Source organism: Ziziphus jujuba, chromosome 9, assembly GCF_031755915.1.
Source record: "Ziziphus jujuba cultivar Dongzao chromosome 9, ASM3175591v1".
Taxonomy (NCBI): Eukaryota; Viridiplantae; Streptophyta; class Magnoliopsida; order Rosales; family Rhamnaceae; genus Ziziphus; species Ziziphus jujuba.
The window spans coordinates 13,430,222-13,573,857 of NC_083387.1; the positions used below are offsets into that span (position 1 = coordinate 13,430,222).

A 143,636-nucleotide genomic window follows, 5' to 3' on the forward strand; every position below is an offset into this window, starting at 1 on the left:
AAAACCAATAAACCTAACATATTTGTCTTCTTAATTTTGGAAGATATTTTATATTTGAGAAACTAGGATATTTATTTATTATTAGTATGTTTAGAATCAATTGGTGAAGAAGATTATTAATCCTGACTGAAAGTCTAATTAATATTTATAGTTCATTGTCATAAATAATCTAAAAAAAAAAACTTGGGGAACTAGTTTTGGAGTAAAAATTTCATATGTTTCCTGAAGGGATTAATGTTGGTAGGAAAGAACATATTTCTAATTTTTAAATATATATATATATATATATTTTGGGTAAAAGTCCTAATGTTTTACTTAGGTTTGATACAACTCCTTTTTAATTTCAACAAAAGCATCATTTCTTCCATCTAAAATATATTCAATCAATCAACTATTAAAAAAAAAATCAATTAAATCCAAATTGACCCATTATCTTTTTAAGTCAATTCGATTCAACAAATGGGTTTAGTCCAATTTTACCAGGTCTCACAACGATGATCATATTTAATTGTTCCTATAACAATTATTCCACATTGAAACCAATACAATCTTTATTTAATTACCAGAGAAAAAAGTCCCAAGGCATTTTTGTCATTTTGTTTTTCAATTTTGGGTGAATGTCTTTCTGTTTGGTAATAAGAGAAGAGAAAAGTCCAAAGCATAGTTGAATTAATAGGATAAATCCACAGCAGAAAACATGAATCATCCATAATATTCTAGAAGAATGCAACATTTTTTTATTTTTTTTCTAATGTTTCACATGGGACACTAAAATTTTTGGGATTCTAATGCTTCACACTTTTTAAACACCGTACACAATTAGGAAGAAAGAAAAAGAAAACACTGTACAAAAACATGGAGTTCTCAGTGACTTGTTCCAATCAATGTATAGCAAAACCAAAGCCTCTCTACATCTGCACACAGCATCTGAGTCCAAAAGCTGGATATGGGTCCCGATGCCATTCCCAGTCTAACACGGCTGGACATGGTTGGTTCTCAAAACTGACAAACTTGCACTGTACTAAAATTTGTTATCAATTATATAACTTTTAATTACAAACTATATATATATATATATATATAACCAATTTCTTATCAGACCCGTTTGATAATAATATTAGTAAGGTCTCTGATCTTCTACCATTAAATTTGATGGAGTTTGTTAATAATTGGGCTAAGGCTCTTTTCTAAAATTAATTAAACGAGCACCAAGAATAAATAAAAAACAAAAAAAAATGTAAAATGTTAGATTTTATATATTTTTAATATAATATTATCAAATTTATCTTATAGAAGACTAACACTGACTATATATATACTATATTTATATGTATCAATATAGTATATTCTCATTTATTACTCGTTAGATTGCATGAAAAATAAAAAAAGTACTAATGATTTTCTTGCTTATGTAGGATTTGCAAGTAAAATTCTATATTTTTACTTTACTCATTGAAACCAGAAGATTAAGAGATTCTGCCATTGTCCATGAGACGACGAGCTTAGTGAATGAACAGCATCTGAATCCAAAGCCTGAAGAAGGGTCCCATTTTGCAGAGTGGCATGGCAGGGCATGATTGGTTCACAAGCTGACAGAGTTGCAAACTACTTCGACACTGTGCCAAAGTCTCCCACTGAAGCCCACCGGCAATGACCAAGTCCCTAGATTCCAAACCTTCAAACACGCCCCAAAAAAAAAGAGTGGGGACCACAACACAACTCCCACAATGAGTCTTCCACGCGGCTAGACTAAGCTGGGCTCAGTCGCACCGATTCATGCCCAATGCGTGAGTTTCCCACTCCTTTCCAATTGGTCTATATGTCTGTATCAGTGTCTCAATATTATTATAATACTATTCCCATTCCTCTCTAATATCATATTTGACTTGACTTCTGACTTTTTGCTCATCCTTCATCTCCACCTTTCTCTTACTTTTCTTTTCATTTCTTTTTTTTCCTTTTTTTTCATTTGCATTTCTATTGCTTTTTCTGATTTCTTTGTTTTTGCTTCTTTTTAAGCTTTTTGGTGCACAATTTCTTTTCTTTGTTCTTCTCTCTAAAAGTCTAATGGCTCCTCTACTTGCCCTTTCCTTCTTTTTCTCTTTCCTGTTTCTCCTTTCTCCTGCCATCTCAACCAACTCAGAAGGTACTTTTCTGTTTATACACATCTCTCTGCTTTCTTTTCTTTCTTTTTTTTTTTTCTTTTTTTTGTTTTTTGTTTTGTTTTGTTTTGTTTTTTTTTTTGAATTTCTTTAAGGCTTTCAAAGTTTCTATCTTTTTTTTTTTTTTTTTTTTTTTTTGGGGGGGGGGGGGATACGTTGGTTGGTTGGAAACTTAAGTGGGATGAAAGAAATGGAAAATCTTTTTGGTTTTATGCTTTTATGTTTTTGTGGGGTGTTTCTGTAACGCATGTGTGTGATGTTTTTGGCTTTGGTTTTCTTTTCTTTTCTTTTCTTTTTTTTTTTTTTTTTTTGGTTGGGCTAAGAAAATGAAAGTTTTTGGTTTTGATTATGTATGCTTTGTTCTTGGTTTTTTTTGGATTTCATGCTTTTAATTTTGGGGTTTTGTGTTTTCTAAAATTTGTTTATTGTCTTCTGGGTTTTTTTTCATTCAGGAAATGCTTTGCATGCTTTGAGAAGCAGGTTCTCTGACCCCACTAATGTTCTGCAGAGCTGGGACCCAACTCTGGTCAATCCCTGCACCTGGTTCCACGTTACCTGCGACTCCAATAGCCATGTGATCCGTTTGTAAGATTTTTTTTTTATCTTTTTTTTTTTTTTTTTTTTTTTGGTGTTGAATTTATCTTCCTACCGTTTACGCTTTTTCTGGGATTCTTCATGTTCATAATTCATTTTCTTTTCTTGAATTTTCAGGGATTTGGGAAATTCTAATATTTCTGGTACTTTGGGGCCTGAACTTGGCGAGCTCAAGAACCTTCAGTACTTGTATTTCTCTGATCCATCTTAAAAAGCATCTAGTTTCTTTCTACCCATATTTTATGTTATTTTTCAAATTTTAGAAATTTAGGCTCATTTAAGTAATTCCGATTGTCAAGTGCAAACCCATTTATGTGCTGGTTCTTCTTTAGAAAAAAATAATAATTATAAAATTTAATTCAATAATGTTTTATAAACAGCAAATTGATCTAATTTTTGTGAGTAACTGAGTGTGAGAATGTTCGAATTTAATTGCAGGGAGCTTTATAGAAATGAAATAAGTGGAAAAATCCCCAAGGAGTTGGGAAAGTTGAAAAATCTTATCAGCATGGATTTGTATGACAACAAATTTGAAGGAGAGATCCCAAAATCTCTTAACAAATTGAAGTCACTCAGATTTCTGTAAGCAACTTCTGTTTGATTTTTGCAACAAATAGAATTATATTTGCCAATTATGCATATTTGCTAAAAATTTAATTTTGGATATTGTTGAATTTATTATAGACGTCTGAACAACAACAAGCTAACAGGATCAATTCCTAGGGGACTCACCAAGCTCTCTAACCTGAAAGTCTTGTAAGTTCTGATTTGGAAAAAATTAAAAATACAAATTTTTTTTTTTTTTTTCTGAAACCATTTTCTTTTTTATTGTATTACTTAGCAAAAACTCTGTGAAATTTGATTGTTGCAGTGATGTTTCAAATAATGATCTATGTGGAACAATCCCTGTTGAAGGCCCTTTTGCAACATTCCCAATGGAAAGGTACCATTTCTACACTTGCCTTTCATAAACCATCTGAATTTGTGGCATGGTATAATTCAGATAAATAAATGAAGTTAATGGTTTCCTAGTTAGTTGTTATTTGTGTTTCTTAAACAACCTGCTAACCATTCGTTATGGAACATTTAAGTTTATGGATCTCATCCGAGAAACCAAGATTGCTTACCATGGCTGTTCTGAAACATAACCAGCATAAAACCGGAAGGTGGTTTGCTGCCTTCAGACCTGGCATGTCTGTTTTCTGTATTTGATAGTTTCCCATTTCAACTTCTTCAAAGCTGCATATGTAGTCTAAAGGATATCTGCAATTTCTTTGTCACCAAACTTTAGGTGTCATTACTCATCATCTAATGCATTGTAGTTAGAGAAAGCAGTGCTTTAACTTTTGAATTTTACTGTTGAGCTGACATCACTCAAGCACCGTCTTATGGCAATGCCAAACTGGTCTGTATGGAAGTTCACTTTTTAAGTGTCGAGTTCCTAGTAGAGGTACCACTTAAAATGTGTTACAAGGATATTACAATTTGAAATCCAAGGGTAAAATTGCACTCTTACTTGGACATATACTCCTAAAAGTAAAAGAACTCATTCAAAAGAACCATTGAGAAAGAATTTTGAAATGAGCCTTTTGAGTCTAAATCTCTTATCGTCATAGTTTATTGCGTTTGATCGTTTAAGCTCATATTGTCCTTTTTCTGTTGCAGCTTTGAAAACAACAGATTCAGTGGACCGGAGCTGCAAGGATTGGTACCATACGACTTTGGATGCTGAAGAAATATAGAGTTTGTCCGATATACTTAAGTGCTGTTTAGTAGTTACATTATCTGATCAAATAGAGATGTGTACGCCATGGTTATGTTATGTATCCAAATGATGACACACTCAGTTTAGTGTGTGGATAGACACATTATATATATATAGATATATATATATATATATATATATATATATGAGAGTAAGAAAAGAAGTAAACGAAAATAAGATGATTCCTTGTTTGGAACCTTTCAACTCTATTAGATTTTGATTTGCAGAGGAACTTCTTGTTGGTAAATGAACCCTCGACAAGCATGGAAAGGTCTAATGGCAAAACTACGTCGTCAAATAATTACATGCTTAATCCTAGGTTGATTAATGGTTATTGGGCGTTAAAACAAATCTTTGTTTCAAGTTTGAACTAGGAAACCATTTGCCACGGATTCTGAAACGAGGGTTTGAGTCATTATGTTGCTGCAATCAATAAATTTTCTATAACAGAATGTGCGGTTGGCTTTCCAATTTCCAGAAATTGCTAATGCATCCTTAGCAGTGAGAGAGAAGGCAATTGCCACTATATTGAGCCATCATAGCCCTTATAACAAAAAAAGAACTTGATGAGCATTAAACACCTATATATATATATATATATATATATTTGTGTATGACTATTTTTGGCTTTCGAATCCTACATTAATTTCTCAGCATCAATGCAGCAAGTTTTAGATGTATTTTCATTTTTGTCAATACATGCTGTAAATAGGAGGTCCCTGTAAAAGGCATACCTGCTACAGGGCAATCTACGACACTGCGTGATATTTTAATGGAATTCACAAAATTATATAAATATTTAAATTAGTTTTGTCGTTTCTTAAATTAAGAAGAACAAGAACCATTGGATTATGTTTATATCTTTCATCTTATATTGAAATTATAGACCAAAAACAAAAAATCGGTATCATGACCTAATAGGAATGCAGATGGTAGAAGGTTATTCGATTTTTTTGGAAGGCCAATATGATTAATTTTAACAAATACACATGAAAGAATTATTTCATTAAAAAGAGTTTATTAAAAAAAAAAAATCATCAAAATGAAATAGGGAGAGTTCTAGTTTTGGTTTTAGGTAGTGGTAGATAAAACTCAAACAAACTCATTCAAACCAACCAATCCAATTCATTTTGAAATGATTTAGGTTGGTTTTTATTCATATAAATTAGGTTATATTGGATTACAAATATTAAAAAATATTAGAAAACTGTTAGTTTGGATTTGATGGGATTTTGGATTGGGATATAAAAACTAACATATCCCAACCCAAACTGAATGCAATATAATCAAATAATTATATATGTATATTTATATAAAATTTTAATTCTTTTATGTATAATTTTATTAATTTAATATTATTAGTAGTTTGCATCCCTCTTTTAGATTATATTTGATTTTTTATTTTTTAATATACAAAAGTTTAACTGGAAAATTGTTTTGTTTTTAAAATATGTTGCTTAAAGATATAACTATAGATAAGAAAAGTTTATTTAAAATTAAAAAATTAAAAAATTAAAAAATTAAAAAAAAATTAAAAAAAAAAAAAAAAACTCAATTGTAGTGAATGGAATCTCTGATTTTTAGATCAACAAAACTAATGATTGATTATCTATTTTCTTGTCATGAGCTTTTATTAACAAACTAATGAACGTTGATGTGATAATTTATTTATTTTTTTATATGGAATTTTCTTAAAAAGTCAATGATTATTTGTGTTGACGTGTATATTTTTCATAAATCGACTATTCGATCATATTTCATTTGAATTGTTTCAGTTTTAGAGCTAACTATAATTTGGGTTAGATTGGGTTAGATTGTTACATTAAAGAAACCAAACAATTTTGCTTGAATTAGATTTTAATCAAGAACTCAAACAATTCAACCCATACCCACCTCTTACATGTCTTTTCAAAAAAAAAAAAAAAAAGTTTTCATTGTTTCATTCGTTTCAAAATAATAAAAATAAAAATAAAAGCAATAGTTTTATCTAATTGAATCAAGCTAACACTAATGGTCATAACTCATTGCCATTTGGGATGATGTTTTTTTTTATCCAAACAAATTAGTCAAACCACTTAAAAATATATATCTTATAATCTTATATTGCTTGAAATGATTATTTTTAATCACAAATAAACATTTAGTAATATTTAAATGGTTAATTGTATTTTAGTATCTTTAATTTGTAAGATGTTATGATTTCGGTTTTCAACTTTCAAAAACAGCAATTTAAACTTTTAAAATTTAAATTTATTGCAAATTTCTTCAATCCCCAATTTTGACCAAATAAATTAACAATAATTTTTATTTTAATTCTCATTGATCAACATCATAATTTCTTTTCTCACAAACATTGCAACAAGTTTTTGAACTAAATTGTTTCCAATTTGATTGACTAAAATTGAATATTGGATCAATTTGTAATAAATTTACAAAATTAAAGGCCTAATTCACTACTTTAAAGTTTAGAGCTTAAATTGCAAAACCTACAAGTCAATTATACTAAAGTATAATTATCTTTAGTGTAAATAAGTTTTTTCCCAAAACATATATATTGTAAGTAAGTTATTATTGTAAATACGAGTTAATTTTATCTATTTCCTATCAAGATTCAAAAAATCGATATCGACGGAGATATCGCGAGTTCAAAATACAAAAATATTCATGAAAATATCGAAAAATATCGAATTTTGTTAAAAAAATAATAAAAAATTATGCAAATTTATTTTAAAAAATAAAAATTTTTATTGAAATTTTAGAATTAGCTTATTTAATCTATCGATTATCAAATTGATTATAAAATTTACTAAAATATTGAACGAATGTTATATTTTTCTTAGTCAATTGACTTATAATAAGCATTAGTGATTATAGATAAATTATTATTAATAAAATATATCAAAATACATATTTGATAAAATATATTTATTAACTAAAATATATAAAAAGATTATTACAATTACATTGTATTTTATAATGTCATTTCAATATCATATAGAATTTTTTGAAAATCATCAGTCTCTTCTTTATTTTGATTTTGAAACTTGAAATGTGAGAAATAGTTATGAAAAGATGTATCTCCCTGATAATTTTGTATACAATTATCAATATGCCAAGCATATGAATCTTGTAGTATTGGTTAACTCTATGCATAACTACTATCTCTGATGGTTGAACTTGAAATGGTATTTATGAGTTGCTACTTGATGATATTGCATAAATATCCATTGAATAAGGGTTATGAAAATGACTTCCAACCCTTATTGATTCAAAATTCATAAAAATTGAATTCTTTTCTTGTTGTGACATTTCTATAATTCTATTATAGATTTTTCTTTACATATATAGTCTCTTTTAACAGCATTGATCATTTGACCTGTATCTCTACTTACATGATTTTCATCTTGTATTGCATACATGACCCACGATTGTTACAAAGTAATTATTATATAGTTACATATTTGTATTATTACATCAGTTGATATTCACATATTACAATATTTAAATTTAACAGGAGACATCTCTTTTCTAGAAGCAATTATTGTTGGTCTTGCCAAAAAAATAAAAACTTATGAATTGTTAAGAATATTTTTTATTTTTCAAACAAACATTATATTTCACATGTATATGTTTCATCATCTATTTATGTATATTCGTGAAAAAGATATTCTTGGTAATAAGATTTGTGAAGTTAAAAAATATACTTCACAATTTTTGTATTTTTGCTTTATCAATATTCAGTAAATAGAATTTATTAATGTTATTTAATTCAATTCATTCTATTTTGTTTATATTATTAAATGTTTAAAAGACAATTAAAGGGTAAAAACAATATCAATGAAGTTAATTTGATAAAAAAAATTATTAAATATCAATGAATTTTTTTAAAATTTAAAAAATTCCATGGATATTTTTAACATTTCGGTAGAAATTTCATAGAAATTTTAAAAATTTCCATGGAAATTATAGATATTTTAACCAAACTGTTAAAGATTTGATATAGATATTTTAACGAAAATTTCCATGAAAATTATAAAAAATTTTAGACATTTTAATGGATATTATGAAAATTTATCTGTTCTTATTTTAAACTTAAATTTTCTTTTCATTCCACTAAAAAAAGGATATATCAAAAAAATATTGAAGATATTTTCAATTTTTCACACCTTGCTTCCTTCTTCCTATAAGATTTAATTGAAATTCAATCTGATCACCTTAATTTAAAAAATATTATCAATCTCTTATCAAGTTACGAAAAGTTGTTATCTTTCTCTTCTAATTGTTTTATTCAATCTACACATCTTACAACGTGCCAGAACCGGTTTTATGATTTTTTAGGCTTTAGGCCAATTCTATAGGTTAGCTTTTAATTTTTTTTTTCTCTTTTTTCTTTTTTAATGTCCAAATTTATACTTTTCTTTCTTATTGACATAATAAAATCAATCAAAAACCAATAAAGGTTTAAATATTAAGCAGTTGATGAACAACAAAACCTGATAAGTTTTATAAAGAACTTTTTGTTCAAATAGATAAGTGTTCTACTTTGAATTGCAAAAATATTAAAAATCTATAAAAATAATTAGTGTTCAATAAAATAATTAAGATTGTAATTTTTATTTTTTTTGGAAAGATCCCAATAGTATTTAAAGATATTAATTGTCATTTAAACAAAAATCTAAAATAATAAAAAGGGTATCTTATTTTTATTTTTACTAGATTATCTTATATTTCAAAATTTAAAATTTTATTAAATATTTTAAAAATTAAACAATATTAATATTAACTTAAAATATTGAGCTTGACCAAAAAGGTGTCTTCTATCTTTGCACACTCGACTCATGATCAATGCAGAACTTATGAAATGTGCTAATTATAATTTTTAAAATTTAAAAGATTAAATTATAATTAATATACATTTTAAATTTATAATTTATTTAAATAAAATATCTACTATTAGTTGTTGAACAAAAAAAACAAGAACACGTGTTGGAAACTACCAAACGTGTTGGAAGCTTCACGTCGACGTGTAGGCCTTTCAAACACGTGTCATCCATACATACGTGTAAAAGAACAGGTGTTGAGAAATTGATGGTGTTGGTATTACCAGATTTCGTGGAGAGTTTCATTCAAATTTGATTTTGGTTGTTACGTCGGGGAGCAGAGACTTTCAAACTCAATGGCATGTGCTTTGCATTTTTTTATTTTTTTAATTTTTTAATTTTTTAATTTTTATGTTTTAGCCTACGCGCAGCGTTGCTACGAAATTCAATGTACTCGCTCCCTGCTTCCTCCTTTTGCCTTGTATGTTTAATCTACTAATGTTTATATTTGATCAAATTTTATGAAAATGAAAAAAATATTTAAAATAAATAGTAAAAAGTTTATATTACTGAAAAAAAAAATTATATATATAACATAAATAGTTAAAAGTTTATAATATTTTAACAAAAATATTAGATGTGAAATGATAGATGCACTGCAAATAAATAAATAATTAAATAAATACACAATTTCATTATTTTTAAATTTTCATAATATCCTTATTCAATGCAATATATTCCCCTAAAATGAAATAAAAAAACATTTTTTTAAAATATTTTTGTAGGGTTTCTTTCACAATCGATTGGAGACATCATCTCCATCAAAGGTTTCAGACAATCTTGGTTACGAAGCTAAAGTTCGATTGAAATATGACAACTTGGAGCAATCGATGCTGAACAAGCTGAGAGAGAGAGAGAGAAGAAGCCGATGATGGTGGAGTACAAGGAGAGAGAGGAGGTTATGGTTGAAGATGTGAGATGTTCCCAAAATATTCAAAGAAAAAAGGGGAAAACTAAAAAATATCAACACAATCAAAGTATAAAATGCAAAATATTTTCCAATTTTTTTTTTTTCTCATAGAGAATCACTTGTCCCAAATTTGCATTAAACAAAGCCAAGAAAGAAAATTGTTAGGTCTAAAAAAAAAAAAGGAGAAATTATGAAACCTAGAAGAACAAGAAGAAAAAAATGTCTTTTTAATGCAAAAAAAAATAAAGTTTTTCAATCCCAAATCCTTAAAATAAACCAAAAATTAATTACCCAAATGATGCCATTGATTTCGATTTTCCACTCTCTCTCTCTATATATATATATATAAAACTAAAATTATCTCTCTAAAGGTAAAAGGTAAATGTGGATTACTATCTATGTGGCATAAATATTAACATAGTCTAAATATTTCTGCATAAATATACAATTAATTTAAAAATTAATTAGAGGATCATTTTGACAATATATATATATATATATATATATATTTTTTTTTCTTATGATATTAGCTTAGTATTTAGATAAATTCATTAAATCATTGGAAATGCTCTAAGAATCTCTCATATATTTTTTTTTAATGATAACTAGAGATGAAGAAGACGATTAATGGGAGAGGAAGTTGATGAATCTGGTACTGATCTCTTCGTGGGAAACACGGTTTTTCCCCAATCAATGATCTAACTAAGATGTACAAATTTAATATTTATGAAATAATTTGTTGAAACAGTTGGGTGGAATAATTTTATTTATGGAAATACTTTTAAGGCTTTGTCTGATGGAGTTTATGGAAGTTTATTTGGAGAAATTTGCTTGCAATGATTTTCTTCATGATTTGATCAATTCCATCACTTTTGTATCGTAATAGTTTTATTCTTTCCTTATATATTTATCATATTATCGAAAAGTAATAAAAAATTGATATTAAGGTCATATTTTGAAAATCTGAAATTGCTCTTATTTCTCACTTAAGTATGCTATTAGATTGGCAAAACCTTCATTAACCTTGTTTGGATTTGAAAAACCGACATCAATTGAGAACTGACTGACCAATATCTGGTCGATTTTTAAAAGCCTAAAAATGGTGATCGACAATAAAACCGACTGACAGACTAAATTTTGTTCATTAGTCAAAACCAACTGATAAACACCCCTAATTGCAATGTCAATAATAATTTCACAATCATCAAACTCATATGATTAATGATTCATTAGGAATATTTCCCATTATTAGGCAGCAACATTTTGACGTATTAAATATTGATATATCTGATGATTATAATTAAATCAAATCATTTTTAGTTTAAATGCATTTTTTTTTTCCGGTGAAGTTCATTTTTTTTTTTTTAATGATCATCATAATCATCATCATCTTTCCATTTGATTCCAAAAAGTGACATATTTATTATTGATGTTGATAACAAAACCATTGAATACAACAAATACCAATGATTTATCCATTTTTAACGATAAATTCTATTTATGTATATTTTTCCAACTAAATGTTGAGTTTTCACCCAAAAACAAAAAAAACAAAAAACAAAAACCTTGTTCCAAATTATATTTGGAACAGGTTAATAATATTAATATGAATTGATTCTTATGTTGTATACAAATTGACATTATCTACACTTACATAGTATAAATATAAAGTCAATTTTAAAATAGTTTTTCAATAATAGTGTGCATAAAAATTATTTATGGTTATTAATTAATTAAATATTTTTTTAGTTTATTTTTTTTAAATTTATTTTTGAACTAAAATTTTGTTTTTATGAAAATTTGAGAATGTTTAATAGAGTTTCCAAAAGTAGAAATTCACTTTGATAATATTTATTTTTGTCTTAGCATACATTAGCTTGACGAGTTATTTAGACAAATTTATTAGAGATTTTTTTTTAAGTGACAATTTATTTTTTAATGTGATAAAAAAAAAAATCTAGCAATAGATGATATCATTAATGATATTTTGAGAGTCTCTCTTGCAATTTTTTTTTTTTTTTTTAAACCAAAGACGAAGAAGAAAATCAATGAAAGACGAAGTCAATGAATATGGTGCTTATCTTTTCGTGGTAAAGATGGTGCTTTTCCCCGATCAAATTAAGATGGACAAATTTAATATTTATAGAATAATTTGTGGGATTTGTTTGGTAGAATATTTTTATTTATGGAATAATTTTTGGAATTCTTCTTATGGAGTTTATGGAAGTTCATCTGGCGAAATTTGATTGCAGTGATTCTCTCTGGTTTGTTCAATTCCATCAGTTTTTTTTAGTAATATTTTTATTCTTTCCTTATTTATGTATTGTACCAGCAAAAGTAATAAAGATTTGATATTAAGGTTCAGATTTAGGAAATCTATAGTTGTTATTGTTTCTTGTTTAAGTGCTTGTTTGGCAGGTTTTTTTTAGGTAAAAAGCTTTACTTGGAGGTTAAAAATTATTTTGTTAAAAAATAAACGTATTTGGCAAAAGTCGTTAACCAAAAAATAGTTTTTTTAAGCTGTTTTAGAGAAGTACAAATTTTATACTTTTTTAAAAAAACTCGTCTTTTAACTTATATGGAAATTTAATGAGCATTTAATATAACTATTTTAACTTATATGGAAACTCATTGAGTATTTAATACAGTTTTTTTATTTACAACAAAACACTTATTGACTTTTTAATAATAGCTTTTTTTTTTTTTTTCAAAAAAATCTATTATACAAAGCTATACAGACTAAAACTCTGTTTTTATCAGCTATACTAAACGAATTGTAAGTGTGCTATTAGATTAGCAAAAGTCTCATTGATCTTGTTCAAATTCTAAAAAAACCTGACATCAATTGAAAACCGATCGACCAATATCTGATTGATTCTTAAAAACTTGAAAATGATGATCGATGATAAAATCGATCGATTGGTTGAAATTTTATTCATTGGTCGAAACTAACTGAAACTGACCGGTGAACACCTCTAATTGCAATGTCAAGAATAATCCCACCGATGACCATCATCTAACTCATATGATTAATGATTTGTAAGGAATATTTCTAATTATAAGGTGGGAACGTATTGGCGTGTTAAATGATATATTTAATTATTATAATTAAATCAAAGCATTTTAGGATTAAATGCTACTGTTCTTTTATTGGGGCAAATTTCATTTTTTAAAAAATTATCATCATCATCATCTCTGCATTTGATTCCAAAAAGAGACATATTTATTAGTGATGTAACTAACAAAACCATTGAATACAACAAATCCCAATGGTTTCTCCATTTTTCATTTTTTAAAAAATTATCATCATCATCAGCTCTGCGTTTGATTCCAAAAAGAGACATATTTATTAGTGATGTAGCTAACAAAACCATTGAATACCACAAATCCCAATGGTTTATCCATTTTTAACATAAAATTCTATTTAGGTATATTTTTCCAACTAAATGTTAAGCTTTTATAAAAATAAAACATTCCAAATTATTTGGAATAGGATAATAATTAATCAAATAAAAAAAATGGGTTAAAGGTTGAAAATGGATGAAGTAGTATAATTAATCACCTTAAGAGCATCTCTATTGGTGAATATATAGTATAAAAATTGATATTATTTAAATCTAAATGATATAAATATACAATTAATTTTAAAATCATATTTCAAAAATAATATATATAAAAATTATTTATAGTTATTAATTAATTAACTGTTTTATTAGGTTACTTTTTTAAGAAAATTAACTTTTTAAAAAAGCTTTTAAATTTTTTAAAAATATCTAATAGATTATCCAAAAGTAGATAGTTACATTGATTATTTATTTATTTATTTATTTTTCCTTACTACATCAAACTTGGTAAGATATTTAAACAAATTTATTAAAAAAAATTAATAATTAAAAAAATTTAACAATAAACTGAATAATAAAAAACGAGTGTAATAGCTCAGTTGGTACGAGCACCACCATCTATGTTTATTAAGTTGAGTTCAAATCTAGCTGTATTAAAATGATTTTTTATTTTTTCTTTGAATTGTCCCAAACACCTCTTGTCCCCCTATAAACTCGAACCCAACATATAAAGCATAGATGATGATACCTGTACCAACTGAACTACTACATTCGTCTACATTAAAATGAATTTTGTTCATACTAAAGGTGTTAAATTTGTATTTAATCTAAATATTTACAAATAGTTTTCATTTTTGGAAACCAGGGGATGAGAAAGCGAGTAGAGAGTTGGCTATAAATTCGAGGGTAGATATGATCATTATGACCAAACGAAAAAGAGTAGACACGTCATATTGAAAAAGCAATAGAAACCATTACTTTGTTTTCTCACCACAACCCCGACACACTCATACATATTTTGTCTTCCCTTCGTCCGTGTAATACAAATTGTTATTTTCGTTTTCTCTGCCTAAAACTAAAACCCCTCTTCTTCAACCAAAAAACCTCCACAACCCCACAACCATTCTTGGGATCACAGCGCTTCTCAAACGCGCAAACCCTTCAAAACCCATCTCCAACAGCTTCAAATATGACTGCCCTTTTCGCCAGGAACGCTAATATCCAGCGCCTTTTGAGAAAACATTCCATCTCTGACATTCTCGTTGACAACCCCATTGGAACTACCTCCAATTTTCTCAGGAACCAAACGACCTCCTCCAGGTCCAACGGTCGTTTCCCTGATTTTTTTAGGAAAGCCAGAGAATATGATCTCTCCCCGTCTTCTCTTTTCACCTCCACTTTCTCTTCCTCGTCCGCCGCCGCTGCTGCTACCAAAGAGGCTGGGATTGTGGGTTGGTATTTGGGAATGATCAGGTGTCGGCCTATTCTCACCAAGAGTGTCACCTCTGCGCTTATTTATACTGCGGCTGATTTGTCTTCTCAGGTACATCACGATGGATTTTGATTCTTGTTTCATTTGCAAAATAATGATTTTTTATTATTATTATTATTATTATTATTTCCTACAGAATGTACTTGTATTAGGTTGTGTGAACATTTGGTGATCTAGAAGGTGAGAAAGTAAGTTGTTTGTTTCATGGTTTCCCTGATTTTTGGCTTTTTATGTTATAGGTAAATTGTATGGAGGATGGAGGTAATGTATATATTTAAAATGGACTTTAGTCAGTTGGGTTTTGTTAGAGGTCTGTTAAGAGTTGGGTGGTAGTATTGCATATTTTCTCATTGGTGTTTGAAGGCTTTAAGCTATATGCATCTCCTCGTCAGTGTTTGAAACTCTTGCTCTTTCTATTTTCAATATTGAAAAGTTCTTGTAGCTAGAAAGCCTCTTGGAAATAAGCTATAGTGTGAAACTCATTTGTAGGTCCTCTTTCAATTTGGTTTTCTTTGATTAGGGATCAAGACTTTTTTTTTTTTTTTTTGTTCCTAAAAAAAAAAATGTATATATATATATGTGTGTGTGTGTGTGTGTTCTCATCTTTTTTGTTCGATTACACCATGTTATATTTTGCTGTAGATTAAAATGAATTTTACTTTTTATAATTATTTTGTAGTTGACTTCAAATCCACTAGATATATGTAATTTTGATATAATTTCTTTACCTGAAATGTATTAATTGTTGGTATTTCTAGCGGAACTTGTGTATAATATGTTGTCTGGTCAGGCATGTTTATGTATGTGTTTCACTATGTTAAGGATCTGACTGTTCCTCTTATACTCTTATCAGCACTTTTCTGATAAATATGTTGGCACAACTTGTCACATTTTCACCAACATGGCTCTTAGAGTTGTCTTTGTTTGTGTGTTGTGTGTGGATAAGTAGTTCACAGTTTTAGATTCTTCATGGAGTTAATTTTCGTTTATTATTCTTATACACTTTTTGTTTTTTAATATCAAAATTTGCATCAGACGATATCACAAAAGTCGTCGGAATCTTATGATCTTCTAAGGACATTACGTATGGCTGGATATGGGTTGCTAATTCTGGGACCAACACTACATTTTTGGTTCAACTTCATGTCGAAACTCTATCCAAAGCGTGATTTATTACCCACATTGAAGAAAATGGCCATGGGGCAGATGCTATATGGGCCTGTAATGACAGTTGTTTTCTTTTCCACAAATGCACATTTACAAGGTTTGCAATGTTTATTTACACCATATTTGTATGTACTCTATCAAATTAGGTATTCTGTCAGACTTAGGGTAAATGTTTTTAGAGATTTAAAATTTCAAAATTTAATATGAACTAGCCAAAACAGCCGTGCTCTTTTTCACGTTGCTATTAAACTTTAATTACGATATCATTAGTCTTTAAAGTCCAATTCTATAGGCTAAAGCTATGAAGATTGAATTACATAAACTAAATGATTAATGAAGTAAGTATAAATAAAACTATTTAACAATTGAGAATGGCACCAGTTAATATGGTTCCTGTAATTTCTCTAAGAATTAAAAAAACAATTTTATGATTCTATGTTTTCTATTTTTTATTTTTTCAACTTTTAATAACTTGATCTTAATAATATTAATGATGTCCTATTTGGCGACTCTTTAGCCTTAAACGGTGACAGGCCTAGCTCTGAAGTAACTGAGACTTGATTAGAGGATCTTGAAAATATAAATCGCTATAATTTGAATGAAACTTGATCTAAAGTCTTATAATTCTTTTGTTAAGTATCGATAAATTCCCCCCTGTTGTGACAAGCCCATGTCCCGCATATTTATTCTTCCTTTTTAAAGTAATTCTCCAAGCAAAACCTTCTATAGTAAATTGAGCAGTATATATACTTAATTTTTGTAAAGAGTGATATGCTGTTTAAATGTCAAGTTCATATTTTAGCAAAGAGAGATATGCTGTCTAAATGTTAAGTTCATAATGTCCCAGGTGAAAACGGTGCAGAGATTGTTGCGCGACTAAAGCGAGATTTGCTTCCTACAATGATAAGTGGTGCAATGTACTGGCCCCTATGTGATTTTATCACGTTCAGATTCATCCCTGTCCATTTACAGGTAAGCATAAAGGATTTTGTAAATTTCTATAACAGCTCATAATATTGGAGGGTGAATTCATCCTTGTTTGGCTCCATCTAAGATAAGGTTCCTCTGTTAGAGCATTATCATGGAAAAAAAATACCTGCCCCTCGTACTTGGGAGTATCTGCTAACCTTATGGTGTTTTCACTTGACAGCCATTGGTGAGCAATTCATTTTCATATCTATGGACTGTTTATATCACATACATGGCCAGTCTGGAGAAAGCAGGCGTGACATCCAGCTGATTATCCTACTGTTCCAGTTCACCATAGATCGTGTTGTAGGTGGAACTTTTGTCTGCACAGCCCTGGTGGAAGTTGCCGATTGTAGAAATACAAAGGATATATCCTCAGGGTGACGGCACAAATTTTGCTAATTCGACATCCACAGCCATAGAATAGTTGGAGCAAATTTATGTTCCACTCAACTTGGGAGTGGCAATTATTTTTGGTTGGTGTTTTAGTGTTAATTGTACAGCACACTGGGGATCATATATAGGTGAACTGCAATTAAGGGTTCTGTAAAGCTTGGATCTGCATTTGTTGCAGAAACTCAGTAAAGAAGCATTTAGATGTACTTTAATGATCATATCTTTTCTAAACTTTACCTGCGCGTTACTTTCAGATTGCCGTTTTAATTTACTGTTTTTTTTTTTCATGTGAAAAGTGATGTTTCATGGAGTTATTTCACTGATCATGCAGGTAGGTAAAGTGCTGCTATTTCTCTACTTCTAAAGTGAAAACTGCAAAAAATTCGTATTACAAAAGAAATTGTAGGTCACTTCGGTGCCCAACTTCTAATTATAGAAGATTTTGTTCCTTTGGAAACAGGCCAGTGGCAAAACTACTCCCATCTGCAGATTGAAAAAATATATAAAGTAGGTTCAGCATACATTTTTGTGTTGGAACAAAGAATTTGGCTCATGAAGAAAAAACCCGGGAAACCTGTAATTTTTTAAATATTAACTGCATTGCTATCCCATATAAGTAGGGAAAAAATTAGCATTTGAAACTCTTTACTCATAGTTGACAATGATCAAAAGCTGCTTTATAAGTCTGCCTTTATGAAGAAGATAAAGATCACTTGCCACTAAGAGAGAGAGGCCCTTTTCACATCGTAGATTTTCTTATCGATCTTGGATTGGAATGGCTCGTAAACTACTGAGACACTAAAATTGTTTAATAGTAACAGCAAGCAGAATTTTAACCTCGAGAACATCAACATCACAGCAAACTAGTCGATATACTGACTGTATGTTTCATTTGATAAAAGTAGAATTTTCATCAACTGCTACTCCACTGCAAATTTGTTGTGGCTTAACACAATGTAGAATTCACATTTCATAAACAGAAATGAAGCTTAGATGAAAAGGAAAGTTTATGGAAGAAAATAAAACCAATAACAACAAAGAGTGCCTGTTTTACATGCTAATTTGACCAAAAATGGTTAAAGGATCCTCTAATAACTTGAAACAAAATACTTTTAAACTGAACTATAAGAATGTTGGTGTCAATCATCCATCTGGCAGCACATGTTTAGCATGCCAGGTCAAAGGTTTTACAGTACATTATGCGAAAACTTCATAAAAAGATACAGTAGATGCATAAAATCATTTAAGTTGGAAGGGAGCCTCGAAATCAGAAAATATGCGGACATAAACAGAGCAGTGACAAATGGTATTTCTAGGTGCCAACCCAAAATGAAGCAAGCTCATCTTTAGTTAGAATTCTGTCTCCTTCTCACAACCCTGAGAGATGTTGGATGCCTGTTCCTTCCGGGTTTGTACAACTGAAACCTAGTAATTCAACCAAAATAAACTTAGCGAAAGAAAGAAAGAAAGAGAGAAAAAGAAAACAGGATAAGTACTTCATAAAGAGTTTCTTTTAGTAAATCTTTATCCAAACAAATTAAAAGCAACTAGGATTGTATCAGATTCTTTTAATTCAGCACACACTTGTTATGAGGAAGTTAATCAACACTGATACATACTGCAAAGGCAAGCTTGAATATAATATAAATCATACCACGACATTTAAGGTACTGTACAAGGATGTAAAAGTAGAACTTTCCAAAGCAATAGCAAGTTATGTCACAAACAGAAGGAACTTACAAGCATAATCTCATGAAATTTTTTGCACAATGGCATTGCTGAGAAGAATCAACCAATGCACCTTCACTTTCATCCGATGCTCCAAATATCATTATTCTTGGTGTAAATTTATTGAAACATTTTAGTGCCTTTACACCAAAAATGCTATGTGTTTTGTCTTCTGGCATACTTTGCATAGATGCCACTCAATCAGCAGCTTCTTCTAGAGTGATTTTGTGGGATGCTCTTCATAATAGACAAATGAACAAATAAGTGAACAAAAGGAGGAATGGATCAGTGTGAACTACAAGCATATGGTAAATAGACATAACCGTTCCAAAGGAAACACACACACAAATACTATAGCCAAGATGTATAAATATATCCATATGTCATGCTCTTTTTAAACAGTATGGCATGCTTCAACCAATGCCTACGTGAAACTCCTCTCTACCAATTTTAGTCAGGTAAACAAACTATTCTAAACCGCTAATAACACTACAACAGAAAGCATAAAATCCAGGCGACATGCTTGAATTATTTTATCTAACTACATAAGTGCATTTGTGTCAGATGAAATAATAGAATTAGTAAAATAACATTGAAGGCAAGCAAAATGCACAAACTTGTAATATCACCTGTAAAAGATCATAGCTTTCCTGCAATCACCATGAGATGCATCACCATCATGAAGAAATGAAGCAGGCCCTCGACCAAAGAGACTTATTTGAGACAAAAATATTTATTGTGACATGTCAAGCAATTAAATCAATTTAGGACTGCACGTACAGTTATGCCAGCTGAGGTAAAAAATATAGTGCTTCAGAGTTCAGGTACTTAAGCGAAGACACTTGTTAACTTGGCAGAAAAAACAACAAAAAGAAGTGGGGATTGTTTTGATGCAGTTTAGGGGTGAAAGGGGTGAAGAAGTTCGATCATAATAAGGGGGAACCCAAAAAAAAAAAAAAAAAGAGAAGATCATGAAAGTTTGCAATTTCAGAAGAAAGAACATAAGACATTGTATGCAGCATTATATACATTTAACAAGAAATACCAATCCAACAGGGATTATAAATTATCTGAATAACTATACATTTCTTCAAAAAATTTCTGGTGAGCATATGTGTCCTAATGGAGGATCATTTAAAGACCATGGGACAAGTTCCAAGGACCTCATATTATGCAGCACAAGATACTGGCAGAGTTTTTCTTGAGCTTTCACAGTCAAGCTAGAATATTTGGATCCTCAGAGATATAATGGTAAGTTTACATCAAACCCAAAAGCTTAAGCTATATCAGGATGTTAACCCTGCTATGCATATCAAGCCAACAAACACTTGACAAGTGAAATAAAATTTCCAGTTAATTTATGTCAACTAGAAAAGTCGATTCACAATAAAGTTCGAAACTTTCATTTATGTCAACAAGAAAAGTGGATACACAATAAAGTTCGAAACTTTTTGTAGCAACTGATCACTAAGACTTATAAGAATGCTTCAGTGCATGCATAAATTGGTTCACTGGGAAAAAGAACAGAGGGGAAAAAAATTAATTCAAGAATGATGTTAAACTCTTCAAACAGTGAGCTTCTTAATTGTATCAAGAAGTTACAAATAGTTGTATACACATGAACCCTCCACAACAAATATAAAGCCTATATCTAGATGCCACCTAATCAATTTGAACCAAAACTCACAAGGAATTCACTACTTATTTCCTATGGTAACAATTGTAACACTGTAACAGGCAGAGACCAAAATTCATGTAAGGTTAAGAAACTGATTCAAAATACTGAATTCATTGACTAATTGTAAATGTATACTCATGTAGCATGATTAAATGCTGAGTTCCTGATCCATGTTCTATAAAGATTTTGTTCACTCTTCAGACGAACGCAACATAATCTTCTCAAGCTGTATGGCCCAATCTTCTCCAAGTATGCAGGGATTCAACTCCATTGCAGCATGAAAATCTAACAAGGATGCGTAAGTAGAGCTTTTGGCTCTTTCCATATATCTTCCAGGTAGCATCCCATTTAAACCAGGATTGAACTGAGCATTTAATTGATTTAAATGCTCACTACCACATCTTGACACAGCTAATCGCATACAGGGTTCAAGCAGTCTCTTTAAATATGCATCCAACCCATTATTTAACAGATTAACACAGTCAATAGAAATATTAAAGCCTTCCATCTCCAACTTCTGCTGTAAACGACTTCTTAATGATCTTGTATCCGGTAGCTCACCACAGTTTTGACAGGTCTCTGGGTGGTAATTACCAGATATAGATACATTAGACAGAGCTTTACGAGCTCCACCCAAATTCATAGATACACCCAGAGGAGCTGTAACTGGGCTTCTACTTTGAACACCAGGGCTACCTGCAACTTGTTCAACCTCTTCCCCATCTTCTACAGAAGCAACTTCAACTGGAGGTCTGCTACCAAGAGAAAGCAATTCAGTTGCACTTTGCTGCTCTTGTGCCATGGAAACCAGTTCCCCACTTGGAAAATCCCCACATGTAAGACTCTGTGGTTTTCCAAGTGGGCCCAAAGGACTTGGTCGATCTCGAAATTTACGATCCCGATTAACTGGAGACCTACCCTTGCGAGGAGAAGGAGGAAACACATCCCCATAGAGAGATTGAAGACGATTCCTCTGATACCCATTTGTGACTTTAACATTAAGGGTATTCCCAAATTTTTTACTAGCTTTCACTGGTGGAACTTTAGCAACGCACGCATTCTTGACAATTGATCTAATAAGCTGGTTATGAAGAGGGATATTTTCCCTCCCAAGAGTCCGAAAGCAAAACTTATTAAATTCACACTTACTGATCTTCAAACTAAACAATCTTTGGAGCTGATCAAAGTATTTCTCAGCTCTTTGATGCCCAATCTTTTGGATAATCAGAGCTTTCAGCTCTAAAGTGTCGATGCGAGAATAACTTTGATTGGGCAACATTTTTTAGGCCACAAACTCACCAAAACAAAATCCCCATCAAATCCTTTGATTCTTCAGCAAAACCCAAATGACAAATTACAATCTTCAATCCAAAACCTAAAACCCTAATTTCCAAAAGTGCTTTCCCATCTGTATATTCACCAAAAATTGCATCAGAAAACAATTCCCCCGAGTTTATTAGACCCAATTAACAAAACGCATCTACAAATTTAGCTTAAAACCTTAATTTACATCATCCTACGGATTCAAAAAGGGGAAAAAAAAAAATTCAAATCATACTAAATTTTTTGAAAGAATTTCACATGCAAAGATACTATTTTCGAATAATTCAACAATTTAAGAGTCAAACTAGTAAAAGAAAAGCTTTAAAACAAAATTGACAGATTTCAGCAGCGATTCGGGATTTAACAAATACCCATTTCAGATTTTGATTAAAAAAAGGAAAACCCAGAAGCGAATTGGGCGCCAAAAACAGGTAAGAGTTAGATTACGCACCTAAAGGGGGACGAATTCGAGGCTGTGAATTAGCCCCCAACTTTGAGCGTGCTCATCTTCCTTTTCTTTTTTCTTTTTTTTTTCCCGGTTTGTTTTGTTTTTGTTTTTGTTCCTTTGCTTTAGGTGTATTTTTTTTTTTTTTTTTTTTTTTTTTTTTTTTTTGTTTTTTGCCCCCAAATAATAATTTCGGTGGGTGAAGGGGTTTGACTCTATTTTATGCAGTAAAATGAGACAACCAAACGGAGATTAAGATGTAATGGCTTCGTTTGCCTTTGGAACATTCGCATGTCGAAACACACGTGCACTTTTTTGGGTTTGTGACGTGAGATTCTTAAGGGCCCGTTTGTTTGCTCTTCTTACAAGTGTCTTTCATTTTTTCCTCTTTTTTTTTTGGTTGTGTTCACTCTGTGTCCGAAGACACAAAATTATTTTCAATCTGCAAAAACACGAAAAACATTCCAAATTAGTTAATAGACCAACTTAAAAATCAAGATGGTATTTCTTTGAGTTTGTGTACTATTTTCTCATTTTATGTCTTTTCATGGTATAACACAACACATTTGTTAGAAAACTTGAGGATTAATCTTATAAAAACCAGGACTTTTTAACCAAAGTTTTGGAGAATCAAATATTGTGACAAGTAATGACTATTGGAAAATATAGAAATAAAAAATAGAATATGAACAAATGATAAAATTTCTTTTTATTATAAAAAGTCCAAGAAAATAAATTATAAAATATACATGCATAAGAACTTGAGAACATTAAAGAAAAACACGATGAGAAGAAAGTTGTCAATGAGAATGTGATCCAAGGCCTGCTATTGTAGTGCCCTTAAAATAGATTTTCGTCCCATAAGGTGCTCGTGATTTGGAAGCGCCTATTGTAGGCCATTATACATTCTGTTTTGTGTCTTGGCAATTGCAAATCAACTATTATAATGAATATTTATTGCAGGTATAGGCTTTGGCCATCTTGGAGGGTTCTCTAAGAATTTATATTCCACAATAGATTGAGTAATAAATTTTTGTTTTGAGAACTTTCATGACTTGCCAGTGTAAACATATATCCACTTGTAAACTTTGAGTTTTTAATATCAAATATCCAGTTTGCAGTACTGTATTCTTCCAAAATAGCTGGATATATAGTATAGTGCAACCCATAATCACAAATATACCATAAATGTCAAGTATCTCAATACTCTTATAATTAATTTTCAGTGATCATCACTTGGATTATTCATGTATCTATTTAGTTTACTAACTATATAAGCTATGTTTGATCTTGTATAATTCATCAAATACATTAGACTACCAACTACCTTAAAATACTCCACTTAAGATATACTTTCACCTTTATTTTTAAACATGTGGAAATTTATACCTAAGGGTCTTCTAGGAACTTCAGAATCCTCTTTAGTAAATTTCTCTAATATTTATCCATGTAATGGGATTGACTAAGAAGAAGTCCATCCAGGGTTCTTAAGATTTTAATCCTTAAATCGAATTAGCAAGTTCCATGTCTTTCATGTCAAACCTTGAGCTCTACATAGTTTTGGTAGATTTGACAATATTGCCATCACTATCAATAATAAGCATGTCATCAACATACAAATACAAATTGATATAATCATTTTCTATATCTTTTACATATATATATTTGTTGCACTCATTAATTTTAAACTCATTGGCTAACGTAATACTATCAAACTTTTATGCCACTATTTTAATGCTTGTTTTAAAAAGTATAAGAATTTTACTAATCTACAGACTTTCTTTTCTTACCTTAGAACGGTAAAACTCTCAAGTTGCTCTACGTAGATATTTTCATCTATATCACTATGAAGAAAGGCAGTCTTTAAAATCATTTAATGGATCTTATGATTCCACAAAGTAGCAATTGCTAATATCATCCTTACAATATTTATTCTTGTTACAGGAGAGCATGTATCAATTAATCAAGGCCTTTTTGTTGTTTATATTTTTTAATTACAAGTTTGACCTTATACTTATTAATTGTTCTATCTGCTTTCATTTTCCTTTGAAAAATCTATTTTTGTATTAGTGGCTTACACTTTGAGGAAAATTCACTAGTTTTCAAATATCATTTTACAAGATGGAATCAATTTCACTATTAATGGCCTCTTTCTACACAGGTCCTTCAGAAGAGTTCACAGCTTCTTTGAAGCTTTGAGTTTCATGTTCGAGCAAATAGGTCAAAAAATATGGACCAAAAATTTCAAAAAATATGGACCAAAAATTTTTTCTGTCCTTATCCTTTGGATGTGTCTAGGTTCATCCTCTACGTCTTGTTCTTGTTCGGTCTTGACTATTTTAATTCATAGTTTCATACCTTCGTTTAGACAAACTCAATCCCTTTTCAAATTTACATGGAAAAACATGTTCAAAGAACAATGCATTCTTTAATTCTGTAATAGTATTTTTGTGTATATTAGGGATTTTAAACCTATAAATAAGAAATGGATAAGCACTATGCAATCAAATGTTTTTGAACTTATTTTTACCTTCTTTGATGTAGGTATCGCCACTTTAGCAAGACATCCCACAAATAAGGTATTTGTAGGAAAATTATATTCCTTTCTATAGCTCATATTTTGTCTTTATCTTTCTCTTACGGGGTACCTTATTTAAAATGTAATTTTCCAACAAAATGGATTCCCCGACATACTATGTGGCAATCCAAAATTTATCAAAATTGTATTCAACATTTCTTTCATGGTATAATATTTTCTTTCAGCTATATCATTTAATTATGGTGAATAAGGTGGCATCACCTCATATCTAATTCCATGTTTTGCACAAAATCACAATTGATGTTACACACCTCACCACTTTAATCACTTCTGATCAATTTAATTTTCTTGTTGAGTTGATTCTCAACTTCACTTTTATTGAGAATAAAGTTCTTTACAATTTTGTCCTTGCTCTTTAGCAAATACAAATAGTATTTTTTTTCATGCTATCATTGATAAAAGTAATAAAATATTTATTGGAACCCCTAGTTGGTGCAAACTATATATCACTATGAATCATATCTAAAAGTTTAGTATACCTTTTAATCATTTGGAATAATAACCTCATCATTTTAGTCTCAACACAATTTTCACACTTATATTTAAAACCAATTTGGAATGTAGGAATATGGTTCAAGCTAATTATCAATTTGAAATGTAGGAATATGATTTAAGCTAATTAATCTCCTCAGAGAATCATATTATGTCCTAGTCTACAATACCATAAATTAGAAGACTCAATCAAATAAGCAAAGGAAAAATTTGCTTTATTCATAACTTTAGGCTTTATAGTCATTTCATTTAACTAAAATAGCTATTGGATACATATACTTTTCCCAAAAACATCCTTGATTTAGACAATACAACTTTATCATATTCAAACACCATACGAAATCCATGTTTACTCAATGGTGAACCAGACATAAGATTCTTTTGGATCTCAGGCACATACAAAATATTGTTCAGAGTTAGGGTCTTCCCAGAGATCATATGCAAGATTACCTTTCCTTTACCTTGTATATCAAATGTTGCAAACTTTCCTATAAGCAGCTTCTCTCCTTTCTCAATTAATTCAAAGGAAGTGAACAAACTTCTGTCTGAGCACATATGGCAGATCACACTAGTATCATTCCACCATTCTTTTGAGTTTGACCCAATTAGATTTACTTCATAGATGAAAGTTGAAAGGCTCAAATCATCAGCCACTTGTATGATTTCTTCCATCATGTTTGGCTCCCTATTCTTCTTCTTCTTCTTCTTCAGCAAACTACAATTCACCGTTTTATGACCCATCTTGTCCTAAAAGAAGCAGTTCCCTTGGAATTTATGCTTCTATGCTTCTTGGATATCCTTCTTTTTATTCCTAAGTTGAACCCCTTTCTAGTCTTCTTCTTTGACTTGCAGCTTTGACATGCTCCACAACATCAACCTTCACACTAGCTTGAAATGAAGCTCTCTTATCTAATCTTCTTTTGTCTTCTTCAACTCAAAGCCTATAAATCTTTAACATTTATCTCCCTTTGCTCATGCTGAAGGTAGATCATGAAGTTCTTCCATCTATGGGGTAGCTTCTCAATTATAGTAATTAATTGGAAGACTTCACTCAACACCACTCCTTCGGTATGAATCTCATGTAAGATCATTTGGAATTGCGATACTTGACTAATGATGACCTACACATCCACCATTTCATAATCCAGGAAATGGCCCATAATGATTTCTTGACACTAGCATCCTCGGTCTTATATTTTTTATCCAAGGACTCCCACTGTTCTTTAGTTGTCCTCTTCGTACTGTATACATTATACAATGAATCAGTTCAATTATTCAATACATGATTCGCCACACATAGTCAAACATTTTCCATTCATCAAATGCTTTAAAAGATTCTCTATCATCTCCATTCACTATCGAAGTGTTGTTAGACAAGAACCTCATAAGGTTCAACTCAATTGTTAGGTAGAACATCATCTTCTGCTGCCATATTTTGAAATTCAACCCAATGAATTACTTTAGTTTCCCTCAGCATGATTAACAAGAATTGTTACCCCAGAAGTAGGTACTGGGAGTTGACATTTATGCCTCAGGGATGAATGTCGTCTTTTTAAAAGAAACATTTACATCAATTGTCATTTCTATAAAGAATTAGAGATTAAAAATATTAAAAGTGGCCCTCATATTAAATACTACAACAAAATAATACTTAGGAAGAAAGAGGGGAAATCCAACCAAAAAAAAAAAAAAAAACGACATCATTATGCTGACGTTAGCAGTCAACCAATTGACATCTACATTCCTGCATCAACTGACCCAAGCCTAAAAAGCTTAGGCTTATATGCCAGCAGCTTGGCCGTGTCTCTTCCTTTAGCCTAGCTTAACTAAGCGCAGCATCAGACCTAGGCCCAACCCGCATGACCTAGCCCAATTCTAGTCTTCTTCAACCTCTAACTAGGTCCCTAGTTGATTCGTTTCTTGGTTGGCGGGTCATATACTAGTTGAAAAATTCAGTCTTTTCTCACTATTTGAGCCTCTATTTTCAGGCTAACCAATCCAGTTTTATTCGTTTTGATGTGGAGAATCCAAATTGGTGATCAATTTGGCCAACAACGCTTGAAAATAATATTTTTAACAAGTTTTAGAAACATTGTTTTCTCGATGAAGTTCTAGGAAATGTGTAATTTTTAGGCCAAATTGATCCCTAAAGAATATATTAATCTTCTTGGATAAAAATATTCAACCAAACCCTGTTTTTAATATTTCCAAAAAATATTAGAGGTTTATCAAGATAATAGACTTGCTTATATATATTTATAAGATTAAGGTAAAAAGTAAGTCCACAAGATCAGGTTTTAACAAACTTTTATATCTGCATTTCACCTGCAACAACAAATTACATGAACAAACAATAAAAAAATTTCCAAAACAACACATCTAATTAGCAGCCAAAATTGGAAGAAATTAACAAAATTAAAAAAAATATATATATATATATACATACGAGAATATGGGAAAACACATATTAAAGAAACAATCATTGTAAGAATATTTACAAACAATAGAATAACTAGTGTTAAAACTAATACGATGCACAAGAAGTGTAATCTTAATAGATGATTTTGATAATTATCAATAAAAGTTAATTAATTATAATCAAATTAAATATTAAATATTGTATAAATAGCATTCTACAAATAAAGTTTTTAATTGGAATCTATGTAAATTTTAAAAATTATAAATTAATATAACTTTTGAATCTTTTGGCATAATATATTTGGAGTATGATAATAATTCCTGGATAACCATTAATCTCACCTACAAATCCACTCACAAAATATATATAAGTTTGTTTTATCTAAAAAAACATACATAAAAACTTGTCTAATAATATACGCAAATTAAATTATCATTTAATATTTAAAACAATTATGGATGAAGTAAATCCCGGCCTTATGTATAATATCAATGAATTTGTTTGTCTTTCCACAAGATTCTTAATATTTAAAATTATCTTTAACAACAACCTTTTTAATTTCATCTTGAACAAAATTGATAAATATATATATATATATATATAACTTATAGAGGCATAAATTATTGCATAATCAATTTTATACTTACCAAAAAATTCATATTTATGATGTTCAATTGTACTTAAAATATCAGTAAACAATTTGAATATAAAATTTTATGTTAGAAAATTTTCTTCTATAACATTAGATTTTCGCATAATACTTATACCTATGTCAATTTTAGACTTTCATCTATAACATTTACAACATTAACACTTAGTATTATTTTTAACCACAATCTCTTTAATTTTATCTTAAACAAAATTGACAAATATATATATATATATAAATTATAGAGGCATAAATCATTGCATAATCAACTTTATACTTACCAAAGAATTCATATTTGTGATGTTCAATCGCACTTAGAATATGATCAGCAAACAATTTGAAAATAAAATTTTATGTTAGAAAATTTTCATCTATAGCATGTATAACATTAGAGCTTCACATAATACTTATATCTATGTCAACATTTTTTTTCTATATACTTTTTCCTTTCTTCTTCTTTTTTTTCACTTTTTTTCTTCTTTGTATTTTTTTTACCTTTTTCTACAATTTTTTCAACATCTTTTTCTTTTTTCATTTCTCCCACTATTTATAGAGTTGTGAAATTCTTAATAAAACATGATTTTGAATTTCAATTTGTTTTTTTTTTCTAAATTCAAATTTTGACTTTTAAATTTTAATTGTTAAAAATTATATTTTGAAATATAAATTTCAAATATATCTTTATCTCTCTATCAAAATTTAAATCTTAAATATAAGGTATATATACCATATTTCTCCATATAAAATATTTAATTTGATTAGATAAATAATTCAATTTAAATGGAATAATTGTATTATCCTAAATCTCTTCCGTTACTTAACATATTTTTTTCTTTTACTTTTAGGAATCTTTCCTTTTATATATATATATATATATATTAAAATGTTCTTATTAAGAACAATTATTGTCATTAAATTTTATAGCTCATTGTTACTTTTACAATTATTTGTACCATATACAGAATATCTTATCTTGTAGATATTAGTCAGATCCTATATATATATATATATATATATACACGAACACTTTTTGAAAAATATTGATGTGTGTGTATATATATATATATATTATAAATACATTTTAAGCACTTTTTGAAAAATATTGAAAAAAATACATTATCCACTTTAAATTTTTGATAAGAAGATCAATTTCATTATTAATTATAGTATATTAATCTTATTATTTACAATGAAATTCCATTATTGCATATCTATATGTAAATATGTATTAGTATAAGGAGTTTTTGTGAGGAATATCTTTAATAATAAAATATTTTTTATTATATATAAGTTTTTTATCTTATCTTTAAAAAATTCAAAAAGAAATAGAAAAAAAAAATTCCTTTTGCCCAGTTTCGTTTCATCACCAAAAATAAAATCTTCATACCCACGTGTTATGGAAATTTCCAACAATCAAGACCAAGTTATTCCTTTTAAGTTTTATTAAGATTCTTAAAATTTTCAAACAATTTTATTTCTGAATTTTAATTTTTTTGTAATGCCTTTGGAAGAAAATAAAATGAATCTAAGGATGATATATGAAAATAATTTTAAGATTGTGGAATTTTTAAGATAATTTTATTTTTGGATTTTAGTTTTTTTTATAATGCTTTTGGAGGAACAATATTGAATATGAAAGTAACACGTGGCAATAATTTTTGTTAGCTATCTTACTTTTATATATTATATAGTTTGTACACATATAAAAACTAGACTGACACACGTATATATATATATATATATATATGTATACATTTCCATTTGTTCAATTATTCTTTTCTAGTATGTTTTAAGTTTATTGGAAAATATAGAATATGAATAGATGATAAAATTCTTTTTGTTATTAATTTCAAGAAAATAAATTAGAAAATATACATATATAAGACCCTGCGAATATTAAAAGAAAAAAAAAACCCTAATGAGAAGAACACTGCTATTGGAACGTGATCCAAGGCTTGCTATTGCATTGTCCTTAAAATAGATTTGCTCCATACGGGGGTGCTAGTGATTTAGAAGTATTTGTCTCCGAGGATAGAACAGAACGTTTAAAGTTTTGAACTTTTGTACCTTCACAACCTCCTGCTTCAAACTTAAACTATGCCTTTTCTCTATCATTCTGGCAAATCCTAAAACAAATTTCTAAAAGAATATTTCTAAGAATATAGCGAAAACTCAATTGCTCGTAGTCTGTAACTTCTTTGTGTCTTTTCCAGAAAGCAAAGAGTGAGCAATTTATAAGTCTTCACCAAAAAGGGTCTTAAGCCAATAAAAACAAAATTAAAAAGGCAATTACAAATTAATTCAAACCTACAACACGCAACTTAAAACATTTAACCCCCAGCCAAAATATGTAACCCTCAAATAAAACCAACAGTTACACATTTTCCTACACTGGCTTATTCAAATTTTTATTTTTGGTTTGAGAGGTTGACGGTTATTCAGATTTGATATATGTGTGACACCCATTTATAAAATACATGGGGAGAAAAATTTTATATGATTAATTGCAAAAAGTTTACAATATATATCAAAATACATTTTACATTAAACTAAGATTTATAATATTTTAATAAAAGAATGAAAATCTATTTGCATTACTAGGCTTATTCAAATGAGTAGTGTCACAAGCACCAAATTATTTAGCAAGTAAATTGAAAAGATAAAATGTTATTATTTTGTTATTTAAAATAAATATAAATTATTATAGATAAATAAAATTCTCAAAGGCTATGCAGGTGAAATTCACTGCAAGTGAATGAAATAATAACAACTTAAGTAACAAATCAAAACCGTAGATATCATTTTACAGCTGTTTGGTAGGTGGAAATATAGTAATATGTAAGAAAAACAGTATAGGTGGGAAAATTATCGAAACCCAAACTGAGTTTTTCTTTGGTCTAGATGCATGAAGGAGTAAGGGCCTTATACAGATCTAGGCATGGAGAAGTTTATAACGATCGGTTAGAGTTTCGCTTGTAGAGTTTATCTACGGAGTGTCGATTTCCTATGCTGGTTGTGTGATCCAGTTGAACTATGGAAGATTTAGAGATCCAAAGAGAACCATGGAAAGAGGAGAAACTGGTATCGTGAGATCTAATTCTAGAACTCCGCAACTTAAACTAACGGCAAATCTTTCGGAAGTTGCACAGAGATCCAGTGTAACACTGGTGGGGAAGATAATTTCGGAGAACGAACTTCAGAAGAATACGGTTCAACTCATCATACGAAAGATATGGTTCACTCAAGACCCAGTAGGAGTGGAACAGTTAAGTACAAACTTGTTTCTCTTCTCATTTAAGAGAATGTCGGACAGGAATAGAATATGGTTCAGCGGCCGACGGTCAATGGAGCCCAAGTTGTTCTTAAAGAATGGAGCGCAGATGAATCTTAAGGACTTCAATTTTTCATGTGCCACTTTCCAGGTCCAAATCCATGGACTGCCATTACAATTTATTAACAAGGAAAATGCCCTAAAAATAGGAAGTTTATTTAAGGGTGTAGTCAGTTGTCAAGATTCCTCCAAGAGTAGTGTCCTAGGTATGAAGTTTATGAGGATACAGGTGGAAGTTGACATAATTAAGCCCATCCCCACGGCTTGCTTCCAACAATGTGAAAAAGGAAAATTCTGGATTCAATTATGCTACGAGAGATTGGGGGATTTATGTTATGCGGTATTTTAGGTCATTTAAGAAAATCTTGTAAAGTACCGGACACCCCTCAACAGGGAGAAGAAGGGGAGGAGTTTGGATTGTGGTTAAGAGCAGAGGAAGGTGATTTTTCATTGATCAATGAAGGTAATTTTTTACATAGAGTTGAAAACCTTAGAAAAGATTACTTTGATTCTTACTCTAGAGAAGAGCTGGGCCTAGATGAGGAGGGTACGACAAAACCATAACCAGTTGAATCGTCGTCGACAGATATTGTATCCGGTGAAACAGTTTAGGCAAACCAGATCTCGAGATCTGAGTCTACCTCGGGGCTAGAAATTGATGAGTTGACAAGGAGTGGTGGAAAGTTTGTGCCTTTGCTTATAGATAGCACTCACCCGGGGCCTGCTACATCCATACCTGACAAGGAAAAAGAAGATCCTAGGGTTAATCCTTTCTTAACACAAAGGAAGCAAGCTACCGAGGCCTCAAGAAGTAAAGTAGCAGAACGTGACAGAGGAACGAGCGTGATTGACCCTGTTTGTTCTTAGCTCTTCTCTCAATCCACCTGCTCTGACAGTTTGAATTTAAAATTCACGGCAGGCCAATGGAGGGGAAATGAGGGGAAAAAAGTAGTGGGTAAAAGGAAGATTTCTGATATTGGACCAAAAGGATCGAAGAAATGGCCTCGCTTGGGCTTGGCCAAAGTTGCTCCTTTTGAGGCCCAAAGGACAAGTGCTGTAGAAGTTCTTCCCTTTGATGAATCTAAAGGGAACCAACAGAAAGGTTTTTAGAAAGATGTGGACGCTCACTTGGGCCCGATTAAAGAGACCAAGTCCACCCTAAAACTTTTGCAAAACCCATTGTTAATATGGGCCCATAATCAAGTAATATGACTGATTCTAAAACCTTAGCGTCCCTAGCAAGTGTGAAGAATGAGGTGTCCCACTCTCCACCTATCGAGTCCTTCAAAATTAGACTTAAAGCTTTGGCCAGACGTGTGAACACGGAAGGTACACTAAAACAGCTGAGTTTCAAAGAACAATTAGCAGATGAAAGTACGGGAGATCTGTTGGCTAAGGAGGCGGGCCTTATCATGCCCCCTCAGCCATGAACGTCATTGCTTAGAACTACTGGAGTTTAAGGAGGACCTCGATAGTTAGAGGCCTACAGAGCCTTGTGAGGAACCACTCCCCAACCGGTCTCTTCCTTTGTGAAACAAAATCTCATAGGGAAAGACTGGCAAGTATTATTAGGCAGTTACAGTTTAATAATTTATTTGTAGTAGATGCTGATAGTAGTAAAGGTATATTAGCCTTTTTTTTGGAATAATAGTTGGAAATAATCAATAATCTCGGCTCCAAAATGGATTATTGGTGTCTTAATGGAGTCTGAGGAGAACAAAAACTTTATGTATTGGTTCTGTCATTGTCTTTTTGATAAAGGGAGTCAAAAAGTGTCTTGGGAATACCTCTCCAGGAAAGTGAAAGCTGGATTGAAGGAGTGGGTTTGTATGGGGGATTTTAATGATGTGGTGAGTCAGGAGGAGAAACAGGGGGGAAGAAAAGTCTCGGCAAAATCCAATTTCTTTCTTTAAAACTTTATCTTTGATGAAGGAGCTTTAGACTTGGGTTTCCATGGTCATGCCTTTACTTGGTGTAATAAAAAAAGGTGGGACAGCTAATATAAAAGAAAGGTTAGATAGGGTCCTTATTAGTCTGGAATGGATGCTAAATTTTCCATAAGCTGGGGTGTTACACCTTTCTAGTGATTCATCGGACCACGCTCCAATTCAATTGCATCTGGTTCTTGACCACCGCCCCAGACCTAAGCCTTTTAGATTCATAGAAGCTTGGACTTGCGATCTTAGATGTAAGACTATTGTGAGTGAAGCTTGGTTTGGAGTAGACTCTAAAGTTCGAGTGGCCTCAGTCAGGTACAAGATTCACAGCACAATTTTGGCTTTAAAGAAGTGGAACCAAGAGGTTTTTGGTTTTTGTCATAATGAAGTGAAAGAACTAGAAAGAACAATACGATGACCGTGTTGGCCGAAGAGAGGAAAGTTCAGCTAGAATTGAATGAGTGGAGGAAACGAGCGGAAATTTTATGCTAGCAAAAATCTAGAGAACTGTGGCTCTCGATGGGGGACAAAAATTCAAATTATTTCCACACCGCAATAGTTGCAAATAGAAGGAAGATTTCATCCGAGCTTTAAAAGATTGCAATGGTCTCTGGAAGGTATCTAGAGAAGACATCAGATCTTTATTGGTTGATGAGTTCACTAAATTATTTAATGCAGCGGATCTAAGGAGAAGTAAAAGACTCGCTGATTTCATCCCCTATTACATCACAAGAGAAGAAAACGAGAGGTTGGAAGTGCTCCTTTCGGAGCATGAAATTTGGAAGGTTTTGAGTAGTATGCATCCAACTAAAGCTCTAAGCCCGGATGGAATGCCAGTAATTTTTTTCCAGAGATATTGGGACATCGTTGAGTGATGCAGTAAGGTTGATTCAAAACGTTTTTAGGTCTGGTTTGATACCATGAGACTTTAATAGGTCCTTTATCATTCTAATCCCTAAGGTTCTCGGAGTCTCTGAGTTTAAGCACCTCAGACTGATCAGTCTTTGCAACACCGTGTACAAATTTGTCTCCAAAATCCTATCTGATCGGATTAAGCCCCTCCTAGAGAAGCTAATGTCTCCGAACCAATCTGCTTTCGTGCCCGGACGTTGGATTGATGAGAATACCATTTTGGCTAGTGAAATTGTTCACTCCATGAGCTGAAAGAGAGGTATAAAAGGTATCGTAGGTATCAAAGTGGATATGCATAAGGTTTATGACAGGGTAGATTGTGCGGTGCTTACCTGAATCTTCATGCTTTTCGAATTTTCCAATAGAAGTGTCAAATTAATTCTCAATTGCATATCCTCTGTCTCTTTAAATCTTTTATTGAATGGAAGTGTGTTTGGACAAATTCCTACGGAGCGAGGTCTTCGACAAAGAGACCCGCTGTCTCCCACTTTATTCATCCTCATTACAGAACCGTTATCCAAAATGTTTCACAAGGGAGAGAGGGAGAATTTTTTTAATGGTGTTAAGCTTAGAAGAACCTCCCCTGCAATCTTTCATCTATTCTTTGCGGATGAAGTACTGATTTTTTGCAGGGTAAACGCTAGGGAGGTTAACAACATCCTTAGATGCCTCAAATCCTACTGCAAGTGGACAGGACAAGCTTTTAATTTAGAAAAGTCAGGTTGTTGGTTTTCTTGAAATGTGCAGGGTAGAACTAAAGCTTTGATTAAAAGTCTTTTGGGAATGAAAGAGCTAGACAAAAAGGTGAGATACCTTGGAACCCCTCTGTTTATTGAATGAAATAAGTTGGCAGGGTTTGAAGAGCTGCAAAGGAAGATAGAAGCCAAAATCTAAGGTTGGAAAGCTAAGTTGTTATCTCAATAAGGACGAGCCACCCTCGTTAAACATGTTGTTTCCTCAATGCCCGATTTACTCTATGTCTACATTTCTTCTTCTGAAAACTTGGTGTGAAAATCTCGAGAAAGTAGCTAGAGCTTTCCTCTAAAGAAATGATTCGAAAGGGGCAAGGGGATTTACACCAATGGCTTGGAGTAAAGTTTGTCAGCCAAAATCTGCATGAGGGCTTGGTCTTAAAAGGATGTGGTCGTTTAACAAAGCTTTAATTGCTAAACTTGGGTGGAATCTAAGCTTGGAAGAGAATAAGATCTAAGTAAGAGCTATTAAAGCAAAGTATTTCCCTTGTACCACCTTCATGAAGTGCAAGAAGAAAAGAGGCTGTTCATGGCTTTGGACTGGTGTGTTAAAAATCAGACCTCTCTTAGCAAAAGGAATGTGTTTTAAGGTGGGAAAATGGGATTCTGTTAACTTGTGGGAAGACCCCTAGATCCCAAATAAGCAGGTTTTCCTTCCCAAGCCATGACACCCCCACACTCTCAACACTATGGGCATGGTCAGTTTGTTAAAGCTTAGTAATGGCCAATGGAACGATATTTATCTTGCAGAACTTTTTGATCAAACTTCGATGCTGAATATTAAAAGAATTTTTTGGGCAAAAAACAATCAAGAAGTTAAGATCATTTGGTTGGGTACAAAGACAGGATCGTTCAGTGACAAGTCTGCCAATAAAGTGGAAGAAGGAATTTCAAATGGAAATGATAGATGGTGGAAGTTTGTGTGGAAAAGCCAAATCCATGAGACGTCTAAATTCTTCCTTTGGAAACTTTCAAACCGTGGACTGCCAGTGTTGTACAACCTAATGGCTAGGAGAGTGAAAGTTGATTGTCCTTCATGTTTGCATGGTTGCGAAGCTTTTGAGAATGAAGAACATGTTTTTTTTTTCTTTATGAGGTTGCTAAAAGGCTATAGTTTGCTAGTCCCTGGAACATAAGATGGGAAACTACAAGGTGTAGCGAACTCTCCTCTTTTCTCAAATGTCTCATGGAATCGGAAGGAGAACTCCCTGTTCACAAAGAAGACCAGGAAACTTTCATTATGTTTAGTGTGATTATTTTGGAACACCTTTGGTGGTTCCAAAATAGGTTGGCGCATAGGGAAGAAGCCGGAAATCTTGAATCCTCAATGCAGACAATTTGGAAAAGGTTCAATGAATTTAAATCTTCCAGACATCATGACTGCGATCACAGGCCCATGCTTCTCAATAGGGAGTATCAACAGTCGTGGAGTAGACCTCCCCCAAGTTTTATTAAAATAAACACTGATGCTGCTATGCATAAAAGCGGAAGCTGTTTAGCATTAGTGGCTTGTAACGACAGAGGAAACTTGCTGACTATTCAGTCTTTCAAGTTGGAAAACAATATCACAAAAGGGACGAAGGTAGAGGCTATCCTGATGGCCATGCAGGCAACAGTTAAGGTTGGATGGAATAATATTTTGATTGAGTCTGATGCTCTGTCTGCTATTGAATGTCTAACAAGCCGTCACACAAAGTCTCTCCATTGGATAGCAGAGCAGTAAATGACATTCTTTTTTTTTTTTTTACCCTCTTTTGATAATGTATCTTTTAACTGGATCTTTAGAGTAGCAAATAGAGCTACCCACTTTGTAGGTCAGTGGGCTAAATAGTGCAGTTTTTTTTTGTGAGGTGGATATTAGTTTTCTACCTCCTTTTGTAATGAATTTGATTTAGGAAAGCAAAGATTGAAGTAGCTTCCTGGATCTGAGGGTTTTCCTCCCATTTTCTTTTGGTTTCAAATAGAATCCATGTTTCAGCCAAAAAAAAAAAAGAAAGAAAAGAAATAATAACAACTTTATTTTATCATTTGGTGAACAAAATTGGTATTCATGACATTAAAATAAGTTGGTCTCCATAACAGTATTGTATGTTGCAGGTTTTGTTAATTTTCTACATTTGAAACTTGTTTGATTGATTGTTTGACCTTGTTCTTCAATTCACCACTAACTTTTATTCTAGAAAAACCTCTTCAATTTTGAACTTTGAGCTTGAGGCATATGCTTTGTGATGTTTCTCTATCTTCATTCTCTTCTCTTTTCTTTTGAAATTAAAAGAATATATATATATATATATATATAATGAATTCCATTAAATTAACCAATAAGATTTGAGTTCTACAAAAATGGAAATTAGTTAATAAACCTTTTTACTCGTTGTTATGGCCACAAAACTAGTGCATAAAAGGTAGATTCAAATATCATTAAAATGAGAAAATCTTTAGTGGTATGGGCATACCATCTCCCTTATTCACATGTGGATGGTTTCCACATGCATCTACTCACATTTATTGATGAAAGTTATCTATTGGAATCTATACGTGAATAAGATATACGTACCGTCCGTCCCATCAAAGATTATTTCCATAAAACAAAGCTAGTTTTTTTTTTTTATTTTTTTTATTTTTTATTTTTTTTTAAATTAGTTTTAGACTAGAAGGTTACAAGTTTTGATAGTTGTAGTTTCTTTTTCTTTTTTAAATTTTAATTTTAATTTTTAAAATCATAAAGAATTTTTGTTTTTCAAACAATAATTTATGGACTTTATCCATTAAAATGTCTCTTCATGAACCAAAACATCATGTTCCTAACTCTTTTAATATGAAGATTGGATTTTATGTATAAATTAGACGTGTAAAACAAATCCAACAGTGGGGGCGCTTCTTATTTATTATTTATTTATTTTCAATCTTTAGTGGGTTTATAGTTTTCACATATGTAAATTTTAGTGGCTTAAAATGATACAAACCCTAAACTTTAAAATTAATCCTCATTTGGTCATGCATAACAAAAAATATCTTTTCAGTTTAAAAAGGGTAAATTGTTAAGTAATGTTGTTTAAAAAACCAATATGATTAATTTATGATCAAAACGTACTCAATTTATCTTTTAAGCTTGAAATTTACAGAAAGAAAAAGAAAAAAATATGGTAGGCTTTTAGTTTGATTGTTTGGTAAAGAAAATGGGAGAGAAAATTAATATAAAATAAATATATAGATTTTATTTATTTTTTTGCATTGAAAATTTATAAATGTTAATTTGTCATGTAAATATGTGAAGCTTTTTTTCTGTATATTCCATTTCAATTTTCCTTCTTTAAAGAATTTTTTATTTTTTGGTTTTCTATTGTAAACATAACTAAAATTTACGAATCCCCAACTTTGTGAAAAGAGGAATTGTGCTCACAAGGAAACAAGCAGACATATAATAGAACTAAGCAGATTGGGCAGTTTATTAGAAGGTTTGAAGGCACAGCACGTCAAAAGGCTAGCTTGTTTTAGGGATACAGGTATATTTGAAGATCAATGGATTGTGTTTAATATTATCAGTTTCAGAAAATAACTAAACTTGTTTCTTCTTAATTTTTGACTTCTTCTTGCTTTAATGAATCACTAAAATTATCAAGGTAATTAGAGACCCAGAAAACCAAAATAATAAGTAATTTAGTGGAAAGCTCTTTGTGCTCTTGGAACAAAAATTTCTTTCTTTCTGCTCCTTGAGGCAGACAGGCCTCACATGTTGCATATAGTGTTTGACACAAAAAGCATGCTCTAATCTCTATTAGTGCCTGCACTGCAATTTTGCAGACCCTCTCTTTCACATGGAAAATGAAGAGGAGCCAAGTAACTGCAACATGCAAAAGGCACAGCTGCACTATCTCTTTGGTATGACAAAAAGGTTTTTGTTTCAATGTGGCCCATGTAGATTATTAGAGGAAAAAAGCTTCAACTACATATGAATTATAATGTATAAATTACAGTGTACAAGCCAACTTTCCCACATGATTGTGCACAAGCCAGCTTAGGAAAAAAAGTTTCAAATATATATGAATATTTTAAACAGTATGGCATGCTTCAACCAATGCCTACATGAAACTCCTCTCTACCAATTTTAGGCCGGTAAACTATAAACCCAAACCTGTTCTAAACCGCTAATAACACTGCATCAGAAAGGATAAATTCCAGGTGACATGCTTGAATTATTTTATCTAACTATATAAGTGCATTTGTACCAGATGAAGTAATAGAATTAGTAAAATAACATTGAAGGCAAGCAACACGCACAAACTTGTAATATCACCTGTAAAAGATTATAGCTTTCCGGCAATCACCATGAGATGCATCATCATCATCATGAAGAAATGAAGCAGGCCCTCGACCAAAGATGCATTTTTGAATTATTTGAGCCAAAAATATTTACTGTGACATGTCAAGCTATTAAATCAGTTTAGGACTGCACATACAGTTATGGCAGCTGAAGTGAAAATTATAGTGTTTCAGATACTTAAGTGAAGAGATTTGTTAACTTGGCGGAAAAACAAAGAAAGGAAGTGGGGATTGTTTCAATGCAGTTTAGGGGTGAATCAGTTCGATCATTAAAAAAATAATAATAATTAAAAAAAAAAAAGGAGAAATAATTATAGTTTGCAATTTCAGAAGAAAGGACCATTAGAGATTGTATGCAGCATTATGGACATTCAGCAAGAACCATCAAGCCAACAGGGATTATAAATTACCGAATAACTACACGTTTCTTCAGAAATTTTCCAGTGAGCATAAGTGTCCCAATGGAGGATCATTTAGACCATTGGACAAGTTCCAAGGACCTCACATCATGCAGCACAAGATATTGACAGAGCTTTTCTTGAGCTTTCACAGTTAAGCTGGAATATTTGGATCCTCAGAGTTATAATGGTAAGTTTACGTCAAACCCAAAAGCTTAAGCTATATCAGGATGTTAACCCTGCTATGCATATCAAGCCAACAAACACTTGACAAGTGAAATAAAATTTCCAGTTAATTTATTTCTACGAGAAAAGTTGATTCACAATAAAGTTCTAAACCTTCATATATGTCAACAAGAAAAGTCGATACACAATAAAGTTCTAAAAATTTTGTAGTAACTGACCACTAAGAATTATAAGAATGCTTCATTGCATGCATAAATCGGTACACTGTGAAAAAAGAACAAAGGGGGAACAAATTAATTCAAGAATGATGTTAAACTCTTTAAACAGTGAGCTTCTTGATTGCATCATGAAGTTACAAATAGTTGTATACACATGAACCCTCCACAACAAATATGAAGCCTATATCTAGATGCCACCTAATCAATTTGATCTAAAACTTACATGGAATCCACTACTTATTTCCTATGGTAACAATTGTAACACTGTAACAGGCAGAGACCAAAATTCATGTAAGGTTAAGAAACTGGTTCAAAATACTGAATCCATTGACTAATTGTAAATGTATACTCATGTCTCATGATCAACTGCTGAGTTCCTGATCCATGTTCTATAAGAATTCGTTCACTCTTCAGACGAACGCAACATAATCTTCTCAAGCTGTATGGCCCAATCTTCTCCAAGTATGCAGGGATTCAACTCCATTGCAGCATGAAAATCTAACAAGGATGCATAAGTAGATTTTTTGGCTCTTTCCATATATCTTCCAGGTAGCATCCCATTTAAACCAGGATTGCATTGAGCATTTAATTCAATTAAATGCTCATTTCCACATCTTGATGCAGCTAATCGCATACATGGTTCAAGTAATCTCTTCAAATATACATCCAACCCATTATTTAACAGGTTGACACAGTCAACAGATATATTAAAGCCTTCAATCTCCAACTTCCGCTGTAAACGACTTCTTAATGATCTTGTATCAGGTAGTTCACCACAGTTTTGACAGGTCTCTGGGTGGTAATTACCAGATATAGATACATTAGACAAAGCTTTACGAGCTCCGCCTAAATTCATAGATATACCCAGAGGAGCTGTAACTGGGCTTCTACTTTGAACACCAGGACTCCCTGCAATTTGTTCAACCTCTTCCCCATCTTCTACAGATGCAACTTCAACTGGAGGTCTGCTACCAAGAGAAAGTAATTCAGTTGCACTTTGCTGCTCTTGTGCCTTGGAAACCAGTTCCTCGCATGTAACACTCTGGGGTTTTCCGAGTGGACCCAGAGGGCTGGGTCGATCTCGAAATTTACGATCCCGGTTAACAGGAGACCTACCCTTGCGAGGGGATGGAGGAAACACATCCCCATAGAGAGATTGAAGACAATTCCTCTGGTACCCATTTGTGACTTTAACATTAGGGGTATTCCCAAGTTTTTTACTAGCTTTCACTGGTGGAACTTTAGCAACGCACGCATTCTTGACAATTGATCTAATAAGCTGGTTATGAAGAGGGATATTTTCCCTCCCAAGAGTCCGACAGCAAAACTTATTGAATTCACACTTACTGATCTTAAAACTAAACAATCTTTGGAGCTGATCAAAGTATTTCTCAGCTCTTTGATGCCCAATCTTTTGGATAATCAGAGCTTTCAGCTCTAGAGTGTCGATGCGAGAATAACTTTGATTGGGCAACATCATTCAACCCACGAACTCACCAAAACAGAATCCTCATCGAAGCCTTTGATTCTTCAGCAAAACCCAGATGACAAATTACACGATCTTCAATCCAAAACCTAAAAACCTATTTCCAAAAGTGCTTTCCCATCTGTATATTCACCAAAAATTGCATCAGAAAAAAATTCCCCCGACTTTATGAGACCAAATTAACAAAAACCCACATGCAAATGTAGCATAAAACCATAATCCTACGGATTAAAAAAGAAAAATTAAATTAAATTAAACTATTTTTTTTTATTAAGAATTTCACATACAAAGATACTATTTTCGAATAATTCAACAATTTTAAGAGTCAAATTAGTAGAAGAAAAACTTCAAAACAAAATTAACAGATTTCAGCAGCGATTCTTGATTTGACAAAAACCCATTTCAGATTTTGATTAAAAAAAACAAACCCAGAAGTGAATTGAGCGCGAAAAAGAGTTAAGAGTTAGATTACGCACCTATAAGGAGGACGAATTCAAGGCTGAGAATTGGCCCCGAACTTTGAGCGTGTTCTTCTTCTTCTTCTTCCCTTTTTTTTTTTGTTTTTTTTTTTTTTTGTTTTGTTTTTTCCCCCAAATAATTATTTCGGTGATTGAAGGTGTTTGACCATATTTTATGCCATTTTATGTAGTAAAAAACAGAGACTTAACCAAACAGAGATTAAGATGTAAGGGCTTCGTTTACCTTTGGAACCTTCTCATGTCGAAACACACGTGCACTTTTTATGGTTTGTGGCGTGAGATTCTTACGGTCGCGTTTGTTTGCTCTTTTTATAACCGTCCTTCATTTTTTTTTCTTTTTTTTTCACTCTGTTTCTGAAGACACAGAATTATTTCAATCTGCAAAAACTCGAAAAACATTCCAAATTAGTTGATAGACCAACTCAAAAATCAAAATGGTATATATATTTTTTTAATTTCTTTTTGAGTTTGTTGAATATTTTCACATTTTGTGTCTTTTTCTTAGTATAACACATTTATTAAAAAATCTGAGGATTTTTTTTTTTTTTAATAAAAACCATGACTTTTTAACAAAAGTTTGGATAATCAAATATTGGACAAGTACTGGTGTATTCAGATTTTTGTTTCTGGTTTGGGAGGTTGAAGGTTATTCAGATTTGATATTTGTGTAACCCACATTTATAAATACATGGATAAAAAAAATTATATATAATTAATTATAGAGCATGTTTATTTGTGTATATGAGAGTATGAATTTGAATCATAAAAATAAAAAATTTTGAATAATTTATAAATTATATGAATTATTCAAAAAAAATTAATTGTAAAATTTTACCGTCCATATTAATATATCTTTTACATTAAATTGAGATCCACAATGTTTTAATAAAAAAAAAATGAAAATCTGGAATAAGATATTATTAAATAACATATTAATATAAACACCAAAATAAAGTGTTAATGTATTATTAAATAAAATATTAATATAACTGATTATCGATAAATAAAATCCTTAAAAGGTGTATAGGTGAAATTCATTACAAGTGGATAAAATTATAACACCTTTATTATTTCATTTGGAAAACAAATTGCTGTTCATAATATTAAAACAAGTTGGTTTCCATAATATTATTGTATGTGAATCTATGTTGAAGGTTTTGTTAACTTTCTACATTAGGAATGTGTTTGGCTGATAGTTTTACCTTGTTCTTCAATGAAAAACCTGTTCAATTTGAACTTTGAGGCATATGTTTTGTGATGTTTCTCTATCTTTATCCAGTTATATATATATATCAGTAACAAGCTTCATTAAATTGACCAATAAAATTGAAAACCTTGAACTTATTTGGAAACGTTAAGTTCTAGAGACATAGATTGGTTAATAACCCATTTTACTCATTGTTTTTTGCTAAAAGAAAAAAAAATAAAAAAGTCTCCTGTTAGTATTATAGACATTAATCTGTAGTCTTGCACCGTACGACATAAGATTATCTTCTAAGGAACTCTCAAATGCGACATAAAATCATCAAAGGTAATAACAGAATTTATCAAAATTCGAACTTTAACATCATGCAATATAGAATTATCTTTTAAAAAATTTTCAAATACAACATAAAACCATCCAAAATAATAACGGAATTTATCAAGATTCGAATTTTAACTTTCAAATCCACAGATATAAAAATTAAATAATTTTTTTCCACTAAACTACCGGTTATTTTACTCATTGTTGTGGCCATAAAAACTAATGCATTGAATATAAATTTTAAATATCAGTAAAAAGAGGAAATTTTTAGTAGGACGAATGTACTGTGCACCTCATTTTCATGTGAATGGATTTTGAATCTCATCAATAGATGTGAGCAGGATGTATGTAGGTTCCGCTTACATCCATATGGGATGTACGGTATGCCCATCACATTGAAGATTTGAGAGTTGTGATTTTATTTATTTATTTTGTTCATAAGAATTGGTGGTTTTTCTTTTTTTTTTTTTTTGGGTTAAATGATCATAAGAGTACGTTGTTGGTTGCCAAACACCAATTTAGACTTTGCGGCCGACGTTGCAGTCAAGATGGCAATAGCCAATCTTGCGAAATCCTCTGCCCAGGTTTGATCTGGATGTGGGTGGAAACAAAAAAATAATAATAATTTATGGACTTTATCCTTTAAACTGTCTCTTCATGAACCAAAATATCACAATCCTAATTATTTTAGTATGAAAATTCGAATCTAGGTACAGATAAGACGTGTGGAACAAATTGAATAATAGGGGCACTTCTTTTTTCTTTCTTTCTTTCTTTTTTTTTATTAATATTTTTTCCATCTTTAGTGGGTTTTTTACATCGATATGCAATCTTTACAAAAATTGTTTTTCAGATTAAAAATGGTAAATTATTAAGTAATGTTGTTTAAAAAAAACCAAATGATTAACTTAGGATGAAACGTACTCAATTTATCTTTTAAGCTTGAAATTCACAGAACAAATAGAAAAAAAATAATAATAATATGGTAGACTTTCAGCTTTATTGTTTAGTAAAGAAAATAGGAGAGAAAATTAATATAAAATAAAATAATAAGAAAAATATGTAGATTTTTTTTTTTTTTTTTTTTGCATTGAAAATTTCATAAATGTTAGTTTTTTCATGAAAAAATGTGAAATTTTTTTTTTCTGTATATTCAATTTATATTTTCCTTCTTTAATGAATTTTTTATATTTTGGGTTTTTTTTTTTAATTGTTTTTTTTTAATTCTAAACAAAAACTTCATTTTACGAGTCCCCAACTTTGTAAAAAGAGGAATTGTACTCGCAAGGAAACAAGCAGACATAATAGAATTAAGCAGATTGCCCATTATGAGACGCTTTGAAGGCACAGCACACCAATGGATTGTGGTTAATGTTATCAGTTTCAGAACTTAACTAGACTTGTATCTTCTTCATTTTTGTCCTCTTCTTGCTTTTATGAATCACTGAAATTGTTCAACGTAATTAGAGACCCACAAAACCAAAATAATATGTAATTAGTGGGAAAAGCTCTTTGTGCTTTAGGAACAAAAATTTATTTCTTTTTGCTACTTGAAGCAGACAGGCATTACAAGTTGCATACAAGGTTGACACAAAAATAGCATGGTCTAATGTCCATTAGCGCCTGCATTTTGGACCTCTTCTTTCACATGGAAAATGAAGAGCAGCCAGGTAACTGCAACAAGCAAAAGACTCAGCTGCACTATCTCATTGGTATGGCAAAAAAGATTTTATTTCAGGGTGACCCAGGAAATTGAAAACAACTAATAATTAGAGAGAAAAGCTTCAAATATATATGAATTTTTTATGATGTATAAAAATTACAGTCTACAAGCCAAGTTTCCTACATGACTGTGAACCTGTGTGAAAGTGGAATTTTATCTATTGTTATGACGTGAAGGCGGTATGCGAGATCCTTCTAATCTACTTTCAATACTCCTTCCATGATTTGTGATGGTTCTTGTTCTGTCTTAAGAGATGACAACTCCGAGAGAAGGCTAACCGACGCCTCATCCGTGACCCGCGGTTGCAAAGCGACTGAATGGTCTTCCAAGCTGATATTGGGAGGCATAGCAGGTTTTGATGCATCAAATAGTGCCCATTTCCTCTCCTTTGCATGAACTAACAAAGGGTATAAGAGAAACCCCAATATGATAACAGCACCACTTACAAAGAATGTCCTCATGGTAGCCAAAGACATAACAAGAACAAGCAACAATGCAGGAGGAAGGCAAAGCATTGTTGCCCCAAATGTTTGGAATGGAACTTTGTAAGGTCTATCAAGGTCAGGCTTCTTAATTCTCAGTACTACAAAAGCTGCAAACTCAAGCAGCATTCCAATAGCGTATAAGAAATTAAGAAATTCCAAGATTTCTTGAAAACTCATCCATGACAAGAAGATCACTCCAGTTGCAGAACACAAAATGCTGATGGTGGGTGTCCCATGCTTAGACCTGCAACGTTCGTTTATAGATAACAAATATATAAGTGCTTTCAACACCAAAACATTTCGGAATAAACTAAAGGCAAAAGAAGACCAATTTTGAGTACCAACATAGAAATTCTGTTGAATTTACATATCCAAAGCATCAAATTCTAATTGTTTTAATATGTATATGCTATTAAAGGTTATTCTTCCTGGAAGTTTCATTAGAAATTGTAATAGAATTGAACTCTAAGGTAGCTTTAGCCAGACAGAAAAGTTAACCTTGAAGCAAATATAGAAGGAAGCATTCCCATCTCACTCATCCCAAGAAGTTGAAAAGCATCACTGCTCATTTCTGCTTCAAACAATCCCATATTAGACATTGCAGCAGCAGCTTGAATCCACCATTTGAGCCAAAACCCACCAATCAACATCCCAACTTCGGCAAAATACCCATCAGTCCACTCACCAGAACCAGATCTTAAAGCACCTGTTCCAGCAAGAATTGGAATCAAATACGAAGAAACAACCACAACCACAGCACCAAAAAGGGCCTTTGGGAATGTCTTACTGGGATTTTCAACCTCTCCTGCAAGCGTACTCGCTTTATCCCAATAGTTCAGATTCCAAAACATACTATTGAAATATCCTCTCCAATCCACCTTCTTGAAATCCACCACAAGCCACCGCATAGGCCTTATTCTGGGAATTGAAAGAATAACCATTACGACAAACGGGCAGAGTGAGAAAATTGCAAGGGAAACAGCAGAAAACCCAACAATATGTAGGCCTCGATAATTCAAGTAAGTCAAAGAGAAAGTAATTCCTAACAGAGTTGGAATTCTCACAAGCAATCTATTGAAAATGGGTAAGGAATGCTTTAGATAATCAAGGAACAAAACTGGGTATAAAGCATTGTCCATAACCCCACTGAACCATTTCCAAAACCCTTCTTGAAAACCCCAGAAAGGTCCAAATGCAGATGATATCCAAAGCACATACCCACCATTTTCAGGGAAGCAGGTGGCTAGCTCAGCTGTGACCAGAGCTTCAGGGATGCTCCAAATGAAGGGAAAAACCAAGAAACCAAGCAAAGACAGAAGAGGACCACCACCAGCCCTGACGGAATCTTCTACTCCAAATGGACCTCCTGAAACTTCGTAGAATATCAAAGCGATTAAAGGTAAAAGTGTTAGCTTTGGATTTGTTTTTTCGGAAGCAGAGCTTTTCACATCGCTTACCATTCCCTCTTCCTCACCCATCAACGGGCCAGAGGGAAGGGATAGCTCAGAAAGAAACGAGAAATCACTCACAAAACAGTTTGTAACAGATTCAGTACTGAACTGAGTCAAAGTTGAAAAAAGCTCTGAAAGACCAAAAGTGATAACCTTAAGAAGAAGACCCTATTTGCGAACAAAAATAGAAGAAATTTTCAGATCTTGGGCGGCAGAAGTTTATGCATGGAGAAGAAGCTTTGATTATCTTCCATGGGAATTGGGATGGGAAAGAGGAGTCAAAATTTGACTTTGTGCCTATGTTGTTGTATTGCACACGCGCGGTGAACGCACGTGGGAATAGTGTTTTGTAACCGGCTACGAACTACGCTTCTCTATCTAAGATTGCGTTGAGTGCGAAATGCAAGGTACGCAGCAAATGGTAAAAGAATATATTACCGGAGTGCTCTTTTACTTTTCGCATCCAGTAAAAGCCTTTTCCCGCCTTTCTCTCTCTCTGTGTCTCTGTTTCTGATCCAACCCTTTTCAATTCCTCAAAAATGTCGGAGAATCCATTGCAGGCAATCTTCCGTGCTTTCGAGCAAGTATCAGGTTCAATTCAAACCCACCTATCCAACTTCATGGGTCAACCTCTCCATCCTGATCGCATACCCGGAAAACCTCTCTTCTCTGTCTCTTCCTCTTCCAGAGCGAACCCTTCGAATATTGACTCTACGTCTGCCCAGCCCAAAGATATTCTCATCAAGGTACCACTGCTCGTTGCATCTTTTTCCGTACTCAACTCCCACTGTTTTTGAATCTGAATTCCGATTTTTGGACATGGGGTTCCATTACTTCAAATGTTCATTTATTCTCCGTGTTTGTCTCTTAACGCTGCGGAGTCCGTGTAGTTCATCAACTGTTTGGTATAAGTCCTGAACGAGAGTCAAAAAGGAGTTTGGCATGCGTTACCGCACGCTGGTGTTTATTTAATTTTCATGAAGCCAATTCCTTTTGTTTTTATCCATTATTTGATTGATACTCTATGTCTAGATATCGTGTGCTATAATATTCTTCTGTTTCTCCGCTAAAATGGGCTCTTATCCATAACATTGACAAACCTTTACTTTAGAACTTTTCAATTAGAGGTATTTATTGTTATTATCTTTTTCCTGTAGTGCGGAACATGGTGGGGATTTTCTCAAAGAGCGCTATAAAAAGTTAGATTTCTTAACCTTCTCAATCCAATTTAGTACCTAATGGTTGATTTGTCCATCACAGCCGGTGTCTGTTTAGGCTTTTCTTTCTGACTTACTGAATAAATACTGGAATCTGTATTAGGAAGGGTTGCACGTATTTTCGTATACATGGTTGTTGTTCTCCCAGTGCAAAAATAGTGTGATGCACCCTATTATGGCTTTTGTCATCGAGGGAAGATTCATCTACGTTATTTGGAATATATCCTCCATGTTAGTATATTTGGCAAGTTAAACTGGGGTGTTGTTTGTCAGGACTGTACAGTGGAAATAAATTACTTTGAGTCTCCTTCTCTTTCTCTGTTCTATGCTTCCTGCAATTTATGAAAAGAAAAAGATGGCCTTTTTTGGAAGTTAATTATCTGAAAGTTAAAAGTGTCTTGTAATTCAGTGAGAAAAATCCTCCATCCACCACTAGCATACAACACGTGTGGTAATCTTAAGTCCTATTTTGACTGTAATTGTGAATTCGGTTTTTTCTTAGCTGGCCATGAAATTACATGACTGATAAAATCTTAATCACTTTCTTTTCTTCAGGGAAAATCTGCACCTGTTACCAAAGAAGATCTAGGAAGAGCTACATGGACATTTCTTCACACTCTTGCTGCTCAGGTTTTTAATTCGCTCTGCTTTTCTGATTTTTATTTCATTTTGTTTGTTAATGAATTCTTGGAAGCCTGGTTGCAAACTCTATTTCACTTTTGCTTGGTCTTTCTTCCATATTTCTTTTGGGGTTCATAATACATATCTGAAGGAGTTACCTTTTTCATGAATTACAGAACCTGAAATGTATATGTTATCTATCACGTTTTTTTTGTTCTTTTCGCATGCAAATATTTCAATAATCTTAATGAAATAGAATAGATGGTATAAGGGAATTAATGAAAATGTGGAAGCTAAAAATGTAGCTCCACCTCCTTAGAACACCAAACTAGATTTTATTATTGAATATGGAATATATCTTGCGTTTCTACTACCTTCATTCTTTTTTTGTATTATTATTATTTTTTTCCTATGAATTCAGTATCCAGATAACCCAACAAGGCAGCAGAAGAGGGATGTAAAGGAATTGGTAAGATATACTTTCTCTGTGTTTATACCAATATCCAGGCTTTAGATGGGCAACACATTTGAACAAAGGGCTATCTGTGGTATTATTCATGTTACATATGCAGTTGGTATTGGAAAGACATTGTCAGTGATAATGATAATCGATCTATGCTGAATAAAAAACAAGTATGTTTAATGTTACTACTTCAGGAATCCGAGCTTTGTTGTTTCCAATATATATGCACAGTTCACTGGTTACAATTGAGTTGAAGAAAATCAGTATTACACTCATTTCACCATTCTGGCATTACTTGCCGGTGCTGTTAGCTTCATCTTTTATGCATGAGTGTTAAATTGCAAGGAAAGTTGATATGCAAGTGCCTTTATCCCTATCAGTAAAAGCAAGTATGGATGAATAATTTCTTTTCCTCTGTTTTAAAAAGAAACTTTTACACCTTTGGGTATAATTGAAGTATCATGGTAAAGCGGAAGTGTCTGATTACATATCTTTGTCACTTGAGAGTTTCATCCTTGTTTCTTTAGTTAGAGTTTCTGAATCTATAATTCTCACTTAAGTTGAGGCAACATATTGTCCTTGTTAGCTGAAGATCAATCATCAGAATTGCATTTTACATGCAGATGTCAATATTATCACGGATGTATCCCTGTAAGGAATGTGCAGATCACTTTCAAGAAATTTTGAGGTATCCTATTTCTTCTTCAACCAATTCTTTCAGTTGGTGACTGTATTGATTAAGAAATGTTTGTCTAGTCTCAATACTTTATTTAAGCGTATATCCTGCTTTCTAGGTTGAGTTATATATGATCAGTTATCCATCTCTTATGTGTGGTACACCATGATACTTCCGGTGGCGGTACTCTACTTTGTGACACTAGTATTGATTGTCACCTTTTTAATTGTCACTTGTATTTAAATGTATATCCTGCTTTAATTTTCCTGAAGCTCAAGATGATCACAGTTTTGTTTTATTGTTATTAACATAATTAGAAAAAACAATTTCAGATCATTCTTTTAGTACCAGGATTTGATGAAGAAAAGTCATCTTAAGTTTCCTTATTGTATCATTTTTTTTTTTTTTTCACAATCAAAATTGTTCGAGTTGAATAATTGAAATTTGGGGATTTCGTACAGAGCAAACCCTGTTCAGGCTGGAAGTCATACGGACTTCTCTCAATGGCTATGTCATGTTCATAATGTGGTTAACAGAAGGTAATATATGTATATATATATATTTCTCAAAACTTAAATTGCTCATCTATTTGATTTACATTAAGTGCTTAATAATATAAATGTTAAACAATACAGCCTTGGCAAACCTATATTCCCCTGTGAGAGAGTTGATGCAAGATGGGGTAAGCTGGATTGTGAACAACGTGAATGCGATGTACTTGGAACTACTACTACCACTAGTCTTAATTTTCTGGGCCAAAGACGTTAATTTGTCTTTGGTAACCATGTAATTTCCTATATATATCCTACACTCTAAAATCAAACTGTTTGAATTCTTAATGTTTCTTGTCTTCTATATTCTGAATTGTAATCAATTTCATATAGCAATTCAAATTAAAATCTTTCACTAAAATTGTTCTTAAAAAGAACATACGCATAGAAAATGAAAGAAAATTGAAACATGTAAAAGCATTACAGGAAAGACTGATGAAGTTGAAGACCACCCTCTTGATGGATGGATGTTAAGCTGATCGGAACGGTGGGGATTCGCCGAATTTCAGTAAGTAAGCGGTTTCGTAGACCGGCCGGAGTTGCGGTATCAGTTGGGCGTCTAAGTAGGCATCGCAACAGAAACACCAAACAGACAGATCACTGCTTTCCAGTTTCCACAATGGATTAAACAATCAGAATTATGCCAAATTTATTTTTAAAAAAATTAAAAAAAAAAATCTAAAATAAAAAAACAGAAGCAGCATACCTGTAGCTGAGGGCTAGAGAATGATTTGCTTGGTGAAAATGGTGAAGCATGTGTTTATTCACGAAACGGCTGCATAGAACTTCCTTGCAGCATAAACAAAGCCAGTTCTCATCTGGATGCTCGCACCTTTTATTTTTTATCAAAGAAAATTTCAGAAATTTTCTCGGAAAATTGCAAAACATGAGAGAAAAGTCTTTTTTTTGGGTTAAAAGTGAAAGAGGAACAACCTGTTGCAGTGAGCATTTGGGGCGGGAATGTGAACGAGATCGGAAGATAGAGAAGCCAAGTGATCGCAGTGAGTCCGGGCTTCTACCCAACCCGATTCGGCTCCGTATAACTCTAACCATTCGTCTTCTTGTTGTTCTCGTTCTGTTTCGTCGTGTTGATCGGTCTGAAAACACAAGGATTCACAAAAAAAAACTTTTATTAGAAAAAATTTTGCTGAGCAAAAATCGATACGAAGAGAAACAGAAATATGCTTTTTTTCTATTCCACCGGAGGAGCTGAGGAAGAAGAAGATGAAGCCGCTTTGTTCGCCATTGAATTTCACCCGATTTTCGTTGGTGATAGATTTCTGATTTAGTAAAACACTTTTTGCTTTTTTTTTTTTTTTTTTTTTTCATTACACCTCTGTGGAAAATATGATCATAAAAAAATGTTTTTTTTAATCTCCTTTTATTTATAAAAAGAAAACTCCAATAAATTGAATTAATAAAGAATATCTCAAGCGTAGTTGATATGCACCCATTAATTTTTATTTTATTTTTTTATTTTTTTATTTTTTTTGTGTTACGCGCATAATGTTATATTTTTGTAATATTTGTACATGATTCTTTTAAACAAATTTTACTACTTTCTTCGTCAATGTTCTATAGCCAATTTTCTTAATTTTCTTAGGTTTTGTAATTCTATGATATTTTACATTAAATATTGTTATAAAATCCAGAATTCAAAACTATAAATAATCTCTGATTTAAACAGAACAAAACAAAACAAAACAAAAAAATTACTTTCAGCTGATTTACATATTCTATCTAACCTAAATATTAACTGAGCCAAAAAAAAAAAGGTGGTATTAAGTAATAAAGTTTGCGATTCAGAAATTTTCGGTTAGAAAGGTGCAAACGTTTCTGTTTTTCAAAACAATGAAAATTATAAAAAACAAAAATAAACCAAAAAAAAAAAATAATAATAATAATAATAAAAGGAGCAGAAAAGGAATATTAGAATTGGGCCTGGGTCTCTTAATGAATACTAAAGTGAAATACAGGTTTTACCCACGGACCCAACCACGGATGCGCAATTTATCAAATTAGGGTTTTGAGTCTCCTATAAATAAGGGCTTTTTTCCATTTTTGCATCTTTCTCCTGAATCCTTTGCTACTGGCCGTCTGTATTTCACTGAGCACCGAACAAACAATGGGGCACTCCAATGTGTGGAATTCTCACCCAAAGAACTACGGTCCCGGTTCACGCACCTGGTAAATATTTTAAGTATTATTATTATTTTTTTTTTGTTTTGGTTAGTTTCCGTTTGGTTAGATTAGCTAGAAAATCGGCAACGAAACGACCAAATTCTTTCATGCTGTTTGGTTAGTCGATCTTTGAAACATATGTGGTTTTGATTTTGGATCGTTGGAAATAATTACATGTTAATATTATCTAATTATGTTACTTTTTTTAATTGAGGCTTCAAATAAGTTAATAAATATGCTTTCTTTTTTCTTTTCTTTTTTTTTTAATTTAATCTTCATTTTTGCTAGTACTAGAAGTTCTTATACTAATTTTTTGTTTTTTTTTTTTGGTGGGGTTTTAATTTTGATAGTCGCGTCTGCGGGAACCCTCATGGAATAATCCGGAAATACGGGCTCATGTGTTGCAGACAGTGTTTCCGTAGCAACGCCAAGGAAATTGGCTTCATTAAGGTTAAAGCCATTTTTCGTTTTTCTTTTCTTTTTTTTTTCCTTATGATTTTGGCTAATTTCATTGCTGGTGTTTTTTCTTGTTCTCTGATTTTTTTATTTTTTTAATTGCAGTACCGCTAAAATGGATTCTCACACAATCTTATATTGGTCGAAGAATGATCAGATTAGTTTTTTGTTATTCAACTCAATTCATTCTCTTTTAGATGAAGTTGTGTATTATTGAACTTGAATTTTCTGTTTGATTCAATGGAACTTCCTTTTTGAAGATAATTTGTTTCCTTTTTGATTACTTTAATACTTTTGGGTCATTTATTTTATTATGGTAGCGAATGGAAAATTTGTTTGATACCTGAGGCAAAATTGGTTGAGAAATATACTTTTTGATTAATTAATGGGTTATATGGTATTTCAATTATGAGGGAAAGTGTAATTCAATAGCCATGGTGTGAATTTGAAAATTTTTTTAGTGTACTGATTTAAATTATCCGTGAATGTGACATAATTTTACGAAATATCATGGAAGAAATACATCTTTGTAATTTATTATTATTATTATTATTTTAAGAAGAATATTTTTATAATTTCTGATGGTGAAAATTACATGCGATTCTTTTGGATTTCTCTTGTTGATTCTTGACGTCTAGTTTGTTCATCTATTTTTTCAGGAAAAAAAATTAAATTTTATTAATCCTCTTAATCGCACCAGTAGTTTTAATTGAAAATGCATCAAGACTTAGCTCTGAAATCCGAATTTGAAAAGTAAAAAGAATATATAGTGAAGAGACTGGAACTAAACCGTCAAAAAATAATTGAATTATGGATGGTATGTAATCATAATCTAACTAATTTCAGATTTGTTAATTAAACTTGAGAAGGATATATGGACTTGTCCTGAAAACTTGGTATCAAAAAGTTGTGACTTTTTCTAATCCCTTTTTTGTTTTTTGTTTTTTTTTTTTTTAATGAAAATGAAAATGTGGAATTTGATGTCCCCCATATGCATCAAATCACCTTTATTATCTAGGTAATGAAGTTCAAATCCAAAATTTCCACTTTTAAGCTACAATTGAACATATTCTCAACTTGTGAAATGAGCTCTTCATAATGTTTAAATTCATTTAAATATATACACCAATCTTCCAATTGTACCACTATTTCATCACCTTAAAAAAAAAATCATTAGGTAAGAAATTACCCAAAAAATAAAATAAAAGACCACAATAAACGATTCATAAATATATATACATATGGATAAATAAAAGCTTACTCCCATTCGATTTCACCATGTTCATCAAATCACCTTCATCTTCTACATAATAAAGTTCAAATCTAAAATTTCTACTACTTAAACTATTATTGAACTTAAACATCTTATCAATCTGCGAAAACACTAGCCTTCAACGACACCATCATGTTTTAACACCTAAAGAAAAAATCATGAAGTACTCAAGTGACAGAACGCTATAATCCACATGTGTACGGGGGGCAGCTACACTAGCAAAAAATATATATATATATATATATATATTTATTGAACAGCAAAATATTCTCTAAAAAGACAATATTTGAATACATGTGATAAAGGATGATAAAAAATTTCAAATATAAGAATTATTAAAATCAAATAGAAAAATACACTGAATACATTGTACCTGCGAAATCAATAAATTACGACTTCAAGTTCAAAAATACAATCAATTCAATTAAATAAGGTACTTGGTTAAATTTAAAAATATATTATTTTCACATTTTGTGACAGAGAGTATTATGGTAGTTGAAGGATAATATATCCATTTAAATTTATAATAATTCTATTATGACACCAGAATAACACGTCATTTTATTTAAACTTTTTATTAGGATAGAGCTGCATAGTCTTCTTAAAACCACAAAATAAGCTGAATGGAACAATTATAAATTCAAAACTAGAATCTACTACTAAGAAGAGAAATATCTCCTAAACTACAAAACAAAAATCCCTGCATATAAAAATAAATAGAAGTAAAAAAGCATAATATTAAACACCACAATAAACCATTCATAAATTATATATATATATATAGGTATAGATAAAATATTTATTCCCATTTACATCATTCCCCTTCATTGTCTAGGTGACAAAAGTTCAAATCCAGAATTTCCACCACTGAAGCTACCATTAATCTAAAACAAACAATTCCTAGCTTTCCAAATTAGCATGTCGGATGATTTTGGATTTAACGAAAACCACACTAGTTTAGATAAATTCCCATTAACCTATATAATAACACAATGGCAGATAATGAAGGTTGGGAATTTGCCACTTTTCATCAATGAAAAGATCTATTCCCATTATAAGGAGAAAAAAAATAAAAAAAAGAGGGGAAAATGAAGATTTAAAAATCTCTGATATAATTTCTATATGTATATTATCAAGAAATATGCACTGGTTGTCAAAAAAGTGAGTCAGAGTTTATGTCTTTCGCTATGAGTAGCTCGAATTTGGTCGTTCTTAAACACTTGTTGTATTTCATTAGCAGAACCAAAAAGGGCCAAGCAAAGAATTCTCACAGCCTAAATCTTACTCTACTATAGAGGGTTTTTTTTATTTTTTATGATCTCCACTTCATTGTTGGCAGTAAACCATGTCAGCAAGCTACTGCAAATTTGTGTCATTCATTCAGAAACCATGGTTCAACTTGTATTATTGAATCAGAATTTTACAGAGTACCATAGAAAGAGACTAAAGCTAACACGTTTTTCTTATTATTTTGATGCGAGACATAACGCTAATTTAGAAATGCAGGTTTAAAATATTTTAGGGTCGTTTGAAATGCGTATAATCAAAGTTCAACCAAATTTGGAAGCCAAACAAGTAAAAATAAAAATAAAGTTCAACCAAATCTAATTATTGTCATCATTATTATTTATTTTTCTTGAAAAACTTAACTAAATATAATTTTGGATGTTAAATTTCAAAACCAAATCTAATTCGGTTAAATTAGAAATTAATCCAAATTGTACTAAACTTCAAATAATTCAATGTAGGGTATAACTAGTTAAACAGTCCAAAATTGTACTAAAACCCCCCAAAACCCCTTCCCACTACCCTATCTATATGACTATATCCCACTTCCCACTTTTCCTTCAGCCAATAATCTTCCCTACACCCCAATACTCTCCTTCAGCGTGTTTCATTCACGCGCCGCCATGCAAGCGGCGCTGTTTTCACCGTCTTCATGCCCCACCGTAAGACCTTTCATTTCCCAAAATGGGTCTCACCTAAGGGCTGCGTTCACCGTCCGAGCATCTGTATCGGACGCGGTTCAGTCACCTCCTTCCATTGCCGTGGAATCCCCACCTACCCAGAAGCTCAACAAGTACAGCTCCCGCATCACTGAACCCAAATCGCAAGGTGGGTCCCAGGCCATTCTTCATGGCGTTGGACTCTCCGATGACGATTTGAGTAAGCCCCAGATTGGGATATCTTCGGTTTGGTACGAAGGGAACACTTGCAATATGCACCTTTTGAGCCTCTCGGAGGCTGTTAAACAAGGGGTCAGAGAAGCTGGCATGGTTGGTTTCAGGTTCAACACTGTTGGGGTCAGTGATGCTATATCTATGGGGACTAGAGGGATGTGCTATAGCTTGCAGTCTAGAGACTTGATTGCTGACAGTATTGAGACTGTTATGAGTGCTCAGTGGTATGATGGCAATATTTCCATTCCGGGTTGTGACAAAAATGTAAGTGAAGTTGTTACCTTTTTTCTCTTTGTTTTTGTTTTTTCTCGATTGATTGGTGAGCTACTTGTTAATATACAATCGCTTGGTAGATTTTTTTTTTTTTTTTTTAATGCAAACTTGTTAATTTTTCTGCTATTTCTTGCAGATGCCAGGTACAATCATGGCAATGGGCCGGCTTAACAGACCAAGTATTATGATATATGGTGGAACTATTAAGGTAGAATTCTATTGGCTCGTGAAGGGATTTTGCTTTATAATTAGCTTACAAAGGAATGCAACCTAAGTTTGTTTGATTTTTATAAAACATTAGGGCGAGGGATTTTGTAGGTGTTATTGATTTCTTTAGCTCTTTGCTGATAGGCTGCTTAAATTTCTCTTTTGATTAGCTTTCCCGTTGGGAAATTACTCCTAATATTTTGGACTTTGCTGTTATTGATGTGCTAGCCCTTGATAGTGGTTTGTACTTTGTAATTCCCCTTTAGCGGGCCTTTTGTGCATCAATGCCCTTTATTCATAAAAATTTAAAATAATAATAATAATAATAAATAAATAAATAAATAAAAATCATAGTCACTCTTCCTTTTGACTAAGCTATTCGTCATAACTTTATATCACCACTATCATTTGCCCTTGAACATTCTCTTTCCCTCGATGGTTTTACATTTTGCTCAAGTATTTAGGTTGTAATTGTAATGGGTCAATTTTCTAGCTGATTAAGTAATCCTAATGTGTATTATATGTAGTCATTGAATCTGTTTCAAATGGCTTGGTTATTGTTTATTTTATTTATTACCTTAATTATATTGTAGCTTGTCAAAAATTAGAATTTGGTTATGGTACTAATAATAGCTTATCTTCCTTTATTATTTGCTGCAGCCTGGTCACTTTCAAGGGCATACATACGATATAGTATCTGCTTTCCAGGTATGCACTCTAAATTGTTGTTTTGGCTTTGCTCATTATCTTGGGAGCTGCTTGTGCTTTTGATTAAATTCTTCATCAAATCATATCAATTTTCGTTTTCTATTGTCTTTGCTTTTGTTTTTTACTATTACCCTTTCCTCCTTGGAGCCTTCCTTATAAGAGGAAGTAATAAATTTGCATATTTTTAGTCCAGTGGAAACTTGAATTCCTTATTCTGTCTTTTATGCAACTTATTATTTGTGCTTTACATTTTAGAGTATTCTGATGAGCAACAAAAATTTCCTTGTAGGTTTGGATCTTAAAGCAAATGTATTAAAAAAAAAATAATTCTCAACAGAGTTGTTAGAAGTGTAAAGGGAATATTGACATTGTAGTTCTGTTGAGTGGTTGTGTGTGTAAGAGAGCAATGTAGCATAGCTGTTTCAGTAAGGATGCTTGTGTAATGCTAGTCAAACCCATGGTGTCATCACTACATGATCATCCTGGATATCTTTTATTATTTATTTTTTGCTTTTGTTGATTCATTTTGAGATCATGTTTTAATTTATTTGTCCAAAATTTTATGTGGCAAGTTTGAAATGTGATAGATATAATTTGAATGACATGTCAGTTGTATGAGAAAAATTGTTTGTTGGTTTTCCCTGTATTGCAACTCAATCATTTGTAATCTTTTCATTATTATCATAGTGTTATGGAGAATATGTTAGTGGATCCATAAGTGATGAGCAGAGGAAGAATGTAGTCCTTAACTCTTGTCCGGGGGCCGGGGCTTGTGGTGGAATGTATACTGCGAACACAATGGCCTCTGCCATTGAGGCCATGGGAATGTCTCTTCCCTACAGGTAGAATATCCTTCCTCAGGGTAACTATAATTGATTTTTGCTATCAATTTTTTCTTAGCAATTTGTTTGTTCTTTTTCTTTTTTCCTCCTTATAGCTCTTCAACACCTGCCGAAGACCCATTGAAGCTTGATGAGTGTCGTTTAGCTGGAAAACACCTTCTAGAATTGTTGAAATTGGACTTAAAACCACGGGATATTATCACTCCAAAGTCACTGCATAATGCAATGGTTATTGTCATGGCACTTGGTGGGTCTACCAATGCTGTTTTACACTTGATTGCTATTGCAAGGTAAAGAACCAGATTTCCTTGGGCACTAATAGTCACCTCCAATTAAAATAGCTGATGACAAGTTCCTGACAGGTCTGTTGGTCTGGAGTTGTCTCTTGATGATTTTCAGAAGGTTAGCGATGAGGTCCCATTTCTTGCAGATCTTAAGCCTAGTGGGAAATATGTTATGGAGGATGTCCACAAGGTCTTCATTTTGTAAACTGGCTTTATTTCAAGCACTTGTATGTTATTTTCTCAATGCTTATGACTGTATGTTTTGTAAATTGGTTTGTTCAATCTGTTTCTTTGCTGTGTTTGTCTTTTCTTCTTTTTCTTCATTTGCTGATATTGATGATTTTGATAGATTGGAGGAACACCAGCAGTCATTCGCTACCTTTTGGAACTTGGATTTTTAGATGGGGATTGTATGACTGGTATGCATGTTTGGATTTTTTGCACCAGTTGAAGATTATTAAGTTTTACTATTTTTGTTAATGAATTAATTGTTTTTAGTTACTGGGAAGACACTAGCTGAAAATGCAAAAAGCTTCCTTCCTTTGTCCCAAGGGCAGGTGTGATGCCTTTTCACTTTTTATCATTTCTTGTAAATGACATCCTTATGGAAAATGTTCAATCTCTCATGTCTTACTTTCTTTCTCTATTTTTTGGTTTGTTTATCAATCAGGATATTATAAGACCATTGGAAAACCCAATTAAGAAAACAGGTCACATCCAAATATTATATGGAAATCTTGCACCGCAAGGTTCTGTAGCAAAGATTACTGGAAAGGAGGGGCTTTATTTCTCTGGTACTGTTGTCTGCCTTATCTCTTTTATGGTTTTTGTACATTGTCAGTCCAAAATCTTCAGTATAACTTAATTTACTTTACTCTAAGAATTGTTGATTTGAACATGTTCTTCAGGTCCTGCACTTGTCTTTGAAGGAGAGGAAGCAATGATTGCAGCTATCTCAGAGAATCCGATGAGTTTTAAGGTACGACTTCTAGTCAGTATGATAGGGTAATTAATTCCTTGAGGTTGATGATATATGGTTTTAGTATATAAATATCATAATGGGATTTCTCAGCAGTCAGGTACAATATTTTTATTATTTTATCATCATGTTAAAAATTTTCAAATGGATAGTTTAGCTTTTGTTATGCTAATGGAAAATGGTAAATTCATTTCAACTAAAAATTGGATTTTGGTAGTTTCATAAGTAACTGTGTGAAGTGTCGGAAAATTCCTGACGTGGTTTATTTTCTATTAGGACTTGTAAATAAAAGATGGATATCAGCAAATTATTTTTCCATCTCAATCACTCTTTCTTCTGTGTCATTTTTCCTTACATCATCACTTTAACTCTCTTGTCTAATCTAGTTTGGTGTAGGCCATTTCTCATATATTTTGAATGACATCAAGTTTAATTGTTTCTTCCCCACTCAAGAAAGTATGGTTCTATATGAAAATTATTCATTTTGTTGAGCTTCCAGACTGAAATTTCTGTTGTCCAGAACATTATATTTCAAACTTTCTGGTTGCTGAATTGTTGGTAACACATCATCAGCATATCCATTGTTTAACATTGCATGGTGTTCTGCCGGATCTAATATGATGATTTGGATGTCTGATTTCTTGTATATATTTGTTTTTAGGGTAAAGTTGTGGTTATTAGAGGGGAAGGACCTAAGGGAGGACCAGGCATGCCTGAAATGTTGACACCAACCAGTGCAATAATGGGAGCAGGTTTGGGGAAGGTATAGTTACAATAAGTTGGCTTAAATTGTGATTGATGGGCTGTCCTTATTTTACATCTTTTCTTTTATCCATTTTTCCCAATGTTAAAAGACCATAATATATATGCTCAACTACTTTACTGATATTCTCTTCAAGCTACATTATACCGATTTACTATTTACTACAATATGTCTTTTGAACTTTGCAGGAGGTTGCATTATTGACAGATGGTAGGTTCTCGGGTGGATCACATGGATTTGTTGTTGGTCACATTTGTCCAGAAGCACAGGTGCTTTAACATTTTGTCCATCTGTTGCATTTGAGTTGTTATGTTTAATAGATTCAATTGATATTTATTGTCATCCGTGTTTGTGCTTCACAGGTGTTTTCTCTTTCTGTTAAACTGGTTGCATTTTATTTCTTACTATGTTTTGATGAATTTGTTTGTTCTGAAACCAATTGGACATTGTTTTCAGGAAGGTGGTCCCATTGGTTTGATACAAAACGGAGACATTATCAATGTTGACATTCAAAACAGGAGAATAGATGTTCAGTTAACGGATGAGGAGATGGCAAAGCGAAGAAAGGAATGGAGTCCACCAGCATATAAGGCTGACCGTGGGGTTCTCTACAAGGTACATGAAAACCTGCTTTATCAACTATTATTTCCCTGTTCAAAAATTATGTCTCATTTAAAAAAACAAAAAAAATCCTTTTTTTTTTTTTTTTTTTTTTCTTGGCAGTACATCAAGAATGTGCAGTCAGCTTCCAGGGGATGTGTGACTGATGAGTAAAGAGAGAACGGTGTGGTAGAAGGCTTATAGAGTTTTATAGCAAGCTTGAGGTTGTATGTAACAAAGCATGCTGGGTTCTGTAATTGCGGCTCTCTAGGGTATCTATTCTTTTGAGCATATTTTATTTTAACGACATTTTTAAAACCTTCCTTTGAAGGTTTTTCTGTAATGAATTCATCATTATTTCACCAACTTAACTGTGGGGGGAATGTTGTTGAAAACTTTGCTCTTGAACAATCATATCTGCATTATGTTGTCATTGTGTTAGAATATACTGGTGCAGTCGGTATCTAATTCTTGTATTTTGAAGTATATATTTATATCCTTGTTATAAATATTATCAGGAAAAGAAAAAAAAAAAAACTTGATGATATGGAAGCATACGTATTTGATAGTATTATAATGTGTTTTGAGACCACTAAGAACTTACTTTAAATCCCATGTTTATGATTTTTTGTTTAGTAAAATTTACCGCCTCATTTGTTTAAATAGTATTATTTGGTATTAAATTACACTTGTGTAATCATAATTTACCAAATAGTTAACTATTTCCTAAAAGGGATAACAACCTTTTTTTTGGTTTTATTTATTTATTTATTTTGATAAATTACAAACAATAATATCAGATTAGCCAGTGTAATATCAGATTATGAATAATAACTAAAAGTAATTGACAAACGAGTACAGGGTAGAGTCCAAGTAAGTTATGTTAATCCTCTTTTTCAATTATATACTTGTATGAAGATGCATGTGACATATAATATTTAGATATTCCAGAAAGTTGCAAGTCCGTTTTGAAAATAATTAATTCAGCATGCTTAGATAGTTTTCTATATTTATGCATATAGGTGTGTAGACGTTCTCTGTGCCTATGTATAACTTTGGATCTCTTAAAGAGTTGGTAACTGAATTTTGTTAAATTTGTGCGAATCGCAATTCAAAATATTGTTGATTTGTTGGAAAATTGTTGAATATTCGTGGTAGAAGATGTCTTTTCAATGGTCGGAAATTGAATTTTTCAACCGTTTTCAACACTTTCTGATCATCAGAAATTGTTGAAACTCGTTGGTAGTTGGAATTGACCATCAAAAAGTAATTATCAATGGTCGAAAATAATTTCCGACCAGTCGGAAACCTCATAAATTGATGCTAGCTAGGTGTTGATAATGGCGTTTTGCAAATTTACCATCTTTTCAGCTCATTATGTAACCCAGTGTTTTGTCTGTGAGAGGATTTGGGTGGGTGTGGGTTAGCCGATCATTTAAGATGATTTTATATGGCTTTGTTTAGCTATCTATGTTTACCAGCAATAAATCCATTCATAATATGATAATTGTATAATTTTTTTATTTTTTTTTTCTGGGGTAAATAACAATAACTATATTTGGTGCCAACCCAATAATCACACCATTGTAACCCTACCCTTGGATGCCAATAGAGATAAATCGTGAGATATATATATATATATATATATATATAATTTTTTTTTTTGGTCATCGAAATGGTGAGAGTTTGAGAGGAGAAAGATAAGTGGGAAAGGGCAGAAAAAGAATTCCATTTTTTTTTTTTAAAGTACAAAACAATTTCTCAATAACCAAGGACAATTTTGTCCACCCAAGCAAAAATGTGATCATTTTATACCCAAAATAATAATAATAATAATAAATAAATAAATAAAATAATATTTTAGAGGTGACTATTTTGACCAAAAAAATAAAGAAAAATAAACAAACAAACAAAAGTAAAAATATACAGAAACCATATTTACATCTGGATCATGGTGAATAGGGCATAACCCAATTATATCAAATTCATTTTCCTATTTTTCACCATTACATGTACAATTTGGGTTCTAGGAGTGGTATCATAAAGCTTCACTACTCAATCCAAACATTATTCACGTGTGCCTATATAAATATATAATATTTTCTTTTGATCTTAAGGAGAGGAATTTTAGCATTACCGTCTGTAATTAAAAAATCTAACACACTGTTACAAGTACTGAAAGTTTTGCTCTACTTTCTAATTGAATTTGGATTATTCGAGGCTTGAGTGGCCTAATCAGAAGACATTCTCCCACTTGAGTCTTCCTTTGTGAAACGAAATCTCAGAAGGAAAAGGAGGCTAAAAATAAAAAAGGAAGGTTGGCGTTGTTTTAGCAAAATCGATGGAAATGGTCAATAGTTTCAGCTTCAAAATGGATTATAGGGGTGGTAGTGGACTCGAAAGCCAAAGGAAGCTGAACGATTTGGTTTTGTCACTGTCCTGCAGAAAGAACCTTGAGGAAAGAATTCTGGGACGGCTTAACCATGAAAGTCAGATCAAGGCTTAACTCCTGGGTGTGCGTTGGCAATTTTAACGATGTATATGATCAAGAGGAGAAGCTAGAAGGTAGACTAGTGACTATAAAGAATAATTTTTTCTTGCGTAACTTTATGTTTGAGGTTGGTGCAATAGATATTGGTTTTCATGGTAAAACTTATACTTGGTGTAACAATAGAGGTGGAAAAGCAAACGTCAAAGAACGTTTGGATAGAGGGATAGTTAGCTCAGACTGGAGAACTTCCTTTGATCAAGCCAGAATGGTTCATCTCTCAAATGCTTGCTCGAATCATATCCCGATTCTGCTTAGTTTGTTTCTTGACCAACAAGCAAAAGCTAGACCTTTCAGATTTCTTGAGATTTGGAAGAGAGATAGCATTGTGTAAGGACATTGTGAAAGTAGCCTGATTAAGTAGCAATACAAGGGACCGGGTGGCATCGGTGAAATATAAAATTCATAGCACAGGCCTTGCGCTCAAAAGGTTGAACAGGAATGTATTTGGGTTTTGCCAGTCTAGGATAAAAGGGCTTGAAGACAAAATTCTGTGGCTTTAAGGTCAAGAGCCAATTTCAGAAAGCTTGAATGAAGAAAAGCTTATGCAGTGGGAATTGAATAAGTGGAGTAAGAGAGCGGAAATCCTTTGGAAACAGAAATCTAGGGAACTGTGGCTCGTTGCAGGGAACAGAAATTCAAAGTTCTTCCATGCTTTGACGATGGCCAATAGAAGAACGATATTCATTCCATCTTTGAAAGATAGCAGAGGAGTGTGGAGGGAGTCTAGAGAAGAAATCAATTCCTTGCTGATAGAAGAATTCACCAATCTTTACAAAGCAGACCAGATCAGAAGGAGTGAAAGGTTAGGCGAGTTCATTCTCTGCTGCATCTTAAGAAAACAAAATACTGCTGTAGAGGCCATTCCATCTGATCGAGAAATCTGGACAGTGGTGAAAAATATGAATCAAACTAAAGCACAAGGACCGGATGGCATGCCTGCATTATTCTTTCAAAAGTATTGAAGCATAGTGGGTGGGGATGTAGTTAGAATGGTTCAGAATGTCTTCCGCTCTGGTTGCTGCTAAAGGACATTAATCGATCAATTTGTAGTTCTGATTCTGAAGATTAATGGTGCCTTGGAATTTAGGCACCTCCGACCTATTAGCCTTTGCAATATGGTGTACAAAATCATTTTAAAAATCATTGCGGATAGAATTAAAGCAGCCCTTACGAATATCATTTTCCAAAACCAATCGACCTTCGTGCTGGGGAGGTGGATTGGAGAAAATGTCATTTTGGCAAATGAGGTGATACACTTTATGTCTCGTAAAAAAAGGCTAAAAGGGATAGTGGTGTTTAAGATAGCATGTAGAAGGCATATGATAAAGCTGACTAGGTAGTATTAACTAGAATTCTCCTTCTCTTCGGCTTCTTGGACAAATTCGTTAAATTAGTTCTCAATTATATTTTGTCTGTTTCCATGGAATTGCTGCTGAATGGGAGCATTTTTGGTAAAATGCCTATAAACATAGGTCTTCGACAAGGAGACTCAATGTCTCCTTTTCTATTTATCATTATGGTCGAATTGTTGTCCAGGTTGCTGTTTAAGTGGGAGGATGACACAAAGTTTAATGGGGTGAAGATAGGCCTGACATCTCCATCAATTTCTTACCTTCTCTTTGCCAATGACATTCTAATTTTTTGCATAGCCAACGTGAAAAAAAGTTAAAAATGTCCAAAGGTGTCTTCAGCTCTACTGCAAATGGACAGGACAAGGTTTTAATAGAGAGAAATTAAGATGCTTCTTTTCTCAAAATGTTTCAGCTAAAAGCAGAGCTAGTATCAAAAAGTGCCTAGGAATGAAAGAATTGGATAAGAAGACAAAACACCTAGGGTTTCCTCTCTTTGTGGAGAAGAACAATATGCTGACTTTCGAAGAGTTGAGAAGGAAAAAGGAGGCCAAATTTATTGGATGGAAAACCAAACTTCTATCCCAGCTAGGAAGAGTTACCTTCGTCACGCATGTGGCAAATTTGGTGCCTGTTTATTCCATATCGTCTTTCTTACTTCCCAAAGGCTGGTGTGACAATTTGGAAAAAATAGCCAGAGCCTTTCTTTGGAGGAATGACATTCAAGCTTCGAGAGGACTCGTACCAATAGCTTGGAGAAAAGTGTGTCAGCCTAAAGCAATAGGGGGTCTTGGAATCAGGAAGCTGTGGAGTTTCAATAAGGCCTTGGTAGCTAAAATTGGTTGGTATTTAATTGCTAAAGAGAATAAATTGTGGGTAAAGGCTCTAAAGGCCAAATATTTCCCCCACTCTTCTTTCTTGAATTGCAAGAAGAAATCTAGATGTTCTTGGTTCTGGGTGTGTGTTTTAAAGTAAGGAAAGGGGACTCGGTGAATTTTTGGGAGGACTCTTGAATCCCAAACTTACCTGGATTTCTTCCAAAGCCTAAAAAAACATTGCTAGAGACTTCGGCATGATCAACTCCCTTAACCTGGAGAATGGGGACTGGGATGGTGAGAAACTAGATCGGTTGTTTGACCAAGTGTTTGTTAAGACTATCAAAGAGATGTTTTGGCTAAAGGAAGACCAAGAAGATAGTTTAATTTGGACAAAAACAAAGTCTGGGATGTTTACTGTAAGATCAGCTTATAAAGTGGAAGAGGAAACCGAAAAAAAGTTTGAAAATTGGTGGAGGGTTCTATGGAATAGCCCACTTCATGAAGGAATGAAGTTCTTCTTATGGAAATTAGCAAACTCAGGCCTCCTGGTGGTCTCTAATCTTGTGAGCAGTGGATAATGTAGAATGTATCCACGGGTGTCAGCATATTGATAGCGAATGTCATCTATTCTTTCATTGTGAAATGGCTAAAAGAGTATGGTTTGCAAGCCTATGGGATGTCAGATAGGACCAAACAGGTTGTATGGATCTCTTTTCTTTCCTTAACTGTATAATTAGCAGCGGAAGTTACTTGTCAGTGATAGCAAGAGACGATAGAGGTAAGGTGCCTTAAATCCATGCTTTCAAATCCAAAATGTCAATCCTTGAAGTGGCAGAACTAGAAGCAATTTGGAAGGCGCTGGAGCTGGCCAAGATGCAGGAGTGGCCTAATGTCATTATAAAATCGGATGCTCTTAGTGTGATCAATGTAGTGAACAAGAGGGAGAGTTCTGCACTTCATTGGGCTTCTGGAAAATTCTTTAGTGATATTTTGATGTACTTTTCTAATTTTGTTAACTTAAACTTTGTATGGTCTCCTAAGTCAGCGAATAGGTTAGCTTACTCTATTTGTAAATGGGTGGCAACTTAAGCTTTTCGTGGCTTTATAGAACCAGACTGATTGTCTCTAGCTATTTTGGACATTATGACACAGGAGAGCATACCTGAAAAAGTCTCCTGTGTCTAGGCTGTGTTGATTGAGCCTTCTCTTTTGGTTTCAATGAATCCTATTTTAAAAAAAAGAAAAAAAAAAGGAAAAAAAAAAAAAAGAGAACCCCATTCACGTTTAAACAGTGTAATTGAGATTTTACTATGTACCATAATTTAACTCCATTTAGCAGCTAGAAAAAACAATATGTTGGCTCATTTAGCAGTTAGATGGGGCCTTTTGAATGACTATCATGGTCATATTTCCTTTTTTTTCAATTTCCAATCAATTTGTAGAAGTGATGATTCAAAAAAATGGCATGCAAACTATATTCTGAATCAGTGGCAACATGTCTGCTCTTATACTTTTAAAAAATCCTAAAAATTGTCATTTTAAGTAAAATATATAGATCGATTAAAATTTGACTAACAAATGGACTAAAAGTGAAATATAAATAAAACTAAAAGTACCTTCTTCTTTTTTTTTTTTTTTTAAGGTGAATAAACTGAAAGTACCATGGGTAAAATGTTTCGGAATAGATTTTTGCATTTGTAAAGTGAAATCTAGAACAAACGGAGGTAAAATAAATTATTTAAAAAAAATGAAAAAGAAAAACTGAAAATGTATTGTACTTGGGCCGTGGCCCATGGTTGTTCAAAGCGACTCAAGGCTCAGAGTAAAAGTTCGGGTTTTACCCGCCCAAGGTAAGAATTCGATTAGGAGGACGATGCGCAAGGCGCTCCCGGTATACTTTCTCAAATTAGGGTTTTGACTGTCCTATAAGTTAGGTTTTTCTCTTTCTCTCTCCAAATCTAAAATTCGTATCCTCTGCGACTGTCTTTTATCTGTGTATACTTTGCGAGCAACAAAAAATGGGACACTCCAACGTGTGGAACTCTCACCCAAAGAACTACGGTCCCGGTTCACGCACCTGGTAAGGGTTTTCGGATTTTTCTCACTTTCTGTTTGGTTGGCTAGAAAATTGGCAAAAGAAACGAGTAAATTCTTTCACGCTGTGATTCTGAAATCTCCATTAGATAAACTTGTAGTTTGATCTATATTATAGGTCTTCGTTTTGCTCGAATCTTCAAACATCTATGCTTCTATTATCTAATTAGGCTTCAAAAATAAGATGCTAAAATATGTTTTAGTTTGATTTCGTTTATCTTTTTCTTTGTGTTACCGTCTAGATATTGAATAGCATGAAATAAATGTCACTTTATTCCTCTAAATGTTTAGACTTTTATTTGATTAATTAAAAATTGTCCCCAAAAAAAAAAAATATATATATATATATATTAATGATGATTTTGACAAATGCAACGTGTTTTAGATAGCATAATGTGAGATGGTCTATTCCATTATTCATTAGAAAATACTCCTTGAAATGATAGAACAGAACATAAACATTGCAAAAATCTTCAACATTTGATATCTTACTTTCTTCGTACCACGAAAGTAAGAAGAAAAAATAAAAAAGGTTTTGTAGCTTATATATTTGAAATAAATTGTATTGGACTGTCGACCTATCATCTTTGCGTCGCAATGAGATTACATATGTGTATTCATATCTATGTATATATTGCTATTTGCTTGACATTTTAGTATTTTTGGCTTTGGGTGATCTCCATTGCATATTACTGTCTTTCTGACTTGATGAGAAACTTGAAGCTTTTTTTCTTTCTCTACTTTTAAAAGAAAATTAATCGTTTTCTTTTGCATTGTGAACCTTTTAGTTTGTTGATGAGTTACAAGATTAATTTTTCTTTAATGAGTTGCAGGAAGAGAGAGAGAGAGAGAGGAGGAGAGAGAGAGAGCGGGGAGGGGGGGGGGGGGGAGGTGAAGGGGGAAGAAAAGCATAGCTCCTTTTTGGTTCTTCATTAGTTCCTCTATGAAAATTTATAGTAGAGTAAGATAGTAATGGGTGATGGAGGCCACCAAAAGCCAATTTTGCTAAAATATTAATTTATATCATCTCATTACTCTGTTTGGTAAATGAGCAAATCTTTCATCTCATTACTTTGTTTGGTTAATGAGCAAATCTTTTATGTTCATTCTCAAATGTTCAAAGATAAAGCTGTAGTCTGTCTTTATTAAATTCTTTGTTATGCTATTTGAACAGGCAATAGGTAAATAATGTAAATCTTCAAACATATACACTACTTGTCAGTTATCTAATTACATTGATTAGATAATTGAGTGCTTAAAAAATAAGATGCTAAATATGTTTATGTTTGAATTCATTCATCTTTTACGTTTGTTGTTTCGTAGAATCAATCAAGCAATATAACTGGCTAGATATTGGAAATTGTTTATCCTTAGCAAGTATTCAAAAACTCAAATTGAGCTAAGATATTTGCTGCCCTTTTTGTTCGATAAATTAAGAGGTGTCTAGAAGGTGGGTTACTTTTTTTTGATAAAATCAGAATCTGGGTTGCTTGTTACATGTTTCTCACTTATGCTATGGTTATGCTCTGTAGTGAAATGTTGCTAGAAGCATACTAACGCTGAGATTGAGATTTTTGCATTTGTCGTAAAAGAAGTCATTTTTTTTTTTGTTTAATTGTATGGAGCTAAGATATCTGCATGCCCTTTTGTTTGTTTAATTTAAGAGGCTTCTAGAAGCTGGATTCCTACAAGCATCCAAAAACTTAGATTGAGATTTTTGCCCCTTCTTTTTTTGCTTTCTTTTTCTTTTTTTTTTTTTTTTGGTGTGTGTGCGCGCGCACTCGCGTGTAAAAGTAGTCTTCTTCTTTTTGTTGTTTTGTATGGACATAAAAAATTTGCCTGCCCTTTTGTTTGATAAATTAAGAGGTGTCTAGAAGCTGGCTTAGTTGTTTCTCATCTATGCTATGGTTATGCTTATTATAAACTGTCCCTGGAAGTTTGTGAACTGATTTTCATTGTGTATTTTCTTTCATTTTGATAGTCGTGTGTGTGGGAACCCACATGGATTGATTCGGAAGTATGGTATCATGTGTTGCAGACAGTGCTTCCGTAGTAATGCCAAGGAAATTGGCTTCATTAAGGTATGTATTTGACAGCTCTGGCCAATAATTGCTATCTAACTCTATAGACTGATATTTTTCTTTGTTATGTATTATTATTTTTGCAGTACCGTTAAATAATTCAAATCTTCTTGCAACTTCAAGTTCGAGATCCTAGGAGATTGATGTTTTGTCCAAAGGATGATCGTATCAGGAATTTCAAATTCAGTTGATCCTTGAAGAGATATTTTTTGTTTTAAGTTGACCTAATGCTAAAAGCTGAATTATTTGTTTGATTTTGATTCAATGGAATCACTGAATTGAAGTTAATTCATGTTCTCTTTGTTTTCTCCAACTTCTTCATAGCTTTCCTTAAGTTTTCTTATATTGTTGTTGCAACTTGAAACCGAGTCATGTAAAGGTCAGTTGCCCATTGGAAATTTTCCCTTAATATTACGATTCTGGTTTGATTTATGTGCTATAGTCATAAGTTTTTCCATTTCTATGCAACTGAAGTTCTGGATTCAGTTTCTATGATCAGTAAACCGGAAGCCTGTGAAAATGCATGTTTTCCCTCGAAGTGGTGTTGAAATGGTGCTATGCTTGAAGATTTGGGCTTGTTTGTTTCAAATTGGGTTCGGACATTTGAAATAATGCACCTGTGCATATTTGATTTGGATGGATCATGTTGTGTTGAAGTATCGAAATCATTGGGGTTCTAACTATATATTAATTTGATTGATAAACAAGAACCCAAGTTGGCATTTGATTTGATTTAATTACCTGGGATCCTAATCTAGGAAGAGTAACAGTCACCGAATTTTGTGCCATTATAGCAAAAACAAACTGAAAAGGACATGAAAACTTTAGCCAACTGCTTTGTTCTCCTAATCCCACTGAATTGACAAAATAATGAATATAGAACTGTACGGTTGTCGGTGCAAGGTTTTGCTCAGAGGGAGAGATCTGTAAGGCTTTGTTACTATGATGGAAAGTCAATTTATTTGCATTTATCCACCCAAAAAATAAAAATAAAAAATGAAAGTCAATCTACATGCTTTAAGTCCTCTCTTAGTATTGGGACCCCCCGTATAATTTGGAACTAGACCCTACAATATTAGCCACACCATAATTGCCCCACAATCTAAGATGATTAGGTTTAGGTTGGCCAGATCACCAACTGTTGGGGGTGTGGGCTTCCTTTTACTGGCCGTAATAATTTTTATCGTATTCCATAAAACAAAAATCATAACTTTGTAATTTCTTAATTGGTGTGCGACTTTGTCAGGTCAAAAGAGTAATAATAACAATAATAATAAAAAGAAAAAAAAGGGAAATAAAAAATGACATTGTTTTGGAATAACTGACTTAGTCTCTATAATTCACAAAAAAATAAATAAATAAACAATGACAAACATCACCTAATGAATAATGAAAATTTAAGTTGAATAACATTGAGGTGAAAAAAAAAAAAATGATATCGGAAAATTAATTTTGGAATAATTTATATGTTCAACAAGCTATGCAGATGAGAGTATTAAATAGGAGGAGTTAGGGTTCAATTATGAAAGTTGTTTGTATTTCCCATCAATCCCTCTTAAAGGAAAGAAACGTAAAGAGGCATAGACGTCAAGTAATTATCTCAGTATATATGAAATGGCTTTTGCCTAATGAAGACAATCTTTCATTTGGGGAGGGGTTTTAACAGTCTTAGTCATTTCTTAAATTTATAGGCGAAAGGAATCTGCCTAGTTTGTAGATATATAGCCTACTATTTTGTTTGCAACTACTCAATCCCAAAAAACTTGTGGAACCAAAATCATACAAGAACAAGAGCTAACAGAAATGAAATGACTTTATGTTTTGATACTAACTTGAGAATTTCCTATTATTGTCTGTTACTAGTGTTTAATGTCCTCTTAGATACCCCATGGATCAAATTTTCTGTTTTTATTTTTTATTTTTTCATTTTTTTATATTGAAATAGGAAAATTCTTATTCGGGATGATTATTTGTGAAAACTATTCTTATAAGAATAAATTAGAACATATCAATCCAATTCATAATGTGATCTTAAATAGGAAAATCTAGAGTCTTGTATGTTCAGAAATTATAGAAACACATTTTTCGAATGCATATATATATATATAATAAATTTTCAACTATATATGGTTATATGTTGATGTAAATACAAAACAATTGAACTGTGATTCACATTTGCAGATTTTAAAACTCAATTTACATGTGAAAACTCAATAATATATATATAAAAATATAGTATTAAACACATAACGAAACTATAATGAGGTACAGTTTTATAATGTTCAAAAATACAAAAGATATTGTTGCAAAACAGACAAAAAAGATAGGGTATTAGTGTGTTATACCCTTTTAAACATGTGGGAAGTTTGACCAAGTAATATTTAGTTGTTATTTATGTTCTCAAATTTTATATATGTTGCAGGTTTTCAGGCTGTTGAAAACTGAAAGGCTCTTAAAAGAGCCAACACATTTCTCTGACTGCTTTAAAAAAATAATAAAAATAAAATAAATTTTTTTAACAAAAAGCTTAGTATCTGAATCCCAAAAAAAAAAAAAAAAAAAAAAAAAAGAATAAAAAACTACAAAACACCTCTATGTAATGTACCTGCTCAACAATCCCATTTCACCAACCAGCTCCTTAGCTAATATTTTCTTCTCCTCAAAGCTATTTTCGAAATCCCTTTGTTTTATTGCTCTCAATTTCTAGACTCGATACACTTCTCTTTGTCCTTCAAAATCACAGAAAATTCAAAATGACAAAATATCTTTTCCTCTCCACATCACCAGGCATTTAATGAAATGGTTGCGGTATACCAAATTTATAAAATCTAAATATTACATTTTGATACCTTTAATTTTTATTTAGGCTATTAATTTACACTTTATTGCATATTGAAAAATATTTAACTTTTAATCAACAAAATTTAATGACCGTCTCCTATGCAATCACATAGGTAATATTACAAATATATTAAATTCCAAACTAAAAATATTAAAGTGTAAAATTCTAAAAATTAGAATGAATTTAAATACCCTTTTAATTTTAAAGTTTTGCACTTTTAATATCTTTTATTTTTTAAAAATTGCACTTTGATATCCACGAGCAATTCACATGGAATGATGGTATATGCTCCATTAGTCAAAAAAGCAAAACACGGTTCAATTTGCAACAAGTTGTTAATTGATAGCTAAAATTGTAACTTTTGTAAATTAACAGCAAAAATTTTTGAGAATACAAAAATCCAAGAATCCCAAATTTGAAAGTGTGGCTGTACTTAGCGATGGTCAGGAGTTCAAAGTCCCCATCCTCAGTTTGTACAGAGAAAAAAATGTCAAATATGAATTTTATAATATTTTGTAACTTGTTATTTATTGATATATTTTGTTGAGTTTTTAATTAACCTTTGATAATGTTTGTGTTTTTGGATTTCTGTTTTCAATTTTCTTTTCTTTTTTTTTTTTTTGTTTTTATTTCCTCGAAGATTTTACTAAAAAATTGTGTTTAATTGGCTTATATTTTAAATAGTAGTTAGATTTTTTTTACCTATAATTATAAGCTTACGGAAAAAGAAAAAGAAAAAGAAAAAAAAAAAAAGAACAGAAACACTTTAATTGAAAACCATTATTAAACTGTTTTCACTAAATTCATTTCGATAAATATTTTGCCTGTTGTCATATTATAAATAACTGTCATAATAGCCATTTATCATCATATATTGCTTAATCTCTCAAATAAAAAAGAAAAAAGAAAACCTGAACAATAAACCTACTATTTGAAGTCAGTCAAATTTAAATTTATTTTATTTGTTTTCAGAATAATGATATCTCACTAAAGCCAACCGACACTATCTAATCAATTGTTCTGTCATTGCTACATGGTTATTTAAGGTTTACTATTCAGTTAATTATGTTAAAGACAAGAGTTAATCAACCCTTTTCTCTTTTGTCATTGATTCCTAATCTATATTAATCTAAATCACTGTCGCTTTAGACAAATAAATAGTTCTAAAAAAAAAAAAATCAATATCCTATGTGATAACAAGTTGTCTTCCCCTACAATATTTTATTTACAAAGAAAAAAAAATTTATAAATTATATATCAATAAAATTTAAAACTCAGAAAGGAATTGTATGAGTAGTTTGTTTTTCTCTTTCAAGATATAATTTCAATATCTTGGATACTAAGGAACCATAAAATAGAATTGCAACTCCGTCAGTGTCAAATATTATATATTTTACAGATTTCAAAACATGTACATTTTTGCTAACCCAAAGACTATACGTAGCTACAAAATAGTCACATTTTTTGTTTAATTTGTCTATCTTTACAAACAAATTGTCACATTCGTATTACATGTGGGGTTGAAGTGGAAAGGGGAAGCAATGTTGGAAAGCTATAGGGGTGCAGACAAATTCATTCTACCCCAAAGTTTTAATATCACTTTGGAAGCAAACTAAGTAATACCTCCCCTATTAAACAAACATCATTTAGTGGGTGTAATTACTTTTAATCCAATTATCCTTTTGGAGTCTATTTCAAGTCACATGCCCTCCTCGAGAATTTCCAAAACCTATCATCATTTCAATTTTTCACATATAGCCCTATACATACATATATATATATATATATATATATATATATATTCTTCTATTACAATATTTTGATCGGGATTTCTTTTATAGTTTTTTGAATTGCTTCAATAACTAAATTGAAAAATATATTTATCAATTATATATATGAATCTAGCAAAAATACTAAATTATAGAGGGCAAAATGAATAATCATACACAATAAAACATCAATGAACATTCAAATATTAATCTGTAAAGCAATTCAGCAGTTGATGAAAAAGATTATGATAATTTTTTATCAGTATTAGGCGTGTATTCTCTACTGTTAGGCTTTCTTGGACTTCAAGTTGGACCATAAGTGAATTTACTACTAACTTTTGCTATCTATACCTAATGTGGGAGTTTGAGGTGATCTTCTTAAGTTTCTTATGCATAGTTGGTCTTTAGCGCTTTTGAGATTACGAACATTTTTGAGGCTGTTGAACTCAAGAGGTTGTGAATTATGTTGAGGTAACTCGAAATAACTTATTTTAGGTCATTTTTTTGAGTCTTTACGCAAGTTGGGTGAAATTTTATTCCATATAACAGTTACCCCCTTAACATACATATGAAAATTAATTTTAATACATGTAATGTTACTCCTTTTCTTTTGGAGAACGAAGTCTAGGATATCCTGCATGATGTTGTCGGAGAGCGCTATATAATCGAACCAAAATGATAAATATATATATATATATATATATATATATATATATTCTCACTATTGTACTTTGCCTTTACTCATTCATATGGTGATCAATCTTCTTGGTTCGGGAAGTTCGTAATTTAATCATACATACATCTTGATTGCCCTGCTGGTTGGGTTATACCAATATCTTACTCATCCATTACTTGTTAAGTCACTATTGGTTCAGCTTTGGTCCCCTCCTAAAATTCCATCGTGAATAAGCATCTCAATGGTAAAACTATATGTGGAAAAAACATACTTTTTGGCTTGACATATGGTCACCATTTTTTTTTTTTTTTTAATTTTTATAATCAATTTTAAATTTTAAAATTAGTGGTTGTTAGAGTTGGTGATCAGAATTTTTATAAACTCAACCCAAAAAGCTCATAGTGCAATTCGTTTGGTAAAATTTATTCTAAGGGTACAATTGAGGCTCTATGGTGGTATGAACTTTTCCAATTTTAAAATTTATTTCATCCGTACAATATATATATATATATATTTTTGTAGATTTTCGGTTGTATTGAATTTTTTACCTCTCTATTTGCTCACCTTTTGTACCAATTTTTATCAATAAAATCTTAGCCTCTCTTTGCTTGTGATTTTTTTCCGTCAAGAGTTTTCCATGTAAATCTGTGTGTTCTGATTTTATTCTTCTATTGTTATTGTTTTTGTCTTAATTTTTCATAACAGTGGTATTATTTACTATGGCATCAAAACTCCTTAAAAATAGTTTAGATAATAATAACCACTAGTAATTTAGATGACAATCCCTAGTCTAGTTTCAATAAGTTACGGAGCTAAAAACAACCTTCTCTCATAATTTAATATATGTCCATAAAAAATATAAACTCAACGGGGTTACCCTAACTTTCTTTGAATTTTTAATATAACATGATTGTGGATTAGTGAGATAGATGTCATGTGAGACTGGGATTTAGTTGGGGGTTTACAGAGATTACTATTGAATTATATAATTATATATATTTGTTAATTATAAAGTTCCAAAAACTTGTATGTACTTGTACCATGAACCTCACATGGATGGCTTCTAGGGTTGTATTAAGACTGTCATAATAAAGACATTTACACGAATGCCTTGGGGATCTACTATGTATTAATCTCTTCGTTCATCAGACAAAATTGGTACATATACTGATCTACTGCAGGGTATTGCATAATTTGATTTATTTTTTCTTCCCATGTATATGTATATATATATATATATATATTTGCATTGAAAGAAAGGGAACAAAGTAAAATGTCAACCCAAAAATCACCCCAACTTTACAAATGATAAAATAATTTTGTGTGTCATTACATGCATGGCTTTTAGCTATGGCATTTAGACTGTGAATGTATGTACATCGTAGACATTTTTTTTTTTAATCCCATAGACGAATTTATGCAAGGCCATGTGTGTGGCAGTGCAAAACTACAAATCACTTCCACTTAGGGAATGAAGAGGGAGATTAAAATTGTCTATAAATATTGGGTTTGGATCAACATATGTCAAATATGTTCAATATATTCACCAAAAGATAAATATATGTTAAATATGTTCTGCAAGATCATTGAGTGAGTTTTTTCAGACTTTAATAAATTTGACACCATTATTAATAGTGTTGGATTATGGCAAATACAATTTGACCTCAATAAATTGATACATAGTTTCACGCAAATATATCTAGACCATGTACAGATACGTTTCTATATAATATATATATATACATTTGAAATTGAAATGGCGAATTTAAGCTTTACTTATATTATGAATTTTACTATTTATCATCATTACAATGACTATTAATATTCATATTAAGATCATAAATACTAACAGAACGCATTTAATCATGTATTGATTTATGATAAATACTAATTTGGTACATTTGATTATATATTGACTTTTATACTAGAACTCTAATATAGGAAAACAAACCTCTTTATAAATAGTATTTTTCATATGTTATAGTAACTTGATTAGTAAGTTGTCTAATGCAAACTATTTCCATATAAAGTAAAAAAAAAAATTATTTGTTAAAAATAGATCTACTTATCACAGTTTATAATGCTTGAAACATGTGTATTAATACACACACACACCCACCAAAAGACACCATCATAAGACTAAAAGTTACGGTGTTCAATTATTAGTCAAGTCTACATTACCCTGTCTTATTTTGACCTTCACTTTTTTCAACTAGCACTTTTCTGGTAACCAATCCACTATATTGGGAAACAGAATTAAGCGGAATATATTTTTTTGGCAAAAGGTTATTGAAGATGTGTGAAGAAAGCTATAAAAATTTAGTTGGATTGGAAACAAATACCACGGATATATTATAAAATAAAGAGAAAGTTGACTTTGTAAGTTGATCTTGAAGCAAAATTGATAAAATTCAAGAACTTGGGAATAAGTTACTTAGAAATATAAATTGCAATTTTGAATTTCCTCTAGAACTCCTTCAGAAATATTTGAGCCTTGAAAGTTCTAAAAAGTGAGGAAAAAAAAAAAAATGCACTGAAAGCAAAATGACAACTACAGAATGAAAGTGATGGAAAAGGATGTGTCATCTTGTATATTGAGAAAGCTAATTAAAGAAATGGATGTGGGTTATGTAGCTTAGCTTGCAAAAATCACAAAATACAGTGTTTGTTATCTTTTAATTCTAGTTTAAAAACATGTTTGAATTTTTAATTTGAGATCTTCAACCACTGCTCTCTGCTTGAGAGCTCTTTTCGTGGAAGTTAGCTCATTCATTCCATGTATCCGGCTTCTTCCTCAACAGCTTTACTCTCTTTCTCTCTCTCTCTCTCTCTCTCTCGTCAACAAGAAAAAAGCACACAAATTAAAAACCAATTATTTTCACCCTTTTTGGAAGTTTAAAGAAAGAAGAAGAAATAAAGAAAGAAAAAATATTATAATGAAAGTTGTGCAATCTATATGTGATTGTTAGAATTTATTACATACTAACCCGTCATCTCTTTTTCTCATTATTTTGTTAGTAACTTACAATTATAACATTTCATCGAAGAAAAAAAAAAATCACAATTATAACAACTTTTGTTGCACCTACATGGCCTCTCTATACTATTTCCATCAAAAGATAATCAAATAATAATAATAATAGAGTTGATATGTCTTGTGTATTAATTTGCATTCTTTGTTTATGATGCTATGTTCATTTTTAGTATAAAGCCATCTTAATAGCAAAGCAATTGATTAGATTTATGATGTTAAATTAGGCTCAATAGACTTTAAGATCTACATGATCAAAGATCAAAGAAATCTCTACTTTTCTGTTTTCAATAATTTAATGTAGTAACAATTTGTAACTTCAAACTAAAAGTCATTAGTTGCCTAAAAAATGTGTAAAGTTTAAAAGAGATGTTGCTAAGATTATGTCAAAAGCTCATCTTTGCAATTGGATGATAATTTTTATTTGTACTTTTAGAATACAATACAATTAATTTTGTTATGTCCCAATTATCTCTCCAAAATATTTGTCATGAACTAAATTGATTTACTGTTATTTCATGATAATTATTATTTGTACTTTTAGAATACAATAAAATTTTTGTTGTGTCCCAATTGTCCCTCCAAATAATGGCAAATTTGTTAATATTTTACATGAACTAAGAAAGTAATAAAAAATAAATAATCCATAAAAAAATAATTTATTCTTTCTTAAATGTATAAATGACTTTTTTTTTTGACTTTATACTTCTACTACCATGCATTGGTATATCTCTCTCTTTATGTATTTATTTATTTTTTATTTTTTGATAATGCATTGGTATATCACTCTCAATATTGTTGTAACAAATGTAAATTATAGTCATATTGAATTGATGTGACAAGTATACATACTTTTAGTTATTTATTTATTTTAATGAAAACAGCATTGGGTAGACCTTTCATTTCCATTTCTTGAAGAATTTGGTGAAATGATAAATTTTCTATGAACATGACAAGGGTTTGGTTTAGAAGAAGGTATAAAAATAAATGTATAATAGACTACTTCATGCCTCATGCATATAATACATGTGGGAAAATTAACTCCTTGTGCACAAAAATGGCCCTATACATCAATATTTTTCCTTACATATTATGTCAATTAAAAAGCAAAAAACAAAAGTCAAAAGAAAAATGAATAATATTGTTGTCTCACTTCATTATAAAAAGAAAAATATTTAAAAAATACAAATAGTTCCATATAAGAATTTAAACTTTAACCTTTATTTTATTGTTGTATACATAAGAGATAATTATATGAAAGATAGGTTCTAATTATACTGAAACTTTTTTTTGGGTCATAATTAAAAATGGAAACTTGGTAATGGAAAAAAATAAATAGAGAGAGAGAGAGAGAGAAAATAGTAATTATGATAATAAAAAAGGTTTTAAAAACTAAAAAAAGAAAAAAAACGTAAGTGGATCAAACATAACGTCTTTCCAAAGATTTCACACAAACCAAAATCCCAAAAAAGCCCATTTCATCTGCGTTTTTTCTCCTTTTACACTCACAGACCCATCTCCACCTACTCTCTCTCTCCTCGTCTTTTTTCTCTTTCTCTCTCTAAAACTCACCCAACGCAGCCAAGCCACTGCTCTCCTTTCACTGTTTCAGACAAAAAAAAAAAAAGAAAGGAAGAATTGCTGAATCTTCAACAAACCCATCTCAGGATTTGCCATTCCTCTGCAATATCTTAAATCTGCTTTTGCTGGGTTTTTTCTCAGCCGTGGAAGACAAAAACTGAATTAAGAAAAAAAATAAGAAGCTTTTCTTCTCTGCAATGTGAGGAGGATTTTTTCCATTTTAGGCCTATGATGGTGGTGGCTGCTATTTCTGGAGCAGCTTCGACTGACCCAGCAGCAGCAGCAGCGAACAACGGCAAAACTTCCTCACACCAACAAGACCGCCAGACCCATCTGCGAAACCCTTCAAGACCACCTTTATTGCCTTCTGAGAAAGACAATGGCGTCCTTCAGAGAAGACCCAGAGGTAGACAAGTCTCTTCCAGGTACATGTCCCCTTCTTCTTCAACTTCCACCTCTACTTCCACTACCACCACAACAACCACCACCACATCTTCTTCTTCGTCTTCTCGAAGATGCCCTTCCCCTTTGCTCTCTCGCTCCACCAATTCCACTTTGGCCTCTTCGACAACAACCCCTTTGTCCTCCTCTGCTTCGAAACGTTCCCAATCGGTAGACCGGAGGCGACCCATGACGGCGCCTCGACCCACAACTCCTCTCCCTGAGTCTAGACAAGGCAATGCCGGTGGTAATGGTGAAGTCTCGGCGGCGGCGAAGCTTTTGGTTACTTCGACGAGGAGTTTGTCGGTTTCGTTTCAAGGGGAGGCGTTTTCGCTTCCGATTAGCAAGACTAAAACCGCCGCGACGCCGAGTTTGAGCGCTGCCAGAAAAGCTACGCCTGAACGGCGGAGGTCGACACCGGTTAGAGGAGGAGGAGCAGGAGGAGGAGATCAGGTGGAGAATTCGAAACCCGTCGATCAGCACCGTTGGCCGGCTAGAGCGAGACAAGGTAGCTTAGTGGGTTCGAATCCCTTGTCGAGGAGTTTGGATTACAGTGCGGATAAGAAGCCCAATGGGTTTGGATCTGGGATTGTGGCTCGGGCATTGCAGCAATCTATGATTGATGAAAGCAGAAGAGCTTCTTTTGATGGTAGATTTAGCTTGGATTTGGGAAGCAACAATGCAGTTCAGCAAAACCCAGATGCTAATTCAGTGAATGAATCTTCTTTGCCTTCTGATCTTACTGCTTCTGATACAGATAGTGTTTCCTCCGGTAGTACTTCAGGGGTTCAAGACTCCGGTGGGGTTTCCAAGAACCGGACCACCGGTACTCGTGGCATTGTAGTGTCGGCGAGGTTTTGGCAGGAGACTAATAGCCGGTTGAGGCGGTTGCAGGATCCGGGTTCGCCATTGTCGACCAGTCCGGTGTCGAGAATGGGAGCTCCGGCGAAGTTTGTTGGGTCTAAAAAGTATGCCGGAGATAACTCATTATCGTCTCCTAGAACAATGGCTTCTCCTATTAGAGGAGCTGCACGACCTGCATCACCAAGTAAGTTATGGACATCTTCATCATCATCATCATCATCATCACCTTCAAGGGGGATAAGTAGTCCTTCTCGGATGAGAAATGGACTTGCTGGAAGCTTGAATAGTAGTTACTTGGGCAGTACACCTTCAATTCTCAGTTTTTCGGTGGATATTCGGAGAGGGAAGATGGGGGAAGATCGTATCGTTGATGCACACATGTTGAGACTTCTGTATAACCGTTATTTGCAATGGCGGTTTGTAAATGCAAGAGCAGATGCTACTTTCATGGTGCAGAAACTAAATGCAGAGGTATGGTTATTGTGCCGTGTGAGCACAGTAGCTTTGTTAGTTTTGAAGGATTTAATTTTAGTGTCTTTTTCTTTTGCTTGCTTTTAGTTAGTGCTTGCATGCTCATAATTTTTGCTGGTATGATCTTGAACATGCTCATCTACTGCTATTTGCTAAGTACAGTTTTTTCTTCGAGTAGTAGCAATATTCTGTGGGCTTACCCAAGTTTGATTGTTCAGGTTTAATGAATTGTTTGTTATGTGTTGTTCTGTGCTTTTACCTAAAAAAAATAAACTTCTAAATTTGGAAAATTTCTTTAATTCCATTTAAATATTTCTGATTTAAATACTGTAGATGCACTGTGTACTCCACAATATCTAACATGAGGGGATTCTTGGCATGAGAGGGAAGAACTATAAACATTAAGATGGTATATGGTAGGCAGTTGAAACTTCTAGGGTGGATAGACTAGAAGTCAAGGATTTCAAGGCAAGTTGTAAAATCTAAGGTGATTGAAGTTTTGTTTTGAGTTACTGTACCGTTGAGATTAAACCAAGTGTTATAGCCTTATCAAAGTTTTCAAGATGGGAAGGCTATGTCCATCAGGAAAGAGTTAACAAATGATCTTAAGTTTTTCTGGATGTTTGAACTATCAATTACTTTCCAACTATGATACATGATGTTGCACAAGAAAGATGTGGGCTCTATTTTAGGAAACACAGAATCCATTTTTCATTTCATTGCATGATCTTGTACATGCTCATCCACTGCTATTTGCTAAGTTCACTGTTTCTTGCAACAGTGGCAATGTTCTGTGTTCTCATCCAAGTGTGTGGGAAAATTTTTTGTTTGCTTGTTGAATTTTAATATATGCTTTGTTTTGTTGTGAGCTTTTACTTAAACTTTGAAATGTGGAAATTTTCTTTCATTCCATTTTAATACTTCTGGTTTAAATACTGATTAGACAATGCGTACCCTGCAACATGAAGGGATTCTTGGCGCAAGAAAAGGGAAGTACCATAAAAATTAAGATCGTATATTTTGTGCAGTGAAAACCTCTAGGGTGGATAGAGTGAAAGATTTGAAGGCAAGATGTAAAATATTTAAGGTGATTGAAGTTTTGTTTTGAGTTACTATGCAGTAGAGATAAAACCAAGAATATATAGCCTTATCATAGGTCGTGATGGGAAGGCTATATCCATCACGAAAGAATTAACAAATGATCTCAAGTTTTTCTGGATGTTTGAATTATCAGTTACTTTCCACTTATGATACATGATGTTGGACAAGAAAGATGTATTCTCTATTGTAAGAAACACAATGAACTCAGTATTAACATTTCAAAATGTGGCTAGACCAGAAATTTAGACATGATGTTCACTTTGCTGCATCAGATTAAATTATAAGCCTAAGGTAAACCTAACCTTATATATACATATTTATATATATATATATATATAGAGCGAGAGAGAGAGAGAGAGAGAGAGAGAGTTTTAATAGAGATGGTGACGTTGCGCAGCATTAGGTGAACTAGATCTGGTATTGAAAAGTATAACAAAAAAATTATTTCATCACTGAAAACTACGATAATCTGCTCCCTTGCTTACTCTCTCTCTCTCTCTCTCTCTCTCTCTCTCTCTATCACACACACACACAGAGGCAACTCTGACAGCTATCTTTCTCCCTTACCTCTCTCTCTCTCTCTCTCTCTCTCTCTGATTTCTGTCTTTCTTTCCTCACCTCCACCATTGGATGCTTTGAACATTTAAATTTATTCCAGATGGTAAAAACTTGCCTTTTTTTTTTTTTTTTTCCACCATGACTGTCTTATTATTAAGTGATGGAGATGCGAATCTCTTCAGTTGCTTCATATCTCAGGCTACTTCTCATCAGATCTGAATATAATAATCAGATGATAACAAAATGTGTAACATAAAGTGCAGACTCTAGGTTTTAATAACATATTAACTAATTGCATCAATACTTAAAAATGTAATGAAATACTGCACTTGGATCTTGCAAGTTTTGCGATTTATCAGGCTTCACAAATAATTTGCTGTTCACTTAATTGGGGTGGGTTTTATGAGTGATGCCAAATCTTTAAGTTTGATCTCTTTTAAATTTAATTGTTTTGTCAGGAAACATGTAGAGGTTATGAAATGATGATGTTATTGCATCTGTTTTCAGTTGTTGAGAAAAATACAAAAGAAAAAGTTGGTGCACTGTTATATTTCTAGATCTTGATAAAATGTTGTTGTTCATCTGAATATTTTTGCATTGAAGTGTCACTGTTATTATCCACATTTTTAGTCTTCTTATTTTTAGTATCCAAAGCCAGAGTACATTAAAATAGTGTTTCCTAGTTCATTTCAAATGCCATAGTACTTTATGCATTTAACTTTTATGGTGTGTTAACCAAATTACCGTGGCTTGTCTGCAAGATGGTTAGTACCTGTTCCTGGGCCTGTACCATCTAGAGTGTGAAACTGAGCCAAGATCCACTGATACTAATTTTTGTTTGGTTCGTATTTTTTTACATTGCTATATTGTAGAAGTTTCTTCAAAAAAGTAAAAAGTTTCAGTTTAACACCATATTGCTGCAGTGAACTAAACAAGTTTGTTAAAGGGACTGGGATGATGCCCCTTTTTTGCTGGTTCTTGCTAACTTTATGGGGATGGGAATCCAAACTTGAATTTGCATTTCTGTAGAAATTTCTTTATTATTAAAAGAAGAGTATTTTATTTTATTTTATTTTTTTGGCCATGGTGGTGGGGTGAGAATCTTATCAGTTTCAAATTTTATTACTCTTGCTTTCTTCAGTAAGCTTTTATTATCTCTCAAAAGAAAAGATAAAAGTAATGCAATACGGATGCAGTCAAGTCTTGGTATGAGATAAGCTTGTAGACATGTTTAAAGTCTTTGTTCTTGATGGTTGGCACGTGTCTATTGCTTTTGGTAGGGAAAAGTTAATTCCTATTGCATTTTCTTGCTATGTATGATGTAATGAATGCAGTTAGTTAAATAGTCTGAATGTTTACACTGTTGAGTCTAATGGTGTAATTATCTAATTTTTTTTGTTGCTTACCAGAAAAATCTCTGGAATGCATGGGTAACAATCTCGGAACTACGACATTCTGTCACTCTTAAAAGGATCAAGTTGCTATTGGTGAGGCAAAAATTGAAGCTAACTTCTATCCTCAAGGGACAAGTAAGATTCAGAGCTTTATATAAGTTGAAGTTTTCTTTTTTCTAATTTAACCCCTTGGCTCTTGAAATATGCAAAAGTTAAAATGTTCCAACATGTGCAGTTGTATTAACTAAAGTAAATTAAACAATAATCATAGGGCACTATTATTTGGTGACTCATGAGACCATTTGTTTATCATTTTCCTATGAAGATTTTAATGGAAGTGACATATTTAGTAGCATTGTACTTCCACTGGCTGCTTTAAGATCCTTGAGGACTTAGGTTATGGATGTGTCCGTGTTTAAGTCATCCCACATATATATATATATATATATATTATTATATCTAATTGGAAAATAGCGTCAAACCTAAGTTGTTGAACCTTGTTAGCATTTTCAGGCTGTCTATTCGGGCCAATGAAAATAAAAAACTAAAAAGAAATAAAAATTGAACTTTATGTTTTGTTCTACTTCTAAATTTTAGTGGGCCCTATTCTCTATCTTTCAAACTTCCACTAAGAGATGAGGATATTTTTACTGATGTATCAATATATCAAATTAATTTACTTAGTTATGAATTATGATATAAATTTCATCCTCTTAGAGTGATGGAAGAGAAAAAAGAAAACATATCAGACATCAGAGGATGGGGTAAATGGAAATTAAAAATTATTTAACCCAACAGGATGGTCGGTCTACAAACGGACAAGACTGAGTTCCACTTCCTCTTGTGTTTCTGACGATTCTAGTTTCTGAACTAGAGCAACCAAAAATTTCTAATCATGTAATTCATGTTAACAGGTTTATGAGATACTTGATAAAGAAAACTAAAACCTTTATGGATTTCTAAATGCAAAACTAGAATTGATTATTCAATTGAAGTGGATGGTTGGGCTGTAAGGATTCAGGAGTCCTTGGGAACCTGCCTATATTTAGGGTGTGGATATGTATGGAGCTCTGAGCCATCTTCTTTGTCCCTAACTCTGTTTGTGTGGGCGTATGTCTCAGTATGAGCATCCAGTTCCAATGCTTCTGGAGAAATTTTTATCCTCCTGAGGTCTTAGTCCTTTTTTTTGTAATATATCATCTGAAAAATTATAAGTCTTCATAAAGGTTAAAAATAGTAGAGGTTATGTCATATTCTGTCATTTTATTATAACATGATTCATTTTATTCCAATTTGATGGGCTTGATGCTACTTTTTTATTTATTTATTTATTTATTATGTACATTATTTTCTTTATCATTGATGAAGTTTGTTTTAATTGTTCAATGTAGATTTCTTTTTTGGAAGAATGGTCCCTTCTGGATAGAGATCATTCTAGCTCCTTGCTAGGAGCAACTGAAGCCTTGAAGGCCAGTACTCTCAGACTTCCAGTTGTTGGTAAAACTGTGGTATGTTGTCGTCTATCACGCTTCTGTCTTCTTAGATAGTCAATTGCATATTTTAGGTTTAAACATTGAGATCATTGCAAGTTGAAACAACTGGCATTTCTTTTATCCTCCACTTCAGGCTGACATTCAGAATCTTAAAGATGCTGTGAGTTCAGCAGTTGATGTGATGCAGGCAATGGCATCTTCCATATGCTCTCTCTCATTGAAGGTAGTGTTTTCCATAACAATGTTTTTAGTTGATATAATTAAAACATTGCAAATCTGTTGCCTTAGAAAATAGTAATGTGTCACTTTTTTTTGTTCTTGCTGTGGGTCCCAAAATTTTTCTAAGTTCAATATAACATAGACAACAGTAGTAGATGACTTCACTAACCAATGACTATCGTTGACCAAACACTTTAGTACTATTTAACGTACTTTATTTGTTTCTCATTTCCCATAATTAATAATTGATTGACCAAATGTCGTCATGATTTAACAATTATTCTCAATTTGTTGGCTAATCAAACTATTATTATTATTATTAACCTTAAGGTTTAAGTTCTTGTTGGCATCCTCCTTTTCTTCCTCTAAACAGTTTCAAACCTTATCTTAGCATGCCCTTTCTGACAACTTTGACGATGAGAATGTTTTAATCTCTGGTTTTAAGGGAGCTATGTGAAAAGTTAGCTTGTGCACAAAAATGGGGCAAAAACTTGTCTGACATTCTGAATTTACAATAACTTGGATCATCGTGGAGAAAGCATATTTTAATGACCCAAAAGTACAAAACTAACTGGAACCTTCCATACTACTGGAGGAATTAGTACAACTATTAGCATCCTCCATGTATTATTCATATTCACCAGTTGAACATGATACTGTTTAGTATGCAGGACCTGCTATCCAGAACATTCTAGTTCATGTTTGTTAGATGGGAGGAGAGTAACTGCTGATAAATAGCTTTTGTATAAAACAAACATGGTCCAAGTTTAATTGGGATAACTAGTTCAACCGAACGGGAGCTTATTAATCCATTTGGCATTGACAGGTGGAGGAAGTCAACACCTTGGTGGCTGAACTCGTGAAGGTGACTGCAAAAGAGCGCATTATGCTTGAACAATGCCAAGAATTCTTATCCACAATAGCGGCCATGCAGGTCAGTGAAGCTACCTGCTAGACCACTCAGTTCTGCACTGTTCTCTCTTTCATTTTCTTCCTAATTTTCCTTCTATTTCATTTACTTATCTCAATCGTTCCAATAGGTCAAAGACTGTAGCTTGAGAACACACATAATACAATTAAATCGAGTACCAACTACCAGCGGTCTGACAACACATGTGTAGAACTGATCTTATTTGACTACTCACTCTGAATGCTAACATTACATCGACGCTTTTCTTTTTACCACGAGAGGGATGGAGATGGAGGTGGAGGTGGAGTTGTAGGTGGAGGTGAAGGCGGAGACGGAATGCAAACATGGGAGGTAATAAGAACAGAATTGGATGGGATTCAATTAGCTGGTTTTGGCTTCTGATTTGGCATTTTTCGATAACCTGTTTGGGGTCTCTTCTATCTCATGTATCTCAAAATTGTATCTTTTGTAATGTGGAGAATATTAGAAAATGGCTTTTCCTCACTAAATTAGGTGTATACAACTACTTGTATTTTTTTTTTTTTTTTTTTCCTTGAGGGCAAAAAGGAAATGTATATGTATATATGTAATGTCCTGATCTCTGTTAATCAAGTAGTAGTTTGTTCTGAAATTCTTCATTTAAAGCTCTGAAAATGGTTTGCCTATTTTCTTATTATTCTGCTATTTCACTTCAACTAGTCTCTATTGTGTGACATAGCCTGGTTTTAATGTTTTACAATTTACAGGACAGAGAATCACATGTCTTTTGGTGTTCTATGTTATTAAAAAGAGTTTGTCTTTCAGTGTAAGCAAAATGATGGCATATTCAGTAAAATTCGAGGTTGAGTTGGACGGTTCCTAAAATTCTAACAGTTGTTTTCATTGAAATCCGAAACATGAGATTCAGAACCTTTTTATTTTATTATTTTATTATTTTATTTTTATTTTAAGTCAGATTTTATTTTAATTTTTTAAAAAAATTATAAAATTAGAGAGTTGCAAAAGCAAATTTTGACTGGTTGGACTTGACTGAGTTTTGGTCAGCGACAGCGCATGTTTATCTAACCGGAGGGTGGATTGCGGTTGAGAGAGACAAACCAAAAGGCGTCCCTGCATGTGCTGGGGTACCCCTTAATGGGCAAACCCTATGTTTTTTGATAGAATGCAAACCCTATGTTTTTTATTTTTCCTAGTCTCTGCTATCTTCATGGTTATAGTTGTAGGTCCCTAGACTATATTTACATTCTCAAATTTTATTATTTTTTTTAAGACAAATTGGTCCTAAATTGACTAATTTGTTCTCTAGTGTTTTGGTAAAGTAATTTGTTCTGTAGTTAATCCATAACTAACTTTCCATTTAAAATTACATTGTTACAAAGTATAAACTAAAACTTTTACATCCTTTCGGAACCATATTTGCAACAAATACTAAAAATAATCTAAATAAATATTTTTAAATATGGTTTTCACAAATAAAAATCTTAAAAAATTAATTTTTCATAGAATATCATGAAAATAAATTTAAAAAGTACTTTATACTTCAAAATATTTTTAAAAACATTAAAAATTTTAAAACATGTATAAATAATTTTCTAAAAAATTACTGAAAATCAAATGCCATTTAGTTAAGTTTCTTTTTATATACCTCATTTATTTATAGTACAAAAAAATTGGTTTTCAATTATTAAAATTTTAACTAATATTTTCCAATAATTAAAAAAAAATTAAGAGAAAAATATTTTTAAAAGAATTTTTTTTCAAAGATAATTTTAAATTTAAAAACTTTTTATGACACAAGAAAATCTATACATTTTATACAAAACCATATGTATATTATATATATATATATATTTTTTTTTTTCTTTTTTTGATAAATTGGGATATATTAAAATCATATCTAAAAATGAATTGAGTACTAAATGTTTGAAATTTTTTAAGCGAATATAAAATTAAAAACAACAACATAGAAATTTAAAAATGCTTTTAAATTATTCCCATAAATTAAACAATATATTTATAATAAATGAATGAAGGAAGTAAAATGAAACTTTACCAAATGACATTTGATTTTAAGAATAAAATTATTGCTAAATTATATTTATATATTTTAAATTTTTTATCTTTTTAAATGATATTTCAAAAGATAAAGTAATTTTCCAATTTTATCATCATGATTTTCTATAAAAAAATAATTTCTTAGTATTTTTAAATAATAATTGATAAAAAATATTATTTTTACTAAAATAATATGTATATATATATATATAAATTATTTTGAATTCATTTTTAGTGTTTATTACAGATGTGATCACTAAACTATATAAAAATTGCATTTTAATTCTTCATGATAGTAAAATTTTGGATAAAAGTTAGAGAGTAATGATGGAACAAATTAGCAAGTTCCCTGTGCAGTCTATCAAAATAATAATAATAATAATTTAAATATTTCATTAGCAATATAGTTTAAGGACTTCTCATCACAATATATATATATATATATATTTGAGGGGGAGGTGAGGCATTATAAAGTTTTTCTCATATGGTAGAATTGGAATTGGATTTATCATTTTACTTAATTAAATTAGTTGTTTATAATAATGTTGATAATGTAGAGCCGCCCTACCTAATAACTGCAAAGACCAACTGTCGGTTTTTATCGTTTCCGAGGACTGCATATGTCAACCACTCGAATTGGTTTCCATGTTGGTCCCAAACACACCAAGCTCTTCTATTTTATCTTTATCTTTTTATTTTTTTATTTTTTATTTTTTATTTTTATTTTATCTTTATCTTTGTTGTTCCAATAGTTGCTTGTTATTAACGTCCAAACAATTGAAAAAAAAAAAAAAATAGTCTTTAGTAAGTTTGTTTAACCCGCGTGTCTCTGAGAGATAGTTTGACTTTTATGGTAATTCTACTGTCTGTTTGAGTAAATATTTGGAGTCTAAAATTTCCCACAATCTTCAATATTTATTTAAAAAATAAAAAAAGAAGTATATTTAAGTTTAATTTTTTGTTTTTACAAAAATAATATTTAAAAGTTGATTATTATTATTATTATTATTATTATTTAAAAAAACAAAAAGGACAACAAAAACAACCACCGAAAGGTCAAGGGTCAAGGGGCAAAAGGTCGGAGTTGGGTACAATGATTTTGGTGGTGTGATGCGGCGACACGTAGGATTTACGAGTGGATGAGCCACCGCATATGTTGGAGGCAACCAAAACTACAAACAATTAATCTCCGTTTTTTTTGTTGGGTAAAACCAGTAAGAAAGCATTCTTTAATTTATATATTATTTTCCCCAAAATATTATTATCGGCTAATAATAAGATATATTTGAATTCAAAACTTTTTTTTTTTCGTAAGAAATATTAGATTTATTTGCACCGCTTTCTCTTCTGCCTTTATTCTTAAAATTTTTGGTATATGAAATTTGGATTTTATATAAATGACCTAATTTCTTTTTTTTAAATAAAATAAAACTACAAGTAGAACTACATAATATATTTAAAAAAAAAAAAAAAAAAAAAAAAACAACTTGACTTCGCCGTCGTCATATGAACAATCTGAGTAGTTTTCTTCCATCTCCTTCAACACCAGAGTCAGCCGAACCACTCCTCAACGACGTCGTTTCGGACTTGTCGGACGGTGTGGCCTCTCTTGGCTTCGCCCTCGTCATCAAGCACAGATCCAGCTCATCATCATCAGTTGGTGGCTGCGATTCCGCCACCTCATCCAACGGCCTTTTCTTGGTTCGTGTAACCGTAACGTATCCGACGTCGTTCTGATAGAATTCCGAACAGGCGTTTTCTGACTCAGCTGATGCTCCGATCATAAACTCCGGAAGTGGGCCCAACTCGCCGCCTCGAAACACCGTTTCCACAGCTGACTGGCAGACTTTCCAATTCCCCGTCCAAAGAAGCCCCACCGCTCCGTTCACCGGATTCAACGTCCGTCCCACCGCCTCATATAACAAAGATCGAAACAAATCTGACCAAAAAAAAAAAAAAAAAACATAAGAACGCTTCTTTCGAGTATATATATATATATATGTATACACGCTTCTTTCGAGTATATATATATAAAGAAAGTTTAGAATTAAAGAGTAGGCACCGGGTCGTTGGTACTCGGGGACAGCGGAGATGAAGGACATGAGACCGGCACGGCCGAAGAACTTGGCAACAAAGACAGTGGCATGGGCTTGGGCTTGTGGGCCGTGTATCCATTCCAGGCATTGCCGAAGCATGCAGTTGTCGCTGCAGCCCTTTCGAAGAACCCGGCAACCGCTGCAGCTCATTCCGGCTGGCAGCACTTTAACATATATATATATATATATATTATAAGATTAAGAGAGAAATAAAAGAGCAAGAGAGAGTATAAGAGCGTTGAGCCTTGGGTGTTTATTATGTGGGTATATATATATATATATATAAATAATACAGAGACAGAGAGAGAGAGAGTGTACTGTGTTGTGCATGCGGAGACAATCAGTGGAGAGAGAGATTGTGAAGATGATTGAGATTAACCAGGGTTAGTTTAAGATTGATTTAACTGGGTGGGGGTCAAGTTGTTAAGGTCAAGGTTTAGGAAGAGAGTTTGAAAGGTCGGTAGAGAGAGAGAGAGAGAGAGAGAGAGAGACACGCGCACACACACACACACACATACACACACACACACAGGGTGTTGTGGGTTCCAAGGAGCTGGGGTTGAGAAGGAGTGGGGGCGGCTCCGTGTCTCCGCGGAAGAGTGTTTGATTCTTTCCACCCTTGGATTCCTCTGCATGGATAACATTTGCTAACACACACTGACACACCTATACATTTTAGAATTTATTTTGCTATGTGTATATCTAATGGTTCTCTATCTGTTTAGAAATATTTTAATACATCGTATAAATAGATAAAATTTTAAAAAAATATTTTTTAATGGTTTATATATTTTTTTTTAAGTTGATGTGATAATAAAATAAATATAAGATATAAAGGATGCTGTTTATTTATAAAAGTTCTATTAAATAGACTGAATCAATATTTTTTTTAATGATTTTTGTTAAAAGAAAAATAATTTCTATGTATGCTGTTGGTTATTTTAATTAAATATGATTTTAAAATAAAAAATTACACATTAGTATTTCAGGATATTTTAAACAGAATTCATTGAAGAGAAATTGTCTAAAATATCATCTATTAAATAGAGAAAATACCATATTAGAATGAACATTTCCAAAATCAATACTATATAGACTCCAATAGAAAGATCCATTGAAAATGCTCTAATATAATAGTTTAAGGTTACAATTTAAGATTCACTTTCTTATATTAAGTTTTTAATTAATTTTAAAAATATTCATATCAACATATATTTCAAAATAAATAAACTTAGAGACAATTCCAAACAAACATTTCTAAATATATATTTTAAATGCAACAAATTCTAATTATCATTTGGGCAAATAGATTTTATTAATAATGATTTGTTGACAGACAGCAAAAGTGCTAATTATAAAGGAGGAATCAATACTAGCATAGTGAAAATAATGGTGGGTCTTGTGCTGGCTTTATTAACCAAGATGCTAGACCGGTACAAATGTGAATCCATTCTCTTTGGAGATATCTTTACATGCACTCTATAATTTTTTATTATATTAATTTCATATAATGGTTTAAGTATCTATGACTTCGTTAATTTTGCTAATATATATCCCTACTCCCCACATCCAACAGGGTATCTCCATATTATATATATGTTGCACTTCTTATTTTTAGTACAAATTAATTGTGAATTCCACACATTCCATATATGTGCCTGCAATGTAGTATTTTTTTTTTCTTTTCTTTTTTTTGGATAAACGTAACACACACACACACATATATGGTTTTGAGTTAAATTAATGATCCAATTATACTCTTTATGTTAGTTGATTAAAATGTCCAATTATTATATATGTAGCAAAACAAAGATTTTTTTCAATACTGGAATGTATACTTTCTTTCTCTTTTTTCAGAATTGACATGTTACAATCCTGATAACTTTAGTATATTGATTATAAATAAAGCTAGTAATTATCGATATATAATATGCATGTATTCACAAAATTTTCTTTCAGTGATAAGCGGATGAGACGCATGAAAAATGAAGACAAATTAAGATGGCGATGGCTAACATGTAAAGCATTGAAGTTACTGCTACCGCGTGGCATCATTATCCGACATTAGGATCACAATTCATAAGTTGAAAAATCCCGCATAGGATATTAATATATGAAAGTAAATATCGTATATATATATAACATATATATATATATATATATATATATATATATATATATATATATATATATATATATATATATATATATGTTTGTGGAGAATGCGATTCCACTAATTCATTATACTTTTCACATCTAGCTACTTTTTGGTTTCTTGCATCCAGAAACCACTCTAAAATGGGGTTAGTCGATTTTAGAATTTTTTATTATTTTTTTCCTTTTCTTTTTTCTCTTGTAATTCCTCTCAAACGGACTTATAACTATGTAATTAAATTTATATATACATACATAGGACCAACGCTCACACACACACACACACACACACACACACACACACACACACACATATTATATAAAAGTATTGTGCCCCTTCCAGGGCCTAAGAAGACACATGTAGTTTGGGAAGGAGATTCGGCAACATTTATACACGTCACTTTCGGCTTACCACAACCTCTCATTTATTTTATTTTATTTTAGTTTTATACTTTCTTACTCTCTCTAATTTTCAATAGGGTAAAAACATAAAATCTCCTTTTAGTTTTAAAATTTTCCATATACATGTTCTATTTTTTTTTTTTTTTAAATTGCACATACTCCATATAATTTCAAATTTTTTTTTTTGCAGTCTTACTCCTTTAGGAAAACTTTGAAATTTTGTAATGCCCTAGAGTTAATTTTTTATAATGATAAAAATACCTCAATGTAAAATAATAAAGTAAAAAAATACAAGGGTAATTTGTGTATTTTTCCCTTCAATTAACGTATACAAATAAACATATATGAGACTAAGCAAATTTAAGCACTATAAAAATTGCAATGACAAGAAATACAATTAATGCGTCGTACAAAATAAAAACCAATGCTTCAAAGTGTCGTTTATATGATGTCACTAAAATTACCAACAAAAAACCATGAAAAGTGTCACCTAGTAGTCAAGAAAAGTCGACACTTTTTTTTAATAAAAAGCATCTCTAAATTTGTTACAAACATGAACGTTTTTTGAAAATGCATCGTTAAATGTACAGTAATAACCGATACTTTTTTAGAAAAGCGTTACTAAATGTTCAATACTAGCTGATATTTTTTTAAAAAAATCACTAAAATTTTAAAAAAAGCCAACGGTTTCTCTAAAAAAGAATCAGTTATTGCTTGGGTTTTTAGTGACGCTTTTAGAAAAAAAGTTAGCTATTGTTTGATCATTTAGTGACACTTTTTTGAAAAGCGTCAGCTTTTCTTTCATTTTTAGCGACGCTTTTAAAATATCATTGCTAAAAGTTCATAAAATAGCTAACACTTTTTAAGAAAGCTCGCAAAAAGATTGTACAATAGCTGACGCTTTTATTGAAAAGCGTCGGTTTTTCTACCTTTTGGCGATGCTTTTTTGATAAAGCATTGCATATTCCCTCTTTTTGTTTTTTTTTTTTTTTGAATTTTGAATTTTGAATAGTGTTTTTAATTTTATTAAATTCAGATTGTTTAATAGAGCTTCATGCAAAATAATTAATATACAATAAAATTAAAATAAATATTTGCATAACAAAATAATATTTCAAATAAATGAAATATTAACTCATGTAATATTTTCACAATTTACTTAACTAAAATATAGTTATATATAAATAAAAACAATTAAACCATCATACTCATAGAGATGAAAGACTTGAGATCATATAATTGATGCCCATTCAGGTCTAAGTTGGTTGAAATTTTCTTAAGACCAAATTACAACCTCATACTGCACATGAAAAAATTATGTTAACACGTATAATAAATAAATAAATGTTAATTATTATAAAGCAATTAAGTATATGAAAATGTTAAAATTACCATTGTTTGTAAGTTTTCCCAAGGTACATAATACTCCTCATTATCATCATAATATAATTACTATATTTGGTATTCCTAGACTGGTTAGGAGTCTAAATTTAAAAATATCAATTTAAATGTAATATTTGATAAGAAGTACTTCATGTGTAAGATAACAAGTATGAAAATTACCAACTAATAATTAATAATTAGCTTTGTATTATTTTGCTATCGAAGCATTTTTCAGGTGTCTTTCATGCAAAAAATACACTATACAAATATAAATATTGTATAATAATTTTAATATTATGAAAAGTTATTATACAATTACTTAAATAAAAAATTAGTAAATTAAAGCACTATACAAATATAAATATTGTATAATAATTTTAATATTATGAAAAGTTATTATACAATTACTTAAATACAAGATTGGTTAATTAACTTACTCATCTAGTAAAGATCTAAAGTCCTTATAAATTTAATTTTTTAATGAGTCATAAAACCATATTACGACTCGCTAGAAATTAACAATATCTAACATTCAATGATTACTTAAAGCACCCATAAATTATTAGTTAATATGTGATTTGATTAAATTAATGATGTAACAAAATATTTTATAACTTAACACAACATAACTCGCATAGTATTGAAAGAACCATAGATGACATTATCTTACATCTTGCCATCTACTCAATATATTTATCATTCTTTCATAAGGATTTGGATGACTAACTGGTGCAATAGCAGCAAAATGAACAAAACAATAATTCATTTAAGCTCGTGTGCCTATCAATTCATTAAATAAGTGCTTGCATATTCCAATTACAAGTAAATATAATTTTTATAATAATACTTATAGTTAATTGAATTGAAAAATTAAATATAAACATATTTAAATTTAAGTTACCTTATGTAGAACAAGATACATTCGGAAGGTAGTTTTTTCATGTAACAAAACTCATTTACATCGTTTTTCGATATGCACAAATGTTGTTCATAGCCTACGGTTCTTTCAATCATACGAAATATTCATAAATGATCGCTCTTAACATCCTTGATTCGACGTGACAACTCGCGGATCGGTGGGATAACTATTAAAGCATCACCATCACTACCTTGATCATCCTCAATATGTGTTTTCTTCAAACTTCCCTATAAATATTAACAAACAAAATATTAGTGTAACAAAAACAAAATTATTTAAAACATATATATATATATATAAATTATTATATATAGTTGCATCAAACGGTACCTAATTCGATGGTAAAATAACAAGATTTCTGGACCATGCAACAAATCCTCCTACATTACTGGCACGTCTGATATCAAAGAACGGAACAAGCAAAGAGGCAAATCCATCAATCACCTCATCGACGATGACTTTAAAATTTTGAGCACCTAGCATAGCATCATAGCACACATCCGTCGAGATTAAAGTATCACGTGCTACTATATTTGCAACACTACCTTATACAAGATTGCATTTAACACCCTACAGTACAAACAAAGTTAGAAAAACTAATTAATAGGGGAATATATATATATATATATATATATATATATATATATATATATTTATATACTTCTTATGGCAATAATGATAACCAAGTTGAACATAAACATAACAAAATTAATAAAAATATTTTTATTTAAACATATATATAAATGCTAAATATAAATGTCAAGTTTTTTTTTTTTTTTTTTTGGTTAAAATACCTCTGAAGATGTCATAGGTGATGGATAAATGGAACGAGTATAAAGCATAGAAGCAAATGAGTTGCCTAATGATTATAATTTTATGAAAAAAAACATCGCCTAATGATTATAAATTGAAAAAAAAAATTCAGGTCCTTTAATTTAACAAACAATTAAGTTAAACTTGAAAAGACTAATTTAAAATTGCAAACATCATAATTAGTTAACATTGTCCCCAAAAAAAAAAAAAAAAAAAAAAAACAAATCAGCCAAAGCTTTTTATGAAAAAGAGGGTCATTTGTACCCCTTATTTGTCAATTTTTGCTTTATATTACTAATTAATATGTTAAATTGTATTACCAAAATCTTCAAACAATATATTTAACCTTTTAAAGACAGTTGTTGAATCAACATAAAATTTTTGGTTCTAGAAAACATATAACAAAATGAAAGCAGCTGTTGAACTGCCTAATAGACACAATGTTATATCATTAGGTTTTTACAAGCCAAATATTCACAGATATCTCATACTTATGTACTAGGCTAATTCACTAACCACTTATTCCTCAATATATATATATATATATTCATAATTATATGCATATGAATAAGTCTTGACAAAAATTACAATTTAAAAAAAAAAAAAGCAAATAGGTGACACTTTTTATATAAAAAGTATCCCCTAATGCTTACAAATTTTTTATAAAAAAAAATAAATTCAAGTCCCTTAATTTAACAAGCAAGTAAGTTAAAATTGCAAAGATTAATTTAAAGTTACAAACATAAAAATTTGTCAACATTGGCCCCAAAAAAAAAAAAAAAAGTACATAGGTGACGCTTTTTAAGTAAAAAGAACATCACCTAATGCTTACAAATTAAAAAAAAAAAAAGAATTTCAAGTCCTTTAATTTAACAAATAAGTAAGTTAAAATTGCACAAACATAAAAATTAGTTAATATTGACCCAAAAAAAAAAAGTGTTGCCTAATGTTTAGAAATTTAAAAAAATTTCAGATCTTTAATTTAACAAAAATTATGTTAAAATTGCAAACATAACAATTAGTTAACATTGCAAAAATATATTAAAAAAACACACAATATAGGCGATGCGTTTTAAGTCAAAAGCGTTCCCCATTACTCTTTAAATATTTTTACAAAAAGTAAATTTGTTAATTGTTTCTTCATATTTCTAATTAGTATATTAAACTATATTATTAAGATGTTCACATACTATATTTAACCTTTTAAATGCATATATTAAATCAACATAAAGTCTTTAATTTGCAAAACAGATAACAAAGTGACAATACCCGTACTGTCTAATGGAGACACTGCTCTGCTCAGTTTTTCACAAGTCAAGTATCCACAGATATCTCAAGCTCTAATCCTATGTACAATGTTATTTCATTAACCACTTATTTCTTAATTTATATATATATATATATATATATATATAGATATATTTATATACATACGAATAAATTTTTAAATTAAACAATTTTTTTAAAAAAATAAAGAACATAAGTGATGCTATTGCTATTAAAAGCGTCACCTAATATCATACATAAAAATTTATATTCTATTAGTTTAACAAATAATTAAGTTACAATTGCAAAAAATTTGATATAATTTAGTTAAAATTACAAACACAACAATTATTAAAATTACAAAATTATTATAAAAAAAAAAGTGCATAGGTGACGCTTTTTGGTCTTTAAAACATAGCCTGTTCTTTATTAAATTTAAATTAATTATATTATCTTATTTTAAAACATTAAAAATTAATAATTTAGATTTATAATCAAATAAATTAAATTTAATGGGTAGATAAATTATTTTGCTTCATATAGATAATTAATATATTCAATATTTAGATACATTTAAATAAAATTTAAAATGTATGTAGCAAAATTACATATAAAAATCGACGCTTTTGTTTACAAAAGTATCGCCTAACATTTTTTATTCATAAATAAAATAAAAATATTGTATCTAATTTTTTAGCATCTTTATTCTTCTTCACTTTGCTAAAATTAAATAAAATAATTATAAATTATGAGATAAAATTATAATAGCCAATGCTTTCATCATAAAAGCATCGCCATATATAAATCATTTTAGCAGATGCTTTGTTTATAAAAGTGTCGCTAATATTTTTATTTGTTAAACAAACGATGCTAAAAAAAAGTGTTGCTTATTGTTATTATCAAGCGATGCATGTTTTGTGAAAACGTTGTATATTTTTAGAATTTTAGCTTACGCTTTATCTTCAGCTTTGTGGCTTTCTTTTTGCATATGCTTTTTTTTTTTTTTTTTTAACAGCATTGCTTAATTAGTGTAGCTAGTTTACTAGTTTAGCATAGTGAAATAATATTTTTTTCTATAAAGTTGGTACTTTATAGTTTACTCTAATGTTTTTTAAATATATATATATATATATATATATATATATGTATATATAGTGTTGGGATGAATGGATTTAAATTTGAATCTTTGCTTAAGGAAATAGTGATTTTTACGGATAGGTTGTTCTTCCATGGATACAAATAAACTTATTTATAATTAATTTCTAGATGGATAGAATAATAATTTTTACTTTCAATATTTTACATTGGGAGTATTTTTTTGTTATTAAAAACCACGTTAACAATCAAATTTCAAAGTTTGACTAACATTATATTTGGATTGAAGAAGAAAAAGGAAAAGAAATGATAAGTTTAAAGAGAAAAATAAAAAAGAAGAAAGGAAATGATAATAATTGTTGTTTAGATAAATTTTAATGGAAACGAGAGGAAAAGAAACAAAAATGAAAAAATAATTAATAAAGTCTATCTAATTTACAAAAATATCCTCTATAACTAATATCTATGTAAATATCATTATAGCACCTCCTAATTTGCTGTTATTTCAATATAACACCATTTGACCTAAATATATCCTAGCTTTGACCCCTTTTTTTTTTTTCACTTCTATATATATACATACATACACATATACAAATACATACAAACAAACAAACAAACATATAAATACATATACATATTTCCTATAAAATTGCCAAATCGTTAAAATATTAGTGTTTAAATACCCCTTCTTCAGTTTATCAAAATAAAATAAAATAACAAGCATGATTGTCTTAAACAGAGTTAAAACTTTTGAAATTATTTTTTTAAAATAAAAAAAGTTGATTATGAGTTTGATTATATTATTTTTATAGATTAATTTTCATTATTCATTATCTTTAAAAATAAGTAAAAGAATCTCATTAAATGAAGGGTAAATAGGTCAAATATTAGCTTTAGCAGTAAAAGTTTTAAAAAATAGTGTTATATTGAAAGGAAATTGAAATGTGAGGAGGTTATACCGATATTTTTCATAATAAAAATGTATATTAAAAATAGCAAAATATGAGAGATTTATAATATATTTACCTTATCTCAATCATATACTAACAAGACTAGTTTGGATAAATTATTAAGTTTCATTAAACATTTTTCTTTTCTTTCATTTTCCTCTTAATTTTGGGTGGAAAACTGAACTATTTAAAGTAAAATTATTTTGCTTCATATAGATAATTAATATATTCAATATTTAGATACATTTAAATAAAATTTAAAATGTATGTAGCAAAATTACATATAAAAATCGACGCTTTTGTTTACAAAAGTATCGCCTAACATTTTTTATTCATAAATAAAATAAAAATATTGTATCTAATTTTTTAGCATCTTTATTCTTCTTCACTCTGCTAAAATTAAATAAAATAATTATAAATTATGAGATAAAATTATAATAGCCAATGCTTTCATCATAAAAGCATCGCCATATATAAATCATTTTAGCAGATGCTTTGTTTATAAAAGTGTCGCTAATATTTTTATTTGTTAAACAAACGATGCTAAAAAAAAGTGTTGCTTATTGTTATTATCAAGCGATGCATGTTTTGTGAAAACGTTGTATATTTTTAGAATTTTAGCTTACGCTTTATCTTCAGCTTTGTGGCTTTCTTTTTGCATATGCTTTTTTTTTTTTTTTTTTAACAGCATTGCTTAATTAGTGTAGCTAGTTTACTAGTTTAGCATAGTGAAATAATATTTTTTTCTATAAAGTTGGTACTTTATAGTTTACTCTAATGTTTTTTAAATATATATATATATATATATATATATATATATATATATATATATATATATATGTATATATAGTGTTGGGATGAATGGATTTAAATTTGAATCTTTGCTTAAGGAAATAGTGATTTTTACGGATAGGTTGTTCTTCCATGGATACAAATAAACTTATTTATAATTAATTTCTAGATGGATAGAATAATAATTTTTACTTTCAATATTTTACATTGGGAGTATTTTTTTGTTATTAAAAACCACGTTAACAATCAAATTTCAAAGTTTGACTAACATTATATTTGGATTGAAGAAGAAAAAGGAAAAGAAATGATAAGTTTAAAGAGAAAAATAAAAAAGAAGAAAGGAAATGATAATAATTGTTGTTTAGATAAATTTTAATGGAAACGAGAGGAAAAGAAACAAAAATGAAAAAATAATTAATAAAGTCTATCTAATTTACAAAAATATCCTCTATAACTAATATCTATGTAAATATCATTATAGCACCTCCTAATTTGCTGTTATTTCAATATAACACCATTTGACCTAAATATATCCTAGCTTTGACCCCTTTTTTTTTTTTTCACTTCTATATATATACATACATACACATATACAAATACATACAAACAAACAAACAAACATATAAATACATATACATATTTCCTATAAAATTGCCAAATCGTTAAAATATTAGTGTTTAAATACCCCTTCTTCAGTTTATCAAAATAAAATAAAATAACAAGCATGATTGTCTTAAACAGAGTTAAAACTTTTGAAATTATTTTTTTAAAATAAAAAAAGTTGATTATGAGTTTGATTATATTATTTTTATAGATTAATTTTCATTATTCATTATCTTTAAAAATAAGTAAAAGAATCTCATTAAATGAAGGGTAAATAGGTCAAATATTAGCTTTAGCAGTAAAAGTTTTAAAAAATAGTGTTATATTGAAAGGAAATTGAAATGTGAGGAGGTTATACCGATATTTTTCATAATAAAAATGTATATTAAAAATAGCAAAATATGAGAGATTTATAATATATTTACCTTATCTCAATCATATACTAACAAGACTAGTTTGGATAAATTATTAAGTTTCATTAAACATTTTTCTTTTCTTTCATTTTCCTCTTAATTTTGGGTGGAAAACTGAACTATTTAAAGTAAAAGAAACATTTTCTTCCTTTTCCTTCACTTCACCCAACCAACCCCAACCAGCAGCCCCCCCCTTCTCATTTTTAGCCATCCAAGTAAGAGAACTAATTCCTTTCATCTCCTTTCCCTTATATTTCATCAATCCAAACATAGTGTAAGGGAATAAGGCAATATGTAAATGAAACTAGAAAAGGCGAAGAAAAGGCGAATGTCCAATTCTAAAAAATGAGGTTTATATTGAAAAAAAGAAAAAAAAAAAAAAGAAAAAAGAAAAAAACAAACTTGAAAGCATACGAGGCATTTGTGTATTTTACTATTTTCAAAAGGCTATAGGTACCAAGATACCTAGCAACTCAAGTGTGCTATTTTATTAATTTGTGTATTTAGTTTTATTTATCTTTTTAAAAGTTTATTTATTCATATTTAATTTATATTAATTTTTACCAATAAAATAATTACACATCAATTTGCCATTTTGGTAAGTATTTTTGGTAAACAACTTGATATACATAGGATCATTGTTGAATTTTTGCAATTTATCTTAACAATAATGCCACAAGCACCAATTTGTTTATTAAGTAATCTGATAAATATAATGTGTTATTATTTTATTGCTACATTAATATAATCTAAATATAATTAATGAATCTTTAAAACAATAAATGAAAGAAAATATGAGTATTTCATAGAATGTGCTCACGCACGTGCGCGCGCACACACAAACACACCCACATATATATATATATACATAACGGCCAATAAAAGAGTGATACATTATTATTATTATTATTTTGATAAATAAGTGGCACATTATTTTGTGTCATGTAACTTAATGCACGTAGCATTTTTATTATTACTTGTGATTTCTCATTGGATATCATTAGGAAAAAAAAAAAAAATTTAAGGGTAGAGGTGAAAGTGAAGGAGCTCTCTCAATATACCTTATTTTTTGGGTCATTAATTATTAGGGGAAAAAAAAAAAAAAAAACACTTTCTTGCTTCCAGGATGAAGCATTAACTTGTTTCCTGTTTAAACAAAAATTGGCATATTAATTTAGTATTTTTCTAACATCTTTGAAGTTTGGCTATTGCAAGATCTAAAATCCTTGCCAAATCCATTGTAATAAACGACCTATACGAATGATAAAACAGCTTAATTTTTTTCACTTTGATTTCTGTCTTTATATATAACCTCTGTGGCACATATGTTGGATCTTACTCCTGATATAAACAATGCATGTAGAAAGGTACAATTTACAACTAATCCAAGTTTACATCGAGTTTAATTATATTTATATATATATATATAGTTGTAAATAACATAGTAACCATAATATAGTTTATAATTAAACCTAATGAATTAATTTGTTTTCGTTGAAAATTTAACTTATTGCCGCGGCACAGTTATGCGGCCTAATATTTTTATGTAATCTTAGATTTTATTTTATTTTTTGGGGTTATAAATCTGATTTTGTTGATCTCAAATTAACTGAGCTATCAGCTGTAAGCACAAAAAGCAGAAACTAGACGATCATTCCTAAGCTTGTATGAGAATTCAGATGTGCATTTTTTGTTTTTGGTCACGACAAAGTGAAAATGGGGCTATAGATCAATGTCTTAATATATATGATTGATAATATACATATATAATTTGTTGCATTTATAATACAATATTTATGTTATATATATATATAATAATTAAATTTCTTATAATATTGACATGATAATAGTAAACTAAAATTTCTAACATATAGAGCTTTTTTAATTTCTTTGTATTTATAATTGGTCTAAACTTATATTTTAAAATTAAATTTTTGGGGGTTTAGAGCATCTCCTATGACTTTATAGATTCCTATCTATATGACAAATGTTTCAAGTGCATGAAAAATCAATCTCAAATGGTTAAAAGAATTGTTTTATTGATATTTTAAAATCTAAATCGCTTTGGCATCTCAAATCCATGATCTTCTAAATATAAATAAGAATAGCATAAATGCCAATTAAATTAATCTCACTTATACAAATAAAAGAAATTTTAATAATGTTTCAACCAACATTTATATGAGAATTCCTATTATCTAGAAAAATATTTTTTATCTATATGTTAATTTAAATGCTCACTATTAACAAAATTTATTTTTAATATTTTAATATAAAAATTAATAAAATGCAATGTTATAGTAAAAATTTATTATATAAACTGATAATTATCATTAATAATAATGATAAATAACAAAACTAATTATCTAATGAGTGGATTTTTGGGCCTCCTTTTAGGAATTAATATTATTTTATATACAACAATTTAACATTTCTCCGCGTCCAAGTATTGACTGATTGTTGTTGTTTGGGCCTTGGGCTGTGTCTCACAATTCGAACATCCAAAGGGACTTTGGAAAACTGTCTTACTGTGAACCATTGGGCTGGCAAGGGTCCAAATTAGAATCGGCGCCCAACTAATTTTAATGTTATTTAGAAGGGGGCTGGGGCAAGAATTGCCTCAAGCTTTGCGAATATCTTTTTGCTATCAAAACAAAATCCCAAAGTGTTTTTTGGTTTTCGAGGAGTGGGAATATGAAAATAGAATTTTAATTTGTATAATTTTATATAATAAAATTTTTTTAAAAAAATTTTTATTAAAAAAAATAAATATTTGATTTTAGATAAAAATAATTATATTAATATTTATTAAGTTGTATTAAATGCTAATTAAATTTCTATATAAATTTAAAAAAATTTTAAAAAATATAAAATTTAAAAATTTTTAAAACAGTTTAAGAAATTATTTTTTCTCAATAGATACTTAATTTATTCTTATCAAATATTTTTATTTTTTAATGTAAAAGCTTTTAGCTTACAAATAAAGCTTTTAATGACAAAAAAAATAAATAAATAAATAAAAACCACTAACAAACATACACTAATTTTCTTATGTAGATAAAGGACACGAAGTAGGTTTTTTTATTTTTTATTTATTCATTTTTTTGGAAGAAGTTGATTCCGTTAAGAAGAAAAAAGAGATACATCATAGTCTAGCAGAGATTGAAGCCAAGATGGCCATCCTCCAACCAACACACAAAAAGAATAAAGTTTTTTTTTTATTTTTTTAATTACGGTTTTTTATTTTTTTTATTTTTTTATTTTTCCTTTCAAAAATTATACTACTAAAATAATTATACCAAGCTAGAATAGCTAATTAAATCTATGACCGTTTTCCCATAATATCACAATTTAATTCCATCAACGTATGGAAAATATTCAAAAACATTTCAACCACGACTTATTGTAACTTCACCATATAGAACTTTCGCATTAATAGCTACATTTGATCTCATGTTGTTTAAATCCTCCTATTCTACTATGTATATTTATTTGATATTATGAACAAAAATATTCAAATTTAGATCATTATTCAGAAATAATATTTGAAAAAAAAAAAATATATATATATATATATATACACTCTCAATCCTATAGAAAAGATTGCATAGTGGCGTCAGGTACCTCGACCCCTTTGTGATATTATTGATCATTTTGTACAAATTTAGGTAGAGACAATTAATTTGGTAGAGATATTATGTCCTCGACCACTTTTTGTAAAATGAGACTTCGTATTTATGATTTGGCTGCCATGGACCTCTTCGTGATTTCAATTATCCGTTTAACTTGAATTCCTCCAATAAATAGCCATTAAATTTCAATTATTGGCCTCCACTAATTAATATTAATTAAGCCAAATATTCCTATCTTCCAAACTTTGATCCTCTTCCAGCTAAAAACAGTAAAAATAATAATAAAAAAATTAAAAAAAAAAACTCCGTTATGGTTTCCTTGTTAAACAAAAAGAACTCTGCCAAAGAAGCTCTATAATTTGGAGCAATTTTTAAAAGATGTTAATTGTACCTTTTAAGGTCTAGCTTTTTTATTTTATTTTTATTTTATTTTATTTTTATTTTTTTAAAAACTATCATTTTTTATAAAGAAGATGCATGCTCTAGAAAGGAAGAAAGAAACCCAATAATTACCATTTTAGAATCTTATAATAAAATTATCAAATACAAAAGTTAACCATAGATGATGTATATATATTATCTTCGCATGATGAATGATATTGCACATTTTATGTAGTATGTCTAACCATCTATCATTATTTATTGTTTATGGGCATTTAGATGCCTACTATAAACTGGCTCTCAATTATATATATATATATATATATATATTCTTTTTATTTTTATTTTTTTTTAATATATATATCTTTATCCATCTATGTCTATATCGATATCTATCTTGAATACTGCCAACAAAAGAATCCACTACTTCAGTACCTCTCCAAGACACCTGTAAGCATATATAGATGCACATATGGATCGGTGGTACCATATATATATATATATATATAAAAGTAGTGACATAATATCATGGTACATATATGTAACACGACGAGATAGATAGCAAGTATCCACCAATATTTATTGTTTAATTCCTACCGACATTATTAACAAAGGAAAATTCCACAGATTTTGCAATAATCGCAGTCTCAATCATGCCCATGAATTCCTTGATTAATCACCCCATCTACATGTTTTTGATGATAAATAAAAATCGAAAAGCTATGGAAAACGAAACCACCAATGGAAATGAGCTACATAGCATATTGGTGGGACTATTTGGCTTCCCAAGGCAAAAAAAAAAAAAAAAAAAAAGTATGATTGCTTCTCATATTTTTCTCAGAGAAAATTATTACGTTAAAATGGGAAAAAAAGAAGGTTTAATGAGCTCAGCAGCCACAGCCGCCATTTCCACTTACTCTCTTCCTCTACACTTGTCGTTTCCTCATAAGCTTCATAACCGATAACAATTATTTCTTTATGTTAGTGAGAGAGACAAAAGGACCCCGCAAAAACTAGTAATAAATAAAATTTATTAAAGGCTAAGCATTGGTATCTCTTCCTTCCTCCAATGATTATACAATTCCCATTCCGTACATGAGAAAAAAAATAAATAATACCATACATTGAAAATAAAAAATTAAAAAAAAAAAGGGGGAATAATCATCTTCTCCATTCCTTTGGTAGCCCAAACGATTAGTAGTACCTCTCTCTTTCTCTCTCTCTCTCTCTCTCCGTTTCACTATATATGTACTGCTTCATTCAGTTTGTTTTTCATATCATCCTTCTTAATCTTTCCCTTTTTGACAAGTGAGGTTGGTCCAGTAATATCTTGGTGGGTTCAAAGTTTAGATTAGAAATTTGGGACCTTGAAAAAAAAAAAAATTAATTTCATTTTACTGAAAATCTTAGCTGGGTTTTGATTGATCTGTGAATATATATATGGAGGAGGAAAAAATGATAGTGGTGATAAGAGAGTTGAATCCTAACAAAGACACCAAAGCTGTGGAAGAGCTAGAGAGGATGTGTGAGGCAGGTTCAAGTGGGAAAATGTCACTCTTCACCGATCTTTTAGGTGACCCTATTTGCAGAATCCGGCATTCACCTTCTTTCCTCATGCTGGTCAGTTTTTAATTTTACCTTTTAATTTTCTACGCGTCACTCACTCTCTTCCTCTCTTGTGTAACTGAAACTACTCCTAATTTTTTTATTAAATTTTTTTTTTTTTGGGTTTATTGTTTTATATGATGATGGTAATTATTATGAGCAGGTTGCTGAAATTGAAATTGGTTATGGTTCAAAAGAGATCGTTGGGATCATAAGGGGTTGCATCAAAACCGTTACCAGTAGTAGTAGAAAGCTTAATACCCGCATTAACAATGGTGATGATGATGATCATCATGTGGCCGCTAATAAATCCCTCACTCCCATTTGCACTAAGCTCGCTTCCATTCTTGGCCTTCGAGTTTCTCCTTCTCATAGGTACATACATATCCTATACATATCTAGTCTCTGCTCAGCCTCATCCTATTACCAATAATAACATACTACCTTCCAAAAATCATATTATTTGCACAATTTTAATCCAATAGCGCATACTTTTTTTGTTTGTTTTGGGTGAATTTGCAGTAGGGCATACTTGGTAGGTGACTAATGTCTCACCATAAACTGGGGCTACATCACCTTAGTAAAAAATTACCCAAAAAATACACTATTATTGTATATTTAGAGCTTACATGCACATGCTATATAGAAAAATTTTATATGAAATTTCTTTTTTTTTTTTTTTTTTTTTTTGTCTCCTGAATATGTACTTTTTTTTAATAAGTGCAGGGGAAGAGGAATTGGGACAAAGCTGGTTAATCAAATGGAGGATTGGTTCATAAAAAATGGTGCAGAATACTCCTACATGGCCACTGAGATTGATAACAAACCTTCTCTCCATCTCTTTACTAAGAAATGCCACTACACCAAGTTCCGTACACCTTCCATTCTGGTCCAACCGGTTTTCGCTCACCGAGTCAAAACGGACAGAAACCAAGTCGCCATCATCAAACTCACCCCCACTGAAGCGCAGGGTCTCTACCGCCGCCGGTTCTCCACCACCGAGTTTTTCCCTCAGGACATAGACCGAATCGTTAACAACAAGCTCAATCTTGGTACCTATCTGGGTGTTCCAACTCAGTCTTACTCGGCCGAGTCATGGCCGGGTCTCGACAAGTTCCTTTCTGACCCGCCCGAGTCGTGGGCCGTTTTAAGCGTATGGAACTGTAAGGAAGCGTTCACGTTGGAAATTAAAGGCGCGTCTCGCGCACGTCGATTGGCGGCGAAGACGACGCGCGTGGTGGATAAGGCGTTGCCTTGGCTGAGACTGCCTTCGGTGCCTCAGGTGTTCAGGCCGTTCGGGTTGGTTTTCTTGTATGGATTGGGAGGGGAAGGCCCACGCGCGGAGAGAATAGTGAAATCGCTGTGTGGACACGCACACAATATGGCCAGGGAGTTGGGTTGTGGAGTGGTGGCGAGTGAGGTGGCAAAACAAGAGCCGTTGAGATTGGGAATACCTCACTGGAAGAGGCTATCGTGTCCCGAGGATGTATGGTGCATAAAGAGGCTTGTTGAGGATTATGGAGATGGGCCTCTTGGGGATTGGACCAAATCTCCTCCGGGCCTTTCCTTGTTTGTGGACCCGAGAGAATTCTAAAAGGCAATCCAATTTTGGTTCAAAATAAACTATATACACACACAGCAAAAGAAGTGTGAAGAGAAGCCTTTTTGGTTCAACTTTGCTGTGTGTGAATATGACTCTTTGCTACTAATAGTATGTTTCTTTTTACGAATATGTATATAAACGGCTTTGTTTAAATATTGACTTTTTTGTTCTTTTTTGGGGTCTAGTTTTAAGATGACATTAACTATAAAATAGGAATTGTACATGCAAAGGTAAGTCAAGGTATTAAGAGGTGTTCAAAGAAAAAAGGGTTGAAAACAAAGCTTTGATTTCATGTCAGCTTAGGTCGTCATCAATTCTATAAATTTATGCATGCTTATAGATGATGAGTCTAACTATGTATATCAAGCATATTTTCAGTATTTATAATGGTTTATCCTCTTCTAGTTTTCAAATTTTGCAAGGTGAGCAGAGAAAATATATATACTATATATATATATATATATACACATCTTTATTGGTTTTTGAGGTAACTTTTTAACTACAAGGTATTTTTTCTTAATTTGCCAATACTGTTGATAAAATTTTCGTAGGACCCCGTTGGCTTATCTTGTTAGATAAATAAATATTTGTGGACTTAGCATAATTGATTACTTATTTACAAGGTTTATTTATACCATTAATAGGACTGACTTGTTTATTATTTCGTAGTAGGGTTTTTGATCACACATTTTTTGTAATACTCCGATTGACCTATTGAACTGGAGGACCAACTCCTTTTAAAAAATCTATTTTGACTTATCAATATTTTTATTATTATTATATTATTAAATTATTATTATTTTTTGTGCGTCTTAAGATTAATGGGTAAGTCTGGAGACTATAAAAAGGTCTATGGTAAGTAAACAGATATTTTGTGACTAGGATTTTTAAAAATCCGTATGAGAGTGGTTTGAGAGTAATATGTCTATAGGCATTATTATTACGTTGTTTTCTATTTTACAAGATTAAAAATTTAATTTATCAATTGCTGCATTTAAAAGTTAGTAATTTAATTAAAATACAATTTTCTGTGATTGTGTATAGATTCTAAATTTATAATACTACAATGATATATATTTAACTGCTCATGTTTAATAATGCTAATATATCTTGTTATCCCAGCTTCCAAAGCTGATAAAACTCTTATTAATAAAAGTAGGAGAGAATCTATTCCCTTATCATATGCGGAAGAATAAAACTTCCATTTATAAAAAAACCAATACAAGAGGAGGTTCAACGAAAAATGCCTACCTCAATTGGTTTATGGGGTAGGAATAATATATATATATATATATATATATATATTTGTACGGCTTCTTCGTGTACTTAACCATAGCCTAATTGGTCAGAAATTCTAAGTGCGTGCTTGCTTTTTAATTTTTATTCTTTGGACATTGTATATTATATTAGGAGACCAAGTACATGCTTGATGCAAGACTTGTTTACTTGCTTAATTTGGAACCTATTTTGAGACTCTGATGGATAATATAGAGGTTCCAACTGACCAGCTCCCCTTTCCCCACAACCCAGAAAAAAAAAAAAAAAAAAAAAAAAAAAAAAGGCATCTTAGGTCTAATTATAATACTTTATAGTTTCTAACCCAAAAATGACATGTGGAGTATCCAGAATATAACCTGTTTGATTGGAAATTCAACCACTAAGAAACAAAATGCCTATCAAACTATAGCCTTACTGGGCCAGAGGATAGGAGTAAGTCTCACATTGATGAATTGATGACACAGTTACAAGCATTTTCTTCTAGTGTCACCTTTCTTAATTCCTCAGATAGTTACTTTATTTTATTTTTTAAAAATTTTTTCACAGGCAGCAATTTTCTCTTCAAATCAACCAAAACCTGTTCTTCCAAACTTTATGTACTTCATTTCTTTTGCTCAATTAAAAGACAACCATAGTTCTCAAGTTTCTAATGTCAGAGAAAAAAGGATAAAAAATAAGAATAGGACCTAAATTTTTGTGTCAAAAGTTCTTCTACTAAGAGACTGAATGCCTTCTATTTCTGGAAGGTGTGGATTTAGCTTCTTCTGGGTTAGCAGAACCAAGACTTTCTGAAGAATCAGAACCACTATTCTCGCCCTGTCCTTTGCTTGAGAAGAGCTTGATTAAGATCTTCTTGGATTTGAGTAACCCTCTCATTTTACTAATGGTAGCCTTGTCCACACCATTCTTGCTATCTCCACCATTCCTCTCACGGTTATTCAATCTCAAGGAAGCTAGTTCGCTCTTTAGGGCCCTGAGTTCCTCAGCTGTTGCCACTGCATCCCAGTCTTCGTCTGTGTTTGTTGTTGCAGACCTTGAGCTCCCATGTGAGCCACCATTCAGATCCTTCATACTTTTATGTAGGTCAGGCGTGCTGCTTCCTGATGATGCAGCAGCCCTCACCTGCTCGAAGAAGAGTACTTGCACTACTACACGCAACGGAAGTCTCTCGTTTTGCACTGCATGCATGCAAGCATCAACTGATAACTTCTTGCAGTCCATCAGTTTGCATATCCCTTTTCTCTCACTCTTGCTGATCCCAGGGTGTTCCTGCATTAGAACATGTTCAAGTAGAAGATTATCAACAGCTATGCAAGTCTACACAAGTTTGATCACAATAGAATAAAAAGAATAGCTCATCACTGAATGGCATGTGCATAACCGATTTCCACATTAAATTTTGTTATATATAGGTGGAATTGAAACCAAACCTCCAATAAGGGAGCGGCACTGCAATATGAAATGTATGTCGAATTTTAACCTTGACTAACTCAGCATATAGGACAGTTTTTGGGAGCTCTTACCTTCAGATACATGTCAATGGCTCGATATATCCCATCATGAGCAGGCCGTGAGATACCTGACACCATGTTAGCCAGATTGACAAAAGTTGATAAAGGTAACTTGGGATCCTTAGCAATTTCAGCCAGGTACCCATCGATCAGTTTGGCCACCATCAACTTGGAAGCATCTGATAAAATCCCTGGACTTATCTTCTGAAGTTCATGGCCATCTTCTAATAATTCCATCTCAGCATTCTGATCTTGCCTTAAAAACTCTTCAACAATTCTTTGTACTGTATTAACATCATACATCATAGTTTCATCTTCTGCTGCTCGTATCAAAAGATCATTTACAGAGGCCTCCTCCAGCTGTTGTCCTATTTTTTTTAACAGTTCTTCCTTAGCCATATCTCCAGACTCGACGAAAATGGCTGCTTTCAGCAACTTCAGCAAGAAGCTACAAGAGACACTGCCTCTCTGTGCAGGCAACAGCCAAACAATTGCATCAACAGTTGATCGATGTTTTATATTATCTCCACACCTGATCATACCCTTGCTGAAACCTGGTAACCTTCTGTAAGCACAAGCTTTCAACGCTTCTCCAACTACTTCATTAGACAGTACTGATTTGGACTTTATACTTGTTAAAGCCTGCTTAAATAAATCAATTTCAAGCTCACATAAGTCCTCAACCCACCAGTCCTTTGGTACAGGACGGATTCGGACACCATTCAAGTTTGGATCATTACCATTTTCCTCTGGGATCTTCTTCCGATTATAGGAATATGACCAGTCAACTTTGGAAACATCGAGACAGGCCTTGGTAGCTATAGATTCAATACAATTGCTGACCAATTTCAATTCCTCAGATATTGGTAAGAGTGACTTGGTACTCTGAAGAAAAATGATTGAATCCTTCCAGCTACGAAAAATGCTAGAGCTAAGAAAGACATCTATTTTGTAAGTGAGATTCCCTTTCTCAACAGTCTCATGCATTCCCAAGAACTCAGCAGCACAGCGAGCAGCAACAACATTGTAAGCATTTAGCGTGACAATCATACCATAACAAAATTTGGCACATATCTCAAAGGCAGCATGGCCACCAGGAATGCTGGAGATGTAAACTTCATCACTGTTTTCTTCATTAGAGGTTGCAACCAACTTCTGCAAGTGGCTACTCTTTGACAGGAGAGGAAACTACAAGCCATATTTTCATTCTATCAATATCACAAGATGAATGCAGGTAGCTACACAATATACTGGGGTGTAACTTAAAAGATACTAAAGAGTGCACTACATAATAATTCGAATCACAAAAATATGTGCTAGGATTGATTTTAGATTGGATAAAGATTAAAAAATATCAAGTCTAAACTTGGGATGAAAAATTAGAAATTTTAAACATCAAGATAATCTATCAAGTACTAAGGTACTTCTTTTAGCAAAAAGAAGTACCATAGTACTTGATAGATTATCTTGATGTTTAAAAGCATCAACTACGAGGCTTATATTCGTAATTTTGTCTTTAAACTTTAAAACCTCAACAATTTCTAAGGAAACAATAAGCCAAGCTCAATTCCTCTTTGAATTGCAAGCTTGGCTTACGCCCTCTGATCATTAGTTCATGCGAAGCTCAAAATTTTCTAGAACAAGCTGAGTGGACAGAAATCATTGGCAACCAAGATTTGCAATTACTACAAAATTGTAGATGTAAGTATTACTCAACATGAAATGCTTGAATCCATAAAGCAAGCTATTGGGTACCATATTGCATCATGGAATGCAAGAAAACTTGAAGACTGAAATAATTATGACAACCTTGATTTATCATCTAGATAAAGCTCTGTAAAAAGATCATCATACCTTATGCAAATAGAACTTCACATCTCCTACAATAACAGTGATATCTGATGCCAATTCACTTGCCACATACCTGCACATCAAAGGTTCTTTCAGACTGTTCAAACGACTCTTGTAGCTAAAGCAAATACAGAACGATTTCTAATTGCACAATCATAGATTAAACCTCAAAAAAGTATAATTTATCTAGCACAATTATGGCTTTTTGATCTCTACTAACAAGCACGATTCGAAAATTTGACACATCAAATTGTAATCTGCATCATGTATCATGTTTTCATGCTATTAATGCTTGTTTTTGAAGCCTTCAATCCTCTCTCGAGTTAATTTCTACTGACTTTTTGGTAAGCAATCAATTTCTGCCAAGTTCGCACTTCTGTTAATATCACAATGGGCATTTTCAGAGTTACAATAACAGCTGAACCTACATGTATCACATGCTGAAATACAAGTTAAAGCTGCCTACTTTTGAAATGGACCTACCAAGTACTTGTTACAATTAAGGCCATAAATTGGGGAAAACTCAAAAAGAACGTTGACAAACAGCTAAATTCCCAGCCCTGCTAATATTTTATTTTAAGAGAAAGCACTTCTTCATTGTTTCAAGCTGCCAAGTGGAGCTTTCAACCTTTATGAGCTACGAATGGTATACCTACATACAATCTCCCAGAATCAAGCTAACATTTCACAACTCCCTTCCCCCACTGATTAAAAAGGGAGTGGGTCCCTGCAATTTCAATAAATAAAAGACGTTTTTCTATTCTTCTTTTATTAATATGAACAGAAAAGCAATTGAGAGAGAGATCAAAGGGTCATCAGTAACATTTTTAACCAGATTACCAAAAAAAAAAAAAAAAAAAAAAGGAAGGAACACATAAACATTAGAGAAGAATCCAGAAGAAATATATTACCTGACATTGTTTTCGTCGGTTTGAAATGCATCCGGCTTCGATCCAAGTTTCATAAACTTCATCTTGGCAAGCAAATAGATCTGCTCCCCCAAGTTCCTAAAATAAGCTTCCCCCACTACTCAAACTGATAATTACTAATCAAAGACTTAACAAAGACCACCACTCACCACCAATAAACATGCCCACCCATTTGAGGAAAAAGTTACCAGAAATGGAAATAAATACCCCCAGGTGTCTTGTTGGGTGGGGACTCAACTTGTGAATACAACAACCTCACTGAGCTTCAAGGGATAAAAATAAAAATAAAAATAAATAAATGTAGGATCTCAAAGAAGGGGTTAAGGATATATGCTGTGGAGGGTATGACCGAATCTTGACAGCAATCGAGGCCAGAGAAAGTCTGAGCAAGAGAGAGAAAAGAAAAAAAAAAAAAAAAAAAAAAAAAGGGAAAGAGGAGGATAGGTTGTTGTCTAATTTTTTAAGAAAAAGGTTCTCTTGAATAGCAAGAGAGCCAAAGAAGAGGCTGTTTCCTTGGTCGGCGGCAAAGCCCACGGAGCCCGGGTGCACCAAGTCAGCTCAGGAGACATTGCCAGCAGACTCTCAACACTAAACTAATTCTTCATACCAGAGACAACCCACAAGCACAAATCTGACTACACCACACTACCCACCATTTCTTTATCTATTCTCTTTCTGATTACTCTGTTTCTTTGTTACCCTTTTTTTAAAATTTTTTTTTTAATAAAATATTCATGTCACCAAGTCCTCTTTGGAGGCCTTTAAAAGCTTCAAGTTCCAAACCCGCATCATAAACAAATCAAAGTTTATATTTTTTCAGTTTTTTTAATTTTTTTAATTTTTTTAACCGTTGAAGTTTGAAAAAACCTGCAACGGAAAACAGCATCTCGGTATCAGTTGAAGAAACCACTAAAACGGTAGACAACAAGCATCTCTCTTTTATTTTTTTGCAGAGCATAGGAATAAATGAGAAAGATCACAGAAGAAAAAAAAAAAAAAAAGGTATAACATATTAATGATCAATCAAATATCAACTACCAACAACAAAATCACTACACAGTTGAAGTGAAATCTGAGGAATCTATCAGAATATATCAAACAAAATCTTACATAATAATGAAAAAGCTGATATCATTTTTTCATGCTGTAGAGTGAAATATATACACACTAAAAAAAAAAAAAAAATCTGCATGAAGAAATATGCAAAAATCAAGAAGGAAACAAAAAGACAAGCCCCAAAATCCACTCTCCGTGTAAACCCCTACAAAACCCAAGAGACCCATTTCATCAAATCAAGAAATCTATAGAATTCCAACTAGTTACATTTTGTTCCAATATTGAGACAATATAAAAAATCCTTTTTTTGTCTGATCGAAATCAACCAAAACTAGCAAGTCTAGAGAATCCAAAAGCACAACCGGTTAAAAGAAATAAACCCCAGATTATTTTCTTCAAAAACAACCAAAAAAAAAAAAAAAAAAGTGAGAGACCAAGCAAATTTCAAAGATTAGAGAGTCCAGTAGAACAGTGACCCAATAACAGAGCCTATGCATAACAATGAAACACCAAAAACACCAGCAAACAAACTTCCACAAAACCCATCAAAAACCAAAGGCTAAACAAATTAACAACTTGAAAAAAAAACTTTTCTGCCTTTGAGTCTCAGACTCCATTTCCAAACAAATAAAACTACTTTACAAGACCCAAGCTGAAAGGAAACGTAGTTTCAGTGTTCTTACTTGGTGCTAGCTGGTGCAAAAACTTTACTTTTTTTTTTTTTTTTTTTTTTCCCTCCCCCCCAAGGCTCAATGTTTCTTTTACTTTTCTACCATGCTCCTTCTAGTCTTTTTTTTTTTTTTTTTTTCTTTTTTTTGTTTTTCTTTCAAAGCAAGAAAATGTTACATTAAATTCTTGAAAGGGGAGAGCATTAAGACACTCACCACCACCACTACTACCAGCACCTTCCAGCTTGCTCAGCTATGCACGCCAAAACCTGACACCCTGCTTTGTTGCTATGCCCCCATAACGCGGACTCTGCCTATTAAATGGTCCTTTTTTACTATTTTTCTTAAAAAAAAATTTTGCTTTGAATTTAATGGCCCTTTACTTGCCTCCTAATTAAACCCATTCTCTTTCTCTTTATATATTCATCATGACGGTGCCATCAGAATTTTTTTTTTTTTTTGTGAGAAAAAAAAAAAAATTGGAATGATGATTTTAAGCTGATTCAAAATGTGGGGTGCTTTTTTCATGCCTGATAACATGTCAAAATCATTTTTTTCTTTTTTTGTTTTCCCATTTGTATGTATATTTCGAATATATGGTCAGCAAAAAAAAAAAAAAGAAAAAAAAAACAATGATTGGTATTTTTAACTTTATTTTTAATTTTGATCATCCACTACTCCATTATATACATTTTACCTTTTGAAATAAAATTAGAGGCTTACCGAGAAACAATTAAAGCTGCGAAAAGGAAGAAAAAGTTTAAATCTTTGTTTCTTTTTCTTTTTGAAATGTATATGATGTAAAGAGGGTGACTCACATGTTGATGACATATTGTATTTTATTTATTCATATTGACTTGAGGAGTTAGTAGAAAACACAAGTTAATTATGATGTTTTCGATGAGTAATTATATGTGTCTTTAGAAATAATATTTAGAAAAAGCAATGGAATATGAATAATTTTTCTTATGCCAAAACCATAACGGTTTAGGAAAACGCTAACTTCTTGTCATTTATAAAACTATATATATATATATATTGTTTCAATTTGCCTTGAATTGTTTTTGGTTTGTTGAAAAAAATTAAATAAAAAAAGAAAAAAGAAAAAGAAAGAAAGGCACATTTCAGCGAGGATGATTTCCAAGCACTCTGCATGTGAGAGAGAGAGAGAGTTAACAAAAATCGATTCAACCTTTATATGCAGGCTTTAATTTGCAGCATTCCTGTAACTCTTTTCAAGCACGTGTTTTTATCCTGGTTTGTTCGGTCTTGCTTTCTTTTACATATTTATTAATTTTTTTAATTGTTATTATTATTTTTTTGCTGAGACTGGTTAATTTGCTTGGTTTTGTACTTCACAAGCCAAACTTAACCAGTTATAGAAGTTTAACTTCAATTAACATTGATTAATTTCTGTATGTAATCAAAGGTCCTTACCAATTACGATGGATATTAAAAATACTGAAATGTGAAAACATAACATAGATGATACCCAATTTGAATTTTCATATGTTCAATATATATATATATACATAGTTTTGCTATTTATCATTAGTAGTAATAATTATTAATAGGAATCATTATTGATATAATAATTATTAATTAGTTTTTTAATTAAATATTAATTTTTTATTCTAAAATTTAATTGGAAAATTGAACATCAAATAATATATCATTATCATTAATTATAGTTATTGACGACTAATAATATTTTTAGAAAATATACACATTGAGTAAATTTTTTATTAAGAATTTCCCATTTAATTAAATTAAAAATATTTACATGGCGTACATTGAGTCATTAGATAAAATTATAATTAACTAATATTTGAATTCAACTATAAAATGCTAGATAGGCTATAACAACTTTTCACATTTGTCACATATCCACCCTTCATCTGTTGAAGTCAGAAAATCACTTATTAGAGAATTCCTCAAATAAATAAATAAATAAATATATATATATATATATATATATATATATATATATATATTATATGTGTGTGTGATTATAATTAAAATTTATTTATTAATTTAAAATAATTCCGACGTCTGATATAAAACTCATGGTTATAGGAGCCATCATTATTATCTATATGCATCTGTTCAGTCATAAGAAAAAAATTTTTCAGAAATTTATACACATTAATTAGCCTTGTAAGCGTGATCAAATGGATTTGGAAGCAACTCATAAAGCTTGGACATACATGTTAATAAGCTTGTAGAGTTAGCGATATAACCAATTTTACTATTATTATTTTGATAAAAGCAACGTAACCCAGTTAAGTACTTAACTTGGTCCACTATGAATTAAGTAAAAGCTTTTAAATGGAGAAAGCTTCAAAACAAGTTGATATGGATCTTAAAAGAACAACAACAACCAAAAAAAAAATATATATATATATATATATAAATTAAATGAAAATTTATTTTTCATCTGTTGAAGCTTTTAAAATAAATGATAATTCAACATAGTATCAGAATCAGAGATTCAAAAAATTCTAAATTCAAAATTCAACAATTCCATCCAAAATAAATAATAAATTAAAACCATATGTAAAAATCCAGAAAAAAATCCAATGGTAATTAAAAAAAAAAAAAAGAAATTAAGATATTGGCACTGCTAATTATCACCACTAACAGCTATGGTATGGAATGATTTTATTAACATTTATGGATGTGGATGTAAAGATATATGAATTAAGTAAACTCCACTTGATAATTTGTATCAAAAACTGAACTCATCATAGGAGCCAACAATTAAATTATCATACATACAGACATATGATAACTAACAAATTTTGAGATTAAAGGCTAATGGTAAAATCCCTCCTCCCAATTATTAAAAAAAAAAAAAATTAAATACAAGTTTATCTAAGAGCAAATAATTGAATTAGTAATGAATTTGAATTCTATCTTAGATAACAAAATTAAAAGTTTAATCATACCTATAAAACTATAAACATAAAGTAAAAAATGTAAACAGATTGCTTAATCAATATGTAGATCCACCACTTGGAGTATAAGGTTACTTCAACCTCTATCATTCTAACATATTTTTGCTTAAAAATAAGCCCAAAAAAGGAAAAAAAAAAAAAAAAAACTTAAGTACTGTTCAGTAGCCATAATTTAAATACCATAATGCCCAAATCCTCTCTCCATATATCACCAAAACGTCAGCATGATTTCAATGCAAGAAACTATAATATAATATAATATTATATATGATTATATATATATATAAATATATATGTCGTATTGCCTGTTCAGCAAAAACTATATATCATATTCCTATTTCAACACATCCCTATGAAAGTGCTAGATATTCTATATATATATATATATATGTATATATATACATCTAGAAAATGCCTTACTTAGACCAGATCTCAGGGCATGCAGACCCACTAGGGCTTCCCTAGAGGCTTTCTCTAAATATTTCTAATTAAACACATGATGCTGACTGTATCTTTGAAAATATATGTATATAGTATATGCTAATATTTTGTATCGCGTGAATAAAAATTTGTTCCTTGTGAAACACTTGATTCCTGCTATGTACTTTGAGCTGGTTGCCATCTCAAATAAAGATTTTATTTTTATTTTTATTTTATTTTTTTTCAAATTTGTGGTTGAATTTTTTGCCAGAAAGTCTTTGTGGATGTGGTACATGTACTGAGGGTGGGTTTCCCCATGAAGATTAGTCAAAAGGATTATCGTCACGCGGATTTGTTTTAAAAAGGGCTTACATTATTATGCTCTAGTTTTAACCAATGGAATCTCTAAAGGAATGTATCACAAAAAAGATTTTGGTCTTATGCTAGGGTTTTTACAAAATTTAAAAAATGTTATATTTCAGTAAAATTTTATTTGATCATGAATGATCATATGACGGTGGATGTTATGTCAAATGTCAATCAAAGATATATATATATATATATATATTCATATGCGTGCGTGGGTGTGTGTGTTTTTGTTTTAATACTATTAAAGGTACCAATTATTTATTATGTGTAAATATATTATGTGATTGATTTATATTTAATTATATTTATTATTTTAAAAATTAATTTATATATATAAATTATATTAATATATTGATATAAATAATAACACGAGTTTTTTTTTATAAACATATCAATAGTCTAAATATTTTGGTAGCCTAATTAGTGCATGTAACCATACTTTTTTTGTTTTTTTTGTTTTTAAGATAAATGTGTATGTGTGCTAAACTTTACACATTAGTAATTACTGAATAATTGTTTTTATAATATATGTGATCAAAATCTAATATTGTTTATCATCAATTACTTGTAACAAATAGCATCCTCATTAATACTATGTCAACTTTGGCTACTATGTGAATATATTAGGTAGCTTTTGGCAACATTTAGTTATACCCATAACATGGAAAACCCTAATCTTGAAGAGAATCATCTTAGAATCTTTTAAATGCCTAGTGTCTCTCGATCACAGCAGCACTTGTTTGAGACAGAGAGTCATGGGGGAGACAATACATAGCAGTTTCAGAATACTTGGTGTATTTTTATATGTCTATAGTTGAAGATACTCTGCCAATTAAAAAGATTGCAATAGTTATCAAATTGTACCTTTTTCCCCTTAATAATTAAATAGAAATATAATATAATAAAAAATAATAATTAAATAGAAATCGCATTTAAAAAGTTACAACTGACTTGTGTACTAATTAGGAAAAGAAAATGATAAGTTGCTACAAAATTGTCCAACACATTGCACATGATCACCAATTGTCGTCTCTGTAAGTGAATACCCCGAAGTAGTGCATATCCCTTTAAGCAATATACATATACGGTAGGATATATTACAAACATATTTTCAGTATAAGGTCTCACACATTAATTAATAACTTAAACTTACATTTTAATTGGATAATTAACAATCTTTAACATTTATCATACAATTTAATTGGATAATTAACAATTTTTAACATTTATCATATCATATAAATAAGTTTTCAACATTAAATTAAAAAAAAAGACAAAATTATATATATATATATATATATATGTGTGTGTGTGTGTGTGTGTGTATAATCACTCTACTGTCAATTCAACTCGGTAATATTATGTTAAAGACCAATTAGATCCCTCTAAAATTGATTTAAAAACAAATAGTATTAACAATTCTTTTATCAGGTCGTGTATCTTGGATTTCCTTACATTTGTTTAATTCGTGCTAGATCTGTCTTTTAAAATTAAATTAAACAGTTAAAATGGTGCTCTGTTAGGACAATTTAATTTCATTTAAATTAGAAAAACATTATCCTCTCTCTCTCTCTCTCTTTTACTTTTATTTTTATTTTTATTTTTTATCATTACAATTGAAGAAGGGCAATTTTCACCTTAATCGAAATTTGAACCTTCAATGGTTTTATCACTAAATCAAGCGTATTAATACAAAGTAAAAAGCATTATCCTTGATTTGTCAATATGGTGCTCGGTGAGGATAAATGTTTGATTTCATTTAATTTGGACCGTTAAATTTCATGCGACCACTTTAAGATCATCTATAACAAAGATATGCATAAAATCATTTGTATATATCATTTTAATATTCAATTAATTATCAATTATCCATTGATGATAATTCTTAGATCTTAAGTTTAATCACACCTAGCTAAATCGCTCACTCCAATTTATCAAAATAATAATAATAATAATAATAATAATTTCATTATAAATGCAGTCACATGACATTTAACATTTTAAATAAATTAAGCCAAATAATTGTCCCTGCAAAGCACCATTTTAAAAGTTTAGAGGGCAATTTGCAACTTATAAGTTTAGAGGTATTCATAAGCATGGTTGAATGGTAAAATCATGGACATTACACCTTTAGGTTCAGAGTCCAAACCTCGACTTATGTGTAAATTTCCCCTCTTCTAAATTGTAATTTATATTTTCTGGTCAGGATCGACTAGGGGTGGGCAAAATCAAGTCCAACCCGTTCAACCCGTCCAATCCAATCCATTTTTAACGGTTTGGATTGGATTTTTATATTAATTGGATTAGATTGGATTCAAAATATTATAAATTGTATGGATTTGATTGGTTATGGATTAGAAATATAAATCCAATTCAATCCAAATAATATATAATATAACTAAAAAATTATATATTTTTTATTTTTTTCATTTTTATATATTAATTTTAGTATTTTTTTATTTTTATATATTAATTTTTATTTTTTTTCCATTTTTATATATTGATTTTTAAGATATATATATATATATATATATTTTTTTTTACATCCCCATATCCTAAATCCCAAATCAAATTGTAAGTTGTAACCCTAAACTAAATATTTACCTTTGTTACCGCCCATCACCAGTCCATCACCATTACCATAATATATATATATATATATATATATATATATATATATTACATCCAATTGTTACTTATATAAATGTTTAAATATAATTTATTGCTAATTTTATTTTTTTGATCTTTGTATAGTTTACATAATCAACTAAAATTAATGAACCTGTCAACATTGTTTGACTTATGATTTATCAAAGTTTTAAAGTTAAAAAAAAAAAAGAATTATGCATTGATTCTTGAGTGAATGAATTTTGACGAATATATTATTTTACATTATTTGTTCTAATAATTTTAATTTGATTTTATAGGAGTGAGATGATGACATTAATATTTACTATTTAATAAGTGCATGATATGTATCATTTGCTACATTTTCTTCTTTATTTTTCATTGTAGACTATGTTGTATTATTTTAATTGTATTTTATGTTTGGATAATTATAATTTATTATTTATATTTTATATTTGAAATTTTTTTTATTTGTATTATATATTTATAATTTAGTAAGTTTCAAACCGATCAACCAATTCAAACCAAACCGATCATAAATGGTTTGGTTTGGTTTGGATTTAATACTTTAATGGTTTGGTTTGGATTGTAAATTAGAAAAACCGATATGTATGGATTGGATTGTATTTCGGTCCAAAACCGAACCAACCCAATCCATGCTCACTCCTAGGATCGACTGGATGGAGTTTCATGCGGATCAGGAGCAAAACTGATGCAAAATCGACGTTTTTTAGAAAAGCCGACTTTTTTTTTTTTTTATAGCATCTACTTTTCTCCTAAGCGAAAAGCTGATGTTTTTTTTCTTGTGTAGCATCTTTTTTTCGCGGGTCCGCATGTAACTTCATCCGGACAGTCCTGACTTTAGAAGGACTATATATATATATATATATATATAATTTTCTATTATACAAGAAATCTTGAATAATTTTCATCTTGAATACACCCCAAGCAACATAATATTTAATTACAATATCAGATAATATGCTGTTCGAGGTATTTTTTAGTAAAAAATTATCTAAAATTTTTCGCATAAAAGCCTTACTAATATATAAAAATAAATAAAAAAACAAAACGCAAAACTATTTAAAAATTCCAGCACTGCTTCCATCTCATCAAGGGCATAAAAATAAAAAGGTGTAAAGCAATTGTCCTTATAAATGATCATTTTAAAAGTTGAAAGGGCGTAGGAACTAATTTTATAATTCATGGGGTAATTTGCAACTTTGGAAATATATAGTTCAAATAGTATTGGTGCTAAATAACTTTAAAAAAAAAAAAATTTAAATGATATGATATACTTAGATGATATGGATTGTAATATAAAATGTCAATCACCATAAGGTCTCATGGCTTCTTTACTCTTTACCATATAAAATTTTTATTCTACAGGCAACTATTTTGCGACTTAGATAAATAGTAACATGGTAATGTGGTTGATTGTAAAAATAACACATCAATGAATGATCTAAAATTAAATAATTTATTCGAGACTGCAACAATTTCAAACAATTATGGTAAAAGATTAAGAAGAAAAGCATCTATAACTATCAAATTCTATGATTTTTGTGATTTGATAACTGTGAATGATTATTCCTCATAGCCCTTTTATATATGTTTTTTATTGTATTAAAATTAAGATAAAATTAGATGATTTTTAAATCACCTATTTTTACATGGTTTTTTATAAATCTTTTAACACGTGACAAAAATATAATAAAAAATTAAAATATTGAATTATATTAATCATTTTAAAATCACATCAATCATTTTTTTTTTACTACTTATCAAATTTTGTGATCCAACCATATAAAAAACAATGGTTCAAGAACCATCTATTTTTCTATTAAAATCGTGTGTGTGTGTGTGTATGTACATATATATATATATAACCCTAAAATTTGGTGTGTATATATATATATACAAAGTTTTGATCGGAACCAAATATTAATCATGGCAGCCATCAGTTCTTGAAGGAGTGTTCGCACACAATAGACGTCTACGTATGGAAAAAAACTATTAATGTCGGGAAAAAAAAAAAAAAAAAGGTCTGGACCACCAGGAGTGGTATAGCCTAAGCATCTTCGCCATGTTTCCCGACTGTAATACCAATAAGAAAAACCAAAAGTATAATTGAGAGCCGAGAAAAGACAGAAAATTGACACGCAATATCTGCATGATCCATGATGTGGATGATTACACTTGGGGTTTAATTTGTGTGCTATATAGTTCAATGGAAAGGTATAATTAGGTTTATAGGCATGCAAATTAAACAGGGCCGACCGGTAGTTGAATTAATGAATTAACTAGTTAAATATTTATCGAGCCATGCCAAAGGGGTGCTGTTTATAAAAATGTTTAGCTAATGCAAATACAAGTGCTGCTTCTGGCATAGTGCTTTGTCGGTTTGGACAAAAGAAATATTAACACCTTGAGGATTTGAATAGAATATTATGCAAATACATAACTTAATTAGATTGATTAATCTATATGAAATTGTTAACAGCACATATGACCTCTCTCTCTGTATATATATATATACATATATCAAATTTATCTTCTGATCAACAGTTGTTCCTGGGATATTCTATCATACATGCTGATGGGAATATATTAAAAATGGAATCCATATTATTATAGCCTAATATTGGGAACTATATATCTTTCAAAGATCAGTCTCACATATGCAAGTACAATTACACACACACACATTTACAATTAATCTCAAATAAAATTTATTTTATTTTATTAAACTAAAGTTGACCATTAATAAAGTTTAAAAAGTATTAAATATGAATTTAATGATATATTAAAATTTTATTTAGAAAAATTAAATATTATCGTGATCTGTTGATTAATAAGTATAATTTTAAACTCAACTTTTAATGCGATTCAACTGAAAAAAAAAAAAAATTCATGTCTTCATAATAAGAGTCTCATTTGAGCTTGGCTATATATATATATATATATATCTATATATTATATATAAAAAAAAGCGTATGTGTCACATGTCAATATCCTTTCTTCCAAATTATTTCCAAAAGCATTATTTTTATTTTATTTATTATTAATTATTAGTTATTATTTATTGTTTTACCTTTTATGAATATAACCAAATATATATAAAATTAATTTTTGATATAAATATTCTAACTATAAAACAATTGATAAAATTACATATGATAATAATTTTAAAATAAATTCAAAATAAATAAAATATTTAATTTTATCTTATTTACCAACTATATATTTATGACTTAATTAGTATACATATATATTATAACGGAATTATACATATATATGGCATAATTTTAGATGGCTTAATATATATTATAATGGAATTATGACTTAAATATATACATGTATATTATCATGGAATTATGATGTAATTATGGCCTAATAAATATTTTAATAATGTCTATTTAAAAAATATAAAAATAAAATAAGAAAATTAACTACTAATAAGGAAAATATTCATCTATGTAATTAACTCTAAAACTATTTAAATTTTAATTATTTTACTTAAGGATAAATGTTAATTTACCAACAAAATCATCTCTTTCCATAATTATTTGATTTGTAAACATTGTTTGTCATATAAATTTATTAATACGTAAATTTCTTCAAAATATATAATAGTTACTTTTTTATTTTTTTCTTATTAATATATCATTGAAGAAGCAAAATCAATTAAACTTCCATATTTTACCTCAGATAAAGGAAATAAATTTTGTAGGATCCCAAAAGTTTACCAACGAAATTACCTTTTTCTATAATTATTTGATTTTTAAGTATTGTTTGTCATTTAAATTTATTAATATATAGATTTTTTCAAAATTATATTTGTGTTCAGTATTTAATCAGATCTTTCCACCGATAGAATTTTAATATTCTTATTAAATGTAAAGAATTATTTTACCAGAAGAAATAAATTTGAGGAATGAGAATGTAAGGAATTACTAATGCCCCATATGGAATAATTTCCTCTTAAATATATAAAATAAATTAGCTTATAATTCAATTTTAAGGCATTATTGTAGTCATGGTATATGTTTATATACCCTATAAATTTATTTTCGAGCTTACCATTTTGAGATTTTCATTTAAAAAAAAAAAATTACATATCAAATATTAATATAGAAAAACACATTAACTTTTTTTCTTTTTTAGTTTGTTGTCTATAAATTCCATTTTTCTTTTATTTTCTTCTTATTTTGCTTTTGTTGGGATCAAAACAAAAATAGACGCCAAAAATGGAAAGTTTAAAATGCATAAAAAAGGGTGTCCCAAATGAGTTGGTGGTCAAATATGCACGTAAGCAAAAATAAATGAGACAATTAATTTCTATTGAGTATTTAATAAGATAAATAATAATAATAATCTATATAATATATAAAAGTAAGAGAGTCAGCAAAAACTTTTTCCACATGTCATCCTCATGTTCATTTTGTTCCTTCCAAAATCATTAAAAAAAAATTCAAAAATAAAATTACCTTAAAAATTTTACAATCTTAAAATCATTGCCATATTAGATAATGGAAGAGATATAGATGATACTATTATTTCATTTAAATCGAATTTTTTATCTAATCAAATTAAATATAAGAATTTAACATACGAAAATTAATTATTTACAAAGAATTAAAAAATATATTTGAATTTTAATTTTAATTTCATAGATGAAATATATTTTATAAATATATTTGAATTTTAATTAAATTATATAAATACATTTGGATTTAAATTTGAGTTTGAATTTTATAGATGGAAAAATTTAAATAGTTAAACATTTTTTAATTGAATTTCATAAATAATTTACCTTATAAAGTAAAAATAAATAATAATAATAAATAAATTAATTAAATAAATAAAATAATTAAATTATATTATGAGTATTTAATATGTGAAAATTAATTATTTGCAAGGAACTAAAAAATACATTTGAATTGAAATTTGAATTTTATGAATGGAAAATATTATTTAAATATATTTGAATTTAAATTAAACTATATAAATGCATTTGAATTTATATTCCATAGATGGAAAAATTAACTAGGAAAATTTCATAGATGAAAAAAATTGTATAGGTAATTTTTGAATTTAAATTTCATAATTTAATAGTTTATATATAGAAGTCAAATTTATAATTTTTAACAAACTTTTATAGGATAGATTTAAAAAAAAAAAATCCAAATATACTTATTAGCAATAAAACTTTTAAATAAATTTTTAAAAATAATTAATTATTATAGATTATATTTAACATTATTTATTATGGTTATACGTACTGTGCATTGCACGAGATGGATGTTACTATGTATATAACCATCTTGTATGTTGATCGACCTAATAGTTTTACCAAATGAGAAACCATATTTATAAGAGTTTTTCTATTGTTACCACTGGTAATGATCAATATTCTATGTGTTAAATTTTAATTAAAATATTTAATCATATTATTTTTTATTTTAAAATTCTAAAAATGAATTTTTTTAATGGTAACCATTTAACTTACCATTTGTTTATAAGTCATTTATAATTTCATCAATAATGATATACAACATTTTTTCTATATATAACAATAGCCAAATGTGTGAGATACATGCTAATTAGGTTTAGTTTGTTTTCGGGCCTAAATGAAGCATAATATATTCTCTATTTATCAACATTAATAATAGCAAGCATTTTCTATAGGCCAATTTTATTTTGTTTATTTATTATTTTTTGCTAGCAATAGGCCAAATATTTTAAAATTGGTAATTAAAATTTTATCACTAAACTTTAAATTCAAAATCTGAGAGCCATCGCTGGTGGCCATTGTCAATTATCTATTCTAATAGAATATGGCCATTTTACAATTAATTGATTCAAGCAAAATTTTGTTGTCAAATATTGTTACTTATAAATATCAAAATAAACAGATGTACTATAATGAAGGATTTATAAAAAGAGAGGACGACCATCCAAAGCCATCAAAACATGGAAATCATACAGGTTAAGTGTAGATATTATCTCTCATAATCCTCTCCCTAAGTTTTTCCCTGTATCAAAATTGTAAATGCATATATATATATATATACACACACACATATCAAACTTAAATCAGAACAATATAAATTTTAACATCAAATCTTTTTTTATTAATTATTAAATTATTTTAAATGTTAAAATTTAAAATAAAAAATACTAATTATTAAAAAATCTAAAAATTTAAAAAAATCTTAATATTAATCATAATATTCGGGTCCTGATTTAAATTTGATTATATATTTATATATATTCTTACTTATAGGTTATATAATCCATTATTAACCTCGAAAAGTGGGGACACATTATAAAAAATAATAATTAAATAGGAAAATAAAAGAGTTTAGATTCTAAAATATTTGGAATTGGTCATTATTAGGAAGAAGGAGATCTACAAAAAATCTTTATTAGAAAAAAATTAATTAATTTAATGCAGAACCTAGATCTAGCTGAAAAGGAGGATCATCCTACAAGCTAGGCTGCAGACCTTGTAACTTTTGCAGCCTAATTAAGTGGTGTTTATACAGACCTTTTACTTGTCCTTTTGTAATCATGATTCACCTTTCAATTGTGCAATGATATACCTGATCTGCTGTCAAGACTGAATGAAAGTTTAACTTAATTCATTTTGTATTATTATGTATTTGCTTGGGAAATTCGATCAGGGTTGTTTGAAAGAAAAATGATTAATAAGAAAGCGATAAATTAGATCCATAAATTAGGAGAAATTAGCCAACATCCAGAATCATGGACTATACCCTCGGTCGGTGAGAACGATAATTTATATATGTTTTCATGAAATTTCAAGAAATTAAGGCTAAAAAACTGTAGATTGGTTGCAACAAAGCCAGTTTAGTATTGCTGTAATACATATATACATATATATATATATATATATATATTACACAAAGTCATGTTCAAATAAAATCAATCTTATTTGATGATTATTGAATTTTATCCATTTTAGATAAAAATTCAATAGTTATTCAAAAATAAATTTTAAATAAAATAGACATTATTTGAACCTTATTTTTTACATATATATATATATATATATTTATATATTTATATTTTTATATATAGATTATATTCGTTGGACCAATTTTTATTCCAATTATATTCCAGGGAAGGAAATTCTTCCCACATGTAGTATATACATGCACAAGTAATTTAACAATGCTTAAACAACTAAACAATCACAATATGAAGGTTTTGGACTGATATTTCGCTATTTATGAATTCCACAAGGTATTAGTGCTGATTAATTAATTTGATACTACAAAGGCCGGTAAAGTGAAAAAATGTTAAAACTATATGAGGATTGGCGCCAAAAATTTCTAAAACAAATTGTTGTTAACTAATCTGAAGATAAAAAAAATTAGTTATGATAGGATTAATTATGTTCTTTTAATTTTTTATAAATAACAAAAAAATTCCCAGTAGTTTAATTATGTATTACTCTCATGAGTTTGAAATTTTATCTCTTAGATTTTAAAAAATATGTACATATATATAGTGATATACAACGATACAATCAATTTTTCCATAAGATGCACAATTAATTCTTATCAACCATTCAAGATCACGTCCAATAATGTACTTTGCGGACTTTACCCATTTAGTTGGGTGCACCTCTTCAAGTTAAATATAGTTAGGTAATGGACAATATCTTAAAGATTTTGATTGGACTCTCTTCAAGAAAGAACAATTTGAGATCCAATATAGGCTCACCCTTGTATTTGATAATGCTCTTGCATCATTTCTGGCTTTGATACCAACTTATATAAACAATAGCAACCTGTTTTTTCTCAAAAGTTGTAATTGATGGAAGAGCACAATCAATTCTTATCAACTCTTAAAAATTTGGTCCAAGAGCATATTTTTCAAGCTTTGTCCATTTTCAAATTAAATTTAACTAGATGATGAACAGATCTTATGAACTTCAATTAGGTTTTCTTCAGAAAAGATCGATTTAAGACACAACATAGACTTTACCCTCGTATATACTTTTCTTGCAAACCGTTCAATTATCTGTAACTTAAAAGTACAATCACTAGTACGTCTAAAAAATGATTGTGGCCCAAGTGCATAGAGTTCGCTCATTTCCTTTTCTTCAACATTTTTAATTATTTTCCATGAGTGGTTTGTACACTGCATGTAGAAAACTGACAGTCAATTTAGCTTCTCATATATGATTGCAAGCATATGAATGTAAAGAGTGAGGTTTTTATTCAGGATTCTATACTAAAGTTAATGTTAAGGAACAATCCATGTATATTTTAGTGCTATCAGAAGATAAACAAATTAAACATATATCAATTAGAGTACTATAAACCTAGGATCTACATATATACATATACTGTATTTTAAAATATTACCTTTCATACGCAACTATTGAATAATCATAAAATTCATTAACTTGAAAACATATAACAAAGAACCAGGTAAAGTGTCTAATGGACACACTCATCTCTAACTTTTCTCTTTCATTTTTCACAAAACAGGCATATATTAACACCTCAAGCCTTAATTTTTTTTTTTTTTTTATCGTATGTGTTGTACTAAATCTCTTGTAACATATTCTCCAATTTATCTATATCTATATATATATATATATACACACAAAATAATTAATAAATAATAATAGTAATAATAATAATATAATGTATAATGAATATAATAAAATAATAATAAAAACAGGGAATAAACCAATTGGATTTTTAAAAATAACAAGTTCTTCAGTCCAATGGGCTAACTAAAGTATTACAGAGAGTATGTATTCAAAGGGTTTACTAAAAAAGTAAATAAACAAATCAATCCTATTATTGGCACAAACAAACTTCGTAAGTGAGTCACATGATTATAGCCAGTTTACACAAAATATTTATGAGTCTCCCACTTGAACTGAATAACCATCACAAACAAAAACGAACTCATCTACTACAGAATCTCTCAAATCAAAATACCATTTCATCTAAGTATATAGTATGCTGACATAATACAACAATATATCAGATTAGGTAGTAGAAATTCTCTTAGTAAATCTCTCAAAGCTATATACCATCTCAACTGTACATTTAGCATGCCATAAACTCAGTTTAGATAAGAAAGGTTTACCTTACCACAAGCAGTCCCCTAACACACGATACCATTTAATTCAAGCACATTGCGTATCGATAGTATACAACAACATACTTAAACTAAATAGTAGAGATTTACCATGATACATATGGATCAACGTACACATGTATACAAAGATTAAAGTCTCCAACAAAACCTGCTAGCATAAGAGCAACAAATATATGTAATAAACATCTCATCTATATAAATAATAATTGACATACATACAGGTATTCCTCAAAGGTAATACTTAATCATATACAACATAAAACATGGATATTATTGCAGATTACAAAACTCCCACTGAATTATAGTGGTCTCTATTGCTTCACAATCCATACAAGGACACATGCTTCTCAAACAAGTTTATAGGCTAGTCTTTATTAGTAGGTCTGGCATTATATTGTAACAAGCGTGTACAAAACAAAATAAGATTCTCAACAAAATGATATAGCTGTGGAATTAGTACAAAATAACATTATTAACCATATAACAAAAGTCTACTTAAAAGCATGTATCTGCCTTTACAATCAATGAAGTTGTAAGTGTTTATCCAACACTAATTCATAGAATAGCTTCTACTACGATAATAAGCAGCATTCCCGATGTTAGACTTTTAAAACATCTATATATATAGCCATCATAATTAGCTCACAAAACTCCACTGCATGAAAGTAGTGGGGTGCTGATTCAAAACAAATATGGCTGTTTCATAATACATATAACCGGGACTACTCAAGTATTTACCAAAACACACTCATAACAAAACAATATCTGATGGTGTGCAATCTTGAATGATCATTAAACTGATAAATATAAAAGAATATTGGACTATTCGTATTTATCCCTTTTTTATTTATTCTTTTTTTTTTTATCAACTCTCTCATTCTTGGGACATATACCCCTAAAACCACCAATACCATATTAGGAGAATATTATGTGTATTACAACTTTTCGCAATCCTATCAACATAGCCTCCAACTAAAACTACTACAATACATAATTAGCCTTGTCTTGAACAATTTTTCTTTCAAGTACAAATAAAATCTCTTTAAGATTCTTCATATAAAAATGGGTACACAACAAAAGTTTTATCTTAGTCAATAGGTCACTATCAACGGAAGCCAACAATATGTCTTTAACGTACAATACTATAAAAATTGCTCCCATTGACTTACAAACTTATGCATAGATCGACACTATTCTTTTTAAAACCATTCTACATCAAAATTGAGATATTATTGTCCCGAAGTTTACTTAAGACCATAAATAGGTTTTTTAGGCTTACAAAATAAATTTTTTCATTTCCCATTGCTTGGAAGCCAACTGGTTCTATAATATACCCATTCTTAAACAAAACCTCATGTAATAAAGTAGTTCTAACATTCATCAGATGCATCATGTCATGGTAAGCCATAACCACCTCAATGATTTTAAAAGAATCTTTTGTGGAGACTAAAAAAATATTTCTTTATAACAAATTCTCTTTTTTTGGCTAAACTCTCTGACAACTAGTCTAGCATTAGACATCTTCACTTAACCATTGAAGTCTCTTTTAGTTTTATAGATCTATTTTCATCTAGTATCATTGCTACCTTTTACGTAGTAATCCAAATCTCACACATCATCCAATTTGTGGGTGTCATATCATCTTCTATTGCATCTTGCCTAAAAGAAAAAAAAAGATACTGATGGTTATGGCTTCCTCATAAGTGACTAGATCTAACACATCATTTATGTCAAATTTATATCCCTGCAAATAAATCTCATAGTCATCAGGTGTTATAGATTTACTAACCCTTTGTGACATTCTCAAAAGGCACACATTAACATCAGCCGCAACCAATGTGAGCTACAACCAAAATATCTCATTCTATCTTAATGGGTTCATTCCTGACTGATTACTGGTTCTAAAACTGTTGGATTAATAATATCTTTGGCAGGAACATCAACAATGAGAATGAATACACTTTTCTCTCTGAATTCAAGCTCCATCTATTCACCAATGATAAAACATCTTGAACATAAGAAAATTGAGTAAATAGGTATAAACTTATTACCCGCAAGAAAAAAAATGGTAAATTAAAATTTGCCACTGCAATCGCACTACATTCACAATGTGTAACTCCTTATTCTAAAAAAGGCCATTTATTAATGAGGCCAGATATTGTAAATTGAGCATCATTGTCACACTCAAACAAACAAATTACGAATAACATTGGGTTATATCCAATCTCATCATATCTACTAGAATATTCATCACTCTATCAAATCTCATAGCCTTCAACTTCTTATTCTTCTAAAGCTTCATTTTCATCTCAAACTCCTTTAAAGCAATCAAGAAGTCTAACTCCTCACTAATAATCTTAACGTATCCATAAAAGGAGAAGTTATCAATAAAAGTAATAAAATATCTATAACCTATTAACGCAGGTGATGTACAATAAAACATAGAGATTAATACCATAAAAATAAAGCATTATTACAAATTCTGGTACACATTGGTGCAACTACAAGAGTAACAACAACAAGACAAGGGAATTAATGTAACAACTACTTCTTAGCTAAAGTACCATAAAATGCCACATAAATTCTCACAATAGCTAATCTCAAGTGACTTACCATTCCTTATCATCTCCTATTAAGCCATCAACTTCCAACAGTAGAAAGAATGTGGCATAAATTGCACCATTCATTAAAGAATTCTTCATTTCCACCTACTGATAACAAACCACCTTCTAAGCCAATAAAACTTGACATTAAAAAGGAAAAAAAAAAAAAAAACCCTTCTTCTTACGGGGTTTTAGACATTGTCCTTTCTTTGTAGAAAACCACTTGAATTTGTCCTCTTGATTGTCATCATAGCAAAAAACTTAAACTTGTTCAGCTAGATGTCATCCTTTTCTTTGAAAAGCATAGCAGCTAATTCCAAAAATAAATCCAAACTTCCTAATGTATTGAGACTTGACCCAATATCATCTAAAGAGGAGAAAGTGATACGAACCTAGGATGACTCACGCCTAAACCTGTATTATATTAGCTCGGATCTTAATGAAGTTCAAGTTCTTATGGAAACCTTAACCCCTAAGAAACCTGTGATTAGAAACCTTGGTATAATAAAGACGCCACAGTAGGTGATGAAAATCCTATTGATAAGTCAAACTAAAATACTCACTCTCTAATGGTGTTTTAGGTGTTCAAAGAGAATAAAGAGAATTCTATATCACAATTAATTTTTCTGAATAATATTGAAGGTGCATTCTCATTGAAAAATAACTCTTAAATAGGTTAAAGTCACAAAGCAATAAACCCTAGAAGACTAAGACAGAAACGACCATACATTGTCAATTTCCTATTGTGGCCGAAATTCCATTCCTTTCATAATTCTAATTTTGATTAATTAATTCATTTATTTTGAATTAGGAATTAATTAATTTACAATGGAAATAATGAAATAATAACTTTCCTAAGTTGATTTTTTCAGTAAATAAATAAATAAAAACCACATAAAAGACTAATTTCCTAAAACAAAAAATCAAACTCCAATTAGGAAACTAGTTAATTATTTGACCACTAAGCTAACTTTGACCAAATTCTAGCTTGTAAAGCTACAGATAAGCTCCCATATGCCATATAAGATGCCAAATAGGATTATTTATGAGTCCCATACGTTGCCCTTGCTTGGATCAAAGAGAAAATGTCAAATCAACAAAATAAAGTAAAGCCAGCAACAAATCCAGCAATTTTGGCCAAAAACTCCTCCTATGCGCAAATGTCTTCTTTGATTGGTTTTGCTTCTGCCTTGACTTTTTTCCATGATTTCTTAGTGATATTAATTGAATTCAAGAAGTATTGGATCCATTCCTTACTACCTAGAGTCCCTATTTGCATAAAAACAGCTATTTGGTTCTATATCAATCTCAACCACTTAAATGCTTAAAACAAGCTTTGAATCTTCAGGTATTGACAAGCCCTTTTGAGAATTAAAAACTCCTTGTATAAATCTAGCCAGGTTGTTCTTAAATCTCTTGGCTTGAGCCCTAGTGATTGGCCCGGTCTTTATTTGTATTGGATCTACACCCCAATGGGTTGTTGGTTGTGCAGGCACAAACGGATTCTCATCATTTCCTTCATCTTGAAAGGATTTGCCCTCAAATCAAAGTCATCACATGTAGCAAAAGAAGATAAGTTAGCAACATTAAATGTAGTACTAACATTATACTCACCCAGTAAATTAAGTTTATAAACATTCTCATCAGTCCGCTCCAAAATTTGAAAAGGTTCATCTCCAAGCAGCATAAGCTTCGACTTTCTTTACTCAAAAAACCTTTCCTTTCTTAAGTGAAACCAAACCCAATCTCCTGGGTTATACACTATCACAATAAATCCTAGAAATACAAGTTTATTTTGGTAAAAATCAAGTTCATCAAATTCCTGCAAAAGAAAAGATATAGAACTTGACAATTCAAGTTCTTCGGAATTAGCTTGTTCATTTAAATATGCATCTTTGTAATTCATGACCAGCAATGGTTTTTTATCCAAAATTTCTTTATTAACATCCCCGAAACTAAGATAGAAATTTTTATTTTTCTTCTCTTTCCTCTTCTTTTCTTTCTCTCTCACGGCCATTGCTTTCTTGCCTTCACTCTTAGGTTTCTCAAAATTCCGCTCGGCTTTCTCAAGTTTCTTCTAACTCTCAGGTTTGCCTTGGTTTTTCCACTCAATTTGGGTTCTAGAAATCTTACCTGGTTGGTCATATTCGGCCCTACCCCTTTGGATTGGAGTTAAAGCCGTGGGTGCCACACTACTTCTTTGTTTGAGCTTTTCGGCCTTCCTCCTTTGTTGTATTTGAAGTTGGTCTATAAATACCTCCTTGGGAGTCAATGGTTCTAACTTGACCTTTTTACCTTTAAATCTAAAAATAGTAGCATTCTTTTGACCATAATGTATAGTATCTTTATCAAATTACCATGATCTACCTAATAAAATATGTTCGGCATGCATAGGCACAACATCAAACAAAACAACATTCACATATTTATTAATGCTGAATTTTATTTGGCTTGTTTATTTACTTTCATTTCACCACTATCATTAAGCCATTGTAATCTATATGATTCGAGATGTTTAATTGTTGCTAACCCTAATTTTTCTACCACAACATTACATATTACATTTGCACAACTCCCACTATCAATGATCATACTACAAACCTTACCTTGGATTTCACATTGAGTGTGGAAGATATTCTCTCTTTGTATTTGATCCTTATCTTTGTACACGGTCAGAACTCTCCTAGACACCAAGCTCAATTTGGCATTTAAAGCATTTAGGGTTTTGGCTTTATCTCCAATTTCTTCCTTTTCTTACTCAATTTCACACTCACTTTCTTCACTTTCGGATTCTAACTCACCATTACCTTTCAACACCATGATTATCCTATTCGGGTATTGACTAGCGATGTGCCCTCATCTCTAGCACTTAAAACACAAAATATCATGAGTTTTATAAGGTTTAGGATCAGATTTATCTTCATTCCTTTATGCTTGGATAGATTTGGCTTTGGCTTTTTTTCTTGGCCGATTGGTGCTTTCATCACCTAGCTTTAGCTTTGGCTTATTGTCATATGTGGGATTGCTTCTCCAAACACTTGGATTTGACCTCCCGTTGCTTGAAACACCTCCAAATCATAAGCTTGTACCCCTTCTCTTGAATTGATTCTCAAGTTTGATAGCCACATGCAGCATCTCTTCTAATTCCACATATTATTGTAATTCCAATTGATTGGCTATTTCTCGATTCAACCCACCTAGAAACCATGCCATGGTTACTTTTCTATCTTTATTAATGCTCAATCTTATCATGAGCATCTCCATCTCCTTGTAGTAATCCTCCATAGTCCTACTACCTTGTGATAATGATTGGAGTCTTTGATGCAGCAACCTATGGAAATGACTTGGTACAAACCTCTTTCTCATGGCTCCTTTCATTTGTCACCAAGTATTAATAGGTTCATCTCCAACTCTTTTTCGGGTACTTTACTCGTTTTTCCACCATTAGAGTGCATAATAACCAAATTCCAAAGCTGCCAATTTAACTTTCTTAGCCTCTGAATAGTTATGACAGTCGAATATCATCTCCATTCGCTCCTCCCACTCTAGGTAAGCTCCCGGATCACTTTTTCCCATAAAAGATGATATGTTAACCTTAATATTTCCAAGATCATCGCCCTCATTCCTTGCTGGTCTCCCACGGATTGGTCTTCCCTGGAGTGCAAAAATATCATCAATTTCTTCTTCAAGGATATCTCCAAAATTATCTTCCCCGAATTCCTCTCTAGGTCGCCATCGGCCTCCTCGACCTCGACCTCTATGTACGTCAAACCTTGTATTTGGCCCACCTTGTGAGTTCTTAACTCTGTCCAATCTTTTATCTAGGTGATCAAAGTGAGCATTCATCTGTTGGAGTTGTTCCATGATCACCATCATGTCGATATGTTCGCCTCCACATCCTGTTGCCTTTGAATCACTTTTGAATCCTACAGATCCCTATTCATTAATTCTTAATGAATCATCCACTCTCGATATGCTTGAATCTACCATGTTAGTAAAAATATTGCAGAAATAAAATATATCCTCACCAAATTCACTCCCTCACATGTTTTACTCAAATAAGGTCTCGGCACTCGTGTTTGCACGCTAGTTTCGGCTTTTGACCCTTTTTTAAGCTCACATTCTCTTGCCTTTTTCCACTCAAAGAATTAACTCAAAGTTCTAATTAAAACACACTTAAATAGCAACTAGATGACAAGTGTACGTTAATTTAAACTTATCAATAAAACAGCAACTAAATCAAACAAATACCGAGCGGAATGAAAATACCTATTCTCGGCTTTTCTAAGCACAAACAAGGTAAATCAATACGAAAATTTTGGGAATGAATTAAAAGCTGCCCAGAATATTAATGAAGCAATAATTCAAGGAATAAATATAGAGAAAGAAATTGAAACACAAACAAGAATCAAATTGAACAAAAAAATAGGATAGTGGTTGATTGTTGTTCTTTGTAATTCAAGTTTTTGTATCAGATTCTTTATCTAATTTTAATCCAATTAATTTTAGCACTCAAAAATACAATTTCCAGCAACTCCAAATATCACAATTTTCCAGCAAACATTTTTAAATTCTAAATTCAACAAGCCAGCCTTTTGTGCAGTTTTTTATTTTTATTTTTTATACTTGGCTTTTTGGCTTTTATTATTATTATTATTATTTTTTAATCACACATATGATGATGCAACACGATGTCCAGCAGTAGCAAAATCAACTCAAACCACAAACTTCAATCCAACAAGATTTGAACCCGTGACCACCAAAATACAAATTTGCAAAATTTTCTGAATTTGTAATTTGTTGCTGCAAATACACTTCTTTTCCTTTTTTTTTTTTTAACTATATGAATGCAATTAAATAAGATTAAAAAAGCAAAGAAAAATCAACAATAAATTAAATTACAAAGAACAATAATGAAAGACAATCAACAAACTAGGAAGCAACAATATGGTAAACAAAGGAACCTAATTTTCGGTTATGAATGAATTTATTTTTATTTTTATAATATGCAGAACGTGTAGAATTGATGCAACCTTAACCTAATGTTAAAAATGTAGATTTATAAAAAATTAAATAAGGCAAATAGAGATAAATCAAACATGAACAAAAATTTTAGCTTTGATACCAAATGATGCAAACATAGGACGACTCGTGCTTAAACTCGTATTATATTAGCTTGAATCTCAATTAAGTTCAAATTCTTATGGAAACCTTAACCCCTGACCAACCTATGATTAGAAACTTTGGTATAATAAAGATGCCACAATAGGTGATGGAAATCCTATTAATAAGTTAAACTAAAATACTCACTCTCTAATGGTATTTTAGGTGTTTAAAGAGAACAAAAAAATTCTATCTCACAATTAATTTTTCTGAATAATATTGAAGGTGCATTCTCATTGAAAAATAACCCTTAAATAGGTTAAAGTTATAAAGCAATAAATCCTAGAAGATTAAGACAAAATGGGCTATACATTGTCAATTTTCTATTGTGGTCGAAATTACATTCCTTTTCTAATTCTAATTTTGATTAATTAATTCCTTTATTTTGAATTAGGAATTAATTAATTTACAATGGAATTAATAAAATAATAAATTTCCTATATTGATTTTTCCAGCAAATAAATAAATAAAAACCAAATAAACAACTAATTTCCTAAAATAAAAAGTCAAACTCAAATTAGGAAACTAGTTTTCTATTTTGACCACTAAGCTAACTTTGACCAAATTACAGCTTGTAAATACTCTAAATCAGCTCCTATATGCCATGTAGGATTCCAAATAGGATTATTTATGAGTCCAATATGATGCCCTTACTTGGAACAAAAAGAAAATGTCAAATCAATAAAATACAGTAAAGCCAACAACAAATCCAGCAATTTCGGCCAAAAACTCCTCCTATGCGCGAATGCCTTCTTTGATTGGTTTTGCTGCTACCTTGACTTGTTTCCATGATCTCTTAGTGATATTAATTGAATTCAAGAAGTGTTGGATCCATTCCTTACTACTCGGTGTCCATATTTGCACAAAACAACTACCCGGGTCCCTATCGACCTCCACCACTTGGATGCTTAAAACAGGCTTTCAATCTTCGGGTGATGACAAGCCCTTTTGAGAATTGAAAACTTCTTTTATAAATCCAGCCAGGTTATCCTTAAATCTCTTGGCTTAAGTCCTAGTGATTGGTTCAGTCTTCATTTGTATTGGATCTGCACCCCAGCAGGTTTTTGGTTGTGCAGGCACGGATGGATTCTCATCAGAAAGGCTCCTCATCATTGTGAAAATATATTCCTCACCAATGTCCTTTTCAAAGTTCATGAGCTTCATATAATAAAAGGAAATTTTCAAGATGAACTCTTTTACAACTTATCAAAGTTGATAATATCTTACTGAACTCATTCATGAGCTTATTCATAGTATCCATCTTTAGAATACTTTAAAAAATAAAATCATCCACGTGATTCTCCATGACCATAATATAGCACTTATACAAGTGCTTGAAGTTCTTAGACAATATAATTATTTGGTATCTCTGATGGATCAAAACTAAAGCTAAATCTAGCACATTTTTTCAGAATCTTTAGCAGCTTCTGATAGTTAGTTTATTCTATTTTATCATGGCATTCATAAGCAAAGTATTAAGGGTACTCTCAACTGTGAAAATAGCAAATAACAAGAATGCATTATATCATAGGGACTATGCAAACGCTATCTTCCTAGCCCTCTCAATTATTTTAAAATATAATAATATCGCTAGGGTCCTCATAGTACATAGAATACCCGTACATGAGTCAGGAACAGTCAATCCAATCACTATTGGCAATTACATAAAATATGTTAGCTAAGTTTTATAAGTATATACTTAGCATCCTATCTACTATGCCAACTCCAAGTTGACACCCGTAAATAAAACAAATTAAACCTCATTATAGGTGTGTATATAAAATTACATTTATTATACCAACATTTTTCTATTAGTAATTTCATGATATGGACAAATTAAATCTCACGACATATGAGTACTTAAAATTCCACACTATTATGTCAACTGTGTACTGAGCCTCATGATAGTTCATGATTTAGACATACTAAATCTTCTTATCGGCAAGCACTTAATCTATCCACACTACTATGTCAAACAAAATATAGAACCTTTTAACATGCAATTTTAATCAAAATATTTACTTTTAACCCTGGGCATTTTAATTAAATGAAATTGATAAACCAAGAATGGAGTAAATTTTTCAAAAATAATGAAATAAATAAAAAACCATAAACTTTGAGAATAAATTAAATAAATGAATTTATTATTT

The 143,636-nt window shown here is 30.8% G+C and overlaps 15 protein-coding genes across 22 annotated transcripts; 9 read left to right on the top strand and 6 right to left on the bottom strand.

The window, feature by feature from the left end:
* The first annotated feature begins 1,879 nt into the window (after positions 1-1,879).
* Positions 1,880-4,730, top strand: LOC107427138 (leucine-rich repeat protein 2). The gene is made up of 7 exons (XM_048461740.2): positions 1,880-2,146; positions 2,615-2,747; positions 2,874-2,945; positions 3,195-3,338; positions 3,441-3,512; positions 3,628-3,699; positions 4,422-4,730. Exons 1-7 carry the CDS (start codon positions 2,068-2,070, stop codon positions 4,486-4,488), a joined length of 639 nt encoding a protein of 212 aa, XP_048317697.2. The 5' UTR covers positions 1,880-2,067; the 3' UTR covers positions 4,489-4,730.
* A 9,871-nt stretch (positions 4,731-14,601) lies between these two features.
* On the top strand, positions 14,602-17,932 carry LOC107404462 (uncharacterized). Its single transcript, XM_016011411.4, has 4 exons — positions 14,602-15,198; positions 16,183-16,411; positions 17,162-17,286; positions 17,465-17,932. Exons 1-4 carry the CDS (start codon positions 14,845-14,847, stop codon positions 17,552-17,554), a joined length of 798 nt encoding a protein of 265 aa, XP_015866897.3. The 5' UTR covers positions 14,602-14,844; the 3' UTR covers positions 17,555-17,932.
* Positions 17,933-18,774: 842 nt separating this feature from the next.
* Positions 18,775-23,019, bottom strand: LOC107404470 (uncharacterized). 2 transcript variants are annotated; one of them, XM_016011422.4, is made up of 4 exons: positions 22,860-23,019; positions 20,037-22,493; positions 19,420-19,644; positions 18,775-19,104 (listed from the first exon to the last, which is right to left on the bottom strand). In XM_016011422.4, the coding sequence occupies exon 2, from the start codon at positions 22,362-22,364 to the stop codon at positions 21,276-21,278; it is 1,089 nt and encodes a 362-aa protein (XP_015866908.3). In that variant the 5' UTR covers positions 22,365-22,493; positions 22,860-23,019; the 3' UTR covers positions 18,775-19,104; positions 19,420-19,644; positions 20,037-21,275. The 2 variants fall into 2 exon arrangements, with proteins under 2 accessions (XP_015866908.3, XP_015866907.3); XM_016011421.4 differs by having other exon boundaries at positions 19,420-22,493.
* An 18,125-nt stretch (positions 23,020-41,144) lies between these two features.
* On the bottom strand, positions 41,145-43,190 carry LOC107404471 (uncharacterized). Its single transcript, XM_048461714.2, has 2 exons — positions 43,032-43,190; positions 41,145-42,676 (listed from the first exon to the last, which is right to left on the bottom strand). The coding sequence occupies exon 2, from the start codon at positions 42,547-42,549 to the stop codon at positions 41,473-41,475; it is 1,077 nt and encodes a 358-aa protein (XP_048317671.2). The 5' UTR covers positions 42,550-42,676; positions 43,032-43,190; the 3' UTR covers positions 41,145-41,472.
* A 3,121-nt stretch (positions 43,191-46,311) lies between these two features.
* On the bottom strand, positions 46,312-48,791 carry LOC107404467 (probable polyamine transporter At3g19553). Of its 4 annotated transcripts, none has more exons than XM_060820503.1 (3): positions 48,657-48,791; positions 47,266-48,139; positions 46,312-47,011 (listed from the first exon to the last, which is right to left on the bottom strand). In XM_060820503.1, the coding sequence occupies exons 1-3, from the start codon at positions 48,679-48,681 to the stop codon at positions 46,477-46,479; spliced, it is 1,434 nt and encodes a 477-aa protein (XP_060676486.1). In that variant the 5' UTR covers positions 48,682-48,791; the 3' UTR covers positions 46,312-46,476. The 4 variants fall into 4 exon arrangements, with proteins under 4 accessions (XP_060676486.1, XP_015866904.3, XP_015866903.3 ...); XM_016011418.4 differs by lacking the exon at positions 48,657-48,791 and having other exon boundaries at positions 47,266-47,685; positions 47,986-48,642; XM_016011417.4 differs by lacking the exon at positions 48,657-48,791 and having other exon boundaries at positions 47,266-47,473; positions 47,555-48,642.
* On the top strand, positions 48,758-52,050 carry LOC107404468 (FAD-linked sulfhydryl oxidase ERV1). The gene is made up of 6 exons (XM_016011419.4): positions 48,758-48,964; positions 49,991-50,065; positions 50,478-50,525; positions 51,143-51,207; positions 51,657-51,734; positions 51,831-52,050. The coding sequence occupies exons 1-6, from the start codon at positions 48,758-48,760 to the stop codon at positions 51,961-51,963; spliced, it is 606 nt and encodes a 201-aa protein (XP_015866905.3). The 3' UTR covers positions 51,964-52,050.
* A 19-nt stretch (positions 52,051-52,069) lies between these two features.
* LOC107404469 (uncharacterized) lies at positions 52,070-53,108 on the bottom strand. 2 transcript variants are annotated; one of them, XM_025068657.3, is made up of 4 exons: positions 52,948-53,108; positions 52,680-52,843; positions 52,453-52,578; positions 52,070-52,346 (listed from the first exon to the last, which is right to left on the bottom strand). In XM_025068657.3, the coding sequence occupies exons 1-4, from the start codon at positions 52,990-52,992 to the stop codon at positions 52,217-52,219; spliced, it is 465 nt and encodes a 154-aa protein (XP_024924425.3). In that variant the 5' UTR covers positions 52,993-53,108; the 3' UTR covers positions 52,070-52,216. The 2 variants fall into 2 exon arrangements, with proteins under 2 accessions (XP_024924425.3, XP_060676487.1); XM_060820504.1 differs by having other exon boundaries at positions 52,932-53,090.
* A 664-nt stretch (positions 53,109-53,772) lies between these two features.
* Positions 53,773-54,647, top strand: LOC107404465 (small ribosomal subunit protein uS14z/uS14y/uS14x). The gene is made up of 3 exons (XM_016011413.4): positions 53,773-53,933; positions 54,278-54,377; positions 54,489-54,647. The coding sequence occupies exons 1-3, from the start codon at positions 53,872-53,874 to the stop codon at positions 54,495-54,497; spliced, it is 171 nt and encodes a 56-aa protein (XP_015866899.1). The 5' UTR covers positions 53,773-53,871; the 3' UTR covers positions 54,498-54,647.
* A 2,801-nt stretch (positions 54,648-57,448) lies between these two features.
* LOC107404461 (dihydroxy-acid dehydratase, chloroplastic) lies at positions 57,449-62,980 on the top strand. Its single transcript, XM_016011410.4, has 14 exons — positions 57,449-58,100; positions 58,246-58,317; positions 58,977-59,024; positions 59,712-59,866; positions 59,962-60,156; positions 60,229-60,340; positions 60,500-60,569; positions 60,649-60,707; positions 60,821-60,944; positions 61,059-61,129; positions 61,791-61,892; positions 62,081-62,161; positions 62,349-62,507; positions 62,616-62,980. The coding sequence occupies exons 1-14, from the start codon at positions 57,567-57,569 to the stop codon at positions 62,664-62,666; spliced, it is 1,833 nt and encodes a 610-aa protein (XP_015866896.3). The 5' UTR covers positions 57,449-57,566; the 3' UTR covers positions 62,667-62,980.
* A 1,853-nt stretch (positions 62,981-64,833) lies between these two features.
* LOC132799392 (uncharacterized) lies at positions 64,834-66,005 on the top strand. Its single transcript, XM_060811198.1, has 3 exons — positions 64,834-64,981; positions 65,124-65,297; positions 65,545-66,005. The coding sequence occupies exons 1-3, from the start codon at positions 64,834-64,836 to the stop codon at positions 66,003-66,005; spliced, it is 783 nt and encodes a 260-aa protein (XP_060667181.1).
* Positions 66,006-69,102: 3,097 nt separating this feature from the next.
* Positions 69,103-71,824, top strand: LOC107404463 (small ribosomal subunit protein uS14z/uS14y/uS14x). Its single transcript, XM_016011412.4, has 3 exons — positions 69,103-69,290; positions 71,286-71,385; positions 71,472-71,824. Exons 1-3 carry the CDS (start codon positions 69,229-69,231, stop codon positions 71,478-71,480), a joined length of 171 nt encoding a protein of 56 aa, XP_015866898.1. The 5' UTR covers positions 69,103-69,228; the 3' UTR covers positions 71,481-71,824.
* A 9,367-nt stretch (positions 71,825-81,191) lies between these two features.
* On the top strand, positions 81,192-89,411 carry LOC107427013 (QWRF motif-containing protein 2). The gene is made up of 6 exons (XM_048481498.2): positions 81,192-83,060; positions 86,129-86,248; positions 87,505-87,621; positions 87,740-87,829; positions 88,652-88,759; positions 88,866-89,411. Exons 1-6 carry the CDS (start codon positions 81,513-81,515, stop codon positions 88,944-88,946), a joined length of 2,064 nt encoding a protein of 687 aa, XP_048337455.2. The 5' UTR covers positions 81,192-81,512; the 3' UTR covers positions 88,947-89,411.
* Positions 89,412-92,258: 2,847 nt separating this feature from the next.
* LOC125424336 (LOB domain-containing protein 37-like) lies at positions 92,259-93,294 on the bottom strand. The gene is made up of 2 exons (XM_048481496.2): positions 92,853-93,294; positions 92,259-92,729 (listed from the first exon to the last, which is right to left on the bottom strand). The coding sequence occupies exons 1-2, from the start codon at positions 93,034-93,036 to the stop codon at positions 92,293-92,295; spliced, it is 621 nt and encodes a 206-aa protein (XP_048337453.1). The 5' UTR covers positions 93,037-93,294; the 3' UTR covers positions 92,259-92,292.
* A 15,531-nt stretch (positions 93,295-108,825) lies between these two features.
* On the top strand, positions 108,826-111,073 carry LOC107426844 (probable N-acetyltransferase HLS1). Of its 2 annotated transcripts, XM_016037139.4 has the most exons (3): positions 108,826-109,312; positions 109,461-109,672; positions 110,024-111,073. In XM_016037139.4, the coding sequence occupies exons 1-3, from the start codon at positions 109,133-109,135 to the stop codon at positions 110,889-110,891; spliced, it is 1,260 nt and encodes a 419-aa protein (XP_015892625.3). In that variant the 5' UTR covers positions 108,826-109,132; the 3' UTR covers positions 110,892-111,073. The 2 variants fall into 2 exon arrangements, with proteins under 2 accessions (XP_015892625.3, XP_024932702.3); XM_025076934.3 differs by lacking the exon at positions 108,826-109,312 and having other exon boundaries at positions 109,533-109,672; positions 110,019-111,073.
* Positions 111,074-112,758: 1,685 nt separating this feature from the next.
* Positions 112,759-118,558, bottom strand: LOC107426835 (BTB/POZ domain-containing protein NPY2). Of its 2 annotated transcripts, none has more exons than XM_048481571.2 (5): positions 118,410-118,558; positions 116,452-117,336; positions 115,544-115,613; positions 113,702-114,877; positions 112,759-113,447 (listed from the first exon to the last, which is right to left on the bottom strand). In XM_048481571.2, the coding sequence occupies exons 2-5, from the start codon at positions 116,511-116,513 to the stop codon at positions 112,893-112,895; spliced, it is 1,863 nt and encodes a 620-aa protein (XP_048337528.1). In that variant the 5' UTR covers positions 116,514-117,336; positions 118,410-118,558; the 3' UTR covers positions 112,759-112,892. The 2 variants fall into 2 exon arrangements, with proteins under 2 accessions (XP_048337528.1, XP_048337527.1); XM_048481570.2 differs by lacking the exon at positions 118,410-118,558 and adding an exon at positions 118,209-118,356.
* Positions 118,559-143,636: the final 25,078 nt, after the last annotated feature.

Excerpts from the sequence above, each read along its gene's own strand:
- LOC107427138 (XM_048461740.2), top strand. The coding sequence starts at position 2,068 with ATGGCTCCTCTACTTGCCCTTTCCTTCTTTTTCTCTTTCCTGTTTCTC. Across the intron at positions 2,147-2,614 it reads CATCTCAACCAACTCAGAAG|GAAATGCTTTGCATGCTTTG; the intron begins GTACTTTTCTGT and ends TTTTTCATTCAG. Across the intron at positions 2,946-3,194 it reads CTCAAGAACCTTCAGTACTT|GGAGCTTTATAGAAATGAAA; the intron begins GTATTTCTCTGA and ends ATTTAATTGCAG.
- LOC107404462 (XM_016011411.4), top strand. The coding sequence starts at position 14,845 with ATGACTGCCCTTTTCGCCAGGAACGCTAATATCCAGCGCCTTTTGAGA. Across the intron at positions 16,412-17,161 it reads CACAAATGCACATTTACAAG|GTGAAAACGGTGCAGAGATT; the intron begins GTTTGCAATGTT and ends ATAATGTCCCAG. Across the intron at positions 17,287-17,464 it reads TCATCCCTGTCCATTTACAG|CCATTGGTGAGCAATTCATT; the intron begins GTAAGCATAAAG and ends TTCACTTGACAG.
- LOC107404470 (XM_016011422.4), bottom strand. The coding sequence starts at position 22,364 with ATGTTGCCCAATCAAAGTTATTCTCGCATCGACACTTTAGAGCTGAAA.
- LOC107404471 (XM_048461714.2), bottom strand. The coding sequence starts at position 42,549 with ATGATGTTGCCCAATCAAAGTTATTCTCGCATCGACACTCTAGAGCTG.
- LOC107404467 (XM_016011415.4), bottom strand. The coding sequence starts at position 48,245 with ATGGGTGAGGAAGAGGGAATGGTAAGCGATGTGAAAAGCTCTGCTTCC. Across the intron at positions 47,012-47,265 it reads CCTTCTATATTTGCTTCAAG|GTCTAAGCATGGGACACCCA; the intron begins GTTAACTTTTCT and ends CGAACGTTGCAG.
- LOC107404468 (XM_016011419.4), top strand. The coding sequence starts at position 48,758 with ATGTCGGAGAATCCATTGCAGGCAATCTTCCGTGCTTTCGAGCAAGTA. Across the intron at positions 50,066-50,477 it reads TTCACACTCTTGCTGCTCAG|TATCCAGATAACCCAACAAG; the intron begins GTTTTTAATTCG and ends CTATGAATTCAG. Across the intron at positions 51,735-51,830 it reads CATAATGTGGTTAACAGAAG|CCTTGGCAAACCTATATTCC; the intron begins GTAATATATGTA and ends TAAACAATACAG.
- LOC107404469 (XM_060820504.1), bottom strand. The coding sequence starts at position 53,075 with ATGAAAAAAAAAAAAAAAAAAAAAAGCAAAAAGTGTTTTACTAAATCA. Across the intron at positions 52,844-52,931 it reads TCCGGTGGAATAGAAAAAAA|ACCGATCAACACGACGAAAC; the intron begins GCATATTTCTGT and ends TTGTGTTTTCAG. Across the intron at positions 52,579-52,679 it reads CCAAATGCTCACTGCAACAG|GTGCGAGCATCCAGATGAGA; the intron begins GTTGTTCCTCTT and ends AAAAAATAAAAG.
- LOC107404465 (XM_016011413.4), top strand. The coding sequence starts at position 53,872 with ATGGGGCACTCCAATGTGTGGAATTCTCACCCAAAGAACTACGGTCCC. Across the intron at positions 53,934-54,277 it reads GGTCCCGGTTCACGCACCTG|TCGCGTCTGCGGGAACCCTC; the intron begins GTAAATATTTTA and ends TAATTTTGATAG.
- LOC107404461 (XM_016011410.4), top strand. The coding sequence starts at position 57,567 with ATGCAAGCGGCGCTGTTTTCACCGTCTTCATGCCCCACCGTAAGACCT. Across the intron at positions 58,101-58,245 it reads TTCCGGGTTGTGACAAAAAT|ATGCCAGGTACAATCATGGC; the intron begins GTAAGTGAAGTT and ends TATTTCTTGCAG. Across the intron at positions 59,867-59,961 it reads GGAATGTCTCTTCCCTACAG|CTCTTCAACACCTGCCGAAG; the intron begins GTAGAATATCCT and ends TCCTCCTTATAG.
- LOC132799392 (XM_060811198.1), top strand. The coding sequence starts at position 64,834 with ATGGAAATGGTCAATAGTTTCAGCTTCAAAATGGATTATAGGGGTGGT. Across the intron at positions 64,982-65,123 it reads GGGACGGCTTAACCATGAAA|ATATTGGTTTTCATGGTAAA; the intron begins GTCAGATCAAGG and ends TTGGTGCAATAG. Across the intron at positions 65,298-65,544 it reads TCATATCCCGATTCTGCTTA|GTCAAGAGCCAATTTCAGAA; the intron begins GTTTGTTTCTTG and ends TGTGGCTTTAAG.
- LOC107404463 (XM_016011412.4), top strand. The coding sequence starts at position 69,229 with ATGGGACACTCCAACGTGTGGAACTCTCACCCAAAGAACTACGGTCCC. Across the intron at positions 69,291-71,285 it reads GGTCCCGGTTCACGCACCTG|TCGTGTGTGTGGGAACCCAC; the intron begins GTAAGGGTTTTC and ends TCATTTTGATAG.
- LOC107427013 (XM_048481498.2), top strand. The coding sequence starts at position 81,513 with ATGATGGTGGTGGCTGCTATTTCTGGAGCAGCTTCGACTGACCCAGCA. Across the intron at positions 83,061-86,128 it reads TGCAGAAACTAAATGCAGAG|AAAAATCTCTGGAATGCATG; the intron begins GTATGGTTATTG and ends GTTGCTTACCAG. Across the intron at positions 87,622-87,739 it reads CAGTTGTTGGTAAAACTGTG|GCTGACATTCAGAATCTTAA; the intron begins GTATGTTGTCGT and ends CCTCCACTTCAG.
- LOC125424336 (XM_048481496.2), bottom strand. The coding sequence starts at position 93,036 with ATGAGCTGCAGCGGTTGCCGGGTTCTTCGAAAGGGCTGCAGCGACAAC. Across the intron at positions 92,730-92,852 it reads CCCCGAGTACCAACGACCCG|ATTTGTTTCGATCTTTGTTA; the intron begins GTGCCTACTCTT and ends TTTTTTGGTCAG.
- LOC107426844 (XM_016037139.4), top strand. The coding sequence starts at position 109,133 with ATGGAGGAGGAAAAAATGATAGTGGTGATAAGAGAGTTGAATCCTAAC. Across the intron at positions 109,313-109,460 it reads CACCTTCTTTCCTCATGCTG|GTTGCTGAAATTGAAATTGG; the intron begins GTCAGTTTTTAA and ends TATTATGAGCAG. Across the intron at positions 109,673-110,023 it reads CGAGTTTCTCCTTCTCATAG|GGGAAGAGGAATTGGGACAA; the intron begins GTACATACATAT and ends TAATAAGTGCAG.
- LOC107426835 (XM_048481571.2), bottom strand. The coding sequence starts at position 116,513 with ATGAAGTTTATGAAACTTGGATCGAAGCCGGATGCATTTCAAACCGAC. Across the intron at positions 115,614-116,451 it reads ACCGACGAAAACAATGTCAG|GTATGTGGCAAGTGAATTGG; the intron begins GTAATATATTTC and ends TTTGATGTGCAG. Across the intron at positions 114,878-115,543 it reads TGAAGTTCTATTTGCATAAG|TTTCCTCTCCTGTCAAAGAG; the intron begins GTATGATGATCT and ends TATGGCTTGTAG.